This window comes from Maylandia zebra, linkage group LG19 (genome assembly GCF_041146795.1).
Source record: "Maylandia zebra isolate NMK-2024a linkage group LG19, Mzebra_GT3a, whole genome shotgun sequence".
NCBI classification, from domain to species: domain Eukaryota; kingdom Metazoa; phylum Chordata; class Actinopteri; order Cichliformes; family Cichlidae; genus Maylandia; species Maylandia zebra.
In genome coordinates, this window is record NC_135185.1 from 22,037,901 (window position 1) to 22,182,079 (window position 144,179).

The 144,179-nt window shown below is 38.7% G+C and overlaps 7 protein-coding genes, 2 pseudogenes and 4 gene segments (V, D, J or C); 8 read left to right on the top strand and 5 right to left on the bottom strand.

Moving 5' to 3' along the window:
• Positions 1–9,404: 9,404 nt before the first annotated feature.
• On the bottom strand, positions 9,405–11,233 carry LOC112433411 (Ig kappa-b4 chain C region-like). The segment is given in 2 exon segments: positions 9,405–9,941; positions 11,104–11,233. Coding segments are annotated over 2 exon segments (438 nt in total).
• Positions 11,234–26,198: 14,965 nt separating this feature from the next.
• Positions 26,199–28,218, bottom strand: LOC143414147 (Ig lambda chain C region pseudogene; annotated as a pseudogene). Its single transcript, XR_013094681.1, has 3 exons — positions 28,182–28,218; positions 27,504–27,620; positions 26,199–26,864 (listed from the first exon to the last, which is right to left on the bottom strand). The product of XR_013094681.1 is annotated as an Ig lambda chain C region pseudogene (transcript).
• Positions 28,217–28,695, top strand: LOC143414148 (Ig kappa chain V region 4135-like). The segment is given in 2 exon segments: positions 28,217–28,268; positions 28,361–28,695. Coding segments are annotated over 2 exon segments (387 nt in total).
• An 11,749-nt stretch (positions 28,696–40,444) lies between these two features.
• Positions 40,445–40,971, top strand: LOC112436546 (immunoglobulin kappa variable 4-1 pseudogene; annotated as a pseudogene).
• A 2,236-nt stretch (positions 40,972–43,207) lies between these two features.
• Positions 43,208–52,219, top strand: LOC112436545 (Ig kappa chain V region Mem5-like). The segment is given in 4 exon segments: positions 43,208–43,277; positions 43,370–43,668; positions 50,946–50,979; positions 51,614–52,219. Coding segments are annotated over 4 exon segments (711 nt in total).
• Positions 44,745–92,748, bottom strand: LOC105941099 (Ig kappa chain V region Mem5-like). The segment is given in 4 exon segments: positions 44,745–45,259; positions 45,899–45,932; positions 92,222–92,523; positions 92,643–92,748. Coding segments are annotated over 4 exon segments (708 nt in total).
• On the top strand, positions 57,213–64,186 carry tspan37 (tetraspanin 37). Its single transcript, XM_004540243.5, has 7 exons — positions 57,213–57,279; positions 60,791–60,982; positions 61,071–61,145; positions 61,272–61,370; positions 61,850–62,002; positions 62,105–62,188; positions 63,261–64,186. The coding sequence occupies exons 2-7, from the start codon at positions 60,875–60,877 to the stop codon at positions 63,336–63,338; spliced, it is 597 nt and encodes a 198-aa protein (XP_004540300.2). The 5' UTR covers positions 57,213–57,279; positions 60,791–60,874; the 3' UTR covers positions 63,339–64,186.
• elavl1a (ELAV like RNA binding protein 1a) lies at positions 66,747–75,548 on the top strand. 6 transcript variants are annotated; one of them, XM_076877316.1, is made up of 8 exons: positions 66,769–66,901; positions 68,827–68,886; positions 69,628–69,675; positions 70,402–70,582; positions 71,036–71,139; positions 71,724–71,886; positions 72,043–72,268; positions 72,424–75,548. In XM_076877316.1, exons 4-8 carry the CDS (start codon positions 70,414–70,416, stop codon positions 72,746–72,748), a joined length of 987 nt encoding a protein of 328 aa, XP_076733431.1. In that variant the 5' UTR covers positions 66,769–66,901; positions 68,827–68,886; positions 69,628–69,675; positions 70,402–70,413; the 3' UTR covers positions 72,749–75,548. The 6 variants fall into 6 exon arrangements, with proteins under 6 accessions (XP_012777501.1, XP_012777504.1, XP_012777507.1 ...); XM_012922047.4 differs by lacking the exon at positions 69,628–69,675 and having other exon boundaries at positions 66,747–66,901; positions 70,390–70,582; XM_012922050.4 differs by lacking the exon at positions 69,628–69,675 and having other exon boundaries at positions 66,747–66,901; positions 70,390–70,582; positions 71,724–71,877.
• slc1a8b (solute carrier family 1 member 8b) lies at positions 77,341–86,860 on the bottom strand. Its single transcript, XM_004540237.4, has 11 exons — positions 86,456–86,860; positions 85,082–85,161; positions 84,537–84,752; positions 82,266–82,308; positions 81,930–82,143; positions 80,908–81,007; positions 79,769–80,002; positions 79,422–79,616; positions 79,173–79,307; positions 78,949–79,078; positions 77,341–78,099 (listed from the first exon to the last, which is right to left on the bottom strand). The coding sequence occupies exons 1-11, from the start codon at positions 86,618–86,620 to the stop codon at positions 77,953–77,955; spliced, it is 1,659 nt and encodes a 552-aa protein (XP_004540294.2). The 5' UTR covers positions 86,621–86,860; the 3' UTR covers positions 77,341–77,952.
• Positions 92,749–102,779: 10,031 nt separating the features above from the next.
• Positions 102,780–110,938, top strand: zgc:101744 (Receptor expression-enhancing protein 6-like). 2 transcript variants are annotated; one of them, XM_023155593.3, is made up of 6 exons: positions 102,780–102,939; positions 103,036–103,168; positions 107,177–107,270; positions 109,270–109,408; positions 109,902–110,092; positions 110,296–110,938. In XM_023155593.3, exons 2-6 carry the CDS (start codon positions 103,054–103,056, stop codon positions 110,300–110,302), a joined length of 546 nt encoding a protein of 181 aa, XP_023011361.1. In that variant the 5' UTR covers positions 102,780–102,939; positions 103,036–103,053; the 3' UTR covers positions 110,303–110,938. The 2 variants fall into 2 exon arrangements, with proteins under 2 accessions (XP_023011361.1, XP_004540303.1); XM_004540246.5 differs by having other exon boundaries at positions 109,902–110,070.
• A 2,458-nt stretch (positions 110,939–113,396) lies between these two features.
• Positions 113,397–128,693, top strand: diras1b (DIRAS family, GTP-binding RAS-like 1b). Its single transcript, XM_004540244.4, has 3 exons — positions 113,397–113,566; positions 122,352–122,692; positions 122,950–128,693. Exons 2-3 carry the CDS (start codon positions 122,384–122,386, stop codon positions 123,235–123,237), a joined length of 597 nt encoding a protein of 198 aa, XP_004540301.1. The 5' UTR covers positions 113,397–113,566; positions 122,352–122,383; the 3' UTR covers positions 123,238–128,693.
• Positions 128,694–131,533: 2,840 nt separating this feature from the next.
• Positions 131,534–140,167, top strand: gng7 (guanine nucleotide binding protein (G protein), gamma 7). Of its 5 annotated transcripts, none has more exons than XM_004540247.4 (4): positions 131,534–131,661; positions 134,280–134,409; positions 135,242–135,357; positions 135,609–140,167. In XM_004540247.4, the coding sequence occupies exons 3-4, from the start codon at positions 135,277–135,279 to the stop codon at positions 135,732–135,734; spliced, it is 207 nt and encodes a 68-aa protein (XP_004540304.1). In that variant the 5' UTR covers positions 131,534–131,661; positions 134,280–134,409; positions 135,242–135,276; the 3' UTR covers positions 135,735–140,167. The 5 variants fall into 5 exon arrangements, with proteins under 5 accessions (XP_004540304.1, XP_004540306.1, XP_004540305.1 ...); XM_004540249.4 differs by lacking the exon at positions 131,534–131,661 and adding an exon at positions 131,688–131,925; XM_004540248.3 differs by lacking the exon at positions 131,534–131,661 and adding an exon at positions 131,688–131,902.
• A 1,152-nt stretch (positions 140,168–141,319) lies between these two features.
• On the bottom strand, positions 141,320–143,683 carry LOC101479184 (growth arrest and DNA damage-inducible protein GADD45 beta). Its single transcript, XM_004540251.2, has 4 exons — positions 143,550–143,683; positions 142,843–142,944; positions 142,509–142,725; positions 141,320–142,322 (listed from the first exon to the last, which is right to left on the bottom strand). Exons 1-4 carry the CDS (start codon positions 143,585–143,587, stop codon positions 142,218–142,220), a joined length of 462 nt encoding a protein of 153 aa, XP_004540308.1. The 5' UTR covers positions 143,588–143,683; the 3' UTR covers positions 141,320–142,217.
• Positions 143,684–144,179: the final 496 nt, after the last annotated feature.

Sequence of the window (144,179 nt, forward strand, 5' to 3'; positions counted from 1 at the left end):
TATACAGTCTTTGAGTAAAGCTCAATTAATAAAATATAAAATATAATTTTAAATTTTTAGGTTAACAATAAATACAAATTTTGAGTACCCCATACTTAGAAGATATGAGTTTTTGTACTTAAATCTTTTGAGGTAATCAGTTTCCACAAAAGTTTTAAGTTCAGTCAACTTGTTCGGGTTTACAGTGTATAAGTAATATGTAATAGTATAATATTTTGTAGTAATGAGGAGATTTAGATACTTACAGTGAATGATGAGTTTGGTTCCTCCACCAAAAGTCCACCACAGTGATACAAACTCATTAAGTGGCCGTACAAAAACCTCCTGCACTCTGATCAAACATCTAACCCTTGAAAATCTGCTCTTTTCCCCAGTAAACTTCAAAGTTTACAAGGCAAAAGCATTTGCCATCAAATACATGTAACTATATATATATTTAAAAAAAATTATGATCATTTTCATCATTTTTCCTCTGCTGGTTGATCCAAGAAAGTAAAATATATACTTACCAACAAATGTGGCATTTTAAACCAGATGTTAAAAAAACTGCTCTCATCTTTCCTAAACTATTTGTCTGTATTCTGTTAGAATCATAATTATGTCATAATAATTCATTTAGATACCAAAAGTATTCCTTCTCGCATTGTTTTGTTGTATGTTGAGAGCAGAGAAATCATTTCCACAGAGAGGAGGTTTTGCATCATCAGCTGATCCTCCCACGAGAAAACAGAAAAAAAAGCTAGTTGCTTTCATGGAAAAAAAATTGTTTTGTTTTTTTTCCCCCAAAAAAGCTGAATGAGAAAACAAACAGAAAACAGAACCTTTTTTTTTTTTTCATGACTTGTATTATGAGTCTGTGGTCTGGGAGAGAGTCCTGTAACTCTCTGTCTGCAAAATACAGTATATAATGACCAATGCTGGGCAATTAATTATATAGTTACTACTTCAAAAAAGTAACAGAGTTTTGCAAACAACAAGATTTTTGCAGCTGTTTACCTACAAATGCAGCCAAGACGTTTTTTTAAATAAACATTTCAAACTATTTACAGAACAATCAGCTGTTCTGCATCAAATTTGATGCCACACAAATTGTTTGTGCCACTCCAAAAAATAATTTCTGTCCACTATGAGATAAAGGAGAACAACAGCCTGATACCTGCAGGCCTGACAACAGGAGGTGTATCCCTCCTGTAACACCTGTAACATTCAGCAGTCACCTCATTGTTCTAACACACAACAAAACTATTGACTGCACTACACACTAACTACACAAGATTTGCGCTAAATGTCGCAAATCTCTCACATCTCAAAACACCGCCGTCACTCCTAAAACTTCCCTCTTCCTAAACAGCTAAATGCCATTTTGCCATATCATTTTTTGATTGGGCGACATGGTACATTTTTCCACCAATAGGAAAGGCTGGGGTTTTTTTGGTCTTGTTTTTGCTCACAGGCGGAGAGTACTTTTGAGGCTTTCCTTATAAAAGGCTGTTTTTACCGTTTCTTCCTGCAGTAAATATAAACAACGATAGTATTCAGGAAGAAAACCAAACATTGCATATATTTAATTTAAAATTCCTTGTGCTATATTTTCAGTCTCAGATTTTGTGAAAAAAATATTTATTCACAGATAATAACATCTGTCGCCTTGAGGCAGCTTTTGTTGTGATTTGGCGCTATATAAATAAAATTGAATTGAATTGAATTAGATAAATACAAAAACGTTAAATAAAATTGATCAAATCAAAGCATTATCTACATTTTCAGTACTATATAAACATTCAGTCATGATACTGTATTATACATTTAAACTCTACCGATACCAAGTTTTCAATATCAGCCACTATGACCAAACCCAATCAAATACACACATTATTTAAAACACCCAGAATAAAATCTTGTTTATATTCTCAGGACATATTTCAAATAGTAATAGTATAATATTTTGTAGTAATGAGGAGATTTAGATACTTACAGTGAATGATGAGTTTGGTTCCTCCACCAAAAGTCCACCACAGTGACACAAACTCATTAAGTGGCCGTACAAAAACCTCCCACTCTGATCAAGCATCTAACCACTGAAAATTATGTTTTTTCTCCTCAGTAAACTTCACAGTTTAGAAAATATTTGGCATAAAAGTGTTTGTGTTCAAATTGCTTTTTAAAAAAATAATTTATGATCATTTTCATAATTTTTATTGATCTAAAAAGTAAAATATACACTTACCAACCAATCTGCCATTTTAATCTAGATGTTGAAAGTTTTGATGTATTTTCCAGTATTTTGTTAGGATCAAAATCATCTCATAATAATTCATTTAGATATCAAAAAGTATTGCTTCTCACATTGCTTTGTTGTTTGTTGAGAGCAGAGAAAACATTTCCATAGAGAGGAGGCTTTGCAACGTCAGCTGATCCTCCAGAGAACTGAGAAGGTTTATAGCAGAAACCACAACCACCTTGACTCTTCACCATCCTCATAGGTGCTGGATTGCTGCATTAATGGTCAGGATTACTACTGGACACCTATCCTGCACAAGGCATTCAGATTCATATCTGAATATGAAAATATATATATTTTTTTATATTTGTGGAATTAATCCAGAAAGATTTCAGTTGAGTCTGTCCCTGTGTGTTGGCCCTGTGACAGACTGGCGACCTGTCCAGGGTGTACCCTGCCTCTCGCCCTATGACAGCTGGGATAGGCTCCAGCACCCCCCGCGACCCTGAAAAGGATAAGCAGAAGCAAATGGATGGATGGATGGATTTCAGTTGAAATAATTTGATTTCATCCAGAGAATATCTAGTTCAAAACCATGCAAATTACCATGATGGCACTTCGGTCCATTACACTGGAAACAGACATGTCACCCAGAGTGTAAAACAAACTAGTTATTGACGGGTATACAAAACGGACTTTAAATAGAAGAACCAATTTAATTCCACACATACTGTTAAGTGATTCAGTGATTGTGCTTACCAGTGGATGAATGGGATTCCAATTGAAGATGAGTCCTGTTGAGACTAGTAGTAAAACATATGTTATTTTATGACCATAGTCAATGTAGTTGAATTATGTTAACAGCTGTAGGTCATATATTATCCTTTAGTTTAGATGGTGTGCTGTGTATGTAGTTTAGTTCTCATAATACTTTTGAGTTAGAAGAACATATTCACTTATTAGTTTATTAGACAAGTGTGCATCACTCTGTATCCTTGATTTACTGTCAATGTCTCACACTGTGTTATTGACATTGTTTTATTGCTGAATCATGAAGAGAAAGGAGACTTTGTGTCTGGGAGAAGGGAGATAGAGCACATTCCAGACCCCCACCTTTGGTAGGGCAGAAAGAAACAGGGAGCCAAGGTCAGGAGCCAGTCTCGCTAAGAATTAGAAAAACGTGTGAAGATGCAGCTTTTATGACTCGGTGGGGGCTGTCAGAAGCTATAAAAGTCTGTGAAAGTTGCTACCATTTTGAGACATGCGGCCGAACCTCTGACCGGCATCTCTCCCGTCCGGACGTTTGAATGCTCTGTATTGTTGAATTGTATGGAAATAAATGATTGTTGATTGAGCATATATACACCGAGTATTGTCCTTCCTTCAGCCCAAAGATTCAAAGAATTGGGAGATTTCAACAGTCCAGAGAATCACCAGTTCATACGTACACACACACACACACACACACACACACACACACACACACACACACACGTTAGGCCTTCAGCTTCTGAAAAAAAACCACAAGAAAACAATCAAATACACGCCCTTGAGTTAACCCTACTGCAGAAATACATTGGTGATCTGCAGCTAATAACAGGGCCTCCTTCCAGTGGTGAAACAAAATTAAGAATTGACAAATCAATCATGTATCAGAAATCAAACATGCAGACACCAAATAAATTAAATCCTCAGTTTAGAGCAGTTGACCTATTTATTAGTACTGTCCACCAGGACAAAGACAAGTGAGCTTCTGGAAAGCCTGTCTGCCTGCCTGCAGAGGGACATAACAGGCTTTCATATAAACCATATACGTCTCAAACACTATTATAAAAAAGGCGACTTAAAAACCAGAGTAATGCACAAAGATCAAACATTGCAGGTCACCGCGAAATTCAAGTCAAGTCTTCTTGGGGACACAATGTTCCTGCTTTTCCGGGCCATCGGGGGAAAACCCCCAAAAGTGATTGATATTGTGAAGACTAACATTTTTTTTCTAGCTAAAGCTCAGTGATTGTGAGCAGGTGATAAACTGTCGTGCCAACTCTACCTTTTCTGCTTCACATGAACAGATGTGTGTTTGCCTCCTTAAATGTGTTTTGCATGATTTTATGCCTCACTGCTCCTCAGAGTTTAAGTTCTTCTGCTACTGAGGGTCTGAACCGTTCGTTCACTCACACTGAAAACTGCATCAGGATGATTTTTCCAATAACTCTGATTATTATGTTCGGTTTTCTGAGTCAGGGTGAGAGATTTTTATTTTTGTTTTATTTTTTAATTCTGTCTGTGCTGTTCATGTTTCTCTGATTTAAAAAGATCAATTTGTTGTTTTTCATTTCTCAAGACTAAAATCACTTTATTTTTCATTTCAGAGTCGTTTGCCAATAATTTTCTGACTCAAACAGATAAAGCCAAGTCTGTCCGTCTTGAGGGGACCGTGACCATCAGTGCCACAGGGAGTTCAGATATTGGTGCTGATCTCAGTTGGTACCTTCAGAAACCTGGACAGCCTCCCAAACTTCTTATATACTGGGCATCAAATCGCTTCTCAGGAACTCCGTCTCGTTTCAGTGGCAGTAGATCTGGTTCTCAATACACTTTATCCATTAGTGATATTCAGGCGGAAGATGCTGGAGATTATTACTGTCTGGGCTTCCATAGTGATGACACATTCACACAGTGGTTTATAGCTGTACAAAAACCTCCTTCAGTCTGGCTGAAGGCTGCAGCTGCAGCCTTCAGTCTGGCTGAAGGCTGCAGCTGCAGAGTGTAGGAGAATATCTAGTTCACTAAACACAACATGAATCATCAACCACAAACACAATATATCTAAACAAAACTACACAGCTTTGTAGTTTTAACTCAAATATATATATTTGCTACAGCCTCTAATTGTTTGGCTTAAAGGAACCCAGCATTTAAAACTGCTGCCATTTAATCGCCTTTTAATAATCGTAACATAGTTATTCACAAAGGACAGACTGTAACAGAAAGATGACTATGAACCAACCATGCAATGGGCCATTAGATTCAGTCTACTCCCATGAACAAGTTCTAGAAAACTAGAATAATAGGTGTAGGATATCTAAGTCGATCAGCAACAGTAGAAAAGTTTTTACAGAAACCCACAATGCCCAAAAACCAATGCAGCTCACGCCTGGATGAGGGCTGGATATGGCACACATTTTAACATTGGATACCCTTCCTGACGCACCCTTATTCAGGGATTTGTGCTATACACAGTCTTGAGCTACACTGTGGTACAACTATAAGTCATACAGCCAATATATTAAACCACATTAAACCAACCACAAATTGTTGTTAATACTTTACAGGTGTGTTCTCTCATGCACAAAGTTTTAGCTTCATTTCAAATATGAAAACCCACATTGATCAGTACATTAACTGTGTAATGATACTGTGGTCAGAGAGATTGAAGTGAGAAATTGGAGTATACTGTGATAATATACACCAAATGTGTTGTTACATCTACTTTTGTGATGAAAACAAAATGTGTACAGGAAAAGTTAAACTTTCACATCTGTTTGTTTCACTTCCTTTTTGCTACTTAAGACTGACGAACTGTAAATTCCTTTAAAGTGCATCTGTATGAAAATTCATTTTTTCAGTCTAACAGTCTGAATGCCAAAGATTTCAGTCAGAATCCTCAGATAAATTCAGTGTCAGACAGCTAAACACTAGACAGCTATAATATATATTAATAGTGTGAATGACACTATGATAAGACAGAGGAGAGGAGGTCACAAATAGGATAAAGAACATAAAACTTTAAAAATATCTAAAAATTGTATTTCCACATTTACAGTCAATTTAAACTTTAAATCTGTGTGTCAGCTGGATGCTGCCTGTGACCTCCACTCTGCATACTGGCTGCTACATAGGGAGTGGGATTGCAGGAGTATACCTCTTCTTCTTAGCCTCAGGGTGCTGCTGCTGTAGCAGATGTATGTTTGTCTCCATAAATGTGTTTTGCATTCCTATGCCTCACTGCTCCTCAGAGTTTAAATTCTGAGAGTCACTGAGAGTCTGAACTGTTCATTCACTCAAACTGAAAACTGCATCATGATGATGTTTCCAACAACTCTGGTTGTCATATTGGGTTTTCTGAGTCAAGGTGAGAGACTTTGTTTTTTGTTCAAGTTACTCTGACTCTAACTGGTATATTTTATGTTGCTCTCTTGTCTTTATTTCAGAGTCATTTGCCAACAATTTTCTGTCTCAGCCTGATAAAGCCAAGTCTGTCATTTTGCGAAGTACAGTGACCATCAGTGCCACAGGAAGTACAAATATTGATAATGCTCTAAGCTGGTACCTTCAGAAACCTGGACAGCCTCCCAAACTTCTTATATACTGGGCATCAAATCGCTTCTCAGGAACTCCGTCTCGTTTCAGTGGCAGTAGATCTGGTTCTCAGTACACTTTATCCATCAGTGATATTCAGGCGGAAGATGTTGGAGATTATTACTGTGTGGGCTACCATTATGATGGCACGTTCACACAGTGAATTATAGCTGTACAAAAACCTCCTTCATTCTGCCTGAAAGATGCAGGTGCAGAGTGTTGGACTGCAATGAGAATGACTGGTCCACTAAACACAACACAAGCATCCCCCCACCTCAAAATGCACAACACATACAGTACATTAACACAGTAGTGACAACAAAGGTCAAATGTTCTGGATAAATAAACCAATCAGAAAATGGTTGAAGTGATAATTTCTGAATTTACTGGATGATACTTTAAGTTTGAATTTCAAAAAACGAATTACATAAAAAACACAATTGCTGGAACTGTTCACAAAACATCAACAGAAAATACTTTTAAAAATGAATATTGATCTCAGACCCTTTGCACAATGTACATGAAGTCTGAGTTAGCGAATCAATCAATCTATTTGATGCTGTTCATGATTATTCAGATGGAGGCACCAGCAGAAATCTAGAGAGGCTGCAAAGCTCTGCATAAAATATGCACACAAAAAACCCTTCCACTTCTAATTTTCTTTACCACTATGTAATGCCACCTGTATTATGAGTGCAGATCTGATCATTTTTAAAAGTATTATATTTTCACCAATTATTTTTGGAAATTTTTTTAAGAGTCTATTTAGGGCTGCTCCTACTTGTGGCCAGTGGCATTAATGTGTACACAGTTCTATGAAATCCAAAATCCAAAACACTTTAATAATATTGTCTTGAATACTGAGAGGAAGGAAAATAAAAAACAACATAATCAATTCATTTCAATGTTGAAACATTAATACTGATGGCAAGAGAAGGATGGTGTACAGGCTTGGTATGCCCATATACTGAGGGTGTGCTGTCTGGCAGAGACCTCAGTCAGTAAGATCTTGACAATAATCCAAGGGAAGCTGGGGATTTTAAATATGAATGGACCCTTTTGGGTAGTTCATTGTAGAACTCCTATTATAGACATGGTGTTAAGTCCCAAAAGGTTGATTCTGTTCATCTGGACGTAACATTTTCAGTGGGAGAAACGTTTCATCACTCATCCAAGTGACTTCTTCAGTCTCAGCTGACTGCAAGTTTCCCCAACCTTGTAAAACAGTACATTCGCACAATGACTGAAACTAGGCCACTGAATGAACTATGGGCTGTGAGGTCAGTTCCTTGATCATTAATGATCATTAAGATTTACTTACCTGGCTGATGGAGAGCATGCATCAAGACACATGGTGTTAAGCACTTTTCACAACCAGCTGCTGAGATGAAATCGATATATCAGTCTCTAAGTTAATGTTGTCAGCACTCTCACACAAAAGCTTTGGTTTCTTCGACAGACTTTAAACCTATTATTGCTCATGCTCTCCACACTGTGAGCTCCTATCCTGGACTTCAGAAAGCCCCTCCACTGTGCACACTGGCTCTTGCTGAGATTCTGGGGGATGATGAGTAAACTGACCCAGGACTATGACAGAATCAAAGTTGCATGATAACCTGATTACCTGAGTTTTAAGTTTAGACTTGAAGGAATTAGGTTGTGCATTGCCCTCTTCTTTTTTAAAAACACACCAAAAATGTCAGTATTTTTATATTTTCTACATTTCTAATGTCAGTCCTCCAAGAAGAGGAGTTTAGAAGTTTTAAAATATCTGTAATTGTCTGTCCTTTTGGTATACAACAAAATAAATGCCAGCATCCATCCATCTATTCGCTTCCGCTTATCCTTTTCAGGGTCGCGGGGGGTGCTGGAGCCTATCCCAGCTGTCATAGGGCGAGAGGCAGGGTACACCCTGGACAGGTTGCCAGTCTGTCGCAGGGCCAACACACAGGGACAGACAACCATTCACACTCACATTCACTCGCACATTCACACCTAGTGGCAATTTGGATTATCCAATTAACCTATCCCCACAAGCTGCATGTCTTTGGACAGTGGGAGGAAGCCGGAGTACCCAGAGGCAACCCACGCAAACACGGGGAGAACATGCAAACTCCAGCATTATCTGAGCCAAATAGAGATGTTTGGATGTGGATATATCAGAGACACAATGGGACCCTGTTGGAACAGTTAAACTGGAAACAAGTAAAAAGTTTGCCGACCTTCGGTGCAAAAACAGTAAGCCATAGGAATATTCAAAGTTCAGATTGTTGTTTATGTGTATCTAAGACAGTACAAAACCCAAGGCAGGAAAAGTTGTGGTTATCACAACAATCACGATTGGCTATCATTAGTATCAAACTATTGGCCTATGAGAGGGAAATTCATGTGGCAGGTTAAATGATACTGAATATGTTTATTTTCTTCTTGGCTGGGAACCATGTTGGCTTTTCTGAATTGGAGATGATAGTTTTAAAAAAACAAAAATGTCTTTCAGTCTTTCACTGAAGGCTGTAGGTCCAGAGTGTCGATGAAGAGACTGTGATGAGAATGTCCATTAAACACAACACAAAAAGAGTCATCAAGCAGAAGCACAAAGAATAATAAAAAGTGAAACTCATGGTTTTTACATGAAGGATTAACTTACATTTATCTCATAAGAATTATTGTGCAAGAAATATATATTGCAATGACAACCTTGTGCAATAACCTGTAATTTTCTTACATACTTTAGCCAAAATTAGCTTGCTATTTTTTAATAACAATGGTATTACTGCAGATTCTGAAAATGATATTTTGAATATGAAACAAAAAACAAAAATGATTTTTCATGAGCTGTGATTTTATTTTGTGATGAAGACTTTTTTTTCTTTACAGCATGATTTTAAAGCACAATATGGAAAAGATTAGCTGATGAAATCTGCATGCACATCAACAAGAGTCAAACATCTGCAGAAATATCACAACAGAGGAAACATGTAGCTTCATCAAATTATAAAACACATCATTTGCAGACAGGAAGTGTTGCTGAAGCTCTACTCTGAGCACTGGTCAGTGTTCAAGGTTTGAGTGACGGGGCTCTGTCCACTCAGACTGGCCTCACAGCTCACTGAGCCCGCCTTCTTCCACTGGTCTACAGAGAGGCTCAGGGTGCTGCTCCAGCTGTAGCAGCCGTCTGTCCCCAAGACCTCGAGGCTGGTTGAAACCCCTGAGGATGTGCTGGTGCCCCCCATCTTCCAGTCCAGTGTCCAGTTTGAGGGGAAGCCCCCGGTGGCCAGACACACCACAGTGGCACTACTCTTCTTCTCCTCCTCTTTGGAGGGAGGGAGGATGGTCAAGGTGGGCTGCACCACACCCACTGGAGAAGAGAAATGGGAAGTAGAGAGGGGAAAGGCGTTTACAAAAAAGTTACAATTAAAGCAGGTAAAAACAAGTAGATGAAGCTAAAATAGTAAAAGTAAAATCTTTAAATTATTTTCACAATGTTTTACAGTTAACAACTCATCCCCGTCTTATCCCAGAAATGTTATTCTGTTCATCTGGATGTAGCATTTTCAGTGTGAGAAGCATTTCATCATTCATTCATCCAAATGATTTCTTCAGTTTATTGCAGGTTTCCCCAACCTTAGAAACAGTACATTTGCTTAAAGCATCTTACAATACTGTTATTGCAATTATTCCCCGACTTTCTGCAAATGATTCTCATGGCACTGATCAATGGCAATGACAAGTTGTATATTAATGTTTGTGAAACTGACCTCCTGGCCCATTGTTAGTCAGTGTTGCTGGTCATTATGAAAATGGATTCGTGACAAAATATTTCCCCCACTGAAAACTCTACGTCCAGATGAACAGAATTAACTTTCTTGGATTTCCCTACCTAGATAATTGAGCATGCATCAAGACAACCCTGTGACAATTTCTTAAAGTTAAAGTGACAAAATTAAGACACTTGGGTGACTACGGTAAAAACATTGCCATCTGTTTCTTTCACTTCCTTTAAACTACTTTTGAAATAAATGAACCATAAACACAAAGATGATCTGCATTTACTGATGAATTCAGTTTATATTTTTAGAAGTCTATAAATACACTTTTCAAGTAACAGTTACTTTCAAAATTTAAAAAAAAGATGTTACGTTAAATATTATTCTTTGGTGTTACAGTTTGAAAGAGTTGTAATTCCTATGAACATTTTCATAAGAAAATGCTAAAACAAAATTAGGTCATATTAAAGAGAAATGTAAAAATATAGACAATATATACAATCTATCCATTCGTTCTCTTTCTCTTATCCAGAATATGAAAAGAAAGAGAATGTAATTACATTTTCAGTAAATTAAAATACTGGTAGCAATGAATGAGCGTTGAGCTCAGTCAAGTTCAGAAATTAACTTTGTTTTATAAATCATAAAAATGATCAACAACAATCACTGAACTTATCATATGTCTCTTCAGCATTTTATGAAACACGTTTTAAATGGTTCTATCTGTGCAAAGTAAAAATTTATAGTACTTACAGTCAACGATTAGTTTGGTCCCTCCGCCAAAAGTGTACCACAGTGATACAAACTCATTAAGTGGCCGTACAAAAACCTCCTGAACATGAAACTCATTGCTCAAAATCACTTTCATGTTCAGAATCACTCAATACTTTCTTATAAATGACCAAAATGCATACCTTATGTTATATTAAAGTTTTTAATGACATGGTTTAGAAATTATTTTTTTTATTTTTTTATGTATTTACCAATTTTGTTAGTTCTACATTTCTACAGCTGAAAATGACCGAACTGCAATTGAAAAGTGTCATATTCTCACGTCTAAGTAAATTGAAACACAAACAATTGTTGAAATAAAATTAACATCATGCCATAAAATCCTATTAATCTTCAATATGTCCTGTAAGCAACTTAAATCCAGGGGAAAAAATTTATAAAATACAGAATGGAACAAAACTTTACCTGCTCTTCTTTTGCTCTAATCTTTTGTTATAATCCATTATCATCATATTTAGTGTAAATCTATGAAGAGTTTCTTCTCATTATTTGTAACTTGTCTTCTGTGTGCTGAGACTAGAAAAAATAGTTTCTATAGAGGGGAAGGTTTGCATCTTCAGCTGATCCTCCAGAGAACTGAGAAGGTTTATAGTCCTGTGAGTTCAACACTGCAGGACTCACATCTGTCAGTCAACACAGCAGAAAGCACAAACACCATGACTCTCATCACCATCCTCATCTGGACGCTGGCCTGTGTCAGAAGTCAGGATTATTTAGAAGTCAGCCAAAACCTAATATAACTCAATGTTTTTGCTATTTCAGTGACCACTGATATATCTGAGGGAACATTTCAGTTATTAGTATTTGTATGTACAAGACTAGTGTTGGGCAAGTTACTTTGAAAAAGTTATTAATTTTGGTACTAATTACTTCTTCAAAAAAGTTACAAGATTCTAAAAGTAATTAATTACTAGGAAAAGTAACTATTGTGTTACTTATAAAAAAATGTTTAACCCTCTGGGTTCCAGGGTATAACTGGCCGTTTTTGACTACTTTTAATTTTACCTCCACATTTCACCTCTAAAAACTATTTACTTTGCCTTGTTTGGTATCATTCTTTTCAGCACAACCTCACGTGTCTGAATTTACAGTTATGTTTTCATTGACGTACTGTATTAGCACAACTAATCTAAAATCAGACAAAAAACATAAACTCTGAGTAGAAAAGTTATATTTTTTACTGTAACAACCACAAACACACTAAATGTCACAAATCTCTCACATCTCAAAACTCGCTCATGCTGTCTCTTTTTTCTGCTCTTTCTTTCTCTCTCTCTCTATCTCACCACCACTCCTAAAATTTCCCCCTCTTCCTAAACAAGCAAATGTCATGTTGCCATATCATTTTTTTGATTGGTCGACATTGTACATTTTTCCACCAACATGAAAGTGGTGTTTTTTTGTTTTTTTGTTTTTTTTGTTTTTTGGTCATAAGCAGAGAGTGCTTGCTAGCGCTGCCCTTGGAGATTAAACGTGACGAAAGTATTTAGGAAAAAACACCGCGAATATATTGTTATCGTGACGCTGGTTTTACAGGGCACTGGTATATAGTACCTTGTTGCTTTGTCATCTTGAAGTGGTCACGTGATTGGTTTAGTAGTACTACTTTATTCTTCCTCAGTAAAACAGCAGCACTCATGTAATTGTTTTGCCCACCTAGCTCCAATTGACGATTATCTCAGATGGTATCTCCAGAAACCTGGAAGCCGTGAATCTGATACTCTGAGTCATTTCAGCAGCAGTGGATCTGAGCCTTCAGGCTGATGATGCAGGAGATTACTGCTGTATGGAGTGTATGACAACCCTTTATCATGCGCATATTGATAGAGAGCCATACAAAAACCTCCCTTAGTTACTGTCAGTGCTGCAGCTGTGACATGGATGCCTGGTTCATTGAGTCTTCTTGAATCTTTTCTCTCCCCCTTTCCTTTTGCTATTTCTCCAGTTTCTTCTCTTATCTTTTGCCAATCTTTTGCTTTACCCTGTGTCTGGTCTAATATCCACAAGACAATGATATGATTAAACAATACAAAGTAAATAAGTAAAACAAAAACATTAACAAAATGAGCCTACGGCGAGTCTATGGTGGCCCACTTGGGGCAGCAAATATGATTAGCACAACAAAGCATTCAGACCATAATTCTGCTGGACAGGTTAAGAAAATTCCCTGTGTAAATTTATTGGCTTCTTTGTACATGTGGCTGCTGAGTTCTGCAGACACAGGCTATTGAAATTATGCACAAATGCTTGAGTGATATTGCGTGAGCAATTTTTAAGGAATGGCCTACCAAAATTACTACCATAGTGCATTAATGATTCAGTCAGAAGGTTAAAAAGAAAGCGAAAAAAGAACTGCATGCCTCGCTTGCCTCAGAGTTCATGATTCAACAATAAGAAGGAGACTGGCATCCATGGGAGAGTTCCTAGGCAAAAGGCCGCCAAAAAGAATTCAACAGCTCATCTTTACCAAAAAAACACTTTTATGATACCCTTTTAAAACTGTTGGGAAAATATTCTGTTGACTGATGAGACAATAGTTGAACTTCTGCTCTCTGTTAAAGTTCTAACCTCTGATCCTATAAGTCTTACTCAGTAGGTAGTGCAGAGGTCAGGATGTGGATGAGGGGATTCGCCCCAGTGTCTTTCCTGTTTGCTCTGATATGAAGAAACCTGAGTATCTTTGAAGGTCAAATCTTAACACCATCGTCACACCTGTTATGGCAGCTCCCCTCTAGATCATGGCACTTCTTGTTTCTGGGAGCCTGGACAGCAGGCTCCAAGGAAGGATTTTTTTAATAAGGCTAGGGAAACCAGCATTTTCACTAATAAAGAATAAAGCTCAGACATTTATCTTTACTGTTTCATTAAAGGTTAAAAAGCAAATGTCATAAACTTAGACTTTAAGTGCAGGAAATTTTATTACGGCGATTTAGCAGGAGAAACATAAAATCAAAATCATGTATTAATGATCACAAAACAATAATCGCTTAAACAATTAAACAGTAACTTAAATTACACTTATCTAACTAATCTACTCTGAACTAATGGTCAGTTTGTTTTTATCTTTGGTGAAGAGGGTTGGAGAAATGATGAGCAAAAATGAGTTGATGACAATCACCCAGCAGGAAAGCAGCTAGGCATCCAGTGGAAATGTGATGTACATCAAGATTATTCTGAGCTGGTCAGCAGGCAGGCCAGTGTGACTGGGCCTCCAAAGAGCTTCTCAGAGGAGGGTTGAAGCAGAGAGACTGAGGGTCTGACCATGGGGCCAGCTGGAGGGAAGATCACAGACACAAAAGATGTAGATGGTTTCAGTCATTATGCAAATATACTGTGTATAAGATTGGGGAAACCTGCTGAGACGGAAGAAGTCACTTGAATGAGTGACGAAACGTTTCTCCTACTGAAAACGCTATGTCCAGATGAACAGAATCGACCTTTGGAGAAGAAGTAGATTAACTTCTACTGTAGGACAGATAGCTGACACGACATAGTTATGATACATGACAGAGATTAACAGGCCTGTGGATTAACTGTATGATGATATTTTGATAAAACAGAGCACAGAAACCGAGAAATCGGTGGATATTAGGCTTTAACAAAGAATAAATAATTGGTGAATGTGCTGCTGTATTTGTTTTCTTGATGATATAATTGAAATGTGTACAGGAAATGTTAAAGTTTGTCATCTGTTTGTTTCACTTCCTTTTCATCACATCAGACTAACGAACTGCATCTGTATGAAAACTAATTCATTTAGTCAACAGCATAAAATGTTATATCCAACATGGTGCCAAACATTTCAGTGAAACTGGATTAACTCAAAAAATTATTTAAATTTTCAGTACTGTATAACCATTCAGTCATGATACTGTATTATATATTCACACTTTCTAATACCAAGTTTTCAATAACAGCTACTACTAAACCCAATCATATATACATGATGTAAAACACCCAGAATAAAATTCCTTCTCACATTGTTTTGTTGTGTGTTGAGAGCAGAGAAATGATTTCCATAGAGAGGAGGCTTTGCATCATCAGCTGATCCTCCAGAGAACTGAGAAGGTTTATAGTCCTGTGACTTCAACACTGCAGGACTCACATCTGTCAGTCAACACAGCAGAAAGCACAACCACCATGACTCTCATCACCATCCTCATCTGGACGCTGACCTGCTGCTGTTTTACAGGTTCATTCACTCAGCAACATTTCAAACATGATGTGCTGCTTTTTCTCTCATTGATTTCTGCTGATAAATGAATGATTTGTTTTTGTCTGCAGGATGCAGCGGTCAGGTGACTGTGACTCAACCTCCAGTAGTGACATTTACTCCTGGATCCAATGTCACTCTGACCTGTAGGACCAGCCAAGCTGTTTACAGATTTAATGATGGTGATGATGCTATGTACTGGTATCAGCAGAAATCTGGACAGGCTCCAAAGCTCCTAATAAAATATGCAAAAACGCTTGAGTCAGGAACACCAACTCGATTTAGTGGCAGTGGAAGCAGCTCTGACTTCTCTATGACCATCAGTGGAGTTCAGACTGAAGATGCAGCAGTTTATTACTGTAAGAGTTTACATGAAATAAACAGTGCTTGGGTGTTCACACAGTGATTTGTAGTCGTACAAAAACCTCCCTCAGTCAGACTGCAGAGACACTGAGCTGTTACAGCAGGAACTGACTGCAGCTGCTGAAGAGGAAGAAACTCTGACACAGACCAGTCAGGGTGCCCACCACTAAAAGCGCCAACAATGGGCAAGCGAATGTTGTCTGATTAATCACATGTTCTTTTAAATAACATGTGTGTGCATTGCTTAACTGAAGAACACCAGGTACCAGGATGCACTGTAGGAGGAAGTGTAATCTGTTTGGGAAACCTTGGGTCCTGCCATCCATGTGGATTCTACTTTGGCACTTACCCCCTACCGAAGCGTTGTTGCAGGCTTTTCGTAGAAATTATATTAATTCGCTGTGGCCTCTTTCAGCAGGATAATGTGTTCTCCTGCCAAGCAAAAGTGGTTCAGAAATGGTTTGAGGAGCACAACAATGAGTTTGCAGTGTTGACTTTGTCTCCAAATCTCACAGATTTCAATCCCATCGAAACATGTGTGAGATGTGCTGCACAAACAATTCTGATCCATGGATGCCCCAACTTACAGGAATTGAATGATACAGCAGGACACTTTCAGAGATCTAATGGAGTCCATGTTTCAACTGTTCAGGGCTGTTTTAGCAGCTAAAATGAGACCAACAAATAGCAGATAGGTTTTTTGCCTGATTGATGTAGTCGGTGATTTTAACATCCATGTAGAAGCTAAAAATGACAAACTCAACAAGGCATTTAATCTGTCATTAGACTCAATTGGCTTCTCTCAAAATGTAAAAGAACCCACCCACCACTTTAATCACACTCTAGATCTTGTTTTAACATGTGGCATAGAAACTGAACATTTAACAGTGTTTCCTGAAAACCTTATCTTGTCTAATCCTGTTCTAAGTACAATAATTGATTACACAGCAGTGGAGAGTAGACTTCATCACAGTAGATGTCTTTCTGAAAGTGCTGTAACTAAATTTAAGAATATAATTCATTCACTGTTATCATCTTCAATGCCCTGTACCAACATAGAGCAGAGCAGCTATCTGAACACTGCTCCAACAGAGGTCGATCATCTTGTTAATAATTTTGCCTCCTCACTAAGTATGACTCTGGTTACTGTAGCTCATGTGAAAAAGAGATCCTCAAATCAAAAGTACTTGACTCTGTGGTATAACTCTCAAACACGCACCTTAAAGCAGATAACTTATAAGCTGGAGACGAAATGGCGTAAAACAAAGTTAGAAGATCATCTTTTTGCTTTAGTTTGCTGCATTATAAGAAAGCCCTCTGTAAAGCTAGAACATCTTTCTATTCATCACTGATTAAAGAAAATAAGAACAACCCAAGGTTTCTCTTCAGCACTGTAGCCATGCTGACAAAAAATCAGAGCTCTGTTGACTCAACCGTTCCTTTAATGTTAACTAGTAATGACTTCATGAACTTCTTCACAAATAAAATTTGAACCATTAGAGAGAAAAAATACTCATAATCATCTCACAGATGTAACATTATCTACAGCAACTTTCAGTGCCATTAATATTCATATAGAGTCTTTTTCTGCAGTTGGTCTTTCTGAGTTAACTTCAGTAACTGCTTCCTCAAACCATCAACGTGTCTTTTAGACCCCATTCCTACAAGACTGCGCAAAGAAGTCCTGCCATTAATTAATGCTTCAATCTTAAACATGATCAACCTGTCTCTAGTAATCGGCTATGTGCCACAGGCCTTCAAGCTGGCAGTAGTTAAACAGTTACTTAAAAAGCCTTCTCTTGACCCAGCAGTCTTAGCTAATTAGTCTTAGCTTTCTTTCATGTCAAACATTCTTGAAAGAGTAGTTGTCAAACAGCTAACAGATCATCTGCAGAGGAATGGTTTATTTGAAGAGTTTCAGTCATGTTTCAGAGCTCATCACAGCACAGAAACAGAATCTGCTTATAGCCTCCAGTGTTGGGGAGTAACGGAATACATGTACCGGCAACGAAGAACAGAGATAACCACGCACTAAATATACACACAAGGTAACAAGAAAATGGCAGACAGGAGGGAGACACAGCTGAACCTAATTAGACAAGACAACAGTGATGCAAAACCCAAAACACTGAACACTGGACATGGGTGTTTTAAAAGAGGTAAAAGAGGAAATACAAGACAGAAAGCCACAATTCCCAGAATAAAACTTAAAACAAAAACAGAAAACACTGGGTCGCAGTGTAACTGCTGAAGCTCTACTCTGAGCAGTGGTCAGGGTCAAGTGATGTTTCCAGTAACTCAGGTTATAATGTTTGGCTTTCTGAGTCAAGGTGAGAGTTTTTTTTATTTGTTTGTTTTTAATTCTGTTTGTGCTGCTCATGTTTCTCTGATTTAACCTGATACATTTTCTGTTGTTTTTTCCTCAAGATTCACATCATTTTAGTCCTCATTTCAAAGTCATTTGCCAAAAGTTTTCTAACTCTGTTAAGCCAAGCCTGTAAGGGACTGTGACCGTCAGCACCACAGGGAGTTGCTGGACTTAGTACCTTTAGAAACCTGGACAGCCTCCCAAACTCAGGAACTCCATCTTGACTCCAAGGCAGTAGATCTGGTTCTCAGTACACTTTATCCACCAGTGATCTTCAGGCAGTAGATGCTGCAGATTATTACTGTGGGTTACCATGGTAGTGAAGTGTTTACACAATGATTCATGGCTGCATAAAAAATTTCTTCACTTTGGCTGAAGGCTGCAGGTGTAGAGTTTTTTAACTGCAATGAGAATAACTAGTCTCTCTCTCTCTCTCTCTCTCTCTCACACACACACACATGCACACGCACACATGCACACACACACACACACACACACACACACACACAAACAGGTATTTGTTTGTAGGTTCTGTTTTGAATGCTTGCTGCGCTTCACTGATCCTAAACCAGTTTAAGAAGAACCAGCGGGAAACATCTGTGCAGAGTCTCTGACAGTGAGATTTTTCATAATGATGATGATGTTACTGACTTCACTGCTCATCACAATCATGCTCAGACTTCAAGGTGATGAGTGATGTGGTTCTGTTATATTCTCTGTTAATTTGTACTTTACATCACACCGTCATTTTAACAAAGTAACATATTTTAATTTCCAGGATCAGATGCCAGTTCATCTGTGACTCAGTCTCCTGTGTTTAAAGCTGCTGCTTTGGGGGAGACGGTCTCTCTGAGCTGTACAGCCAGTAAAGGAGTTGATGATTATCTCAGCTGGTATCTACAGAAACCTGGACAGCCTCCCAAACTGCTGTTTTACAAAATCAGCAGACGCCAGTCTGATACTCCGAGTCATTTCAGCAGCAGTGGATCTGAGCCTGAGTTCACTTTGACAATCAATGGAGTTCAGGCTGCAGATGCAGGAGATTACTACTGTATGGGACTGTATGACGGCCCAGTGTTCACACAGTGATACAGAGTCGTACAAAAACCTCCCTCAGTTACTATTTGCAGTGTTGCAGCTGTGAGCTTCTGATACAGACTCTGACATGCATCACTGGTTCATTGAGTCCACTTTCAGAGGTGGAAACTAAAATATGTATTCATTCCTGATCACATCATTAAGAAGATTTTAAATTAAGTAACACTGTTTAGAATCTGCAACATATTATGCTTATCGCACTACATTTTGTATTAATTCTAATTTGCTGTGGATAATAAGGTAATATGAAAATAATTTTGTTTATACAGTACATTTTAAATCACAAAGTTATAGGGTGTTTCACATTTTAAATAAAATCAAATTATAAGAAATACTTTTTTATATCACAGCATACATAAATACATATTTAAAACTAATTGGTGACAACAAGGTCAAAATTAAACCGCCACATGATCGGGATAACGAAAACTAGCAAAAATTGCAGAAAAATGTATTTGGTTAATTTTATTAATTTGATTAGTAAAATTTTAATATTAATTCTACAGTTTGCCAGAAGGCCACGAAGGGATGCAAGAGAACATGTGTTGTTCTTTGATGATACTTTGAGTCAGATTTTTGCAGTATTAATTCCTTGAGAAAACCAGACTGGATGGGCTTAGAGGCTCAAAATCCAAGTCTTAGTCAAAAAACTTGCACAGAAAATTCATCTAGTCATCAAAACCAAATATTGAACCCAGACCCTGTACACAGTTTTTAACTTAATCAGCTACTTTGATTTGAACTTAACAATGATTGCATTCCATACATGAACATGTTGTTTGTATTTGTTTTTTCAGTTTCCTACCACAGGGTTGTAATCAGGTGTTAAAGTTGGATTTGGGAGGTGGAAAGTTCAGCTGTAGCAGGGCAGCAGCGACTTTACATTTTGCAACATATAAGACCATATTGCATTCGTGATGGAAAATATTCCAACTCTTCACCAGTATAAAGCTGGATTTTAGTTGGTATCTTTGTATCTTTATCTTTTGTTTCAAAGGTCAACAGCAATCGCTGACTTTGCACACAAATAAGCCTTTAAAAGCTTCTCCCCAAGAACAAAACAAAAGTGATTTTTCTTAAGCTGTGATTTTATTTTGTGATTTTTACTTTTATTACACCCTTTTTTAAAGTCGACATGGATAATATTAGCTGATAAACTTAGCATGCACATCATTAGAAAGTCAAATGTTTGCAGAAATATCGCAACAGCAGAAACATGTAGCTTCATCAAAATATAAAACACATCATATGCAGACAGGAAGTGTTGCTGAAGCTCTACTCTGAGCAGTGGTCAGGGTCCAGGGTTTGAGTGACGGGACTCTGTCCACTCAGACTGGCCTCACAGCTCACTGAGCCCGCCTTCTTCCACTGGTCTGCGGAGAGGCTCAGGGTGCTGCTCCAGCTGTAGCGGCCGTCTGTCCCCAAGACCTCGAGGCTGGTTGAAACCCCTGAGGATGTGCTGGTGCTCCCCACCTTCCAGCCCAAATTCCAGTTTGAGGGGAAGCCCCCGGTGGCCAAACACACCACAGTGGCACTACTCTGTTTGTCTTCCTCTTTGGATGGAGGGAGGACAGTGAGGGTGGGCCTCACCACACCCGCTGGAGGAGAAAAGGTTGAAGACAACCGAAAAAAGAGATACAAATGTACAAACATAGGAATAAATATATATTTAGTGATTATTGTTTAAACCTTTATTATTTCATGATGTTTTACAGTTAATAACTTGACCCTGTGATAATTTTCTTATTTGAAACTGACAAAGCTAAAGCACTCATGAGAATACAGTTAAAACTTCACATCTGTTTCTTTCACTTCCTTTAAACTTCATTTAAAATTGATCAACCATGAACACAAAATTGATCTAAATATACTGAGTTAATTTCTTTTTTCTAATATAAGTCGACAAAACATAATTCAATATTTGTTTTTATTTTATAATTCCTGAGTAAAAATACATTTTAAATCAAAGTCAGCTAAAACGTCACTATCACAGATTTTATTATTGTAACCGGATAATATTTAAAGTGAAATGAACCCAAAAAACCATCAAAATTTGTTTTCTGTAAGTTCAGTTCCTTAAAAGACCGAATGAATATTGATTAAAGAAAAGTTTCTTCCAAAATGTTGCCATGACATTAATAATAATCACTGAATTTAATCGAAGTTCTGTTTAATAGATTGATTTAAATGCTTAATAAATACTATGTTTATCAAAAATTACGAATTTCTGGTACTTACAGCCAACGATGAGTTTGGTTCCTCCACCAAAAGTCCACCACAGTGATACAAACTCATTAAGTGGCCGTACAAAAACCTCCTGCACTCTGAACAAACCTCTAACCACTGAAAATGAACCTTTTTTTCAAGTAAAACATCACAGTACACCTGATTAAATGCAGAAGATGATTTGACTAAAGTGACTTAAAATTATTTAATGAATTTAAATCATAATTGTCATTACTGTATTTTGAGTATTAAGAACTGAACGACAAAACGGAATTTTCACATTACACATATAAATTTTTTAAAACACACAAAACACTGTTTAAAACAGCAACCAGAAATACCTCAAAAAAGCATGAATTGTGAAACTATGACAATATACTTAAGAACGTTATACAGGTATATTGTATTTATGATATCAAAATCAAAAATGAGCATACAGACCAGAGTGCCATTTTAATCCAGGTGTTAAAAATACGTAAATATGTTTCCAAATATGTTTTTCTCTATGGCATAAAATTATTAATGGTATTAATTCAATCAATTATTCTTCTGACTTTGTGCCTACGTTGCCTTCAGTGTGTTGAGAGCAGAGAAATGATTTCCATAGAGAGGAGGCTTTGCATCATCAGCTGATCCTCCAGAGAACTGAGAAGGTTTATAGTCCTGTGACTTCAACACTGCAGGACTCACATCTGTCAGTCAACACAGCAGAAAGCACAACCACCATGACTCTCATCACCATCCTCATCTGGACGCTGACCTGCTGCTGTTTTACAGGTTCATTCACTCAGCAACATTTCAAACATGATGTGCTGCTTTTTCTCTCATTGATTTCTGCTGATAAATGAATGATTTGTTTTTGTCTGCAGGATGCAGCGGTCAGGTGACTGTGACTCAACCTCCAGTAGTGACATTTACTCCTGGATCCACTGTCACTCTGACCTGTAGGACCAGCCAAGCTGTTTACAGAAATTCTAATGGTGATTTTATATTCTGGTATCAACAGAAATCTGGACAGACTCCAAAGCTCCTAATAAAATATGCAACAACGCTTCAGTCAGGAACACCAACTCGATTTAGTGGCAGTGGAAGCAGCTCTGACTTCTCTATGACCATCAGTGGAGTTCAGGCTGAAGATGCAGCAGTTTACTACTGTCAGAGTTACCATGAAATAAACAGTGCTGATGTGTTCACACAGTAATTTGTAGTCGTACAAAAACCTCCCTCAGTCAGACTGCAGAGACACTGAGCTGTTACAGCAGGAACTGACTGCAGCTGCTGAAGAGGAAGAAACTCTGACACAGACCAGTGAACACAGAGCTGACAGTAACCTCACCAAGCACTAAATACTCATCTACACTTCTTTTGGGGAATTCTGAAATATTCACTCTCTTTTATCATCTTCAATACCCTTTACCAACATAGAGCAGAGCAGCTATCTGAACGCTGCTCCAACAGAGGTCGATCATCTTGTTAATAATTTTGCCTCCTCACTAAGTATGACTCTGGTTACTGTAGCTCATGTGAAAAAGAGATCCTCAAATCAAAAGTACTTGACTCTGTGGTATAACTCTCAAACACGCACCTTAAAGCAGATAACTTATAAGCTGGAGACAAAATGGCGTAAAACAAAGTTAGAAGATCATCTTTTTGCTTTAGTTTGCTGCATTATAAGAAAGCCCTCTGTAAAGCTAGAACATCTTTCTATTCATCACTGATTAAAGAAAATAAGAACAACCCAAGGTTTCTCTTCAGCACTGTAGCCAGGCTGACAAAAAATCAGAGCTCTTTTGACTCAACCGTTCCTTTAATGTTAACTAGAAATGACTTCATGAACTTCTTCACAAATAAAATTTGAACCATTAGAGAAAAAATACTCATAATTGTCTCACAGATGTAACATTATCTACAGCAACTTTCAGTGCCATTAATATTCATATAGAGTCTTTTTCTCCAGTTGGTCTTTCTGAGTTAACTTCAGTAACTGCTTCCTCAAACCATCAACGTGTCTTTTAGACCCCATTCCTACAAGACTGCGCAAAGAAGTCCTGCCATTAATTAATGCTTCAATCTTAAACATGATCAACCTGTCTCTAGTAATCGGCTATGTACCACAGGCCTTCAAGCTGGCAGTAGTTAAACAGTTACTTAAAAAGCCTTCTCTTGACCCAGCAGTCTTAGCTAATTAGTCTTAGCTTTCTTTCATGTCAAACATTCTTGAAAGAGTAGTTGTCAAACAGCTAACAGATCATCTGCAGAGGAATGGCTTATTTGAAGAGTTTCAGTCATGTTTCAGAGCTCATCACAGAACAGAAACAGAATCTGCTTATAGCCTCCAGTGTTGGGGAGTAACGGAATACATGTACCGGCAACGAAGAACAGAGGTAACCACGCACTAAATATACACACAAAAGTAACAAGAAAATGGCAGACAAGAGGGAGACACAGCTGAACCTAATTAGACAAGACAACAGTGATGCAAAACCCAAAACACTGAACACTGGACGTGGGTGTTTTAAAAGAGGTAAAAGAGGAAATACAAGACAGAAAGTCACAATTCCCAGAATAAAACTTAAAACAAAAACAGAAAACACTGAGTCGCAGTGTAACTGCTGAAGCGCTACTCTGAGCAGTGGTCAGGGTCAAGTGATGTTTCCAGTAACTCAGGTTATAATGTTTGGCTTTCTGAGTCAAGGTGAGAGTTTTTTTATTTGTTTGTTTTTAATTCTGTTTGTGCTGCTCATGTTTCTCTGATTTAACCTGATACATTTTCTGTTGTTTTTTCCTCAAGATTCACATCATTTTAGTCCTCATTTCAAAGTCATTTGCCAAAAGTTTTCTGACTCTGTTAAGCCAAGCCTGTAAGGGACTGTGACCGTCAGCACCACAGGGAGTTGCTGAACTTAGTACCTTTAGAAACCTGGACAGCCTCCCAAACTCAGGAACTCCATCTTGACTCCAAGGCAGTAGATCTGGTTCTCAGTACACTTTATCCACCAGTGATCTTCAGGCAGTAGATGCTGCAGATTATTACTGTGGGTTACCATGGTAGTGAAGTGTTTACACAATGATTCATGGCTGCATAAAAAATTTCTTCACTTTGGCTGAAGGCTGCGGGTGTAGAGTTTTTCAACTGCAATGAGAATAACTAGTCTCTCTCTCTCTCTCTCTCTCTCTCTCTCTCTCTCTCTCTCTCTCTCTCTCTCTCTCTCTCTCTCTCTCACACACACACACACACACACACACACACACACACACACACACACACATACAAAAACAGGTATTTGTTTGTAGGTTCTGTTTTGAATGCTTGCTGTGCTTCACTGATCCTAAACCAGTTTAAGAAGAACCAGCGGGAAACATCTGTGCAGAGTCTCTGACAGTGAGATTTTTCATAATGATGATGATGTTACTGACTTCACTGCTGATCACAATCATGCTCAGACTTCAAGGTGATGAGTGATGTGGTTCTGTTATATTCTCTGTTAATTTGTACTTTACATCACACTGTCATTTTAACAAAGTAACATATTTTAATTTCCAGGATCAGATGCCAGTTCATCTGTGACTCAGTCTCCTGTGTTTAAAGCTGCTGCTGTGGGACAGACGGTCTCTCTGAGCTGTACAGCCAGTGAAGGAGTTGACAATGATCTCAGCTGGTATCTACAGAAACCTGGACAGCCTCCCAAACTGCTGTTTTACCAAATCAGCAGCCGTGAATCTGATACTCCGAGTCATTTCAGCAGCAGTGGATCTGAGCCTGAGTTCACTTTGACAATCAATGGAGTTCAGGCTGCAGATGCAGGAGATTACTACTGTATGGGAGCATATACAGGCCCAGAGTTCACACAGTGATACAGAGTCGTACAAAAACCTCCCTCAGTTACTATTTGCAGTGTTGCAGCTGTGAGCTTCTGATACAGACTCTGACATGCATCACTGGTTCACTGAGTCCACTTTCAGAGGTGGAAACTAAAATATGTATTCATTCCTGATCACATCATTAAGAAGATTTTAAATTAAGTAACACTGTTTAGAATCTGCAACATATTATGCTTATCTCACTACATTTTGTATTACTTCTAATTTGCTGTGGATAATAAGGTAATATGAAAATAATTTTGTTTATACAGTACATTTTAAATCACAAAGTTATAGGGTGCTTCACATTTTAAATAAAATCAACTTATAAGAAATACTTTTTTATATCACAGCATACATAAATACATATTTAAAACTAATTGGTGACAACAAGGTCAAAATTAAACCGCCACATGATCGGGATAACGAAAACTAGCAAAAATTGCAGAAAAATGTATTTGGTTAATTTTATTAATTTGATTAGTAAAATTTTAATATTAATTCTACAGTTTGCCAGAAGGCCACGAAGGGAAGCAAGAGAACATGTGTTGTTCTTTGATGATACTTTGAGTCAGATTTTTGCAGTATTAATTCCTTGAGAAAACCAGACTGGATGGGCTTAGAGGCTCAAAATCCAAGTCTTAGTCAAAAAACTTGCACAGAAAATTCATCTAGTCATCAAAACCAAATATTGAACCCAGACCCTGTACACAGTTTTTAACTTAATCAGCTACTTTGATTTGAACTTAACAATGATTGCATTCCATACATGAACATGTTGTTTGTATTTGTTTTTTCAGTTTCCTACCAGAGGGTTGGAATCAGGTGTTAAAGTTGGATTTGGGAGGTGGAAAGTTCAGCTGTAGCAGGGCAGCAGCGACTTTACATTTTGCAACATATAAGACCATATTGCATTCGTGATGGAAAATTTTCCAACTCTTCACCAGTATAAAGCTGGATTTTAGTTGGTATCTTTATCTTTTGTTTCAAAGGTCAACAGCAATCGCTGACTTTGCACACAAATAAGCCTTTAAAAGCTTCTCCCCAAGAACAAAACAAAAGTGATTTTTCTTAAGCTGTGATTTTATTTTGTGATTTTTACTTTTATTACACCCTTTTTTAAAGTCGACATGGATGATATTAGCTGATAAACTTAGCATGCACATCATTAGAAAGTCAAATGTTTGCAGAAATATCGCAACAGCAGAAACATGTAGCTTCATCAAAATATAAAACACATCATATGCAGACAGGAAGTGTTGCTGAAGCTCTACTCTGAGCAGTGGTCAGGGTCCAGGCTTTGAATGACGGGGCTCTGTCCACTCAGACTGGCCTCACAGCTCACTGAGCCCGCCTTCTTCCACTGGTCTGCAGAGAGGCTCAGGGTGCTGCTCCAGCTGTAGCGGCCGTCTGTCCCCAAGACCTCCAGGCTGGTTGAAACCCCTGAGGATGTGCTGGTGCTCCCCACCTTCCAGCCCAAATTCCAGTTTGAGGGGAAGCCCCCGGTGGCCAAACACACCACAGTGGCACTACTCTGTTTGTCTTCCTCTTTGGATGGAGGGAGGACAGTAAGGGTGGGCCTCACCACACCCGCTGGAGGAGAAAAGGTTGAAGATAACCGAAAAAAGAGATACAAATGTACAAACATAGGAATAAATATATATTTAGGGATTATTGATCAAACCTTTATTATTTCATGATGTTTTACAGTTAATAACTTGACCCTGTGATAATTTTCTTATTTGAAACTGACAAAGCTAAAGCACTCACGAGAATACAGTTAAAACTTCACATCTGTTTCTTTCACTTCCTTTAAACTTCATTTAAAATTGATCAACCATGAACACAAAATTGATCTAAATATACTGAGTTAATTTCTTTTTTCTAACATAAGTCGACAAAACATAATTCAATATTTGTTTTTATTTTATAATTCCTGAGTAAAAATACATTTTAAATCAAAGTCAGCTAAAAAGTCACTATCACAGATTTTATTATTGTAACCGGATAATATTTAAAGTGAAATGAACCCAAAAAACCATCAAAATTTGTTTTCTGTAAGTTCAGTTCCTTAAAAGACCGAATGAATATTGATTTAAGAAAAGTTCTTCCAAAATGTTGCCATGACATTAATAATAATCACTGAATTTAATTAAAGTTCTGTTTAATAGATTGATTTAAATGCTTAATAAATACTATGTTTATCAAAAATTACGAATTTCTGGTACTTACAGCCAACGATGAGTTTGGTTCCTCCACCAAAAGTGTTCCACAGTGATACAAACTCATTAAGTGGCCGTACAAAAACCTCCTGCACTCTGAACAAACCTCTAACCACTGAAAATGAACCTTTTTTTCAAGTAAAACATCACAGTACACCTGATTAAATGCAGAAGATGATTTGACTAAAGTGACTAAAAATTATTTAATGAATTTAAATCATAATTGTCATTACTGTATTTTGAGTATTAAGAACTGAACGACAAAACGGAATTTTCACATTACACATATAAATTTTTTAAAACACACAAAACACTGATTAAAACAGCAACGAGAAATGCCTCAAAAAAGCATGAATTGTGAAACTATGACAATATACTTAAGAACGTTATACAGGTATATTGTATTTATGATATCAAAATCAAAAATGAGCATACAGACCAGAGTGCCATTTTAATCCAGGTGTTAAAAATACGTAAATATGTTTCCAAATATGTTTTTCTCTATGGCATAAAATTATTAATGGTATTAATTCAATCAATTATTCTTCTGACTTTGTGCCTACGTTGCCTTCAGTGTGTTGAGAGCAGAGAAATGATTTCCATAGAGAGGAGGCTTTGCATCATCAGCTGATCCTCCAGAGAACTGAGAAGGTTTATAGTCCTGTGACTTCAACACTGCAGGACTCACATCTGTCAGTCAACACAGCAGAAAGCACAACCACCATGACTCTCATCACCATCCTCATCTGGACGCTGACCTGCTGCTGTTTTACAGGTTCATTCACTCAGCAACATTTCAAACATGATGTGCTGCTTTTTCTCTCATTGATTTCTGCTGATAAATGAATGATTTGTTTTTGTCTGCAGGATGCAGCGGTCAGGTGACTGTGACTCAACCTCCAGTAGTGACATCTGCTCCTGGAAACACTGTCACTCTGACCTGTAGGACCAGCCAAGATGTTTACAGAGATTTTGAGGATGATGATTATGTATTCTGGTATCAGCAGAAGTCTGGACAGACTCCAAAGCTCCTGATAAGATATGCGAAAAAGCTTCAGTCAGGAACACCAACTCGATTTAGTGGCAGTGGAAGCAGCTCTGACTTCTCTATGACCATCAGTGGAGTTCAGACTGAAGATGCAGCAGTTTACTACTGTCAGAGTTCACATGAAATAAACAGTGCTTATGTGTTCACACAGTGATTTGTACTCGTACAAAAACCTCCCTCAGTCAGACTGCAGAGAAACTGAGCTGTTACAGCAGGAACTGACTGCAGCTGCTGAAGAGGAAGAAACTCTGACACAGACCAGTGAACACAGAGCTGACAGTAACCTCACCAAGCACTAAATACTCATCTACACTTCTTTTGGGGAATTCTGAAATATTCACTCCCTTTTATCATTTTCAATACCCTTTACCAACATAGAGCAGAGCAGCTATCTGAACACTGCTCCAACAGAGGTCGATCATCTTGTTAATAATTTTGCCTCCTCACTAAGTATGACTCTGGTTACTGTAGCTCATGAGAAAAAGAGATCCTCAAATCAAAAGTACTTGACTCTGTGGTATAACTCTCAAACACGCACCTTAAAGCAGATAACTTATAAGCTGGAAACAAAATGGCGTAAAACAAAGTTAGAAGATCATCTTTTTGCTTTAGTTTGCTGCATTATAAGAAAGCCCTCTGTAAAGCTAGAACATCTTTCTATTCATCACTGATTAAAGAAAATAAGAACAACCCAAGGTTTCTCTTCAGCACTGTAGCCAGGCTGACAAAAAATCAGAGCTCTTTTGACTCAACCGTTCCTTTAATGTTAACTAGAAATGACTTCATGAACTTCTTCACAAATAAAATTTGAACCATTAGAGAAAAAATACTCATAATCGTCTCACAGATGTAACATTATCTACAGCAACTTTCAGTGCCATTAATATTCATATAGAGTCTTTTTCTCCAGTTGGTCTTTCTGAGTTAACTTCAGTAACTGCTTCCTCAAATCATCAACGTGTCTTTTAGACCCCATTCCTACAAGACTGCGCAAAGAAGTCCTGCCATTAATTAATGCTTCAATCTTAAACATGATCAACCTGTCTCTAGTAATCGGCTATGTGCCACAGGCCTTCAAGCTGGCAGTAGTTAAACAGTTACTTAAAAAGCCTTCTCTTGACCCAGCAGTCTTAGCTAATTAGTCTTAGCTTTCTTTCATGTCAAACATTCTTGAAAGAGTAGTTGTCAAACAGCTAACAGATCATCTGCAGAGGAATGGCTTATTTGAAGAGTTTCAGTCATGTTTCAGAGCTCATCACAGCACAGAAACAGAATCTTCTTATAGCCTCCAGTGTTGGGGAGTAACGGAATACATGTACCGGCAACGAAGAACAGAGGTAACCACGCACTAAATATAATAATAATAATGATAATGGATTGGATTTATATAGCGCTTTTCAAGGCACCCAAAGCGCTTTACAATGCCACTATTCATTCACTCTCGCATTCACACACTGGTGGAGGCAAGCTACGGTTTGTATACACACAAAAGTAACAAGAAAATGGCAGACAGGAGGGAGACACAGCTGACCCTAATTAGACAAGACAACAGTGATGCAAAACCCAAAACACTGAACACTGGACATGGGTGTTTTAAAAGAGGTAAAAGAGGAAATACAAGACAGAAAGCCACAATTCCCAGAATAAAACTTAAAACAAAAACAGAAAACACTGGGTCGCAGTGTAACTGCTGAAGCTCTACTCTGAGCAGTGGTCAGGGTCAAGTGATGTTTCCAGTAACTCAGGTTATAATGTTTGGCTTTCTGAGTCAAGGTGAGAGTTTTTTTATTTGTTTGTTTTTAATTCTGTTTGTGCTGCTCATGTTTCTCTGATTTAACCTGATACATTTTCTGTTGTTTTTTCCTCAAGATTCACATCATTTTAGTCCTCATTTCAAAGTCATTTGCCAAAAGTTTTCTAACTCTGTTAAGCCAAGCCTGTAAGGGACTGTGACCATCAGCACCACAGGGAGTTGCTGAACTTAGTACCTTTAGAAACCTGGACAGCCTCCCAAACTCAGGAACTCCATCTTGACTCCAAGGCAGTAGATCTGGTTCTCAGTACACTTTATCCACCAGTGATCTTCAGGCAGTAGATGCTGCAGATTATTACTGTGGGTTACCATGGTAGTGAAGTGTTTACACAATGATTCATGGCTGCATAAAAAATTTCTTCACTTTGGCTGAAGGCTGCAGGTGTAGAGTTTTTCAACTGCAATGAGAATAACTAGTCTCTCTCTCTCTCTCTCTCACACACACACACACGCACGCACGCACACACACACACACACACACACACACACACACACACACACACACACACACACACACACACACAAACAGGTATTTGTTTGTAGGTTCTGTTTTGAATGCTTGCTGCGCTTCACTGATCCTAAACCAGTTTAAGAAGAACCAGCGGGAAACATCTGTGCAGAGTCTCTGACAGTGAGATTTTTCATAATGATGATGATGTTACTGACTTCACTGCTCATCACAATCATGCTCAGACTTCAAGGTGATGAGTGATGTGGTTCTGTTATATTCTCTGTTATGTTGTACTTTACATCACACTGTCATTTTAACAAAGTAACATATTTTAATTTCCAGGATCAGATGCCAGTTCATCTGTGACTCAGTCTCCTGTGTTTAAAGCTGCTGCTTTGGGGGAGACAGTCTCTCTGAGCTGTACAGCCAGTAAAGGAGTTGATAATGATCTCAGCTGGTATCTACAGAAACCTGGACAGCCTCCCAAACTGCTGTTTTACAAAATCAGCAGCCGTGAATCTGGTACTCCGAGTCATTTCAGCAGCAGTGGATCTGAGCCTGAGTTCACTTTGACAATCAATGGAGTTCAGGCTGCAGATGCAGGAGATTACTACTGTATGGGAGCATATGTAGGACAGTGCACACAGTGATACAGAGTCGTACAAAAACCTCCCTCAGTTACTATTTGCAGTGTTGCAGCTGTGAGCTTCTGATACAGACTCTGACATGCATCACTGGTTCACTGAGTCCACTTTCAGAGGTGGAAACTAAAATATGTATTCATTCCTGATCACATTATTAAGAAGATTTTAAATTAAGTAACACTGTTTAGAATCTGCAACATATTATGCTTATCTCACTACATTTTGTATTACTTCTAATTTGCTGTGGATAATAAGGTAATATGAAAATAATTTTGTTTATGCAGTACATTTTAAATCACAAAGTTATAGGGTGCTTCACATTTTAAATAAAATCAAATTATAAGAAATACTTTTTTATATCACAGCATACATAAATACATATTTAAAACTAATTGGTGACAACAAGGTCAAAATTAAACCGCCACATGATCGGGATAACGAAAACTAGCAAAAATTGCAGAAAAATGTATTTGGTTAATTTTATTAATTTGATTAGTAAAATTTTAATATTAATTCTACAGTTTGCCAGAAGGCCACGAAGGGAAGCAAGAGAACATGTGGTGTTCTTTGATGATACTTTGAGTCAGATTTTTGCAGTATTAATTCCTTGAGAAAACCAGACTCGATGGGCTTAGAGGCTCAAAATCCAAGTCTTAGTCAAAAAACTTGCACAGAAAATTCATCTAGTCATCAAAACCAAATATTGAACCCAGACCCTGTACACAGTTTTTAACTTAATCAGCTACTTTGATTTGAACTTAACAATGATTGCATTCCATACATGAAAATGTTGTTTGTATTTGTTTTTTCAGTTTCCTACCAGAGGGTTGGAATCAGGTGTTAAAGTTGGATTTGGGAGGTTGAAAGTTCAGCTGTAGCAGGGCAGCAGCGACTTTACATTTTGCAACATATAAGACCATATTACATTCGTGATGGAAAATTTTCCAACTCTTCACCAGTATAAAGCTGGATTTTAGTTGGTATCTTTATCTTTTGTTTCAAAGGTCAACAGCAATCGCTGACTTTGCACACAAATAAGCCTTTAAAAGCTTCTCCCCAAGAACAAAACAAAAGTGATTTTTCTTAAGCTGTGATTTTATTTTGTGATTTTTACTTTTATTACACCCTTTTTTAAAGTCGACATGGATAATATTAGCTGATAAACTTAGCATGCACATCATTAGAAAGTCAAATGTTTGCAGAAATATCGCAACAGCAGAAACATATAAAACACATCATATGCAGACAGGAAGTGTTGCTGAAGCTCTACTCTGAGCAGTGGTCAGGGTCCAGGGTTTGAGTGACGGGACTCTGTCCACTCAGACTGGCCTCACAGCTCACTGAGCCCGCCTTCCTCCACTGGTCTGCAGAGAGGCTCAGGGTGCTGCTCCAGCTGTAGCGGCCGTCTGTCCCCAAGACCTCCAGGCTGGTTGAAACCCCTGAGGATGTGCTGGTGCTCCCCACCTTCCAGCCCAAATTCCAGTTTGAGGGGAAGCCCCCGGTGGCCAAACACACCACAGTGGCACTACTCTGTTTGTCTTCCTCTTTGGATGGAGGGAGGACAGTGAGGGTGGGCCTCACCACACCCGCTGGAGGAGAAAAGGTTGAAGATAACCCAAAAAAGAGATACAAATGTACAAACATAGGAATAAATATATATTTAGTGATTATTGATCAAACCTTTATTATTTCATGATGTTTTACAGTTAATAACTTGACCCTGTGATAATTTTCTTATTTGAAACTGACAAAGCTAAAGCACTCATGAGAATACAGTTAAAACTTCACATCTGTTTCTTTCACTTCCTTTAAACTTCATTTGAAATTGATCAACCATGAACACAAAATTGATCTAAATATACTGAGTTAATTTCTTTTTTCTAACATAAGTCGACAAAACATAATTCAATATTTGTTTTTATTTTATAATTCCTGAGTAAAAATACATTTTAAATCAAAGTCAGCTAAAAAGTCACTATCACAGATTTTATTATTGTAACCGGATAATATTTAAAGTGAAATGAACCCAAAAAACCATCAAAATTTGTTTTCTGTAAGTTCAGTTCCTTAAAAGACCGAATGAATATTGATTTAAGAAAAGTTCTTCCAAAATGTTGCCATGACATTAATAATAATCACTGAATTTAATTAAAGTTCTGTTTAATAGATTGATTTAAATGCTTAATAAATACTATGTTTATCAAAAATTACGAATTTCTGGTACTTACAGCCAACGATGAGTTTGGTTCCTCCACCAAAAGTGTTCCACAGTGATACAAACTCATTAAGTGGCCGTACAAAAACCTCCTGCACTCTGAACAAACCTCTAACCACTGAAAATGAACCTTTTTTTCAAGTAAAACATCACAGTACACCTGATTAAATGCAGAAGATGATTTGACTAAAGTGACTAAAAATTATTTAATGAATTTAAATCATAATTGTCATTACTGTATTTTGAGTATTAAGAACTGAACGACAAAACGGAATTTTCACATTACACATATAAATTTTTTAAAACACACAAAACACTGATTAAAACAGCAACGAGAAATGCCTCAAAAAAGCATGAATTGTGAAACTATGACAATATACTTAAGAACGTTATACAGGTATATTGTATTTATGATATCAAAATCAAAAATGAGCATACAGACCAGAGTGCCATTTTAATCCAGGTGTTAAAAATACGTAAATATGTTTCCAAATATGTTTTTCTCTATGGCATAAAATTATTAATGGTATTAATTCAATCAATTATTCTTCTGACTTTGTGCCTACGTTGCCTTCAGTGTGTTGAGAGCAGAGAAATGATTTCCATAGAGAGGAGGCTTTGCATCATCAGCTGATCCTCCAGAGAACTGAGAAGGTTTATAGTCCTGTGAGTTCAACACTGCAGGACTCACATCTGTCAGTCAACACAGCAGAAAGCACAACCACCATGACTCTCATCACCATCCTCATCTGGACGCTGACCTGCTGCTGTTTTACAGGTTCATTCACTCAGCAACATTTCAAACATGATGTGCTGCTTTTTCTCTCATTGATTTCTGCTGATAAGTGAATGATTTGTTTTTGTCTGCAGGATGCAGCGGTCAGGTGACTGTGACTCAACCTCCAGTAGTGACATCTGCTCCTGGAAACACTGTCACTCTGACCTGTAGGACCAGCCAAGATGTTTACAGAGATTTTGATGATGATGATTATGTATTCTGGTATCAGCAGAAGTCTGGACAGACTCCAAAGCTCCTGATAAGATATGCGAAAAAGCTTCAGTCAGGAACACCAACTCGATTTAGTGGCAGTGGAAGCAGCTCTGACTTCTCTATGACCATTAGTGGAGTTCAGACTGAAGATGCAGCAGTTTACTACTGTCAGAGTTCACATGAAATAAACAGTGCTTATGTGTTCACACAGTGATTTGTACTCGTACAAAAACCTCCCTCAGTCAGACTGCAGAGAAACTGAGCTGTTACAGCAGGAACTGACTGCAGCTGCTGAAGAGGAAGAAACTCTGACACAGACCAGTGAACACAGAGCTGACAGTAACCTCACCAAGCACTAAATACTCATCTACACTTCTTTTGGGGAATTCTGAAATATTCACTCCCTTTTATCATTTTCAATGCCCTTTACCAACATAGAGCAGAGCAGCTATCTGAACACTGCTCCAACAGAGGTCGATCATCTTGTTAATAATTTTGCCTCCTCACTAAGTATGACTCTGGTTACTGTAGCTCATGAGAAAAAGAGATCCTCAAATCAAAAGTACTTGACTCTGTGGTATAACTCTCAAACACGCACCTTAAAGCAGATAACTTATAAGCTGGAAACAAAATGGCGTAAAACAAAGTTAGAAGATCATCTTTTTGCTTTAGTTTGCTGCATTATAAGAAAGCCCTCTGTAAAGCTAGAACATCTTTCTATTCATCACTGATTAAAGAAAATAAGAACAACCCAAGGTTTCTCTTCAGCACTGTAGCCAGGCTGACAAAAAATCAGAGCTCTTTTGACTCAACCGTTCCTTTAATGTTAACTAGAAATGACTTCATGAACTTCTTCACAAATAAAATTTGAACCATTAGAGAAAAAATACTCATAATTGTCTCACAGATGTAACATTATCTACAGCAACTTTCAGTGCCATTAATATTCATATAGAGTCTTTTTCTCCAGTTGGTCTTTCTGAGTTAACTTCAGTAACTGCTTCCTCAAACCATCAACGTGTCTTTTAGACCCCATTCCTACAAGACTGCGCAAAGAAGTCCTGCCATTAATTAATGCTTCAATCTTAAACATGATCAACCTGTCTCTAGTAATCGGCTATGTACCACAGGCCTTCAAGCTGGCAGTAGTTAAACAGTTACTTAAAAAGCCTTCTCTTGACCCAGCAGTCTTAGCTAATTAGTCTTAGCTTTCTTTCATGTCAAACATTCTTGAAAGAGTAGTTGTCAAACAGCTAACAGATCATCTGCAGAGGAATGGCTTATTTGAAGAGTTTCAGTCATGTTTCAGAGCTCATCACAGAACAGAAACAGAATCTGCTTATAGCCTCCAGTGTTGGGGAGTAACGGAATACATGTACCGGCAACGAAGAACAGAGGTAACCACGCACTAAATATACACACAAGGTAACAAGAAAATGGCAGACAGGAGGGAGACACAGCTGAACCTAATTAGACAAGACAACAGTGATGCAAAACCCAAAACACTGAACACTGGACGTGGGTGTTTTAAAAGAGGTAAAAGAGGAAATACAAGACAGAAAGCCACAATTCCCAGAATAAAACTTAAAACAAAAACAGAAAACACTGGGTCGCAGTGTAACTGCTGAAGCTCTACTCTGAGCAGTGGTCAGGGTCAAGTGATGTTTCCAGTAACTCAGGTTATAATGTTTGGCTTTCTGAGTCAAGGTGAGAGTTTTTTTATTTGTTTGTTTTTAATTCTGTTTGTGCTGCTCATGTTTCTCTGATTTAACCTGATACATTTTCTGTTGTTTTTTCCTCAAGATTCACATCATTTTAGTCCTCATTTCAAAGTCATTTGCCAAAAGTTTTCTAACTCTGTTAAGCCAAGCCTGTAAGGGACTGTGACCATCAGCACCACAGGGAGTTGCTGAACTTAGTACCTTTAGAAACCTGGACAGCCTCCCAAACTCAGGAACTCCATCTTGACTCCAAGGCAGTAGATCTGGTTCTCAGTACACTTTATCCACCAGTGATCTTCAGGCAGTAGATGCTGCAGATTATTACTGTGGGTTACCATGGTAGTGAAGTGTTTACACAATGATTCATGGCTGCATAAAAAATTTCTTCACTTTGGCTGAAGGCTGCGGGTGTAGAGTTTTCAACTGCAATGAGAATAACTAGTCTCTCTCTCTCTCTCTCTCACACACACACACACGCACGCACGCACACACACACACACACACACACACACACACACACACACACACACACACACAAACAGGTATTTGTTTGTAGGTTCTGTTTTGAATGCTTGCTGCGCTTCACTGATCCTAAACCAGTTTAAGAAGAACCAGCGGGAAACATCTGTGCAGAGTCTCTGACAGTGAGATTTTTCATAATGATGATGATGTTACTGACTTCACTGCTCATCACAATCATGCTCAGACTTCAAGGTGATGAGTGATGTGGTTCTGTTATATTCTCTGTTAATTTGTACTTTACATCACACTGTCATTTTAACAAAGTAACATATTTTAATTTCCAGGATCAGATGCCAGTTCATCTGTGACTCAGTCTCCTGTGTTTAAAGCTGCTGCTTTGGGGGAGACGGTCTCTCTGAGCTGTACAGCCAGTGAAGGAGTTGACAATGATCTCAGCTGGTATCTACAGAAACCTGGACAGCCTCCCAAACTGCTGTTTTACCAAATCAGCAGCCGTGAATCTGATACTCCGAGTCATTTCAGCAGCAGTGGATCTGAGCCTGAGTTCACTTTGACAATCAATGGAGTTCAGGCTGCAGATGCAGGAGATTACTACTGTATGGGAGCATATACAGGCCCAGAGTTCACACAGTGATACAGAGTCGTACAAAAACCTCCCTCAGTTACTATTTGCAGTGTTGCAGCTGTGAGCTTCTGATACAGACTCTGACATGCATCACTGGTTCACTGAGTCCACTTTCAGAGGTGGAAACTAAAATATGTATTCATTCCTGATCACATCATTAAGAAGATTTTAAATTAAGTAACACTGTTTAGAATCTGCAACATATTATGCTTATCTCACTACATTTTGTATTACTTCTAATTTGCTGTGGATAATAAGGTAATATGAAAATAATTTTGTTTATACAGTACATTTTAAATCACAAAGTTATAGGGTGCTTCACATTTTAAATAAAATCAACTTATAAGAAATACTTTTTTATATCACAGCATACATAAATACATATTTAAAACTAATTGGTGACAACAAGGTCAAAATTAAACCGCCACATGATCGGGATAACGAAAACTAGCAAAAATTGCAGAAAAATGTATTTGGTTAATTTTATTAATTTGATTAGTAAAATTTTAATATTAATTCTACAGTTTGCCAGAAGGCCACGAAGGGAAGCAAGAGAACATGTGTTGTTCTTTGATGATACTTTGAGTCAGATTTTTGCAGTATTAATTCCTTGAGAAAACCAGACTGGATGGGCTTAGAGGCTCAAAATCCAAGTCTTAGTCAAAAAACTTGCACAGAAAATTCATCTAGTCATCAAAACCAAATATTGAACCCAGACCCTGTACACAGTTTTTAACTTAATCAGCTACTTTGATTTGAACTTAACAATGATTGCATTCCATACATGAACATGTTGTTTGTATTTGTTTTTTCAGTTTCCTACCAGAGGGTTGGAATCAGGTGTTAAAGTTGGATTTGGGAGGTGGAAAGTTCAGCTGTAGCAGGGCAGCAGCGACTTTACATTTTGCAACATATAAGACCATATTGCATTCGTGATGGAAAATTTTCCAACTCTTCACCAGTATAAAGCTGGATTTTAGTTGGTATCTTTATCTTTTGTTTCAAAGGTCAACAGCAATCGCTGACTTTGCACACAAATAAGCCTTTAAAAGCTTCTCCCCAAGAACAAAACAAAAGTGATTTTTCTTAAGCTGTGATTTTATTTTGTGATTTTTACTTTTATTACACCCTTTTTTTAAAGTCGACATGGATGATATTAGCTGATAAACTTAGCATGCACATCATTAGAAAGTCAAATGTTTGCAGAAATATCGCAACAGCAGAAACATGTAGCTTCATCAAAATATAAAACACATCATATGCAGACAGGAAGTGTTGCTGAAGCTCTACTCTGAGCAGTGGTCAGGGTCCAGGCTTTGAATGACGGGGCTCTGTCCACTCAGACTGGCCTCACAGCTCACTGAGCCCGCCTTCTTCCACTGGTCTGCAGAGAGGCTCAGGGTGCTGCTCCAGCTGTAGCGGCCGTCTGTCCCCAAGACCTCCAGGCTGGTTGAAACCCCTGAGGATGTGCTGGTGCTCCCCACCTTCCAGCCCAAATTCCAGTTTGAGGGGAAGCCCCCGGTGGCCAAACACACCACAGTGGCACTACTCTGTTTGTCTTCCTCTTTGGATGGAGGGAGGACAGTAAGGGTGGGCCTCACCACACCCGCTGGAGGAGAAAAGGTTGAAGATAACCGAAAAAAGAGATACAAATGTACAAACATAGGAATAAATATATATTTAGGGATTATTGATCAAACCTTTATTATTTCATGATGTTTTACAGTTAATAACTTGACCCTGTGATAATTTTCTTATTTGAAACTGACAAAGCTAAAGCACTCATGAGAATACAGTTAAAACTTCACATCTGTTTCTTTCACTTCCTTTAAACTTCATTTAAAATTGATCAACCATGAACACAAAATTGATCTAAATATACTGAGTTAATTTCTTTTTTCTAACATAAGTCGACAAAACATAATTCAATATTTGTTTTTATTTTATAATTCCTGAGTAAAAATACATTTTAAATCAAAGTCAGCTAAAACGTCACTATCACAGATTTTATTATTGTAACCGGATAATATTTAAAGTGAAATGAACCCAAAAAACCATCAAAATTTGTTTTCTGTAAGTTCAGTTCCTTAAAAGACCGAATGAATATTGATTTAAGAAAAGTTCTTCCAAAATGTTGCCATGACATTAATAATAATCACTGAATTTAATTAAAGTTCTGTTTAATAGATTGATTTAAATGCTTAATAAATACTATGTTTATCAAAAATTACGAATTTCTGGTACTTACAGCCAACGATGAGTTTGGTTCCTCCACCAAAAGTGTTCCACAGTGATACAAACTCATTAAGTGGCCGTACAAAAACCTCCTGCACTCTGAACAAACCTCTAACCACTGAAAATGAACCTTTTTTTCAAGTAAAACATCACAGTACACCTGATTAAATGCAGAAGATGATTTGACTAAAGTGACTAAAAATTATTTAATGAATTTAAATCATAATTGTCATTACTGTATTTTGAGTATTAAGAACTGAACGACAAAACGGAATTTTCACATTACACATATAAATTTTTTAAAACACACAAAACACTGTTTAAAACAGCAACCAGAAATGCCTCAAAAAGCATGAATTGTGAAACTATGACAATATACTTAAGAACGTTATACAGGTATATTGTATTTATGATATCAAAATCAAAAATAAGCATACAGACCAGAGTGCCATTTTAATCCAGGTGTTAAAAATACATAAATATGTTTCCAAATATGTTTTTCTCTATGGCATAAAATTATTAATGGTATTAATTCAATCAATTATTCTTCTGACTTTGTGCCTACGTTGCCCTCAGTGTGTTGAGAGCAGAGAAATGATTTCCATAGAGAGGAGGCTTTGCATCATCAGCTGATCCTCCAGAGAACTGAGAAGGTTTATAGTCCTGTGAGTTCAACACTGCAGGACTCACATCTGTCAGTCAACACAGCAGAAAGCACAACCACCATGACTCTCATCACCATCCTCATCTGGACGCTGACCTGCTGCTGTTTTACAGGTTCATTCACTCAGCAACATTTCAAACATGATGTGCTGCTTTTTCTCTCATTGATTTCTGCTGATAAATGAATGATTTGTTTTTGTCTGCAGGATGCAGCGGTCAGGTGACTGTGACTCAACCTCCAGTACTGACATCTACTCCTGGAAACACTGTCACTCTGACCTGTAGGACCAACCGAGCTGTTTACAGATGGTCTGATGGTGATGAGGGTATGGCCTGGTATCAACAGAAGTCTGGACAGACTCCAAAGCTCCTGATAAGATATGCGAAAAAGCTTCAGTCAGGAACACCAACTCGATTTAGTGGCAGTGGAAGCAGCTCTGACTTCTCTATGACCATCAGTGGAGTTCAGGCTGAAGATGCAGCAGTTTACTACTGTCAGAGTTACCACTACATAAACAGTGCTAATGTGTTCACACAGTGTTTTGTAGTTGTACAAAAACCTCCCTCAGTCAGACTGCAGAGAAACTGAGCTGTTACAGCAGGAACTGACTGCAGCTGCTGAAGAGGAAGAAACTCTGACACAGACCAGTGAACACAGAGCTGACAGTAACCTCACCAAGCACTAAATACTCATCTACACTTCTTTTGGGGAATTCTGAAATATCCACTCCCTTTTATCATCTTCAATGCCCTGTACCAACATAGAGCAGGGGAGCTATCTGAACACTGCTCCAACAGAGGTCGATCATCTTGTTAATAATTTTGCCTCCTCACTAAGTATGACTCTGGTTACTGTAGCTCATGTGAAAAAGAGATCCTCAAATCAAAAGTACTTGACTCTGTGGTATAACTCTCAAACACGCACCTTAAAGCAGATAACTTATAAGCTGGAGACAAAATGGCGTAAAACAAAGTTAGAAGATCATCTTTTTGCTTTAGTTTGCTGCATTATAAGAAAGCCCTCTGTAAAGCTAGAACATCTTTCTATTCATCACTGATTAAAGAAAATAAGAACAACCCAAGGTTTCTCTTCAGCACTGTAGCCAGGCTGACAAAAAATCAGAGCTCTTTTGACTCAACCGTTCCTTTAATGTTAACTAGAAATGACTTCATGAACTTCTTCACAAATAAAATTTGAACCATTAGAGAAAAAATACTCATAATCGTCTCACAGATGTAACATTATCTACAGCAACTTTCAGTGCCATTAATATTCATATAGAGTCTTTTTCTCCAGTTGGTCTTTCTGAGTTAACTTCAGTAACTGCTTCCTCAAATCATCAGCATGTCTTTTGGACCCCATTCCTACAAGACTGCGCAAAGAAGTCCTGCCATTAATTAATGCTTCAATCTTAAACATGATCAACCTGTCTCTAGTAATCGGCTATGTGCCACAGGCCTTCAAGCTGGCAGTAGTTAAACAGTTACTTAAAAAGCCTTCTCTTGACCCAGCAGTCTTTGCCAGTTAGTCTTAGCTTTCTTTCATGTCAAACATTCTTGAAAGAGTAGTTGTCAAACAGCTAACAGATCATCTGCAGAGGAATGGCTTATTTGAAGAGTTTCAGTCATGTTTCAGAGCTCATCACAGCACAGAAACAGAATCTTCTTATAGCCTCCAGTGTTGGGGAGTAACGGAATACATGTAACGGCAACGAAGAACAGAGGTAACCACGCACTAAATATAATAATAATAATGATAATGGATTGGATTTATATAGCGCTTTTCAAGGCACCCAAAGCGCTTTACAATGCCACTATTCATTCACTCTCGCATTCACACACTGGTGGAGGCAAGCTACGGTTTGTATACACACAAAAGTAACAAGAAAATGGCAGACAGGAGGGAGACACAGCTGACCCTAATTAGACAAGACAACAGTGATGCAAAACCCAAAACACTGAACACTGGACGTGGGTGTTTTAAAAGAGGTAAAAGAGGAAATACAAGACAGAAAGCCACAATTCCCAGAATAAAACTTAAAACAAAAACAGAAAACACTGGGTCGCAGTGTAACTGCTGAAGCTCTACTCTGAGCAGTGGTCAGGGTCAAGTGATGTTTCCAGTAACTCAGGTTATAATGTTTGGCTTTCTGAGTCAAGGTGAGAGTTTTTTTATTTGTTTGTTTTTAATTCTGTTTGTGCTGCTCATGTTTCTCTGATTTAACCTGATACATTTTCTGTTGTTTTTTCCTCAAGATTCACATCATTTTAGTCCTCATTTCAAAGTCATTTGCCAAAAGTTTTCTAACTCTGTTAAGCCAAGCCTGTAAGGGACTGTGACCATCAGCACCACAGGGAGTTGCTGAACTTAGTACCTTTAGAAACCTGGACAGCCTCCCAAACTCAGGAACTCCATCTTGACTCCAAGGCAGTAGATCTGGTTCTCAGTACACTTTATCCACCAGTGATCTTCAGGCAGTAGATGCTGCAGATTATTACTGTGGGTTACCATGGTAGTGAAGTGTTTACACAATGATTCATGGCTGCATAAAAAATTTCTTCACTTTGGCTGAAGGCTGCAGGTGTAGAGTTTTTCAACTGCAATGAGAATAACTAGTCTCTCTCTCTCTCTCTCTCACACACACACACACGCACGCACGCACACACACACACACACACACACACACACACACACACACACACACACACACACACACAAACAGGTATTTGTTTGTAGGTTCTGTTTTGAATGCTTGCTGCGCTTCACTGATCCTAAACCAGTTTAAGAAGAACCAGCGGGAAACATCTGTGCAGAGTCTCTGACAGTGAGATTTTTCATAATGATGATGATGTTACTGACTTCACTGCTCATCACAATCATGCTCAGACTTCAAGGTGATGAGTGATGTGGTTCTGTTATATTCTCTGTTATGTTGTAATTTACATCACACTGTCATTTTAACAAAGTAACATATTTTAATTTCCAGGATCAGATGCCAGTTCATCTGTGACTCAGTCTCCTGTGTTTAAAGCTGCTGCTGTGGGACAGACGGTCTCTCTGAGCTGTAAAGCCAGTAAAGGAGTTGATAATGATCTCAGCTGGTATCTACAGAAACCTGGGCAGCCTCCCAAACTGCTGTTTTACAAAATCAGCAGCCGTGAATCTGGTACTCCGAGTCATTTCAGCAGCAGTGGATCTGAGCCTGAGTTCACTTTGACAATCAATGGAGTTCAGGCTGCAGATGCAGGAGATTACTACTGTATGGGAGCATATGTAGGACAGTGCACACAGTGATACAGAGTCGTACAAAAACCTCCCTCAGTTACTATTTGCAGTGTTGCAGCTGTGAGCTTCTAATACAGACTCTGACATGCATCACTGGTTCACTGAGTCCACTTTCAGAGGTGGAAACTAAAATATGTATTCATTCCTGATCACATTATTAAGAAGATTTTAAATTAAGTAACACTGTTTAGAATCTGCAACATATTATGCTTATCTCACTACATTTTGTATTACTTCTAATTTGCTGTGGATAATAAGGTAATATGAAAATAATTTTGTTTATGCAGTACATTTTAAATCACAAAGTTATAGGGTGCTTCACATTTTAAATAAAATCAAATTATAAGAAATACTTTTTTATATCACAGCATACATAAATACATATTTAAAACTAATTGGTGACAACAAGGTCAAAATTAAACCGCCACATGATCGGGATAACGAAAACTAGCAAAAATTGCAGAAAAATGTATTTGGTTAATTTTATTAATTTGATTAGTAAAATTTTAATATTAATTCTACAGTTTGCCAGAAGGCCACGAAGGGAAGCAAGAGAACATGTGTTGTTCTTTGATGATACTTTGAGTCAGATTTTTGCAGTATTAATTCCTTGAGAAAACAGACTGGATGGGCTTAGAGGCTCAAAATCCAAGTCTTAGTCAAAAAACTTGCACAGAAAATTCATCTAGTCATCAAAACCAAATATTGAACCCAGACCCTGTACACAGTTTTTAACTTAATCAGCTACTTTGATTTGAACTTAACAATGATTGCATTCCATACATGAACATGTTGTTTGTATTTGTTTTTTCAGTTTCCTACCACAGGGTTGGAATCAGGTGTTAAAGTTGGATTTGGGAGGTTGAAAGTTCAGCTGTAGCAGGGCAGCAGCGACTTTACATTTTGCAACATATAAGACCATATTACATTCGTGATGGAAAATTTTCCAACTCTTCACCAGTATAAAGCTGGATTTTAGTTGGTATCTTTATCTTTTGTTTCAAAGGTCAACAGCAATCGCTGACTTTGCACACAAATAAGCCTTTAAAAGCTTCTCCCCAAGAACAAAACAAAAGTGATTTTTCTTAAGCTGTGATTTTATTTTGTGATTTTTACTTTTATTACACCCTTTTTTAAAGTCGACATGGATAATATTAGCTGATAAACTTAGCATGCACATCATTAGAAAGTCAAATGTTTGCAGAAATATCGCAACAGCAGAAACATATAAAACACATCATATGCAGACAGGAAGTGTTGCTGAAGCTCTACTCTGAGCAGTGGTCAGGGTCCAGGGTTTGAGTGACGGGACTCTGTCCACTCAGACTGGCCTCACAGCTCACTGAGCCCGCCTTCCTCCACTGGTCTGCAGAGAGGCTCAGGGTGCTGCTCCAGCTGTAGCGGCCGTCTGTCCCCAAGACCTCCAGGCTGGTTGAAACCCCTGAGGATGTGCTGGTGCTCCCCACCTTCCAGCCCAAATTCCAGTTTGAGGGGAAGCCCCCGGTGGCCAAACACACCACAGTGGCACTACTCTGTTTGTCTTCCTCTTTGGATGGAGGGAGGACAGTGAGGGTGGGCCTCACCACACCCGCTGGAGGAGAAAAGGTTGAAGATAACCCAAAAAAGAGATACAAATGTACAAACATAGGAATAAATATATATTTAGTGATTATTGATCAAACCTTTATTATTTCATGATGTTTTACAGTTAATAACTTGACCCTGTGATAATTTTCTTATTTGAAACTGACAAAGCTAAAGCACTCATGAGAATACAGTTAAAACTTCACATCTGTTTCTTTCACTTCCTTTAAACTTCATTTGAAATTGATCAACCATGAACACAAAATTGATCTAAATATACTGAGTTAATTTCTTTTTTCTAACATAAGTCGACAAAACATAATTCAATATTTGTTTTTATTTTATAATTCCTGAGTAAAAATACATTTTAAATCAAAGTCAGCTAAAAAGTCACTATCACAGATTTTATTATTGTAACCGGATAATATTTAAAGTGAAATGAACCCAAAAAACCATCAAAATTTGTTTTCTGTAAGTTCAGTTCCTTAAAAGACCGAATGAATATTGATTTAAGAAAAGTTCTTCCAAAATGTTGCCATGACATTAATAATAATCACTGAATTTAATTAAAGTTCTGTTTAATAGATTGATTTAAATGCTTAATAAATACTATGTTTATCAAAAATTACGAATTTCTGGTACTTACAGCCAACGATGAGTTTGGTTCCTCCACCAAAAGTGTTCCACAGTGATACAAACTGATTAAGTGGCCGTACAAAAACCTCCTGCACTCTGAACAAACCTCTAACCACTGAAAATGAACCTTTTTTTCAAGTAAAACATCACAGTACACCTGATTAAATGCAGAAGATGATTTGACTAAAGTGACTAAAAATTATTTAATGAATTTAAATCATAATTGTCATTACTGTATTTTGAGTATTAAGAACTGAACGACAAAACGGAATTTTCACATTACACATATAAATTTTTTAAAACACACAAAACACTGATTAAAACAGCAACGAGAAATGCCTCAAAAAAGCATGAATTGTGAAACTATGACAATATACTTAAGAACGTTATACAGGTATATTGTATTTATGATATCAAAATCAAAAATGAGCATACAGACCAGAGTGCCATTTTAATCCAGGTGTTAAAAATACGTAAATATGTTTCCAAATATGTTTTTCTCTATGGCATAAAATTATTAATGGTATTAATTCAATCAATTATTCTTCTGACTTTGTGCCTACGTTGCCTTCAGTGTGTTGAGAGCAGAGAAATGATTTCCATAGAGAGGAGGCTTTGCATCATCAGCTGATCCTCCAGAGAACTGAGAAGGTTTATAGTCCTGTGAGTTCAACACTGCAGGACTCACATCTGTCAGTCAACACAGCAGAAAGCACAACCACCATGACTCTCATCACCATCCTCATCTGGACGCTGACCTGCTGCTGTTTTACAGGTTCATTCACTCAGCAACATTTCAAACATGATGTGCTGCTTTTTCTCTCATTGATTTCTGCTGATAAATGAATGATTTGTTTCTGTCTGCAGGATGCAGCGGTCAGGTGACTGTGACTCAACCTCCAGTAGTGACATCTACTCCTGGATCCACTGTCACTCTGACCTGTAGGACCAGCCAAGATGTTTACAGAGATTTTGATGATGATGATTATGTATTCTGGTATCAGCAGAAGTCTGGACAGACTCCAAAGCTCCTGATAAGATATGCGAAAACGCTTCAGTCAGGAACACCAACTCGATTTAGTGGCAGTGGAAGCAGCTCTGACTTCTCTATGACCATCAGTGGAGTTCAGACTGAAGATGCAGCAGTTTACTACTGTCAGAGTTCACATGAAATAAACAGTGCTTGGGTGTTCACACAGTGATTTGTACTCGTACAAAAACCTCCCTCAGTCAGACTGCAGAGAAACTGAGCTGGTACAGCAGAAACTGACTGCAGCTGCTGAAGAGGAAGAAACTCTGACACAGACCAGTGAACACAGAGCTGACAGTAACCTCACCAAGCACTAAATACTCATCTACACTTCTTTTGGGGAATTCTGAAATATTCACTCCCTTTTATCATTTTCAATGCCCTTTACCAACATAGAGCAGGGCAGCTACCTGAACACTGCTCCAACAGAGGTCGATCATCTTGTTAATAATTTTGCCTCCTCACTAAGTATGACTCTGGTTACTGTAGCTCATGAGAAAAAGAGATCCTCAAATCAAAAGTACTTGACTCTGTGGTATAACTCTCAAACACGCACCTTAAAGCAGATAACTTATAAGCTGGAGACAAAATGGCATAAAACAAAGTTAGAAGATCATCTTTTAGCTTTAGTTTGCTGCATTATAAGAAAGCCCTCTGTAAAGCTAGAACATCTTTCTATTCATCACTGATTAAAGAAAATAAGAACAACCCAAGGTTTCTCTTCAGCACTGTAGCCAGGCTGACAAAAAATCAGAGCTCTTTTGACTCAACCGTTCCTTTAATGTTAACTAGAAATGACTTCATGAACTTCTTCACAAATAAAATTTGAACCATTAGAGAGAAAAAATACTCATAATCGTCTCACAGATGTAACATTATCTACAGCAACTTTCAGTGCCATTAATATTCATATAGTCTTTTTCTCCAGTTGGTCTTTCTGAGTTAACTTCAGTAACTGCTTCCTCAAACCATCAACGTGTCTTTTAGACCCCATTCCTACAAGACTGCGCAAAGAAGTCCTGCCATTAATTAATGCTTCAATCTTAACTCATTCACTGCCAGCCATTTACAAATCAGGTAACTCCCCACTGCCAGGGTTTTTGAGCATTTTTACTCATTTTTGAAGAGCCACAGAAGTTAAGTTTTTCAATTGACGTCTATAGACGTCAATGGCAGTATTTTTTACAGCTACAAATGCAGGCATATTCTGCAAACATTTCCTCGAATTTAAAAAGTAAAAGCAATATTGTGTTTTCTGTCAACAGCACCCTGGATTGGAAAAGAAAATAGATGCACTTGTATCTGCATACAATTTCATTTTATGCACTTACATTTTTGCCTCAAATTTGTAAAATTAAATTTTGACTGAACATTGTGATGAAGGATAATGCACTATGTCTTTATTTAACGCCAAAAATATGCTTATATCTGCAAGACTAACATAGTGCCTGCAAATTTATGAATTTATATGAGCGCTAATCTGGGTTTTTGGTGATGAAATTATTTTCTGTGTTTAAAGTATTTCTGATCTATTAAACAGTTGTAAGTCAGAGTGTGAATGAGGATGGTGATGGGAGTCATGGTGGAACTGCTGGAACATGTTGGACATGCTTTTAGCATGATCAGCAATTTTACAGATCATGTTACATTGTAAACGTAACATGACCTTTAATATTATTATTACTATTATCATTATTATATTTAAACAGCCACCTTTGTCAGGAAATGTGAACAGAACATAACTTGGTGTAAGAATTTTTAAAATCCCTATTTCAAAATTCAGACAAAATTCATGTAACACAATCATTCAACCTAAATCTGTAATTTGTACTTAGTGAGGTTAGAGTCAGCAAAACACTCTCCAGTATCTACAGCCTGTATATCACTGATGATTAAAGATGAACTTTTCTTAAACTGGTAAAACTGGCAATCATTCAAAACAAAACCCATACAGTCAAACCAATATCGTGTTTGCACGAGAGAAAATTTGTGTGTGAAATGCAAAGTGAAATAATTATTCAGCTTTGTTACATTAGTGACCTGATGAACCTGTTAAAAAACAAAATCTCAGAAAACTCTTATAACATCAGACTGTTCACACCCTACATAAGATCAGTGATACTTGAGTTTTTGTTGCATCTTCATAAGAAATAATTTTTAATTGAAAGCACTAACATTGTGCTTTGAAACAGATCAAATATTATTAGATCATCCAAATTATTACACGGATTTTTACTGTATTTCCTAACATAGAAAATTTATTTGTTATTGGTATTTTTTTTTAATTTTTAGAAATCTCACAGAAAAGATTTATCGGATTCACTAAGTCTAATTTTGATGGTTATAATTGTGTTGCTTATAAATCTTTCACAGACATTAAAAAGAAATGCCCGAGGCCTCTGTTTGAGGCTGTGGAGTTTTCTTTTTCTTTTCCCTTTTTTCTTATTTTATTGGGAATCTTAAACCAGTCAGTGAAAAAAAATAAGGTGACATTTAGATTGCCATATCTTTTGTATCTGGTGATATTTGATAGCAGGGAAAAGTAGAATGTTTTCATTTTCAGTTTTAATAACTGAAATGTGTACTTGAGTAAGAACTGTTTTGTTTTGTGGTAATTAAATGGGAACATAAATGAATTATGTGGTGTCTTTAGATTCTTTAAAATATCTTTCAATAAATTAAACTTCAGAAATACAGTAAATAATGATTATTATTGCTTGCTTAAGTCTTTAAGTGCTCATCAGCTGTGTGTTCACTGGTCTGTGTCAGTGTTTCTTCCTCTTCAGCAGCTGCAGTCAGTTCCTGCTGTAACAGCTCAGTGTCTCTGCAGTCTGACTGATGGAGGTTTTTGTATGACTACAAATCACTGTGTGAACACCCAAGCACTGTTTATTTCATGGGCACTCTGACAGTAGTAAACTGCTGCATCTTCAGCCTGAACTCCACTGATGGTCATTGCTGCGTCCACTCCATCTCCTCGGCCAGAGAATCGAGAAGAAAATTCACTTGTGGGTTTTGTACCCAAGTAAATGACCAACTTTGGAGCTGCTCCAGATTTCTGCTGATACCAAGCTACTCTACTATCTCCATCTGTCCAAGTATAAACTTTTGGATTGGTCCTACAGGTCAGAGTGACAGTGTTTCCAGGAGTAAATGTCACTACTGGAGGTTGAGTCACAGTCACCTGACCGCTGCATCCTGCAGACAAAAACAAATCATTCATTTATCAGCAGAAATCAATGAGAGAAAAAGCAGCACATCATGTTGGAAATGTTGCTGAGTGAATGAACCTGTAAAACAGCAGCAGGTCAGCGTCCAGATGAGGATGGTGATGAGAGTCATGGTGGTTGTGCTTTCTGCTGTGTTGACTGACAGATGTGAGTCCTGTGAGTCCTGCAGCGTTGAAGTCACAGGACTATAAACCTTCTCAGTTCTCTGGAGGATCAGCTGATGATGCAAAGCCTCCTCTCTATGGAAATCATTTCTCTGCTCTCAACACACTGAAGGAAACTTTGTGGCACAAAATCAAAAGAAAAATTGTTTGAACTAATACCATTAAAGATTTTATGGAATAGACGAAAATAATTGGAAACATATTTACATATTTTTAACACCTGTGGGAGTCTGGTTTGTATGCTTACCTTTTGATTTTGGTATCAACAAATACAATATAACTGTAAAACTGTCTTCAGTATAGCCTCATAATTCATGATTTTTTAAAAGTTTTTCTGTTTGCTGTTTTAAACAGTTTTTTGTTTGTTTGTTTGTGTGTGTTTTAAAAGTATGTTTAGGTTTATGTGAAAATTAAGTTTTGTCTTTCAGTTCTTAATACTAAAGATACAATTATGATAATTAAGATTTCAATTCATTAAATTAGTTTAAGTCACTTAAGTTAAATCATCTTATGCATTTAATCAGGTGTACTGTGATGTTTTATATTAAAAGGTTCATTTTCAGTGGTTAGAGGTTTGTTCAGAGTGCAGGAGGTTTTGTACGGCCACTTAATGAGTTTGTATCACTGTGGAGGACTTTTGGTGGAGGAACCAAACTCATCGTTGGCTGTAAGTACCAGAAATTCGTAATTTTTGAAAAATGTAGTATTTATTAAGCATATTTTTAACCTACAAAACAGAACTTTGAACAAATTCAGTGATTATTATTAAGTTGTCACAATTTTGAAATGAACTTTTCTTAAATTAATATTCATTTAGTCTTTTACATAACACAAAACATCAAATTGTAATGTTCTTTTAGTTATTTTTGCTTCTTTCAATATTCTCTTGTTAAGATATTAAAAGCAGTGATAGTGACGTTTTACTTCACTTTGATTTGAAATGTATTTTTACCACTGAATTTTAAAATAAAAACAAATATTGAATTATGTTTTGTGGAGTTCTGTTAGAATCCAAAATAATTTTCTCAGTATATTTAGATCAATTTTGTGTTCATGGTTGATCAATTTCAAATGAAGTTTAAAGGAAGTGAAAGAAACAGATGTGAAGTTTTAACTGTATTCTCATGAGTGCTTTAGCTTTGTCAGTTTCAAATAAGAAAATTATCACAAGGTCAAGTTATTAACTGTAAAACATCATGAAATAATAAAGGTTTGATCAGTAATTACTAAATATATATTTATTCCTGTGATTGTACATTTGTATCTCTTTTTTGGGTTATCTTCAACTTTTTCTCCTCCAGCGGGTGTGGTGAGACCCACGCTCACTGTCCTCCCTCCATCCAAAGAGGAAGACAAACAGAGTAGTGCCACTGTGGTGTGTTTGGCCACCGGGGGCTTCCCCTCAAACTGGAATTTGGGCTGGAAGGTGGGGAGCACCAGCACATCCTCAGGGGTTTCAAACAGCCTGGAGGTCTTGGGGACAGACGGCCGCTACAGCTGGAGCAGCACCCTGAGCCTCTCTGCAGACCAGTGGAGGAAGGCGGGCTCAGTGAGCTGTGAGGCCAGTCTGAGTGGACAGAGCCCCGTCACTCAAACCCTGGACCCTGACCACTGCTCAGAGTAGAGCTTCAGCAACACTTCCTGTCTGCATATGATGTGTTTTATATTTTGATGAAGCTACATGTTTCTGCTGTTGCGATATTTCTGCAAACATTTGACTTTCTAATGATGTGCATGCTAAGTTTATCAGTTAAAATTGTCCATGTTGTTTTTTAAAACCATTGTGTAAAGAAAAGTAAAAATCACAAAATAAAATCACGGCTTAAGAAAAACCACTTTTGTTTTGCTCTTGGGGAGAAGCTTTTAAAGGCTTATTTGTGTGCAAAGTCAGCGATTGCTGTTGACCTTTGAAACAAAAAATAAAGATACCAATCAAAATCCAGCTTTATACGGTGAGGAGTTGGAAAATAGCCATCATGAATGGAACTTTGTCTTATTGCAAAATGTAGCTGAGTCTCTGCTGCCCCACTACAGCTGAACTTCCCACCTCCCAAATAAAACTTTAACACCTAATTCCAACCCTGTGGTAGGAAACTGATAAAACATTTTCATGCATGAAGCACTATCATTGTTTAGTTCAAATCAAAGTAGATTAATTTTATTTAAGTTAAAAACTGTGTACAGGGTCTGGGTTCAGTATTGGGTTCTGATTACTAGACATATTTTCTGTGCAAGTTTTTTGACTAAGACTTGGATTTTGAGCCTCTAAGCCCATCCAGTCTGGTTTTTTCAAGGAATTAATACTGCAAAAATCTGACTCAAAGTATCATCAAAGAACAACACATGTTCTCTTGCCTCCCTGTGTGGCCTTCTGGCAAACTGTAGAATTAATATTAAAATTTTACTAATCAAATTAATAAAATTAACCAAATACATTTTTCTGCAATTTTTGCTAGTTTTCGTTATCCCGATCATGTGGCGGTTTAATTTTGACCTTGTTGTCACCAATTAGTTTTAAATATGTATTTATGTATGCTGTGATATAAAAAAGTATTTCTTATAATTTGATTTTATTTAAAATGTGAAGCACCCTATAACTTTGTGATTTAAAATGTACTGTATAAACAAAATTATTTTCATATTACCTTATTATCCACAGCAAATTAGAAGTAATACAAAATGTAGTGAGATAAGCATAATATGTTGCAGATTCTAAACAGTGTTACTTAATTTAAAATCTTCTTAATAATGTGATCAGGAATGAATACATATTTTAGTTTCCATCTCTGAAAGTGGACTCAGTGAACCAGTGATGCATGTCAGAGTCTGTATCAGAAGCTCACAGCTGCAACACTGCAAATAGTAACTGAGGGAGGCTTTTGTACGACTCTGTATCACTGTGTGAACTCTGGGCCTGTATATGCTCCCGTACAGTAGTAATCTCCTGCATCTGCAGCCTGAACTCCATTGATTGTCAAAGTGAACTCAGGCTCAGATCCACTGCTGCTGAAATGACTCGGAGTATCAGACTGGCGTCTGCTGATTTTGAGAAACAGCCGTTTGGGAGGCTGTCCAGGTTTCTGAAGGTAGTAACTAAGTCCAGCAACTCCTTGTGGCACTAATGGTCACAGTGCCTGACAGACTTGGCTTAACAGAGTCAGAAAACTATTGGCAAAAAACTTTGAAATGAGAACTAAAATGATGTGAATCTTGAGGAAAAAACAACAGAAAATGTATCAGGTTAAATCAGAGAAACATTAACAGCACAAACTGAATTAAAAACAAACAAGTAAAAAGTCTCTCACCCTGACTCAGAAAGTCAAACATTATAATCAGAGTTACTGGAAACATCACTGGACCCTGACCACTGCTTAGAGTAGAGCTTCACCAACACTTCCTGTTGGCATCTGATGTGTTTTATAGTTTGATGAAGTTACATGTTGCATTTGTTGCAATAACCCTGTAAATGTTTGACTCATTATTGATGTGCAATTTTATCAGCGAATATTATCCATGTTGTGCTTTAAAACAATGCTGTAAAAAAAGTTGAAATCACAAAGTAAAATCACAGCTTAAGAAAAACAACTTTGTGGAAATTTCACAAAACTTTATTAAATACAAATGCTCCATCAAACCTCATATTTCTATCACAGCAATAAATTTTTTAAATACAGAAAATGATATATTCCACGTTATAGTTTCTATCAGCATTGTATAGTTCATAGAGTATTTTTTCATTAGTAAATCATTAGAATGCATTATAGTTTATTAGTTTATGTACGTAAATAAAAAAGTGCAACTGTTTCAATCAGTAAACTTGTTTTAATAACAGACATGCTGAGGGAGTTTTGATTGATTGATTGATTGATTGATTGATTGATTGATTGATTGATTGATTGATTGATTGATTATTAATAATTAATTTGTCCCTAGGGAAATTGTTTGCAACATAAATTCACATGACTTGCAAAGGCGTGGGGGGCTGGGCAAGAGTTAACCCATGTGGACAGCAGTTTGGTCTTGCTGCCAGTGTTCCGGCGCTGGACATATTAGCCTGCCTACTTTGGTTTGGAGTAAGCACTGGGAGTCATTGGGAGGCGTTGGGAGGCTTTGGGAGGGGGGTGAGTGCATCTCTGTGTCAGTGTATTTGTTTAATTTGAGCAGACAAAATTCATTGCTACATGCAAGAAATGTATTTCAGTTTTGCTATTATCCATATACACACATAATAACAGCCCCTCTCGCTCAGAAGGGCTGTTATTATGTGTGAGAGCAGGTCTGCAGATGTCTGTGAGCACACAGAGCAGAGATCTGAGCAAGAGCAAAAGCCAACAACTGAGCAACAATGAATCTTGTTTGCTGAAATTAAACTTTTCTTCACTCAAAATAATTTTCTCCTCAAAATGCAACATTTGATCTTGCAAATTTTCTTTAGGTTCGCACAGAATAGAGGCACAAAAATAACACCAAAGCCATCTGCCGTGACCGGTTGGCGTGAGGGACACCTATTTAAATGGTAACTGTAACAAAATATATTTACTCATATTTTGTATTAAATACGTGACGCCGGTACATGTATTCCATTACTCCCCAACACTGGAGGCTATAAGAAGATTCTGTTTCTGTGCTGTGATGAGCTCTGAAACATGACTGAAACTCTTCAAATAAGCCATTCCTCTGCAGATGATCTGTTAGATGTTTGACAACTACTCTTTCAAGAATGTTTGAGATGAAAGAAAGCTAAGACTAATTAGCTAAGACTGCTGGGTCAAGAGAAGGCTTTTTAAGTAACTGTTTAACTACTGCCAGCTGTTTCTGCTGTTGCGATATTTCTGCAAACATTTGACTTTCTAATGATGTGCATGCTAAGTTTATCAGCTAATATTATCCATGTCGACTTTAAAAAAAGGGTGTAATAAAAGTAAAAATCACAAAATAAAATCACAGCTTAAGAAAAATCACTTTTGTTTTGTTCTTGGGGAGAAGCTTTTAAAGGCTTATTTGTGTGCAAAGTCAGCGATTGCTGTTGACCTTTGAAACAAAAGATAAAGATACCAACTAAAATCCAGCTTTATACTGGTGAAGAGTTGGAAAATTTTCCATCACGAATGTAATATGGTCTTATATGTTGCAAAATGTAAAGTCACTGCTGCCCTGCTACAGCTGAACTTTCAACCTCCCAAATCCAACTTTAACACCTGATTCCAACCCTGTGGTAGGAAACTGAAAAAACAAATACAAACAACATTTTCATGTATGGAATGCAATCATTGTTAAGTTCAAATCAAAGTAGCTGATTAAGTTAAAAACTGTGTACAGGGTCTGGGTTCAATATTTGGTTTTGATGACTAGATGAATTTTCTGTGCAAGTTTTTTGACTAAGACTTGGATTTTGAGCCTCTAAGCCCATCCAGTCTGTTTTCTCAAGGAATTAATACTGCAAAAATCTGACTCAAAGTATCATCAAAGAACAACACATGTTCTCTTGCTTCCCTTCGTGGCCTTCTGGCAAACTGTAGAATTAATATTAAAATTTTACTAATCAAATTAATAAAATTAACTAAATACATTTTTCTGCAATTTTTGCTAGTTTTCGTTATCCCGATCATGTGGCGGTTTAATTTTGACCTTGTTGTCACCAATTAGTTTTAAATATGTATTTATGTATGCTGTGATATAAAAAAGTATTTCTTATAATTTGATTTTATTTAAAATGTGAAACACCCTATAACTTTGTGATTTAAAATGTACTGTATAAACAAAATTATTTTCATATTACCTTATTATCCACAGCAAATTAGAAGTGATACAAAATGTAGTGAGATAAGCATAATATGTTGCAGATTCTAAACAGTGTTACTTAATTTAAAATCTTCTTAATGATGTGATCAGGAATGAATACATATTTTAGTTTCCACCTCTGAAAGTGGACTCAGTGAACCAGTGATGCATGTCAGAGTCTGTATCAGAAGCTCACAGCTGCAACACTGCAAATAGTAACTGAGGGAGGTTTTTGTACGACTCTGAATCACTGTGTGAATGCTGCAGAATACACTCCCATACAGTAGTAATCTCCTGCATCTGCAGCCTGAACTCCATTGATTGTCAAAGTGAACTCAGGCTCAGATCCACTGCTGCTGAAATGACTCGGAGTATCAGATTCACGGCTGCTGATTTGGTAAAACAGCAGTTTGGGAGGCTGTCCAGGTTTCTGTAGATACCAGCTGAGATCATCATCAACTCCTTCACTGGCTTTACAGCTCAGAGAGACTGTCTCCCCCAAAGCAGCAGCTTTAAACACAGGAGACTGAGTCACAGATGAACTGGCATCTGATCCTGGAAATTAAAATATGTTACTTTGTTAAAATGACAGTGTGATGTAAAGTACAAATTAACAGAGAATATAACAGAACCACATCACTCATCACCTTGAAGTCTGAGCATGATTGTGATCAGCAGTGAAGTCAGTAACATCATCATCATTATGAAAAATCTCACTGTCAGAGACTCTGCACAGATGTTTCCCGCTGGTTCTTCTTAAACTGGTTTAGGATCAGTGAAGCGCAGCAAGCATTCAAAACAGAACCTACAAACAAATACCTGTTTGTGTGTGTGTGTGTGTGTGTGTGTGTGTGTGTGTGTGTGTGTGTGTGTGTGTGTGTGTGTGTGTGTGTGTGTGAGAGAGAGAGAGAGAGAGAGAGAGAGAGAGAGAGAGAGAGAGAGAGACTAGTTATTCTCATTGCAGTTGAAAACTCTACACCCGCAGCCTTCAGCCAAAGTGAAGAAATTTTTTATGCAGCCATGAATCATTGTGTAAACACTTCACTACCATGGTAACCCACAGTAATAATCTGCAGCATCTACTGCCTGAAGATCACTGGTGGATGAAGTGTACTGAGAACCAGATCTACTGCCTTGGAGTCAAGATGGAGTTCCTGAGTTTGGGAGGCTGTCCAGGTTTCTAAAGGTACTAAGTCCAGCAACTCCCTGTGGTGCTGACGGTCACAGTCCCTTACAGGCTTGGCTTAACAGAGTCAGAAAACTTTTGGCAAATGACTTTGAAATGAGGACTAAAATGATGTGAATCTTGAGGAAAAAACAACAGAAAATGTATCAGGTTAAATCAGAGAAAGATGAGCAGCACAAACAGAATTAAAAACAAACAAATAAAAAAACTCTCACCTTGACTCAGAAAGCCAAACATTATAACCTGAGTTACTGGAAACATCACTTGACCCTGACCACTGCTCAGAGTAGAGCTTCAGCAGTTACACTGCGACCCAGTGTTTTCTGTTTTTGTTTTAAGTTTTATTCTGGGAATTGTGACTTTCTGTCTTGTATTTCCTCTTTTACCTCTTTTAAAACACCCACGTCCAGTGTTCAGTGTTTTGGGTTTTGCATCACTGTTGTCTTGTCTAATTAGGTTCAGCTGTGTCTCCCTCCTGTCTGCCATTTTCTTGTTACTTTTGTGTGTATATTTAGTGCGTGGTTACCTCTGTTCTTCGTTGCCGTTACATGTATTCCGTTACTCCCCAACACTGGAGGCTATAAGCAGATTCTGTTTCTGTGCTGTGATGAGCTCTGAAACATGATTGAAACTCTTCAAATAAGCCTGCAGATGATCTGTTAGCTGTTTGACAACTACTCTTTCAAGAATGTTTGAGATGAAAGAAAGCTAAGACTAATTAGCTAAGACTGCTGGGTCAAGAGAAGGCTTTTTAAGTAACTGTTTAACTACTGCCAGCTTGAAGGCCTGTGGTACATAGCCGATTACTTTAGACAGGCTGATCATGTTTAACTCATTTTTCTGTGATTTTGTTTTTTAACAGGTTCATCAGGTCACTAATGTAACAAAGCTGAATAATTATTTCACTTTGCATTTCACACACAAATTTTCTCTCGTGCAAACACGATATTGGTTTGACTGTATGGGTTTTGTTTTGAATGATTGCCAGTTTTACCAGTTTAAGAAAAGTTCATCTTTAATCATCAGTGATATACAGGCTGTAGATACTGGAGAGTGTTTTGCTGACTCTAACCTCACTAAGTACAAATTACAGATTTAGGTTGAATGATTGTGTTACATGAATTTTGTCTGAATTTTGAAATAGGGATTTTAAAAATTCTTACACCAAGTTATGTTCTGTTCACATTTCCTGACAAAGGTGGCTGTTTAAATATAATAATGATAATAGTAATAATAATATTAAAGGTCATGTTACGTTTACAATGTAACATGATCTGTAAAATTGCTGATCATGCTAAAAGCATGTCCAACATGTTCCAGCAGTTCCACCATGACTCCCATCACCATCCTCATTCACACTCTGACTTACAACTGTTTAATAGATCAGAAATACTTTAAACACAGAAAATAATTTCATCACCAAAAACCCAGATTAGCGCTCATATAAATTCATAAATTTGCAGGCACTATGTTAGTCTTGCAGATATAAGCATATTTTTGGCGTTAAATAAAGACATAGTGCATTATCATTCATCACAATGTTCAGTCAAAATTTAATTTTACAAATTTGAGGCAAAAATGTAAGTGCATAAAATGAAATTGTATGCAGATACAAGTGCATCTATTTTCTTTTCCAATCCAGGGTGCTGTTGACAGAAAACACAATATTGCTTTTACTTTTTAAACTCGAGGAAATGTTTGCAGAATATGCCTGCATTTGTAGCTGTAAAAAATACTTTTACAATTTTTACTAGTTGTTTGAGTTAGACCTACTCACCAATCACTGATCGTGCACTGTGGCACAATCAAAAAATAACTCTCACTTGGTCGTAATTTCGCTTAAATTCACAAGAGGGCAGTGTTGACGTAAACTAGGATTGCAAAGGGAAGGTAGGGGTCTGCTCGAAAAAGTAACGTTTTCCATTTGCGACACAGGTGAGTGCAGATATACGGAGGTGAAATACACCAAGCGTTACAAAAGCAAATGCACAGCGTGTGAGGTCTTGTGCAGGATTTCTTACTTGGAGTGTGTGACTGAACTGGTGATTCCACCATAAGTTAAACAACCACAAAATATTTGCTGGAGGCTTAGTGGAGCTTCTATTACGTTTTTACAATAAAGAGGTTTCCGCGTTCTTACGGGAAGTTGATCTTTGGTCAGTGCGGAAGGGAAGTTTAACTAGCCTACGTTCTAACTAAGGTGCTTCCAGGCGCACGTCGTTTTATCAGATAGATTGTCTTTACTTTGCATAGACCCACAGAGGCTTCGCGATTCATTTATCATTATGTCATCTTTGCTTTAACGCATCCGCACCTGGCGTCGATTATTGCGCGCTCTCTTCTCTCGGCTTATATAGGCTACTCTGAAAATGAGTGATCCGAGAACAAACTGTTTAAAAACAGCACTTCAGTTGACTTCTCAACTAATGTTGGTAGGTGAGACTTTTTCAGCCTTGCTACAGTTTTTACTGTATTATCTTGTATTCTCCTTCCAATCATATTACCAAAATTAACTTTATTAGAGTGATTAATAGGGTTTTTACTTTTGCCAAGTGTTGATTCTTTCTTCTGTTTAAAATAGTAAATACAGTATTTAAAAAAAAAAGCTACTGATATAAAAGATGTTGTTTGCGATTTTACATGTAAACCTTAGTGCCGAGTCACATGTCACGCGACAGAGAAGGTCATGTGAGAAACAGGAACTACAGAAAAATCAGAGTAAGGGAGAGTGGAAGATTTATTATTATATTTCTTTTTATAATCATGCCTGTTAAAAAACGTATTTGTACATTTTAACAGTCCATGTTTACTTCCCTTTATTTTATTTTATTTTATTGTTACACAGTGCAAACCTATGATTAGTTCTGTGGTAACTGTATGAGTTTTTTAACAAAGTTAGTAACATAAAAAACAAGCTACACACCTGAGAACAGTAGAAAGAACCAATGCTCTCCTCGTTCTTCAAATAATTCATTTTAAGCCATTCATATTTGAATTTTCCTCTGAATTTCCTGGACAAAAGAATAAGGAACATGTATAACTGCTGTGAGTTATTTTTTAAATTTGATCATACCTCTGTGATTTTCTTGAAACAGTGTTGAATTAAATTAACGCACAGTTATAACAGCTAGGGTAAGCCAACAGCAATGCATCAGTGGGTGGAAGGTTGCCAGCTGAATTCCAAGAACTATGATGTGAGGCATGTAGCCCAACTGGTGTAGTAACACTTCTGTAGCTGCTAGGTTAGAAAGCTTCCAGGTGAAAATAGGTTTGAACAAAGTATCTTGTAAAAGAAAGAGTTATTCTCTTTGGACACGTTGTTGTGTGTACGATGAAACCAGAAGAGTTGGCAGATATTGAGCTTAGCAAAGATGGCTTGGCAAAACAGGAGACCTCTTACTAAGTTATTGTCATAAAGAAAAGATGTGTGGTTATCTGTGGTGATAACCCATGAAGCTGTATATAGCATGTGTAAATATAACTTTTATAATTTCTTATTCTAATTTATCAGGCAGTGGGGATACTGGTGTGGCTGAATGGAGTTTACCTGCTGATAAAGTATGGAGAGAATAGCCGCTTTTTTTCAGAGTCCTACATGACCCTGACAGTTTTGGTCATAGTCACTAGTGCTGCGTTGCTATTGGTCACCGGATGCCTCGGCTCCTGGGTGAGCCTCAAGGATTCCATCTGTCTACAGGGACTGGTGAGGCTGTCAGTCTGTTTGTGACTGTGATTATCTCTATGTGTATGTAGTGTTTGGAGTTTACATAAAAAAGTGTTTTCTTCTCCAGTTTGTTTACCTCCTAGTTGTGGTCTTTTGTGTGAAAAGTACGGCTTCAGCACTGGCTTATTTCCACTCAGTGACGGTATGTAAGATTACTTAAAAATTAATAAGCATTGGACAATTGTGCTTTCATGATAAAAGAAGATTATTCTTGGGATAAAGAGGCATATGTGTTTTTGCTCCTTGTCTCTTCCAACTTTTTCTTTAGCTGGATACAGAGATGGCTCCCTTCAGTGGAGTGTTTGAGAGCTACACCGGCAGCAGCGAGGACTCCAATTCTCGATCTGTGGATGCTATGCAAGAGGAGGTTTGTACTTTAATATGTCACATGGACATGACTATGAATCCCTACAAAAGCTTTTTTTTGTTGTTGTTGTTGTTGTAAAACTTGTGTAGCTTGTGCAGCAGTAATACTAAAACAACAGCTATATCTTCTAAATAGATGATGTTTTAAAAATCAAAATATATAATCTTTCCTTAATGGAAATTTTCACTCAAGAGGATATTTAGGTATTGACTGAAAGCGTCCCATAAGATGCCTATAAAGTGCTATAATTTTCAGCCCTGATCTGCTTTACCTCATCCAGAAAAATCAGGCTTAAAGTAAGTTGTCCATAATACATGGACAAATGTATTATGGTCAGATATAATACATGATATATTAAGAAATTCTAATAAAAAACAAATCCTGTTCATACTCATGTCAATCAAATATAATATATGTACATTTTGACAGTTTCCACTGTCTTTTACTAACTTGTGGTGATTTTTTTTGGTCTCCGTTAGCTCAAATGTTGTGGTGTGAAGAACTACACGGACTGGCTGGAAACCACCTGGTTTAATAAAAGTGGAGGGCTCAGGTTTCCTTACAGTTGCTGCAACGTTACTTTCCCCACTTGTAATGGCACTGTTTACCAGCCATGGCAAATTTACACACAGGTAGACATGTGCATCCTGATAAATTCATCAAGCTTCTTCATGAAGGTTTGATTAGACCCATATGATTCTCTGATTTTCTTGTTCATTGACTCAATCTTTCAGGGCTGCCAAGAGGAGCTGTCGAAGGTCATACAGTTTGCGCTGAAAATGGACATGTGGAGCTCCCTATTAGTTTATGTGGTGGAGGTTTGAAAGACTTTAAACATTTCTGAACTGCATATTGTGTATACATTGCATATAAAATGCACACCTGAAAGAAAAATGAAACACTGGGAGACTGTTATCATGAGAGCAAGCTTTAATCTTATCTTTAATTTTAGTTTGGCCAAATATTTAGCACAATATCTAATATGTAAATTCAATTTTATTTATACAGCGCCAAATCACAACAACAGTCACCTCAAGGTGGTTTATATTGTAAGGGAGACACTATAATAATACATACAGAGAAAAACCAAACAATCATATGACCCCCTATGAGCAAGTACTTTGGCGACAGTGGGAAGGAAAGACTCCCTTTTAACAGGAAGAAACCTCCAGCAGGCCAGGCTCAGGGAAGGGTGGCCATCTTTCTTCCACATGCCTTGGAAGAGAAAAAGAGATTAATAACCAGTATGATGTCAGAAAATAGACAAATGCACAACAAAATTTCCAAAGCCTGGACTGACATATTGAATTGACCTATTTTGTCAAACAAAAAAATCTAAAATCCAACTCAATTAGTAGCAACCTTTTAACATTAAGGACTGTTTACAAAGATGTGCTGCCAGCTGGATGCCGAGTAAAGCTCAACAACTTTCAGGTCCTAAGCTTGTGACATTGGAAATAACATTTCACTGCGCACCATTATCACTGCCTGTGTGGAAGTCCATTTGACATATAGTGTTATTTATTCCATTGGCAAAATAAAAATGTTGTTTAAAGCAGTCGTTAAAAACATGAACAATAATTTGATAGTTTTTTATTAAAATCTTTAAAATGTGTCACATTTTAATGAATATTTAAACTTTTCACACTCCATTTTCTCTACATCACACATGTTAACTAAGGTGGTTAACAACATAAAAGCTCATCTGTTACAATGATGAATCCACCTAAACATCTTCTGCATCATGCAATTTATAAATGATTTTACTTCATTTAGTGGTGTTAGATTGAGCTTTTAATCATAAATTCTTACACATGTTTAACACAGGCTGCAGAAGGTGATTATTTGCCAATAACCAAAATCCTGCTCTTTTTCTTTCTTCTCCTGCAGATTGGGTTGTTTGTGATGGTGAAACAGCTCATGAGAACAAATAGATCTACGAGGTACCAAGTACTGGAGAAAAACTAAAGATGCTCTAATGGATGGAAGATCACTACACTTTGAATAGATATAGTTCAAATGTCAAAACTATTGAGTCATTTGCCGGTACACTATGAAACATGTAAAACTGGAGAAAGTCGTTTTGTGTAATACATGTACAGATGTCTATTGTTATCACTGGATTGTCTGTCACCAAAAGACTGACAGTTTTTTGCAATAAACATTAGAATCAGAATACTTTAATAATCCCTAAAGAACTTATGTAATTATGTAAACATACTGCAGAACTGGCCTGTGTGGACTTCTGGCCTGACAAAATGTAGGCAAAGATGGGGCAAAGGGCTTAGAGATATATCCTAAATTAGGTTTGATCAATATGAGTTACTGTCAGACTTTTTTTGGCCTACAGAGAGCTGGCACATTTCTGCTATAGCTCTCTCAAGCAATATTTGTGTTGAGTGTGTGTGGTTGAATTGTGGTAAGTTTGTATCTTGATTGTCAGTGCATTACTGTATGTGGAGAATTCCATCACTGCCTGTGTAATAATGTTTTGTTATTAGACTGAAAGTGGTGCATACAGAATTACTTTATAAAAGAAATATAAATGAAGTGGAAACTAATTGTATACTTTACATTGCATTTAGCAATTTAAGCTTCTCTGCACTGATATTCACATGTGATCCCTATCCCTATGGTCACTAAATTGTGACATGGACTTTTAAGATATAATAATATTTTTCAACAAGTCAACCAACAAACTATTTTTCGTTTTCCTTAAGACCCAGAGAAATATTCACCCTTTGCCAAAACCTGGGGTTTGTCCATTTGATGTAGATGAAAAATAAACCTAATGATGCCATTGTTGGAAAGCCAAATTATTGTTATTTTATTTTCTATTTTATATAGACGTGCCTTTAACAATAATGCCCTCTGATCAAAGAAGCTTGGTTATCCCTTATTTATCAAGTGCCTCATCATGTGAGCCAAGGTGTGAAAAAAGGTGTGGATCATTACCACCAGATGTTTCGGCTGAACCACTGTGAGATCCTATCATGTGATCTTTTTTTTTTTTTTTTTTTTTTTTTTCTAAATGACATCAGAAACAGCAGTATGCGACATTACGTGATGGCAGAGCTTCAGTTCATCCTTTGTCATTTTTTTTTTTTTTTTTTTTTTTTTTTTTTTTTTTTAAATAAATAGGACAGGGGGAATGAATGAGAGAGAGAGGGGGAGAGAAAGAAAGAAAACCCAAAGGGGAGAAGAGACGGTGAGAAGGGGGGGGAAGAGAGAGAGAAAAAAAAAAAAAAAAAAAACTCCTGGGTCACCTGTATGGAGAAAAAACAAACAAACAAACAAACAAAAACAAACAGAGGAGACAGCAAACAACAAAGAGCAACATAATAATAGAGAAAACAAAGCACCATCACAATAAACTAGCTAGTCATAGATATCAATATTTACTAAATAATAAACGATATTGTGCAGCACGCAAGATAGACAGCGCACAGTGTGCTTTGAGGCAGCAGCCAAGAAAGCTTTAGTCCGCGTCTGTGAATACCCATGTGTGCATACCTGTGTGGATCAGCATGCTTGCATTCCAAAGGTTTCTCCATGTAATGATCTGCTAGGGAGTGTGGGGGGGCCACAGCCCCGTCCTCCAGGGTGTGAAGCGGGTATGGAGGAGATCAAAACTCCAGACATCCAGAGGCCCCCAGAACACAAGAGACCATGGAAGACCAACAGAGGGGCAGCCGCGCCACTGTTCCAGTAAGAGCTGAGGAGAGTCCCAGATGAGGGCTCGCCCAGCAGCCGCGGAGCAGAAGTCAGGGGGAGTTGCAGTGACGCGCCCGTGAGCTCCGCCGGCCCCCAGCTGCGCCTGAGTGACCGAGCCCTAGGCCGAGAGGCCGGGGGCACCCCACCTCCAAAGGGGCCCGAGCGAGCCCCAGGCCCCAGGCCCCGACAAGCGGCCGCCAAGGAGTGAGCCGGTGTGCACCCGGACACCCACCCCCAGACACAAAGAACCACCAACACACCGACACCTGAGGGAGTCCGCCACCGGCAGGGGAAGTGGTGGTGGGTGGAGATAGGCCTCCAAACCTTGGAGGGCCTGAGGTGTCCCCAGAGAGGTGGCGTCTGATACCCAGCCTGACATATAGACACAGACATACAGGCACACACAGACACAAACATCCATTCCCACCCTCATGCTCTCCTATCATGTGATCTATTGAGGTCACCTGACACAGGAATGTAATGTCATGTATTTTTTTTTTAATACTGTATAGATTTTCCTTACTAATTTACTTTTTGCTGCAAATGATTAGCTATTTCAAACTCCACTAAGTAAAAAAGGGCAACTTTTCTGAAAAGTTTTTATGTTGGATTTGCATGCTGGGAATTTAGTTACTTGTACTTCTTAATCCTATACTCCCAGTCATTTGTCTGAAATGTCCGAACCTGTCAAAATAAACAATTTGGTTTTCCAGTATAGTAAGCCAGGTGAGAGTCATTTTAAATTATGTTAAGCAAGCAAAGAAAAATGCTCAAAATGCTCAAAAAAAGAAGGGGAGGAGAGGGCAGTGTGAGTGTAGTGCTAGGACTTTGGATGTGAGCAGCGCTGGAAATTAGCACAAAACATGAAGTTCTGATGGATGAGTAGCTTGTGTTTTTGTACTCATACTGTAATAGTTTGTGTGTGTGTGTGTGTGTGTGTGTGTGTGTGTGTGTGTGTGTGTGTGTGTGTGTGTGAGAGAGAGAGAGAGAGAGAGAGAGAGAGAGAGAGAGAGAATATAAGATGCTGTGTTTTAGGGCCCAAGAAAATATCTGCCTGTGGCAATTTTTCATTACGGCTTGGGGTCAGTTTTTGTGGGAAGGTTATAAGGTTTATAAGCCAATAAGACTCCCTAATGTCAAGTATTTATTTTAAAGGGTTAAAAACGGAAAATAAAAATACACGTTACCTCCTTACAAAGATGTTTTAATGATAATATTATTAATAAAAATATAATAAATAATAAAAAACATAGATAAATATAATTACAAAATTGGAAGGATTGATGTTTATTATCATTGTTGATGTTGTTGTTGTTATAATTATTGCTGAATTTAGAATTAAGTCGAAATTTCGAGATAAATCGTGAAATATTATTTTGAGATTAAATCTCAAATAGTATAGGAAAAAAATCTAAATTATTTTAGTTTATTTTCAAAATAGTAATATAATATTTCGTTTTTCGCATACTCCTCGGTAATCTCTTCATCTCTAGAGTATTTGTGTTTTTATGTGTTGCAGCATGCCTTTCATGGGGTCCGGAGTTTATTCAAATTAATCATATCTACAGAGGAAATATTTTTAGCTTTGATCGAACTAGCCATACTGGATGCGGATCCCACCGTCGTCTCCTGCAGAGGCGTGCCGATTTAACAGCTCGTCTTTCAGATCCGTGAGGGGGCGTGGCTGTTTCCGTCACTTAGCTTCGTTCTGGGTTCCTTCGTTACGTGAGGCCGACTTGGAGGGAAGTGGACGTTGCCAAGAAGAAAAGAAATAGGCGAAGGGAGCAGAAACAGCAAAAAGCACCACTTAAAAGCTGGTAAGAGCTTTCATGGTAACAAATGCTTCCACGGAGTCGTCTAGCCTTTGCTTCGATATTTCGACGTGCAAAGGTTTGTCAAAGGCAAATGACTGCCATGCCGCTTTCGCGGCCTGTATAGCTGTTGGCTAGCGTTAGCCTCTGTGGCCTGTTAGCAGGCCGCTGGGGTTTCGGCACAGGGACAGAAAAGCATTCATGTGACGCTCTCAAAAATGGGGCAGCGGTGCTTTGTGTTAGCTATCCGGCGTCGGTGTCACTTTACTTTTCACATTGCGACCTATTACGGACCCTTATAACATTTAAGTTAGAATAAGAAATTTACCTTCTGTTTGCTAATCCCGATGTACACATTTGTCATCGTAATCATTGTAAGCACAGAAAAGCGTGGAGTATGCAGCTCACTAGTTTGCTAATGCTATAAAATTTTGCTAGCCGGGCCCGTGCACGTTTCCGATTTAGATTTTGAGCTCGCGAGTCGATGTGTTGTTCACCCGTGTGTTTAAAACAAAAGTGCAGTATTAAAGCGGAGTCACTGTAGAAATTAATCTAAGATTTCTCAATAGTGCTTTTTTTTTTTATTTTAGCCGCGTTAAATAGTGAGCACAGTAGCTCGCAGTTCCCTTGTTCTTGGAAGCTGTTCATTCAAATATTGCACATTCAAATTCTGATCTAACGCTGCTGCTACATCAGCTCCGCTCCATATCCGACTGGATAATATGGAAAAAAAAAAATACTAGTGCGCTAGCCCAGTTTTTCATCAGGATTACTTGTGTTCATTGAAAAGATGTAAGAGCGCCTTTAATTGAAACTTTCCATGCTTTAACAGTTAATATTCAGCAACTGCTCTAAAACGATTTATCTTGCACGGCAGTTCGGCTTGTCTGGACTCTTTAAGTTGTTATGTGGTGAATAGTTGTTTTGTTTTTTTGGGTTTTTTTTGTATTCCCTTACCCCTGTCTTTGCAGAGTCAACAAACCATTTCTGTTCTCACAATAGTTTGGTTTTATTTGGAGGTTATGTTAGGAAAATAAAATTTGATCCAAAAGTTATCTATCCGTTTCCTATAAAAGATGTGTTTCACAGGAGATAAGAGTGGGATTGGCTGGTGACCTCCATGTATGCCCATTTTGTGAGACCCAATGTTTAATCAATCAGAATCAGAATACTTTATTGATCCCTGGGGGAAATTATTTTTTGTTACAGTGCTCCATTTTAAACCAACATTAAGACAAGACAGACAATACACTAACTAAGAATAACTTTACTGCTAAACTATATCTATCATATAGATAGATAGATAGATATGAGAGAGAGAGATGCATTTAATGTAAAATTAATTGCACTTTTTATGGTCTCTTTACACAATGTGCATACCAGTCCAGTTTGTGACTTCATTCATAGGCGCCCCATGTGAGAAACAAAGTAAACAGGAGAGCATTTAAGCTGGGAGAGCTGCCTCCTTTAAAGCATTATAGACAATCTGGTAGCATGATTTTTCAAGGAATTTGTAGAGCTTTAATGTCCAATACAAGGTTCTGTATTATAAGATGTGCTGCATCTTAATGTCATCTTGATCAGATTGTAGGTTTAAGATAAGATAACCTTTATTAGTCCCACACGTGGGAAATTTGTTTTGTCACAGCAGGAAGTGGACAGTGCAAAAGTTATGAGGCAAAAATTAGAATACAATAAGAATAAATACAGTACACAACTGTACAGAATAGAATAAAATACTATATACAGTAGAATAAAATAAAATAAATATACAATAAGATAAAAATAGAATACAAATACAAATACTATATACAACTGAGTAAAAATACAACGATGACAGAAAGGATTATTGCACTTAGTATTATTATTGCATGTTATTTGCTTGTTGAGTTGCCCTGACGTTGTTTGATATTTGTTTTTTCTCCGCGTAGCTTCAGGAGCAGTGAAGTGTCTTCATGGCAGTTCGTCGAGGACACATTAAGTATATGAAAGTGAGTACGAATGCCAGCTTTCATTTCAGTGAGTACTGTAGTATCTGACCATATTGTTTGGCAGTATGGTCAGTGTACAACATATTAATGGCATCAATTACAACTTAAAGCAAGTTGGCTGTTATATAGTAACAGCGTAACAAGTTTGTAAAAGATAATAAAAATCCAAAAGGCACACTGCAATTCAAGCAAATAATCAAAAGTTATCAGCCAGACACACAAACAATATTATGTAGCTGAAATATTGACTCTTGGCCCAATCGCATTTCAGTCTTCAACTAGTGTATTCTGTAGTGCGGGCTGTGAAAACAACAATTGAATTGGTATTTAAAAAAAATAATTTTAAGACATTTTCTAGTCATCTAAAATAATGTTAGTCCTATCAAATGTGTCATAAGACCACATTGCAGATAATTCGTGTTAGACATAATCATGAGGATTAACGTTAGGTACCAGCTTTGTTATGTTTTTAAAATGTGCATATTCATGTTAGCTTAGTGTAAATCACTGCTTTGACATAGGTAAAGTTTACATCCATTCACATCTTTGTCTAATATATTTGGGATTATGACTTAATTGTATTCCAGTATTTACTATCCTTTCTAGACACTTACAAGCAGTATGAATGGTCTTGGCCTTTTTGACCAGAAAGTCCCAGGATTAATGAAGTTAAGGGAACTAAAGTGTGAATTCAAAGTCTCTTTTGCACCTAACAATTGGTGTCTCTACTGTACTTGACAGACTGGGATATAAAGTGAATCACACACAGGAAAGTTGAAAAGTTGTTTGGTAGGTATTTGGCATTTGCTTTCTATTACAGTTTCGGCTTCCGATGATTACAGAAACAAACAAGAAAAATCACATTTCTTTTCATACTCTCTTGTGGGAACCTGGTCTGCTGTGTGCTGTCACTCAGCCTGTGGCTGCCATGCAGATCACCTGAGACAAGTTTGCTTTAGGCAAACAGGGACCACTATTTCTCTTTAGGTGACAGGCTTTATGGTCAAAAATTGCCACGTTATAAGAGTCATGGACTTTGAATGATGGATAATTAAACTTCAAATAAATCTTCTGAAAAAGACACATGTTTTAAGTCCGGTAGATGGATAAGTGATGGATAACTAAGATTACCGTGTTGACTACAATAATCAGATTTTACTTGGCGTGACCTCCTTTTCTTATTAACCGTATAGTTGAAAAGGAGGCATCTGGATCTTGTACAGGAGCTTTTTGTTCATTTGGTGCAAACCTTTTTTTTTTTTTCTTTAATTCTAGTAACTATCAAAACTGTCCAGTATGCCCACTATTATTACTAATTTTTACTGCATCATTTTGTTTAATAAATAGTTCAAAATCTAAAGGTTACTACAGGTCACGTACTTGCAGTTAACGGCCTGGGGTAAACTTCCAAATGACCGTCTTCTGTAAGTAATTAAATCGGTTTCAGCAGCAGTTCTGTTCTACCCAACGTGCTTACCTTGTTTTGTGTTTTCGGCCCACCTGGCTGACTTGCAGGAGGTGTATGACATGTCGAACGGTTATGAAGACCACATGGGAGGGGATGAGGGGAAGGATGCCAAGACCAACCTGATCGTGAACTACCTCCCTCAGAACATGACGCAGGATGAGCTGCGGAGCCTCTTCAGCAGCATTGGGGAGGTGGAGTCTGCCAAGCTAATAAGAGACAAAGTTGCAGGTATGCAAAGTTTTGAAGCAATAAATCATGTCAGATCAGATCCAAACAAGATCTTGGATTAAATAGAAAAGGATTCCTGTTAGACTTGGCCAAAAATACATGCTGTGGCATTGCCAGACCATGTCGAGGTGGAGATTTGTCTTATAATAATTTTATTTATTTGGACGCTGTTTATTAATGGCCTGTTTTCTGCCCTCAGTGATTCTGTAACTTTTATTTGAGAGATCTCCCAAATTTATTTCCTGCCCACGCTGGGAAGTAGTTTCCTGAACATTTTTGATTATCATAGCCTTGTTTTATTGATTCCAACCAGCCCAGCCCTGTTTAATTGTTTATTCTAGCATGCAATGTTTGAGATTTGTTTTTATTTTTAATATTTATTTGTTTGCAGATTTTTTTGAACTATAAAACGTTTTTTTGTTTTATTTTATTGTTTTCCTTTTTTTTCTCTAGGCCACAGTTTAGGGTACGGATTTGTTAACTATCTTAACCCTAGTGATGCAGAAAGAGCTATCAGTACACTGAATGGACTAAGGCTACAGTCCAAAACTATCAAGGTAACGTGCAATAAGGTGTTCTACAATTCTCAAAGCAAAGATGTTATGTCATTTAACTTTGCTGTGGCTCTTGTGCTGTCCGCTATCTAGCTAGTACATGTCAGCCCGAGGAAAGAAATACTGCTTTTAACGCTCACTTACTGCCCTATCTTATAAGTCTCTGGTGTTTGACTTTAATTCAACTTATTTTATTTGACACATTCTGTCACAGTAAGTGTATTAAATGTATTTAATTTTCAAAATGATCAATTTGATTTCTTTTTTTATCACTGTAATGTTCTGTTGCTTCTGATCCTCCCCCTCACCCATTTTTGTTTTATTTATTTTTTTTACTCAGACCAAAAACTTGATGTCTAAAACAACCAGATTATTTTGTAGTTTTTTAATCCAAAATGTTGCTTTCTGATGGACAGACACAGCAGTGTTCAGCTGAATAAAAAGATGTATAAATATGACCAAACCACTGCTATATTAATCTCTGTTCAATCAAACTACTGTTTAGATGTTTTACTTTGGCAATTCTTTTTCAATTTCTGCATGCATATCAGAGTTTTAATCAGGCGTTTGTTGCTTCCTGTCGCCAGGTGTCATATGCACGGCCCAGCTCGGACACAATAAAGGATGCTAACCTGTACATCAGCGGACTTCCCAAGAACATGACCCAGAAGGACGTGGAGGACATGTTCTCACGTTACGGGCATATCATAAATTCCCGGGTACTTGTTGATCAAGGTACAGGTACGCAAGGTGAATGGCTTCCTTGCTTTTTTTTTCCAAAAATTTTGTTGAAATTAAATAAACAGTTTGTTTTTACAAAGTGATATCAGTTACTGCTAAGTAGCTAAATGCAGTTCATGCGGCTTGTATCGGAGTAGGTGGTTACAGCTGCTCTCTCAAACCTAGGTTCATCCCGTGGAGTGGCTTTTATCCGTTTTGACAAGCGTGCAGAAGCGGAGGAGGCTGTCAAAAACCTAAATGGTCAAAAGCCACCAGGAGCCTCTGAGCCAATCACAGTAAAATTTGCAGCCAACCCAAACCAGGTGAAGAACACACAGCTCCTCTCTCAGCTCTACCACAACCAATCCCGACGCTTTGGAGGACCCTTACACCACCAGGCACAGCGGTTTAGGTGAGGGAAGAGCTACATACATATAAACTGAATGGTGCTGATGCTTGAAATGCTACCATTTTTATATTTCATTGATTATCTAAGAAAAAAAAACAATAATCAGTCACGTTATCATTCTTAGTAACAGCAAGTATGCTAAATACTCTCACTTTCAGGTTTTCTCCCATGGGTGTCGATCACATGAGCAGCATGGGAGGCGTCAGTGTCCCTGGAAACTCCACCTCTGGCTGGTGCATCTTTATATACAACCTAGGCCAGGACGCAGACGAGAGCATCCTGTGGCAGATGTTCGGTCCCTTTGGTGCCGTGACGAATGTCAAGGTCATCCGAGATTTCAACACCAACAAGTGCAAAGGCTTCGGCTTCGTTACCATGACAAACTACGAGGAGGCCGCCATGGCCATCGCCAGCCTGAATGGCTACCGGCTTGGAGACAAGATACTGCAAGTGTCCTTTAAGACCAGCAAGGGCCACAAGTAGAATAAGCCGGACAATCAGGTGTAGAAGAAAGCGGGAAGTAACCCATGTCAGGCTTTTATTGCAGAAAGCTTAAGTTTTCAATGTTAGACACACCAGTTTCAGTTTCATCATATTCAGAGTTAAGTGACATGTTCACTCTTCTGCACCTTTGTAATTGTCTCAAAAGTGTCTAAGGTTTTCTTTTCTTTTCTCCATTGTTGTTTGTTTGGGGTTCAAGGACACTCAATTTTAATTTGGAGTGGATGGAGAGGCTAAAATCCCAAATTACCACCAACATTTTTTTGTGAAACTTATCTCAAAAACTAAAATCCTGTCTATATGTGTTGCATGTAAAGCTGTAGGAACTGCATAAAGGAGGCAAACCAATGATTCTTAGCAGTGCACTAAAAACAAACAAATCAGAACATTGTAAAAGATCCCAAGTGTGAACTTTTCAATGAATGATTTGGTGTAAAGATAGGGTTAAAGACTGCCCTCCCCCTTTTAATGAGACAGTTTTACTGCGGAAGAGCAGTGCTCTGTCCTGGCTCCTCATCACAAGTAGAAATAGATGCCTTAAACGATCATACAGTGGACATCCAGTAGACCTTTTAACTACTCACTACTACAAGTCAGTCTAAGAGCATAGCACTTTTAGCCAGCCAGCTTTAGGTTGCTCTGTATATCAGTCCTTTTGATGGTAATCTATTACTTCTGTATACCTTCCAGGCAGGTTTAAGAGTTCTTAAAAGAAACAGTGAGCCCTAGAAGGGAAATGTTTGTTTTGTTATCCATATGTAAAGTGTCTTTAATTATAAGTTGTTTGATGCGAGTTGCAAATGAACCCCAGTCAGTGAGTCACAAATTAAAATGGACCAAAGGCAGGGAGAGATACTGATAACCTCGCAAGAGTTTTTCTAAGCAGATGTTCAAGATAAATATTTTGGAGCCCAACTAATACTGGATTCTCATTGGCCAATGTTTGGTTTTTTTTTTTTTTTTTTTTTTGTTCACCATAATCTGCAGATACTTAAAACCTCTGTGATTAAGCTGAGATTTACAGCTATCAGCTGAGCTCTAGTTATTAATTTTTTTTCTTTTGTTCTTTTGATGAGGTACTAATTATTTACACATAATACTGATTCTTACTGAGAGCAATGCCACTAGCTGTTTGCTGATCTGTTGATTTTTGTTTTGTTTTTTTTCCTTTTCCTTTTGAGTTTATTTTCTTTTGATTATATTTCTTTGTAGATTCATACAGTTTTGTTACCGTATTAAGTTACAAACTTGTTTTAACGAGTGCTTATCTCGAATGGCCTTTGTTATGGATTTCAGTTTAGATTTAATTTTCTTCCTTTCTTTTGTTTTGCTTGTTTCCCTTTGAACATAAACCATTAAATTTTATTTTGTTTTGCTGCAAGTTTTGTTTGGTTTGTTTGTTTGATTTTTTTATTTTATTTACCCTTTTAGAATTGTTTTTCAGTTTTGTTTTATTTCCCTCGGTAGCAAATTTAGAGCGCTCCTAACACTTATCAAGCAAAAGTTTCTTCACTGGAAGCTTTTACACTTTTGAGATGTTAACAACTTATGGACCAATGTAGGTTGAGAGGATTTGATGCTACTTAAACAAAACCGATATTTTAAGGCAAGTAAGCATCTGTTAGATGTTTTCCACAATGATTTTTGAAACATGACACAAGTTTAACTGCAGAAGAACAGCAAACTGAATCAGTCTGTTGGCACTGCTGATAGTTTTGCTGCCTGTAGTTAATCCGATTTCAGTATCATCAATAGACATCTGGCTGTATGAAGCTGCTTTTAATATCTGGCTGTTAGTTTTGTATTCACACTAAATTGTCCACTTGTCAGTGTAGGTATCTAATGAAACTAGTGATTGTACACAAGCTAGTTTCCATATTTTAACTAGAAGTGTCAAAGATTTAGGCTTTTAAAACCAAACGCACTGCTTTGATCTTTAATGGAGATTACTTTTTACCACATGGCTTTGTTCACCTATTAGTAAAAGACTCACCCAGTTAGAAAAGAACTATGTCCACCTTTGTGTATGTTTCTTTAAAAATGCCGTTAGCATCGGTGCTGCAGTTGTTCTGATTCAAGCTCAGCAGGAGTTAAAAAGCATAACACTTGGAGATGTATTTCTAAGAATATACTTGGCTACAAAACTTGTTCAAAATTTTTCAGATTCTGTTTTAAAACTGTTTTTCTCCCTCCCCAGCAATAATTAAGCTGACACTTGAGAATATAGTTAAAATTGTCTGGCCCATCATAAAGGAATGCTCACATTGTGAGCTTGAAACTTTGGTCTTATTGTGCATCTTGATTTAGTATCTCCATGTTGTTATTATTGTGTCAGGATCCTTAACTTTGTGCAATATTTCATGACTTGCTCAGTGCAGGTAATAGACATTTGTTATAGTCATCGACTGTCATTTTGGGTTTTTTTTAAAAATATATAAAATTTTCTATTGACGTTACTGTGTAGTTATGTTGGCAGTCTAGTTTGGTTTGCATGAAAGGTGCAAGTGCGTTTAAGGGGCAGTGAAAATAAACTGCATTCCGCCTTAATTTATAAGAGGAAATAGTGTATTTTACATCAGAGGAGGCGCATTTATTTATTTGACAGTGTTTGTGGTCATACTTGATACTTATTGCAGTGTTTTTAATGGATTGTTTTGTTTTCTTGGTTTTGAACACTTTTGACACTAAGCTGAAGTCCGTTAAATGTCTTCTAACATTTCAATAAAAACATGGTGGCTTTAAAAAAAAATTAAAGGAAAATTAAATGTGTATTTAGAAGCTTGTTGTGGATTTGATCTACGTGATTCTCTTGAAAAAAGATGAGTAGATGTGCACTTGCACTTTTATGTACATGTTACTGAAGTTAGTGTTGCTGTGATATGACAGTATTGTTGCACATTCTTGGAAATCTGGAGATGTGATTTAATAGTAGACTTGACATGTAGATCGGAGTTGGAACCTTCTGCAACCAGATGGTGGGGACAGTGAGCAGAGTCTATCCTGAAGCTTATTTTTTCTGCAGCTCTTTGTCTCAGTTTTCCTTCAACTTTAAAATTAAAGCCAAAAATTGAGTTTTCTAAAGTAGAATATGAATATACAATTTCAGACACCTACACATATTTAAAAAAAAAAAAACAAAAAAAAAACAGCTTCTTCAAAATGGCTTGGAAAGGAAAGAGAAAATTGAAACCAGTCTGGCTATTCTGTTTTTAGTGACTTTGGAATGCTAAAAACTCTTTTATTCAGATATAAATAGCTAAGTTGTAGCAAATTGTCATTTCAAGCAGGACCCTTTTTCTGTTTTGAGACTCGCATCCTTTTCAGAAGAACTCGCACTTGTGAGCGATGATGTTTGAAAGCTTGAAGTGAAAACTTTTCTTGGCAGTGAAATATGGTACAGGATGACCAGCATACAAGACAGTGCATGGGCTCATCCTGAACAACAACCAGCTAGAAGAATGCCAGAAATGGTGGTTTTATTTTACGTTTTTACTCCCCAGGCCTTGGTTTGGATGGATATGGTCCATTTTGAATTCGAATTACCAAAACGTAAAGCATTGTCTTTGTCTTTTTGTTATTTAAATAATAAAAATTAAACCAAAATGCTGAAATGGTGTTTGTGGAAAATTGAAAGCGCATCCTTACTGCTTCCACAGGAACTAAGACGGTAAGCAGCTCTGTACAAAGTTTTGACAAATTGCTGGTCTTGGGGTATTCATGTTGCCACAGAGGAAAGACCTCAGCAATGATCTTACAATGATCTTAGAAGCAATTGTTGCTGCCCATCAATGTGGGGATGTCTGTCAAAATCCAACTGTTAATGTGTTTAGAGTGTGGGATTAATCCCTGGCCTTTGATTATACTTTTTTATTTTTAAGACCTAAGTTGTGCTCCTGAGCCACTAATTTTTGCTGCCCTGTACCAGTAATTTTTTCAAGTGACTGCATCTTTGTACATAAATCAGTGCACTGTTGGATCATTCAATGCTAATTACCCCAGAGGGAGCTTTCAGTCACAAAACTAACAATTGGCCTTTTTGTAGACAACAGAGGTTTTCTAGAAACTTACTAAATCTTGCCCTAAATATCATGACAGCTTTGATCAATTATTTTGTGCTTGTCAACTTTCTTGCATGAAATATTCTATAAAATCCAACTAAATTTCAAGCTAAGTGTACAGAATTTATTTATTTGTCTTAGAAAAAAGGGGAAAAAAGGAAAGTTGAGCACATAAATTCATACATAACAATTTTTTTAAGTCATTGCTACTTAAGGTGGTTATGCAAGCTGTTGAATCACTGGGTGCACTTAGTTTTTCACACACTGCTTCTGCATTTTGGTTTAATTTTTGTTTAATAACACTGTAATATGCCATGTTGTTGTTCATCAGAGGTTGTATTCAAAGAATTTTAAGATCTCCTGAAGGACCAGATTATGTAAAAACCTTATAACTGACAGATGCTATACTTTCTTTTTACCTTGCCAAGTATAATCCAGCATGTATCATGAGCACTGCATATACTTAAGCTCAATAGTCTCTGAGGTTAATTATTAAAATAAAAACTTTCACAGCACTGGTATGTAGCAGGTTTTTATTAGAAATGAACACAAAATTAAAAGCAGTGGTATAAAAACACAGATTATGCTATAATTTTCATTTGCTAGGGATATGTTGGTATATTTCTTAATTTTGCTTTAATATTTATGCATAAACACCTTGTCTAACAGAGAGAAAGCCCCTGTTCTGTTGCTCTTTGTCTATTAGCTCCTTATAACATTCAAGTCTTTCAAGGTCTCAGCATTATTGTCAAAAATGAGGCAACGTTAAGGCATTTCAAAACCTAGACTTAAGTTAAAACTGCAGTCATGTTTCATTATGACGGGTCTACTGTGGATTTTAATTGTCCCCCTGGAACTGATAAACACTGATCTCCATCCAATGCATGTCATCGTGACGTATGTTCCTGTCTGCAAGTGCATTCAGACAATGTGGCATTCAAGATTTAATAAAATGCATCTCCTCACATCTCTCTACATGCAAAGCTGAATAGAGACATGCTGTTTTGTACATTGTATCAAGTAGTACAGGTTTCTGCATGGCACAGGCTTTGAGTGAACTTTTAGAGCCTCCGTTAGTGCCTTTGTAGGTGCATCTACGTGCTGTAGAAGGCATCGTGTAAAAGTGTCTCAGACTTGACAGAGGTTGTAGCAGGGCACGGGTTTCTCCAGCACGTTGTCTCCATCCACTTCAAACACATAATCGCAGCGATGTGTGATCAGCGGAGCATCAGACAGTGCCACGCTCTGATTGCCAAAGGAGATTACTGTGTCTCTCTGTAGGGAAGATGACAGCGGTAGGTCTACAGTTAGTTCAAAGGTAGGAGGTGTTGGGGAGGACTGATGTGTTTTCATTTCCCATTGCCAAGTTTGACATTATATTTGATTTGTAGTTCAAAATAATTACAGCATGTACCTTACCTAGGTACTTATGGACCAAGGTTTCTCTACTGAAGGGCAGGTGGTTTAGCACCAGCCGCTTCTCCAGCTCTTTAAAGCTCACTTTCTCTTAATTGGCTGCCCCTCATAAACAAAGGGATGAACAGCAGGTGGGTGGGCCTTCTGTCCTCAGCAGAACTGCTTATATACCAGAGCTTCTAAGACCTTATCATGTGGCCGGCCTCTCCAATTGTCTAACGGGGTCTCCTAACTGTTCCAGGCTCTGATTTTAAAACCAGAGGTGATCATTGTTTATTCCGTCCAAACTGAACCAGATTTCTCAGTCAATCAGATCAGCTGACTCTGTTATTTCTTTCAAACGATTGCTGAAAACTCGATTTTTTTGTTTGCTTAATCTTTCCCCCTTCATTGTTGGCCATAGTTTGCAACTATTTGCATGTATGTGTGTATGTTGGAATGAATGTATGTCAGTATGGCTGATTATGTGTCTGTATGTATGTTTAAACATGTACACGTATCATCAATATGTGGCTTTATTTAAACTGCACTTTGTAACTCTGCTATACAAATTGTTGTTGTTATTATTTAAGGATAAATACCTGCAAACTGAGGTTGCAGACTCTTGTTTCTAGTTCATTAACTATATACAGGATTGGATTTTGGGAGAATTTTTGAAATCTTTCATTTATGTGAACTTTGATATATACTAACAGAAACGGTCCTTACCCGTTCTTTATTGGCTACAGCAGCAGAAGCAGCGGTTGCTGATTTATCAAAGTCCTTCTTGCATATATGAGCCATAATCCCAGCAGCTAAGGCATCACCCAGAACATTGATCATTGTCCTGAATCGATCACTGATGAAATGAGAGGGGAAAAGTTCATCACAAATTGACCAATTTAGCTAAATACTAAGACTTACTTAAAGATAATAACTTTTGTGGGACTTACAGCACCCAGTCAATGGCTACAATCAAGGAGATGTCAGCAGGTGGTAAACCCACAGAGGTCAGGACAATCACCATTGTAACCAAACCCGCTTGAGGTATCCCAGCTGCTCCAATGCTGGCTGCGGTTGCTGTTATACTGATGAGACAGAGGAAAAGATGTTAGGGAAACAGAAAAAAAAAAAAAAGGGAAACAGATTTTCAACACAAGGAACTTCTCAGGGGAGCATCTGTTCTCAGTATTTATTCTCACCTGATAGTGACCAGCTGGCCAAAGTCCAAGTCATACTCATTGACTTGAGCTATGAAGATGGCTGCCACTGCTTCATACAGGGCTGTTCCATCCATGTTGATAGTGGCTCCCACTGGAAGCACAAATCGAGCAATTTGCCGGTCAACTCCACAGTTCTCCAGGAGACACTTCATAGTGATTGGCAGCGTGGCTGAGCTGCAACGAAAGAAATCAGAGGATATAAAAGGATGTCAGGTTAGTCAGCAGACTTCAATCTGAACCAAGGACTGGTAAAATGTCCTAGTTAGAAATGTAGAAAGATCTACATTGGTGGGATATAACACATAAAAATGTCTGTTTTCTCTTACCTTGAAGATGTAGCTAGTGCAATGACAAGAGCCTGCAGCAGCCCTCTGATGAAGGTGAATGGATTTTTGCGGGTAAAGAAGAAATAAAAGAGAGGCAGCAGGATGAGGCCATGCACGAAGAGACCACACAGGACAGTGATGAAGTACATGCCCAGCTTCTCCCCCAGATGGGCTGGGTCGTGCATGTCCAGGATCTTTCCTGCCACCAGGAACACAATGCCGAAGGGAAAATACCTTCAAAGAAGAGAAGATAGAACATGAATTCATTTTCTTACCACGTTGACTCCTGAAAATATATGAAAGTTTTTTTGTTTCTTTCTGAGTGTGTGTCCCTACAGGAAAGGATTTCCATCCTGACCTTAACCCCAAACAACTCCACTGGGATTATTTGAGACATCAACTGTGATCCAGCATCAGTTTGCTGACCTCACTAATGCTCTTCTGTCTGAATGGGAGTAAATCCCATGTTGTATGCTGCCAGGCATCAGAAGAGTGCCAGCTGTTATAGCAGCAGGCTGAAGCTCATAGACGTGACTTTACATGTTCAAAATCACATATTGTACACATGGATACAATCAGTCTTTGAAGCTCCAAGTTTTTTTCTGACGTACATGCATGGTGCCTGTGAGTTGCCTGATGTATTTACCTATGAGTTTGTAGCACTAATTTTATATAGAATGGTAAATGGTAAATGGCCTGTATTTGTATAGCGCTTTTCTAGTCCCTAAGGACCCCAAAGCGCTTTACACATCCAGTCATCCACCCATTCACACACACATTCACACACTGGTGATGGCAAGCTACATCGTAGCCACAGCCACCCTGGGGCGCATTGACAGAGGCGAGGCTGCCGGACACTGGCGCCACCGGGCCCTCATAGAAAGAGTCCTCTTTGCTCCATTCATATAACTGTATTTCAAGTGTCAACTCATGTCCAATGAGAAGCTTTGAGGTCACTTTAGATACACCACTGAGTTTTCCTCGAATCGCCATGAGATCTATTTTTGGATCTAATCTGGCTCTGCTGTGTGAACTTTGTGTAGTCTGTCTTTTATTGGATGCATGTGCGTGATACAGTAGCGTGTATCTGTGTGTGTGACAGAAAAAGAAACAGGGAGACAGAGAGAGTGCAGCCTTACCACATAGCAGCATTGATGATCTTCATGACACACTCGTTGATGCACTGGCACACATTGACGAGTGGTGTGCCACGTTCCCCCATTTTCCCCAGCAGCAGACCTGAGAACAGATAACACAGTCGCACAGTTGTTTGTTAATAGTTGTGGTGCAACCTTCTTATCCCGATAAAGAAAAAAAGACTTTACAAAATTTAACTAACTGCATAGTAGTTAGTTGGTTAGTCATATAAATAAGCTATAAGGCAGAGCAGCTCTTGCTTTGCTGACATTGCTAATAAATCTCAAATTTTTAGCTCCTTTTAGTGAGTCTCCATGATCTGTGAGAGTACAATATTTCAATTAGAAAATACTGTACTTTTTAATTCCACTTCAGGTATTCAATATTATGATCAGAACTTCAGTACTTTTCAGACAAAGTTGTAAAAAACATAAATACCACAATGCATTGCTGCAAATTAAAACTAGTCTACAAAATCTTTTGCTTGTGCCACATTGCAAAATAAAGAATTTTTTTTAAACCACACCTTCTTGTGCCCTTTCAGATGTTCAGATCCAATATTATGCACTTAGTGGATATAATTTACTTGTTCAACACATCCTTTTTTATTTCTTTTTTACTGTTGTATTAAACTTCCCATAACTTATTTTCCTTTATAGAGAGAACTATACAACTGAACTGTGTAAAGTAATTTTACTTTCTCTGCATATATGACATCGGCCAATGCATCATCACATTTACTTTTGAAACTTTAAGCACATTATGCTGATAATAGAGACATTGCTTCTGATATCAAAAGTCATTAGTTTATCACTTTTGAAATGGAGACATGTGGAGAGATGGCATGAGACAGCCTGCCAGTGCAAAAGTTGTTATGTCCTGTAATATAACCAATGCAATAATGTATCTATGCATTTGCATGGTCAGCATGTAACTTATTTATGAGCTTGAATAGGCTGGCTTATTTTAAAATCCCATGGTTATTGTTATATAAAACATTAAAGTTGAATGGTGATTGTCTTACCCATTGTAGCTGAGAAGATGACAATCCCCAATACATTCATGCCTTTGCTTGTACTTGGGACAATCTTATACTTGATGTCAGGTGCAGGGGTGATCTCCAGGAAGACTGGATGACCCAGGCGAGGGTTGTGGTAATCGGGCATGACGTATACATAGTTGGCCTGAGACACTTTTGCGTCATTGTTCTGTACAATGGGTACCAAATCTGTCCGGTACTGGCACGAAATGAAAGAACAACCATATAGATCTTTTACTACGGGCATCTTGAAATTTGAATATTTGAAATTTGAATAATATTGCGCAGTTCTCAATCAGTAACTCCATGTTGTCGACTCACCTGCTGAAAAGTTGCTTCAATCAGGTTTGATGGGATCATGTTCCTGCAATGTACAATAAAAAGAAAGAAGCCATATGATCACATGTGTAGGATGATATACAGTTCAACTGATGGCAGCTAGATCATTTACTTGTGTGTGACAGATTCTGAAATGATGGTCAGCACTTATTGTTGACCTTAAAAACAATAATGGGTTGTGTTAGACACCAAATAAGCACGGATGAGAAGTGCTTGGATTGCTCGGGTAAAAGAAAAAAGCTTGCCGCAGGTGATTTTCTATAATTCTTTTACAACTGGCCTCATTTATGCATCTACTGGTAAATAGCATGAAAAGCTAGATACTAAATGTGTGTGGTGAGACAGCTTTTTTGAGTTTTTAAATATTTTAATCTTATGTTTGAAGACAGTATGTACTGTTTGTGATGGTTTTGAGGGTGAAAAACATATTAAAAACAAATTGTTAGTATTTTTTCAGTATAACTATTGGGATGCACAAATACAGTTTTTCACAGTAGAAATCTTCAGAAGCTTAAAATGTAAAAATATGCAATGGGTATGTAAATAATTAGGCTCAAATCATCAATTAAAAAGTGTCATGGTGTTCAGTTATTGAACATTTAGACTTTGTTATAATAATATCAATGATTAACCAGCAATTATACTGTAAACCTTATAAATAAAACACAGTCTCACTTTTGTTTACAGTAGGAAGTTCTTGGTGAATCTAACTGCTAGTACTAAAAATGAAATTGCATATTTTGCATCATTTTGTAAAATAGATCAACTTTAAAATGAGCCAGTAGAATATAAAAAGCACCTCGAGTGGCTTGAACAGTACTGCCATTTCTCAATTCTCTTGCTTCTGGAGTATGTTAACTTTTGATACTTCCATTTATTCTTACAATAATAAGTTTTACATAGCGGATATTTATTTGGCCCACTACTTGTACTCATATGTCATCATATACCGTAAATGTCTCCAGTGGCCGAACTCATTAAAGTAAAATAGTTTCCTAGATTTAATGAGTTTTTATAAGAATAGTGAGAAAAACACAGGTTACGTTTTCACACAGTATAACAGCACAGAGAGTTTCACATGTTAAGGTTGATGGAAGCTGAACAGGTAGAGCCAGCATCATCAGACTGTTTTTATTCAACCTGCGTCAGTGACACTGGCACCAAACACATAAGACGACTGAAATGCGCACCTCACCACAGCTCTCCAGTTTAATCTCATTTAAGAATAAGCGGATCTTTGACATGAATGGCCCTTCAATAAGCCTGAGCCTGTACAGGAGTACAGGTTCAATCTAACAAAGTGACTCTGCAGTAGGATCTTCTGAGAAAGTGTCAGCTTAAAGAGTCACAATTAACTCTTTCCCTATTCTTAGTCAAGCTGCTGCAAGGGTAGTGACATTGCAACAATGCTACAAGGATTTTAAAGGATGATGTTAAAGCTTATCATTTAAATTCTGTGTTAAAAATCCCTCCACTGTTGCCAGAAACAGTTTAATATCAAATGTAAATTAATGTTTTGATGAATACAGATTTCTGCAAAGCTCTCATGTCTTTCTGGAAATCTAACCTATCTGAGGAGATTTTGTGATTGACCAAACCTGAATGAGGGTTTTTCTGCATATTAATAAAGTACTGCTTGTGAGAAATATGATTTTCCAAATAATACCAAATTAAGTCGTTTTCTACTTATTTGTGTATTTATTTATTTTAGTTTGAGATTAATTAAGGAATATGAAACAGATATAAGAGAGATCACTTTACCGGGAGCTCTAAGAGCTGATCTTGTGAAATGCTCTATTAAAACACACACACACACACACACATATATATATATATATATATATATATATATATATATATATATATATATATATATATATATATATATATAAGAGAGAAAGCTTGCTGAAAAAGTAATTATATACAGAGTTTGCATCTCTGTTAATGTTCACTGCAACAATATACAATTTAGATTCAGATTGCTGCTGAGTAATTTGCCATTTTTTATTTTTATTTATTTTTATTTATTTTTTTTGCCAAGCACATCCTGCTGACACAACTGCTAGCTTTCATCCAGCAGCATCAGCATTTTAAAATGTCCTGATTCAGTGAAAAATCTTATAATTCGTTAGATAATCTCTGGTGCCATTGTAGAGATGATATGTTTGAACGCCAGATATGGCATGGTTTGCTATGAATAGTAGTGTGAATAGATGAAAGACTGAAATCTTTTGTTTCTGTGTGAATGTTAACCTGATGAGGTCCAGCAGAGCATCAGCGGAGGTCATAACAGGCCCTGAATGTGAATGGTGACTGTCTTTTTCAGAGCCGGTCCCTGGGTGAACGATGATAACCAGCACGATACCAACGATGACAGCAATGAAGGTCGTCCACAGGTAATAAGTGATGGTCAGGACTCCCAGACGACCGCTTGCCTTGGTGTCCATGGCTGACAGGCCAGACATAAGACTGGATAGGAAAGTAGAAGAGGTGTGATTATGGATGTTGGCTTTACGAAAGACTGGAACTGAAGTAGATTTGAATTAGTTGTTTGTTTTTCTAAGGCTGCAGATTTTCAATAGATGTAGTGACATTTAACTGGTGGTGTTCAAACTGAAGTGGAGCAATAGGAAATATGACATCCAACACATGTCCCAGACCAAATTCAAAGCCAGCATCTCAGCTCTTGAATGACTGTACCATTAATCTTTGTGACCAGGACATTCCACACCTCTAAATTCTGTAAAAATATTTCCTTCAAATATATATTTGATTTAAAAATCAAAGCTATCGTCTACCTGGAGGTGATAAGTGGGAGAATCAACATCTTCAACATCCTCATCAGCAGTTCTCCAGGGAATGAGAAGTAGATCTTGGCCTGTTAAAGACAGGAACAGTTAAGCTTTGGACTTGTTTTTGTTTTTTGTTTTTTTTTTGGGGGGGGGGGGGGTTGGGGGGGGGGCTGCAATGAGCTCAATACAGTTAAAAAAAATCATTATTTACAAGAAGTATGTACAGAATATGTCACCTGTTGTAGTGTAGTGTAGTCAGGTTAGGGGTAGACACTGGACAGGTTGCTACCTCATTAGATGGTCAACACACAGAAAAAAGGAAACCACACACTATCGTATCCAGACTTAACCCAATCTTAGAATCACCAATAAATTACATTTAGGTTTTAAAATTAATTTAGTTAATCTAACGTGGATGGCTTTGGACTGTGGGAGGAGGTCAGAGTAACTCTCTGAGCAGAGAGAACATCCAAACGCTGCTCTTGCATAAGTCACATGTAGTAATTTTGATTAATATTAAATTCTTAATAATAAAGAAAGTTAGTATTATGCTTGTGTTTCACAGATTCTTTCACTGATCATTGGATGGAAATAAAAATGTACTTTTAGAGCATTCCTGCTACTAGACAAGATTACATTGAGGATCCACACTGGACACATAAGCTTCTCAGTTTAAGAGCGTCTTACATCACAGTGACTTCATGGTTGTAGTCTGTAACCTTGAATGAGACATTGCTACACATGGAAATAAAATCATAAATACAGGCTGGAAAAAAACAAAACATTGAGAGAAATTCAGTATGGAATGACAGACTAATTCATTCATTTTCAACTACTCCTGGGAAACAAACTAAACTTATTGAATCTGGAAATTGTGTTTATTGTTTATTTTATATTATGAGGCTCAAATAATGGACAAGTTATTTCTTTATACCACTGTATTTGAAAGGAAACAGATTAATTTTTCTTTCTTTTGGTGAATCAAACCAATAACATTTCATAAACTCCATAAAACTGATTGAATCCTGGGTTATTTCACATACACAAAGTTGCATATAATCCAGTATTGATATTTAAAATTTTTACAGTTGTTCAGTTGTTTATGCTTATCTTCTCCTCTTACCTCTGAACTGATTGTCTGTGTCTGTGTTCTTTCTCATTATTGCATAACGGACCTCATCTACAGCCTCAGTGCAGACATGTCAACATGTCAGGAGTACTCATTGCCTATTCCTTTTATCCTAACTGGAGTTATCCTAACTAATTTGTACATATTCTGGACAACATTCTAATGTAACGAATGTCTGTTAGAGCCTAAGTGAGTCACTTTGTCTTAGTTTGATTTTCTCTCTATTCATACATTCATCCATTAATTCATACCTGTGTGGAGAGGTTGAATGACCGGAGTATAAATCCAAGCACACAGCCGGTCACTACCGCAAAGACCGAGAGTGTCAGCAGACCATTCCTCTTGCAGTAGTCCTTCACGTACGCCCTGACTTTCAGAGACACTATATTTTCTAATAACTTCTGCAGACATTCCATCCTGATTCAGGCTCAGTCTGTATCCCAGCAAATCCCCCCCACCCCCGTCGCTGGCAGCAGATATCCGAATCTCTTGATGAGTGAGAATTGTCGGTATGTATCTCTCGAGATCCACGGCAGAGGAGAGCAGGTGTACCTGAAGAAATGTGGGTCCTGTTTAACTCTGAGGAGCTCATCCAGTCTGAAGGAGGAAACGTTGGCTGACTTGTTCCTGGTAAAGCGGTGTCTACAAGGATTATCCCTATCCCATGCGAACAAAGTCTCCTTTAGAGACACTCAGGCTTATTAAAGAGGCTAAAGGTAAGCTCATTATGAGTTATTACTACCTGTGTCCAAGTCATCCCATTCACAAATGCACCTTCATGCACTTTGTCATCTGCAACTTAAGCTCTTGAGTGCATGTTTACTCACATGTATGTAATTAATTAGTTATATTGTACTTGCTGAGAAGCACAATGTAAGAATTACAGGAAGGTTTTATAAATTAATCGCAAGGTCTCTTTTAAATAATACAGCAAAGATTTCTACTCATGAAACTTTTTTATTAGACTGAGGAATGACCTGTCCTGGCAGGATTACCAGAGGCAAGGCCAAAGGCATGACGCCAGCATCAGCGCTCACTATTCAGCTATGACGTAAAACTGATTAACAGGTCTGGACATACACTGGGTAGCTTTAATGTCATGATTTGTCACTTAAACTAGTAAATAATACCATCTTGGTACAAAAAGAAGCTCAAATTAGTTTGTAGTTGAAGGCATGAACTTTAACCCTGCAGGCTGTGAAGGAAAAGATGACCACTCTCACACTAGCATGGTTTACACACTACAATCTACACTGTTATTCAAGCAGAATTAAATTTATAGCTAGTGACACCAGATTGATCATATAAAGAATTTAAAGGAAAAATATAAAGTATTGTCTTATGCAGCGGGAAACTAGTGATCAATACAGCTGAGTACTCTGAGCTACCAGCTGTCTGTTGTAGTGTGCTGTTTGCATGCTGTTTTAATGCTTTTTGTTGATGTCTGCTAATCCTTTTAGTCCACACTGACCTGGAAAGAGATCCAAATTTGACACTAAGCATTCTAACAATGTCTTCCTACATTACCTTTAACCAGTCCAATAGCATTTAATCCTTGGACAATGCACGCAGTAAGATTAGTGGATGGAACAAACAGCAAACAAATACTTACTACTTATCTATTTATCTCTGCTTTTAAATCTTAATCCTCCAGCCAAAAGCCCCAAATTACTTTCAAATGCATCATACACTAACATTAACAAACAATAACTATTATTCTTATTAAAAATATAATTTTATTTAAATATTTACAGAACCATCAGTGCTAAAACCTCAGCGTGGGTGTAAAACCTCTTATAAGTGAAGCGAATAGCAAACCACCCCTAGTGTTTGTGTATGAATTTGTTGCTTTGTTAGCTGTCACCACTGTATCATCTAGAAACAATTTTATTTTATATATATATATATATTTATATATATTTCAGGTGATCAGAATCAAATATTTAATTTAATGTATCTTTAAATAAGAAATGTATACTTAGTGAGGTTACTGCCAGCTCTGTGTTCAGGGGTCTGTGTCAGAGTTTCTTCCTCTTCAGCAGCTGCAGTCTCTGCAGTCTGACTGAGGGAGGTTTTTGTACAGCTACAAATCACTGTGTGAACACATCAGCACTGTTTATTACATGGATACTCTTACAGTAGTAAACTGCTGCATCTTCAGCCTGAACTCCACTGATGGTCATAGAGAAGTCAGAGCTGCTTCCACTGCCACTAAATCGAGTTGGTGTTTCTGAATGTCTTATGCTCACATGTCGAATTAGGAGCTTTGTGGTCTGTCCAGATTTCTGTTGATACCAGTACATACACAGACCATCACGACAGCTAGCAACAGCTTGGCTGGTCCTACAGGTCAGAGTGACATTGGATCCAGGAGTAGATGTCAGTACTGGAGGTTGAGTCACAGTCACCTGACCGCTGCATCCTGCAGACAGAAACAAATCATTCATTTATCAGCAGAAATCAATGAGAGAAAAAGCAGCACATCATGTTTGAAATGTTGCTGAGTGAATGAACCTGTAAAACAGCAGCAGGTCAGCGTCCAGATGAGGATGGTGATGAGAGTCATGGTGGTTGTGCTTTCTGCTGTGTTGACTGACAGATGTGAGTCCTGCAGTGTTGAAGTCACAGGACTATAAACCTTCTCAGTTCTCTGGAGGATCAGCTGATGATGCAAAGCCTCCTCTCTATGGAAATGATTTCTCTGCTCTCAACACACTGAAGGCAACGTGAAACAACTGAAGAAAATTTTTACATTGGGATTGCAACTAAGGTGTCCATGGCTGCAATTGATACGTTTTATTTTGAGTGTGATTAGTATGAAATCTAAAGTATAGAAAATTGTGATTTTTTTTTACTTTACTTTAAATTTGCTTTGTTAGTAGTCAGTATTGAGAAGCATTTTGTTAGATGCTCTGTTACAAAGACAGTAATTCTTTCTATTTCCAGTTTGTAAATTGTCAAGATATTATCTTTATTTGTAGGAAAATTATTTTGTTCTTTTTAAAGCATTTTAGATTAAAACTAGCATAAATGTAGCCGTTTAGATTAAGTATTGGGGTAGCAGACATTTTCTAAGTGCTTAGATACTTGTTCTGAGTGCAGGCCGTTTTTGTGTGGCCACTTAGTGAGTTTGTATCACTGTGGTACACTTTTGGCAGAGGAACCAAACTCATCGTTAACTGTAAGTACCAAAAACTTTTACTTTGCAAAACATGTAGTATTAATAATACTACATATACTAATAATAATACTAATTAATGAACTTTAGATTTTTGTATGTTGCTAATAATTAAGGTTAAATTGAAAAAATGCTGATGTCACAAAATGAGAAAAAAACGTATTCTTTCCAAGCTGCAGTTAAATTCATTGAATCAATGAACAATTATCTATTTTCATCATACTTTATATTTTTTAAAAATATTTAGAAAAGTCAAAATAAACTAATAAATTAAAAATGTAACACTGCAGAAGAGCAGCTGTAATATTTTAGCTCATTATTTCAATATCTGCTTATTTTTAGATTTAAAATGTGATCCGTAGTTTTGCCAAATTAAAAAAGTGATTTTTTTAGAGTAACTGCAGATCATCTTGGTGTTCATGGCTCATTAACTTTAAATGTAGTTTTAAAGGAAGTGAAAGAAACAGATGACAAAGATTTGACTGTTCACATGAGTGTTTCAGCTTGGTTCATTTATATGTGGGAACATTATCACAGAGATGAGTTATTCACTTTGAAGTATTATTCAATAGATATAGGAATAGATTACCATATAACTGCCTTTCAAAGTTTCTTCACCTTTTTGACTCTCTCCTCTCTCTGCGCTGTCTCCTCCAGTGGGTGTGTTGAGGCCCACCCTGACTGTCCTCCCTCCTTCTAAAGAGGAGGAGAAGAAAAGCAGTGCCACTCTGGTGTGTCTGGCCACTGGAGGGTTCCCCTCAGGTTGGAAGCTGGGCTGGAAGGTGGGGGGCTGTAGCCCATCTTCAGGGGTGTCAAACAGCCTGGAGGTCTTGGGGACAGATGGTCGTTACAGCTGGAGCAGCACCCTGAGCCTCTCTGCAGACCAGTGGAGGAAGGCGGGCTCAGTTAGCTGTGAGGCCAGTCTGAGTGGACAGAGCCCCATCACTCAAACCCTGGACCCTGACCACTGCTCAGAGTAGAGCTTCAGCAACACTTCCTGTCTACAAATGATGTTTTCGAATCTACAGATCTCTGTTCCAGTGTGTCTGTAAAACTATGTTTGATCTTTCGAGAAATGTTCATATTCATGTTCTGCTTCTTGCCCACTATAATAAGCAGTGTTGGTCAAGTTACTTGAAAAAAGTAATCAGTAACTAATTACTGATTACCTCCCCAAAAAAGTAATCCCGTTACTTTACTGATTACTTATTTTCAAAAGTAATTAATTACTTAGTTACTTTTTAAAAACACGATTTACAACCTGAAGAGGTGATAAAGCGATAGATCTTTCAGCCCAATTCTACTTTTTCTGCATAATCCATCATACAAAATGTAATCAAATGGAAAAGTCTCTTTTTAAAACTTGTTTTATCAGTTTTAATCTTTTAACTTTATGCATCAAGCAAAAATTTAATTATATGCAACATTCTCTGACTGGAAGAAATTTGTTTTAAACCTATTTAAACCTATTTTCTGCACATTCCAGCACATAAAATAAAATATTTTTTTGTGTTTACACTCAGTCTTTCAAATAGATGCAAGTAAAACACAGCAGAAAATAAATAAAGTCAAATACTCAGCGGTCATTTTGCTCTATTTTCACCTGTAAAGCAGGACTGCGGTAGGCGGAGGTTTACCCTGGTGCAGGTGTGCCGCAGCGGTCAGTGGAAGAATCCGCGAGTTTCTCTGAGTTTCCCATTACGTGCTTGCTTGGAAGTTTAGGGGTTTTTTTCGCTGTAAAAAGAAGTTTTCTTCCCACGCACAACGGACACGAATGTTTTTGTCACTTTTTATGGAATCAAACTCAAAGTAAGGTCAGTACTTCCACGCTTTAAACGCTGCATGCTCATACTCTCTCCTGCATTCCATATATGATCCATTGTTGATCTGCACACAGCTGTTGTCACGAACGTCGCACTTGCTTACTCACTGTCATGAGACATTCTCGCAAAAAATCACGGTTGCAGTAACGCAGCGTTCCTACGGGAAAGTAACGGTAATCTAATTACGGTTTTTGCAATAGTAATCCCTTACTTTACTTGCTACTTGAAAAAAGTAATCGGATTATAGTAACGCGTTACTTGTAACGCGTTACTGCCCATCTCTGATAATAAGGAATGTAACTTACAGCATGAAATAAAAGTACAATAAAACACTGTGTTTGTATTTAGTTAGTTTTGCAATAGAGCTTTTATGTTTAATTATTAAACCTTATGCTGCATTGTGAATCTCATACTTTTGCGCAACAGAGTTAAAGATAAAGATTAACATGTTCATTATATTATACTTACAATAGCGGTAGGGGAAAATTATGGGGATGTAATATTTTTTTCTATCAATGCATCCATCGCAGCAGCAATGTTTTAGAAAAGATAAATGGTAAATGGTAAATGGCCTGTATTTGTATAGCGCTTTTCTAGTCCCTAAGGACCCCAAAGCGCTTTACACAACCTGTCATCCACCCATTCACACACACATTCACACACTGGTGATGGCAAGCTACAATGTAGCCACAGCCACCCTGGGGCGCACTGACAGAGGCGAGGCTGCCGGACACTGGCGCCACCGGGCCCTCTGACCACCACCAGTAGGCAACGGGTGAAGTGTCTTGCCCAAGGACACAACGACCGAGACTGTCCAAGCCGGGGCTTGATTAAATGATATACATTTTTATGTTAAAACTTCTTATTATAAACTTTTATTTTGTGTATGTGTTTGATGACTCTATTGTTGTGTTCAGTGGACCGGTTATTCTCATCACAGTCTCTTCACTGCACTCTGCACCTGCAGCCTTCACTCAGACTGAAGGAGGTTTTTGTGCAGCTCTAAATCACTGTGCGCATACTCCACCAGTATGCACACCCATACAGTAATAATCTCCAGCATCTTCAGCCTGAAACCCACTGATGGTTAAAGTGTACTGAGAACCAGATCTACTGCCACTGAATCGAGACGGAGTTCCTGAGGAGCGAGTTGATGCTTGATATATAAGAAGTTTGGGAGGCTGTCCAGGTTTCTGAAGGTACCAACTGAGATCAGCACCAATATCTGAACTTCCTGTGGCGCTGATGGTCACAGTCCCACCAAGACTGACAGGTTTGGATTTATCAGCCTGAGTAAGAAATTTATTGGCCAAGGAATCTGAAATGATAAACAAAATTAAATCTGATTTAAAAAAAACCTTGATAATCACCAGCGAAGATTACGATAAAACTAAAACATTTAAATGAAAAAGTTAATAAATGTTTAGAAATTCTCACCTTGCATTAGAAAACCCAACACGAGAGTCAGAGTTGCTATCAACATCATCTTGATGCAGTTTTCAGTGTGAGTGCATGAAAACAGTTCAGACTCTCATTGAAAGGAGAACTTAAACTCCAAAGATCAGTGATGCATAAAATCATGCAAAATGCATTTGGGCACATCTGTCCCTGTGAAACTGAGAGAGGGGGGTGTAAGATAACTCCGCATATCCCTGTGGACTGAATATGCAGAAATGTGACTTCCCACTTCCATGCCTGTGGCTTTCTTATCTTTGCAAGATTACCCAAGGAAGCCAAGGAAGGTCTTTTCAACCATAGATAGTCGCAGACTGCCCTCTGCTGACAATCCAAATTCACAACAACTCTTGGTAAATGTCCATGATCATGTGTATCAGTTAATCTTGGTGCTTCATCCGTGACGTTAGAAACACTGCAGAGACCAAGATTGTATCGCAACAACAGTGTTCCAAGCTTTAAATGTTCATGTATGAGTTTTCAGTGGCTCCTAGATTACCATTAGTCATTAATATCATGTCAAAATCCCAGTATTACATCTCATTCTATAAACCAAATTTAATGAGTCAAGAAACTGGTTGGTAAAACTTTTCTGCAAAACTCTGAACATCTTCTCTTGCAGCCAAACACATTTTTTGTAGTTTTCCCATTGTGATGTATAATGATAACCACTGAAGGCAGAATTTCAACACAGCTTATCAATCATTATTGATAACCATTATTTCTTGAACAAACATCTCTAAAATTGTTGCATTTTGTTGCTACTGATGTGATGAAACTAATGTGAGTGAGTTCAGAGTAAAGGCAAATCTGAGCTGAAGGTGGATCCAGAAATAGATGGAAACCATTTGAAAGAAATGATGAAGATGAAGACGGAGACAAAGATCAGGAACAGCAATTTCAAATGAAATTTTTGTAACCATGTTGGACTATATTTTTGCACATGCAATGAAAACCCATATGAACAGAATTCAAAAAAGCACTGGCCATTTTATTAAGTACACTGGATGCCACAGCATAACACAAATCTCTCAAGACACAATGATGGCAGCTACTCACTGTATTTAGGCACGTAGTCATGTTCAAGATGATCTGCTGAACTTCAAACTGAGCAGCAGTTAAATCAGGTGATTTAAGTGACTTTGAATTTGACACAGTTGTTTGTGCCAGCTGTTTGTTCTGTTTCCCACAAAGAAATTTCTAGGGTTTACAGACAATCATCTTATGATCTGAAAAAGAGAAAATGCCCAAGGAAGGCAGTATCAATGTGTTTGTTTTCTTTATTTGCATGTTTTTTTGGGAGTTTTTTGATACCAGAGTTCAAAGGAGAATAGGATAGGAAAGCAACAATAATTCAAATAATCATTCATTACAACTAAGTAATGCGGAAGCGAACCTTCAAACCTTGAACCAGATAGACTGCAGCAGTGGAAGGCCACACAGGATGCATCTCCTGTCAGGTAAGAACAGGAAACAAACTATAATTCACCAAAACTAAACAAAATAGGATTGGAAAATGTTTGCTGGTATAATAAGTCTCGATTTCTCCTGTGATATTTGGATAGTTTGGTCAGAATTTGACATACACACATGAAAGCACAGTTCCACACTGGCTTGTATCAACAGTTCAACCAGTGCCAGTGATGTACAATAATGATACGAGTGATATTTTCTTGGCATATGTTGGTCCCCACATCTTTATTATTTTTGTAGAACTGAAACAAGCAGAGTTCGGAAAGACCTGTGTTACAATTTGTGAAAACTGTTCTTTTATTTACATTTTGTGAAGTATTTGAAATGGTGTGTAATGAATCTGTTATTATTTTTGGCTGGTTATTTGTATTATCTAATGACTGTTTTACAGTTTCTCACTTAAAGCAGTTCTCAAAAGTGTAATGCAGATTTTTAAGCTCCTCATTCAAATTTCCTCTTCAGTCACATCCCAAAGTTGCTCTACTCGACTGAGATGTGATGACTGAAGGTATCATGAAGTACTGTGTGCCAGGCAGTGGACCCAAATGCAGGACTCGCCCGACAGACTTTATTAGCTGGCAAATGGCAGACTTAATAAAGAGCTAGGTCTTCTGCTGCTGTAGCCCATCTGTGCCATGTGCGTTCATAGGTCTTCTTTTGCATACCTTGTTTGTAACAAATGCCTATTTGAGGTGCTGTTGCCTTCCTATCAGGTCAAGGTACTCATTCTCCAATGACCATGAGATGAACAAGGTATTTTCACCCGTTACCGCTCACTGACACTTTCTGTTTTTCAGACCATTCTCTGTATTGGATTAACGAGCAGTTTAGAAAGATCTGAGTTATATGTCCTGAACAATATTTGCTTTGTACTTTGGTTGTTTGCTGTAAGGTTTTGTCTACTCAGATTGCTGTGACTCACCTTGTAAACACACAGAAATCCATGGGTGAGGTGGTTTTTGTTACACAAATGTAAAGCTGCGAGGCTGCAGGCAGTGGCTACTTCCACTGTTACAATAATTATTTTCTTTTATAAAAAACACGACTGGTTTTTATTATATAAAAGTTTCGAACGCTTTTAAAAAGTTTTCTTTCACTTCAACAGCTTATTGCAGGTTTTTAATATATCTTGGTTGCCAACATTGAAATCACAAGATTTCAATGTTGCATAAACACCCTTTTTCCTAAGAATCAAGACCTGCCTAGACAAGTACACTCTACATACAACTTTTATTGTCATAAGCTACTGGAATCAAGAGTCAACACTGAGATATTAAAGTTGTTCTCAATCACTTTGGTGTAATTCTCACATCAGGAGCATCACTCTTACTGTTCTTAATGCAGTTTTAAAAACCATTAAGGCATTTTAACTGACTCATCCTTGCAAAAGGCTAGTACATCACTTCATCTCTGTGATTACTGAATAAAAACCTTGAAATGACACAATTATGCAACTATATGCATCAGAAAACACACAAAAAAAATATACAAACTGAGAACATAGCACCAATTACTGTGTAGTCCAGTAAAGTCATGCTAGCAAGATTCAGCAACCACTTTATTAGGTACAACAGAGTACTTCAAGCTGAGAGGGAAACAGTGACCACTTGTTATAAACAAGGTATGCAAAAGAGCATCTCTGAACTAAAAACACATCAGACCTTGATGCAGATGGGCTACAGCGTCAGATGACCACACTGGGTGTCACTCCTCTCAGCTAAGAACTTTAAACTGAGGCTACATTTTTCACAGAAATTGCGCAGTAGGAGACTGGGCGGGGGGCTGTATTCAAATGACCTCCCCAATCACCAGATCTCAGTCCAGAAGAGCACCTTTGCCACGTGGTCAAAGTTTGAATGAAAACGTGAGCGCAACTGTGTGATGTTATCATGCCAATATGAAGAAAAATCTCTAAGGAATGTTTCCAGCACCTTTTTGAATCTAATTCACAAAGAATTAAGGCAATGCTGAAGGCAAAAAGCGGTCCAGCCCAGCATTACCAAGATGTACCTAATAAATTGTTTGAAGAGTGCACATCTATGTAATATATGCTTATGTGTAATTAACATTCCTTTAATGTGCACTGGTGACACAAGAGTATGTGTTTCTTTTTGTTTCAATAAAACCTCTTCTGAGAAAATGTGTTTGTATTTGCTTTCAGTTGAAGGGCAACTTCACTGCTACCACTGACAGTGACTGGCCTTACTCTTTCTTACATTGCAAGAACTTTTTATACATGTATACAGCTTTTTAGTATATTCTGGTTAGCAACAGAGAGACGTTTTCTGATAGAAATGTAAACACCTCATGCAGATTTCCCAGGTTTTTCTTAAAAATTCTTACCTGCCTGGACAAGTGTACTGTCCAAACAACAGTTAAAGTCATAGGCCGCTACGATCGAGAATTAGTACGTTTATTAGCAGTGTTGGGGAGTAACGGAATACATGTATCGCCGTTACGTATTTAAAATACAAAATATGAGTAACTGTACTCCGTTACAGTTACCGTTTAAAAAGGTGGTATTTAGAATACAGTTACTTTGTTGAAATAAATGGATTACACAGCGGTATTTTTCCTGTTTCATGTTGTGGCGGGTCAGGACTGTTTGGGTTTTGTTTGACAGCTGTGATGTTCTGTTGTTCCAGGAGGCAGCGTTACGGTTACCATGGTTACAGGGTGACGCTTGCCCTCTCTGCGACTGTGTTTCCTGGGTGAGAGAGGCCTTTTTGTTGTTGTTGTTGTTGTTGTTGTTGTGCTAAGCTAATAGGCAGAATGCTACAGGCATAGCCCTAAAGAATGTGGGCAGTGTAGTCCGTGCTGCAGGGAGAATGGACTGCCATACCCGTTATGTGTCTGTGAGAAAAAGGAGAGTGGAAAAGTAGAGCTGTCATTGAGCAGAAACGGGAGCTGGAACCATGTAAATATAATAATAACCACTGCAGCCAAAAAGAGTGCCTGACGAGCCCAGTTGTAAGTAAGCTATTAAGACTCGACTGTACACCGTGTTTGTGTTTTCCTCCGAAACAATAAGTTCCGTTGGAGCAGCCTTTCAACGCCTCTCTCTGTCTCTCGCTAGCAAAGTTGACCCAGACAACAAGGTAAAGCTAGTTTTCAGCTATGAGCCGGGCCCTGTTTCAGGAAGCCGGTTTGGAAAACTCAGAGTGAAAAACGACACTCACGGTTGAGTAACCCCGAACTGTCCAACTCGGAATATTCCGTTTCAGAAAGGCTGATAACAATTAGTTCAGTCAACGCGGAGTTGCTTTAACCCCAAGTGAAGCGCGCGGACGAGGATACATAAAGCCCTGATAAGCGGAGCACAGATTAAGCGAGTCACCATGGAGACGGAGGGAAAGAAGGCGCGGTCAATGTATTTCACAGCGCTTGAGGCCGAAATTCTGATGGCAGCATATGCCGATAACATGCAAATTCCGCGGAAAAAAGTAACACAGCCACAGCTGCAAAAGCATGCATGGCAAAACATAGCCGACAGAGTCAATGCGTGAGTGTTAATTTAAACATTGATCGAGGGATTTCCACCCATTTAACACGTTATTTTATCATATGTTATTTTATTTGTTATTTTATACTGTTGGAGCTATTTGTTCTTTATTTTTGTTTTTGTTCTTATTTTTGAAATTAGTTAAAGTTTGTTGTTAGTTTACTTATATTTTGGGGTTTATTTGTCGGTTAATATTTTGTTTTAAATGATTTGTTTTGTTTGTTGTTATTTTGTTAAATTAGTCAGTAAGAGCTGTAGGGCCATTTTGTTTCTATAAATAAAGAGACTGGTATAGGACCAGCATGCATTGGGGTCAGTGGCGTGCACAGACATTTTGGGGGGCAAGTGCTCCAGGGGGAAAAAAGGGCACTTTTTGCATATGTGGAAAACCTTTTCTTTGTATAATAAAAAAATCGCACAGGTTAAATGCAATTTGACTTTTATTTTCTCCTTTCTCAGCCTCTCTTTCCTAGGCATTATGCTTGCTGAAATTAGTAAATAAATAGACCAAAATGTATGAGAACGAATAAGACTGACTGTGGTCATTACAAGAACAGGGCAGAATGGTCGTTTTCACAGGCAATTGGGAACTGCCCATTTTTCCTTTAGCAAATTAATGTGTTAATGTTGCCAATATGTTACACCAAAAAAAATTAACATGTCTAACCAGTGCTTCTCAAAACTTTTAACACCCCCAACACCGTACCCTTCAAACTACCAATAACAACGTCACTGTTCTGTCACAATCAGGTCACAACACAGTGCGTAAATGTCTGCGAGCATCGCTGAGTCAGTAACAACCAGTTAGGCTAAAGACTGCATCTTTAGACAGTTGGACGGTGTTCTAACTTTCTCACAGGAGACACCTACTAAAGACAGTCAAAGACATTAATTTCAATCTTACCAAAGTAGGACAGTAGTTGACGTTAGTTATGGAAAGGCTAATCCACAAAAACGGAGAAACGTCCATAATTCTATTATTCATAATCATGTCAAGGTTATAGGTTTTTCTGCAGTTCCATCTCTAAAAAGTGTGATGTCTTCCCGTCACTGACTTCAGTTTGAAAACTTTGTATTTATTCACAGATTTCCGTGAGATCATCCTAAAATTTATAACGAAAAATGGGCTCAAAAGAGCCCTCTGCCTAACGGCATGTAGCCTTAGCCTATAGCATAACGTGATATTTTCAATAGTGTATGCAAAAAGGTCGGAATTGATGGAGAGTGGGGTTGCCTAAATGGTTTAGGTTACATTTTAAATGTGTCGTTTTTTTGTTTATCCATATGGATGGATGGAGGGGTAAGCTGGCAAAGTTTGTCATGTGCAGTTTCTGACAGGCTACTTCACAACAAAACAATTGCAGGTTGGTCTTAGAGGGCAAACAGAATAATTTCACTCGATTCATGGGTTACCTGACTGGTTGGGAAGGGAAAGAGCTGCCGTGTTGTCCGCCGTGGCTCCCAGTCGCTATAGTTAGCCTACTATGCCTACTCCAAGTAGTCCTGTGTCATGCCGCTGCTACACGCCTCACAACAAATGAACTGCAAGCGTGTTCACGTGACACGGTGACAGTGAAAAAGCGACAGGGTTCGGGTGTCTTTGAAGAAGGGGCACAAATCAAGCCATTATTTTCACACCTTTTTAAATCGCGCAGCTTTAAAAAAAAAAAAAATCACGTCTTTCAAAAGGGCACTTTTTTGGACTGAGGGCAAAAGGGCAAGTGCTTCAGCACCACCTCGTCTCTATCTGTGCACGCCAGTGATTGGGGTGGGCCTATGGTTTTTTACCAGAGCAGGAGAAGCAGTAGGAAGGATCTTGTTATTGCTTGCCAAATGGATAAATAAACCAAAACCAAAACTCTCAACTAAAAGGTTTGGACAATGGACTTCTTTTGCCTGCGTACGAAATATTACCTCAGTGCAGCAGTGGCTTGTGGACTTTAAGTTGTGGGACGTTTGATCTTACAAAAGTAAAGGAATTGCCACTACATATACATTTTATTTTGTGATGTGATGTGAGCGCAGGTGCAACCCAACAGGCCCCAAACGTGCCTGGCAGCAAGTAAAAATGAAATATAAAAATATAGTCCAAACAGGTAAGGTGTAATTGTATTATGAGCCATAGTGCTTGGTCTGTTTGTCCCATGTAAATCAATTGCAGTTAGAGGCTACATTAATTTTCTTTCTGTAAGCACTTATTGAAATTATCTGAGCACATTACAAGTACATATTTGCTTACTCTGTATGCTCAAATGTGGCCCGTTATAGCCAACAGAAAAAAAGCGGAGGCCCGAAAAACAGGTGGGGGTCCTCCACCACCACCACTCACAGAGGCTGAGCAGTTGGCCCTCAGCCAAAACAGTGGGCGCCCTGTGGCCGAAGGCATCTCTGCGGGGACATCCTCTGAGTCAATAACCCCGCAAGACACAAGTGCCTACATAAGGGGTAAATTCAAAATAATACATGATGTGCATACATCCTTTCTTCACAGTCACCTTTGCAGTGCGACACATTCATTTGATAAACTCTTTACCATAATGAATTATTTTGTAGTGAAGTTATTTTCCGACTGATTTTGCCTTCCCTCAGCCTTGGTTGTCTTTGAGAGCATAATGACAATGAAGTGTAAGGTGCTTGGTATGTTTGTTAATTGCCATTTGGTCCCTTGTAAGTTATAAGTGACCTGTATAAACCTCATATTCTATCAGTTGATGGTGATGGTGTACTGCATCTGGTGCAGCCTCCTGTTGAGCCAGACCAACATGCAGTTGTGAGTAATACTCCACAGATTATATGAGTTTACAGTAGAACAGCAATGTTGTTTATTTCTTTACTACAGGAAAATAATGAAGAAACATTGACAGCTGTTACAGAGGAGGAAGCAACAGAGACACTTTATGAGGTTTACATCTTTTAATACTTTGTGTACAGGAAATACAGGCGACCAATAAAGCCAGTTGAACAAAAAATCTGTTTATTCTTCTTTCAACATGTTGAGGTGATGGGTCAAAAGAAATGATTGTGACATATGGTGTCTCTGACTGCTCTTCCATCTTGTATGTCCGTGGGAGGGTCAGGATGTTCATGGTTTGGATCACTGCTGATGTCTGGTTCAGAAGGACAGTGTTCTCCTCTAATTGTGGCAATGTTGTGAAGAATCACACATGCCACAATAATGTCACATGCCCTTTCTGGGGTGACCCTGAGTCTTTGCAGGCACTGGAACCGGGCCTTAAGCATTCCGATAGTCATTTCAATTCTGGCTCTTGTCCTGCAATTAGCCAGATTATATCGCTGCTGTGGGCCCGGTTCAGGGTCAGGGTAAGGGGTAAGCAAATAGGGTAAACATGGATACCCCCTATCACCAAGCAAGTAGCCAGTGAACTCTCCTAAGACAGAAGGGTACACTTCAGTTCAAATGTCCCTGAAGCAATTGGTCTTTATATATTTTAAAGTATTCTCAACTCACCATGTCCAAATTTTGTGCTCAGTGTACATTCATGGAATATTTGTGAGTCATGGACAGAGCCTGGCCACTTGGCTTCCACATTTGTGATAATGTTGGCAGCATCATATATGATCTTCACAGTGCAGAGAACACAAATTAGCATCCATTACTATAATGAAATAATTTGTTAGTTTGACATGCTACAGGGAACTATGTACCTGTACATTAATGCTGTGGAAAGACTTCCTGTTCACATAGTCTCCTTCATTTACTGAAGGAGCAATGATTGGAATGTGAGTGCCATCTGTACAGCCAATCACGCCTGGGAACCCTGAAAATAAATGTGCAATTTAAGTAGTAGTCCAAGTATCACCACATCATACATTAAGTTTTGGTCATCCTGATACCTGCAATTTTGTGGCATCCCTCTTTGATAAATCTTGTGGGTCTGTGACCGGGGAACACCACAAACGAGTACAGGAGACGTTTCAGTGCAACTGTAACATTCCTGACTGCCCGACAGACGGTAGCCTTGGAAACGTGCTCAGCGTCACCAATATTATACAGAAAGCTCCCGTTTGCAAGAAACCGAAGTGCAATACAAATAATATGTACAGAACTGAGAGGATGTCCGCGATGTGTCACATGCGTAATATATGGCCTGAGGATGTTATCCAAATAAATTATAGATTGTGCTGAGAAACGGTAACGTTCGCACAGAAAATCATCAGGAAATGATAAAATGTCCAAACGCGCTCTGATCACTCTCTCCCGGCGGAGAGCTCTGCGGAGAATTTGGGCTTCACGATCTACTGGCTCTTCAAGGAAGTGGCACGCCATGTCCGACACTTCCTACTGTCAGGTTTCCGACAGGGGCGGAGACAGTCAGGGTTAGTTGTAGTAAACCTGCTAGGGGGCAGGATAGCTTCACGGAGTGTGTCGTCATAGTGACTCACTCAGGCTGCAGCTGAACTCGCTTTGTGAAACCGAAAACCCAGAGTTTTCGTTAACTCAGGGTATACTTACTCAGTTTTTCCACTAAACCGGCTTCCTGAAACAGGGCCCCGGACACAAACCTGACATATTAGCCAGAGGTCCCTTTACTACGGTTCGGAGCCGCGGACCTTCAGTAATAGTAATAAATCACACAGCAATAGTACAGTCATGTAGTTGTAAAAAGCATGATAATATATTAAGTAATCCAAAGTATTCAGAATACGTTTCTCTCATTGAGTAACGTAACGGAATACGTTACAAAATACATTTTGGGGCATGTATTTTGTAATCTGTAGTGGAATACATTTTAAAAGTAACCTTCCCAACACTGTTTATTAGTGTGCATGGATACACACTGATAAAACTTAGTAAACAGTCAAGCCTTGTAAGTCAAATATTAAATTCATCCGGTGTAACTGCAGAAGTGGATGTGTGGGGAAATTAAAGCATTTTAAGGATGATAGCGGCTCAACAGACTTCTTTTTTTTATTAGTAAAATTAACATTTAAACAAAATGCACCATATATTACACATTCAGAGAATAAACATTCCTTACATATTAGCAACTTTCATACATAGGAAAAAGAAAATATAAAGATGGGGTCACATAATTTAACAGATTATTAACTCACTAACGGCCCAACAGACTAGCAATGTTTCCTGGACCTCCAAATGACTGAGCTTCTTCAAACGTGGGCAGCACAAACCGTTTATTTCATCAACTGTAGCGGCCAGCTTTTGTCAGTCGAGCTTTGTGATTGGTCAGACACATCCAGGCTCCTCCCCTCTGCCGCCACAGCCCGGTGGAGTCATCGGACACCCTCACAGCGGCAAGTTTTTGGGCAAGTTATCAAGCAAAGGTTAGTAAGTAAACCGCCCGTTTTCTTGTAAACTCCTCGAATTTGGGGTCATGTAACATTTGTTTTGTCTTCTGTACGGTTTTGTTTCGGTCGCAGGCTCGGGAAGGCCCGAAAATGAGTCACTTTAAGGAGCGCTTCGTGACTCTGCTCCATGAGAAGAACTTTGTGACTGATCAGTTGGCAACACTGGAGCAAAAAACGGGAGTGAAGAGAGAGTATATCGCCTTGGGTATGTTAACAGCTCACGAGAATAAACGAACAGCTAGCTACACAAATGTACTTTAAAACACTGGAGGTGTTTATTAACTTTTGCTTAGGAGTTACCCCTCTCCTCCAATACTTGGCACAATATTCGTGTTAAACAAGTATGCCAACGTTAGCTTTTTAGCTGGTAAGCTGTCACTCAAACGGAAACTGGCACACAGTTGTGGTTGCAGTGTTCGTGAGTAGTAGATGTTTCATATCCTCCCTCTCTCTGTTAGCTTGCTCATTTTATTTCTCTCTCATGCAAGAATACCAAAGTTCATCCAGCTCAGGCCCTAATGCTTCACTACTGCGTTTGACCTGGTTTAAAAGTACAAACACACACACACACCTATATGTACACACACAAATCTATTTCGAAGCGTTGCTGCTGAATGAACTGCTTCTAATATTTGAGATCCACCACCAGCTGATCTCAGGGGTATTTTTATCATGTCCTGAAATATCCAGGGTCAGAAATGGAGGGAGATTCTAGGGTGACTGGTTATACAGCTGCAAACAGATCCACTCCTTTATTGCAAACAGCGCCCCATACTCCTTAGCAGTTTTGTTTTGACGCTACTTTGTAGTCAGTTTGTACAGTTAAAGTCAATAAATGTCAGACACCTCAGGCAAGGTTGTGCTTAGGATGCCACTCAGCTACAGGAAACACCAGGGTGACCTACATTCAAACTCACTGTCTTTACTCTCAATTGATCAAAAACGGTTGTCTGTTCATGGCAGAACAATGGCATGCCTTCAGGATAACCAATTTCAAGGTCGCAAAGGAGGAGAATCTTTAGTACTGTATGTGAAGTGCGTTGTTTGAATACTACATACTAAAACCTGAATACAGGCAAAGATAAGAAGTTCTAACAAACAGTACTCCAACATAAGTAAAAATACAAAGATGACTTTAAAAAAGTACATTTGGTGACTAATGTTGATAATTGAAGGTTTAAAAATCTCTATCACCAATATTTCATCAGCAGATTTATTTTTATGTAACAAATACTACATATTTTGGGAAGGATCCTTCAAAAGAACTATGGCTTTTATATATGTGTATACACAAAACAAAACATGTCATACTTTTTCATTAATGTAAAAAAAAAAAAAAAATTAGACGCAACATTTCAGATCTATACACACGTGTAGCATAGAAAAGCCAAACATTGCAATCAAATGAGATATTAAGCACAAGCTTTTTTTGTAGACTTTTTTGGGTTTTACTGGAAGTGGTTAAGCATTAAACACGTGGCAGTAAGCCTTAGTAAGAACCATGTTGGGCATGCCTGCTGTTGTTGTATGGGCTTATATTTTCATATATATATATATACATATATGTGTGTGTGTGTGCAAAAAGCCAGTAGTATAAGTAAGGCGATTTTGTACTCAACTTGATGTTGAACACCGTCTATCTCAAGTACTTCAGAATGATTCCAGTTACACAGTTGCTCTCAAAAGATTGATAAAACAACCGCTTGCACAGACAGTTGCTGTCAGTCAGTCTTTCTGTTTTAGATCTACATGCAAGTACATCCATGTTTTGTTTTGTTTTCCCACACCCTCCAGCAGACTGAATTGCAAAACAAATACTCTGGACTGTATGTAAACACTTCTACCTGTCTCTACCCTATAATTAATTAATAGAACCGTACAGAGCAGCCAAATTATACCATGCCCTGTCCTGTTTGCAGAAATATCTGCTTAGCATCTGGCCAATTTGTAAGTGCCGTTATAATGCTTACTTGATATTACGTCCACATTTTGGGGTAAAAATGTGTTGTACACTGAAAAACACTTGAGTACAATAAATTCTTTTCTGATTGCTCACTTTAATGTACTGGACTTCACTTTGATCTGAGCTAGTTCAAGAACCAAGCTTTGCAACTGTGTGCTGTTTAGCTGAGAGACATCTCAAGTTCATGCTGACTCCTGCAACACTCTGAAGTGTGAATACTAATGTGCTGACTGGAGTAGAGATGCCTCAAGTCAGCTGTGTGCAGCCAGTTGACTGGGTGTTAGTAGTTGTGCATAAACGTCACATTTTTAAAGTCAACTTCCACCCCTCACCCACTGTACTCATAACAATGGGTCTTTGTCATCATTTGAAATTAAGTCAAACTGGATTTTTAGCTGACCTTCAAAAATTATGTAAAAAAGACTTTTGAGTCATTCATCACAAGATCACACATCTATGTAATGACTTCTGTGCACATTTTCAGTTGTTCCACAACAAAGATGTTAATGAATATAGATACACAATCATGGTCTAAGAGAAATCCATGAGTTTCTTTGTCCTATTATTTACTGCTATAATAAAAATCAAACAGTTGTGGTTTCATTATTTATCCAGTTTCTTAACTACTACATTTCAGGGTTATGAAGTAATGACTCTATGTAAGCTGTCAAAATCTAGTGGGGAAAAAAAGCATTTTCTTTATTGATGGCACATTGGTTTGAAAATTACCATATGCTGTTAGTGCTTTGTGCTGCAGCTGGTGTGTTTATTTACACTGGCCATTGTCTGTAACCTAGCCTGGGGTCTTCGCTGTCAACCGGTTCTTCCAGTTTGGTCTTCATTAGGGAGAGAGAGAGAGACAGGGCGTGAGCTGGATAGGCTGGGATCAGCACAGATATTTGTATATGAGCTGTGACAAACAAATGAGATGTAAAGAGCAGGCAATGGTTACAACAGGATCATATGCTTTTAGTGCTTTTGATAATGTATGACCTTTTATATTAGCTGAATTTAAATGAACAGTTGAGTTTTGCATAAATTTTAATAGTATATTGAAGTACTGACATCTACAGTACCTTGGAGATTACACAATATTTGTTTTTGTTCTGTTTTACATCAACTCGCAACGGAGTCACCTTAGTTACATTTTATACTGACTCTCTGTGTGTTAATCAACTCTGCATTGCTGGAAACTCCACCTGCCTCTGAAAGCTACCACCCGTTCATCCCCGCAGAGATCCGTAGCAGGGATATAGTATTATTAATGTATTTAGTAAGCAGTAACTGGGCTACAAGCAGTGTCCCAATATTCCTCGTTTGTTTTCTTGACAATTTTGTGGTAGCAAATATTTTTATGATTAAAAATATTGCAAGTGCACATATAAATATGTTACAGGGATGAGAGGTGACCCCACTTGGCTTGTTTTTTCAGGTTTACATGAATAGAGTTCCTACGAAATTTTGATAAGATGTTATTTAAAACTCAGTGTTAAAAAAGCTGAAGAAATATTATTGGGAAAATCTTGAGTATGTGACAGAAATTGGTAGGTAAACCTTTGCATGCTAAACTGTAGTGTGTATCTGCTGTTTGTTAATTGAATTCAAAGTTACCAGTTGGCAGTTCTGCAGTATTTCTGGTTTTTCAGTTACATGTTTATTATCTTTATTCATGGCTATATCATGCCTTAATGCTGTGTTCTAGACCATATTATATTATCCATATACCGTATTTACTTTTTAGCATGGCAGAGAGTAATTTCGTGCCAGTCAATAAATAAGGAACTTGAGTCATTTCCACTCAAAGTCAGTCTGTTTCCTTAGACACAAAGTATACACACTGAATTGGGAAGTCATGTTTTTAAGATAGTGATTGAATTGTAGTTTCACATACTACACACTATCATAAACATATTATTTTAAGTTGCATAAAACCTGTGGTGTTGTGGAGTCTATCATGCCTGAGGTGTGTAGGCTTGAAGTTTATACTTTCATGTGGCTTAATGAGCTTTGAAATGTATTTTAAAAAAAATCCACTCTTGTTTTGGCTGCATTAATATCAGTGTTTGGTGTGTGTTCAGTGCTCCTCCTGATCCTGGTACTGTGTTTTCCTCATATCCTGCTGTGAGACACACAGTAATGTAGCTTGACATTAGAAGTGTTTGTAAAGTAACTGGATAACCTCACACTCCCCTCCCTGTCGCGCCGTCTGCTCTCAGCTCACTGCCGCCTCTCGTGTTTCTCTCTCTGCAGGATTCCTGAGTTTTGTTGCGATATATCTTCTGTTTGGATATGGAGCCTCACTACTCTGCAACCTGATTGGATTTGTCTATCCAGCATATTTCTCGTATGTATGACATCTGTTCAAAAAAATGTCCACTCTAATATATGAACACTTCTTTTAGAATCCAAAGTTCAATGTCAGCCCAACCCAAGACTGCTATTACTAATACTAATTATGGCTTTTTCAAGGTAGTCAGTCTGATAATACCAGTTTATATCTGTGTTACTGATGTGTTTTAGTGGCATGCTGCATTGTTAATCATTAAATATCCTTGATAAGACTAGTGCTTTACCTGCCGTTACATGAAAAAAAGAACATGACAAAAGTCTATTTTGCCTCTTGTATTTAACAGACTTTTAGAGATTGCTGACCATTTCCTATTCTTTCAGTGTTATTATGAAAAGTGTTACACCCCAGCCCAGGGAAAACTGGCGTGCAACATAAGAAAAAGAAAAATAAGGAGAAATGCCCCCACACTCCCTGCTCTCAAGGAAAAATGGCTTCTCACGCCTACTAAGCTGCTGCAGTGAGAAAAAGTATCGACAACTATTTACATCTATATACGACAACTATTTACAACACGGGGGAGATCGCGACCTTGACAAACTGAAACACAGGGCTTAAATTTTTATTTAGAAAAGCATTTGATTAATTTCTTCTTATGCTGTTTTTATAGTTTTATTGTTTTACATTGTTTTATTTACTGTTATATTTTTATATTCCCATTTTCTGTGTCGTAAAGCACTTTGTGATTTTTATCTGTGAAAAGCGCTATATAAATAAATTTTACTTACTTACTTTTTACTTAAATACATAGAGGGAGCAATCAGGGAATGGACAACAGGAGGGAAACACAGCTGGGGCAAATCAGAACTGACGAGACAAGGAAGCGTAAACTGAACACACTGAGATAAGACAGACCTTCAAAGTAAAACAGGAAACACATAACAGTCACGCCTACAACAAAACACTGACAACATCGAATCGTAACATTTCCCCCCACCCAAAAATCAAACATTTAAACCCCAAATGAAATGTTTGATTCATGACCAGCGCATAAGGCACCGGTTGCTGTTCTGCAGGCGACGCTGATGGCTGGGTTAGATTAAATCAGTGTAAACATGCATTGCTTGCATGCTTGTGTCTATGTTGAAGCATGTATGGGGCATTGTAATTTCTTTACTTCTTACTGGCTGTAAAATTAGGTTTTTCTATCTGATTTTCTTTCCTACAGGATTGTTTCTTTGTGTAACTGAAGCTCAATAAGACAATAATGCGGGAAAAGAAAAAGCTTTACTAAAAAAGGCTACATTGGAAAATAGGTTTGTCTAACTTTGCTAAAGAATTTATTTTTACATAGAAGAATTTTGGTGTGGGATGATACGGTGGGCAGTAACTCATTCAGTGTACATATTGGCATAAATTCTGATATTCATACTGTTGACCAACTTTCAGCTTACCAAATCACATCATGCATGTCCCCATGAGACCACCTGTACTACAGCCACAAATGTTTGTAGAAACTAACAGAGCTGCATGTAAGAACGTAAATGTCTGATGGAGTTCACTCACATGTGCTGTACCAATGTACCTGCACATGTGATGTGACAATAAAAGTGATTTGATTTGATTTGATTTGAGTTAAACAGTCTTTATCAGCTCTCTAATACAAAGTGATGTGCAGTGATTTGCACTGATGGGAGAGAAGCACAGATAATAGTTGAATTTGTGGTTTTCAAGTGGTCATCGTATGTACCTTCTGCTTCTGGCAGCATTCTGGACTAAATGAAGCTGCTTCCAGTAGTGAATTCATCTCCAGCTCTGTGTTTGGGAAAGGGCAACTTGAGACAGTGTCTCTAAATGTTTTGGGGTTTTTTCCCCTATAGTTCATGTAGCTTTGCAGAATATTGACCCTCTCCTTTCATGAATTTCTTGTTGTACAGTGCTGCTAATTGTCACATTCGCATAATATCATCTTATCAGGTTTAGAGTTTAGACTTTTAATGTTAATGTACCATGGATGTCATGACCTCATCAGTCTCTTGTTCTCCTCTCCATTCAGTATTAAGGCCATCGAGAGCAATATTAAGGAGGATGACACACAGTGGCTCACCTACTGGGTTGTTTACGGACTCTTCAGCGTTGTTGAGTTCTTCTCTGACATCTTCCTCTTCTGGTTCCCCTTTTACTATGCTGGCAAGGTAGGCTGACATTTTAATATGGTTTTTGTGGTTATATTGGACATTATCACTGTATGCAGCTGACACTGGCCCAAGTCTGCTCACACTGTCATGCCATAGATAGTCATACTGTCTTGAATTACATAAGGGCAGATGGCTTTTCTTTTACAGTAGCCAACACCACCCTCTTGTGGATATTTTGTGTAACTGCTAAATAAAGACTGCACTATGCAGAAATGCTTTTACCAAAAAAAATAATAACAATAATAATATGACATCATGGAAACAAAAAGCCACCATACTGATGAAACACTGTGGTCTTATTGTTATGACGATTTTGGCTCACCTTCATTAAAACACTATGTTTATATTGAAAACCTTAATCCCAGTATACATTTGTTGATTGAACTTCAATCAACAAATGTATAACCCTTCATTATCATTTCATTATATTATATTCATAAAATGTATAGCTCTCCCTTTTATTATAACAGAAAATTTGCTCTTTTTACAGTGTTTGTTCCTCATATGGTGTATGGCTCCAGTAACGTGGAACGGCTCCGAAATCCTGTACAAGCGCGTGATCAGACCATTTTTTCTGAAACACCAGGCCACCATGGAGAGTATGGTCAGCGATCTGAGTGCCAAGGCTAAGAACATAACTGAGACCGTCACAAAGGAGGGTGAGCCCTTCACAGTGTACATGCAAGTACAGCCACGTTTATACTCTGCATGTATCGCAGCAACACATTAATACACCAGACAAACTTGTGCATGACCACACAGTTTCACACTGTCAGAATATATCCTCATATACAGCAGTCTTATATTTTTCATGTATTTTCTATAAAATATTATTGGTTTTTTTTTTTCTGTTCTGTTTTGTCCTTCCCTGTATTTTTCATCAGCTGTTAACCGGGCCCTCAACCACGAAAAGGACCAGTAAGAAACATGGGAAAGCTGAGTGACAGGAAATATGTGATTTCACTATTGGATTGTCCTACTCCTCCTTCTATGACACTCTGGTGACTGGTTTCCATCCTCTCTTCACATCATGGAAGTGTCACACTTCTAAAATAAATAAAGCCGTTTTTACTTCTACATCAGTTTACTCCTGTTGGTACTGCTAAGGCAATCGGTGAAACTGTGACCTGTTTTGTGAGCTTTTCCTTTTGTTTGTTTTAGTGTGACAAAATATGTTAACATAAAAGAAAAATACAGTTTTATACCTTCAAGTACTCTGTGGGCATGTCGGCAGTGTTGTCTAACTGAGCCACTAGTGACAGAAAACCAAGGTTGAATAACAGTATAGTTATAAAAGCAGGTTACCCTAAGATGTGTTCTTTTTTTCTCTTTTTTTTTAAATTCACAATCAAAACTGGAACACTTGGGTCATTGATGTCTTCTTGCTTTTACAAGCTTTATTTTTGTTTGTGCAAAGCAGAATTTAAAGCTTGTTATGAAGGTTCTCAGTCTTTAACTTGACTTCTATGTTTTTTGATGTCTTAATTTATCACCTTGTAATGATGAAGCAATAAAACTGGACCCCTGCGTCTTGTCTTTACTATCTGTTTCTTTGAGAATCCCTTTTCCAATCACTTCACATAGTGCCAAATGGGATTTTATTTGTTCTGGATTGCAACATTCACGCAACAGTGAATTTTATTTTATTTATTTTTTTTAGCAGAGGTAGTGAATCGAGGAAATTGTGCCACTGGATCTGTACCCAGTGAGGATTTTGGTCTTTACAGCAGTATATATCTTTTTTTAATATAGAATTTTATCTGTAGTAATTTTAAAACTGGCGTATACCTACCTAAGATTTACACATGTTTACCAGTTTCTCATTTGTGTATAATAACTTATAGTGTAATTTCAGATCAGAGGTCACATAAAATGTTATTTAATGTTTTTATTTTAGGGTTTGTTGCAGGGAAAATACCACTGTCACAGTCTTTTTATTACTTGATCTTTTGACCTGTCCCCTGTAGTACATTTACCAGCTTTCAGATAGCCAAACCACCCATGCAATAATTTGTGTTTTCCTTTTTATTCACGCTTGAGGAGCTCTGAATGGGAGTTCCTTTGTGATTGTGCGCTGGATATAATTCTTTGGAAATGGTGGATGGAGCCAGTGCGGTGGCCACACTCCACCTCAGGGAGAAAGGAAGGAACCCATCTGGAAATGGCTCCTGTGAAGATGTGCCTGTTGGGTGTTTTGTTGTTGTGTAGTCCCTCAGCCGATGGGTTATTGATTTAACAGAAATGGGACCCAGACACCGGTTATTGCACTTTGTTGCTGTGTGGTTTGAGAAAAGGCTTTTTATTGAGTGTGAGGGCTGTAATGGCTTAGGACAGTGGAAGAAGAGCTAAACGGAAGGAGACAAAGCATGTGTTGTACATTCACGAATCTTTCTCAACCACCTTTGTGTTTTCGCAAAAAAATCATAAATGTGAATTATTTGTCACGTAGCTCCACTAGAAGGTTAAAGCTTTCGCTTACTGCTATACTAACTTACTCCTGTTTGCATTGCTGCATACAGGTAGAAAGTACTAATGAAAATGTGCCATAAATGTCAACATCTTCACACACTTGTAGGCAGGTCTGATTGTTTTGAAGTCTTGTTTTAGTTTTTTGGTTTGGTCTTGTCTTCTGTTTAAACCACCTCCTCCTCCCTGGTGTTTTCCTCATTATCTCCTCTCCCCAATCGATGCTGCTTGAAAGAACCACGCACGTATGGATCTGCTTCTCCCCGCTCTCCCAAAGCATCTGTAGTTCCCCTTCTTACCGACAGAGGGGGACAAAGACAAGACCTTGCAGATGGAGTTGGTGAGTCATACAGCGAGACCGTCACGTACAGACACCACAGCTCAAAACAAGGCTTGGTCTGACTTGGCCTTGGACCTATATTACCGTGAAGTAGATGCTTATTCACACTTAGCTGTGATGTTACCTGACACTGTCAAGCGGATATTGACATGGGTTGATGATTTAGTTAGACTTACTGTTATATCGATGCGTGTTTGTCATCACGTCATTCATTTTTCCATTCTCCACGCTCTGGTTAGCTTTGTATTATACACACCAGTCTACTGCATTCATACGTTCACGGCGCTCTCCACGGTGCTGAAACACAAAGGGGTCTCTGTCCGTGGTGCTGAAACGGCATCGAACGCAGGATTTTCTTTTTCATTAAAATCTTTCTGTGTCACTTTAAATATATTTGATTCCATTACAGCTAGCTCTATAACATCACTGACTTAATATGCCAGCTTCACATACCTTTGCTCTAAGTGATACAGGACTGATTTGGATGTAATCTTTGCATAGCTTATGTTAAATGTTAGCTTATGTTAAGGATTCTTTGTGTCGATGCCAGCCGAATATTAAATGAAAACCCTGGCCTAATAAATCCAACGAGTTTGACATTTTTCATCTTGCAATTTCCATCTCAGGACTTCAGCAGTCTGCAGTTTTTCATTTATGCGGCCCCAAGTCAACGGGAAATGCCACAAGTCTGCCATGGCCCTGGGGATGTCTGAAGGCTACAATATATTTGTCTCTGGCTGAGACGTTTTGAAAGAAATGGGGCCCTTGTTGGTTTATATTTTTGACCATAAATTGCATTTCACCCATTAACTTAAATATGATTTGTTGCTTAGTGGTCACCAATGAGTCTATTGGTGACCACTCCAGCTATTAAAAATATATTATATGCATTGATCCATATGTATCTCTATGCAGTGATATATTCTTTATTCATATATTTCAGTGCAATTTCTTTCCATTTTGGGGGGCAGGTGGTTGATTACATTTAATCAGATTCCCACACATCCAGCCTTCACAGAATATTTTTAAGAGGAAGACGTTTTAAAATAACTTATTTTGCTGGCATCCAACCACTAGGAAGTGTATGAACCGAAAGAAAATCAAGTGTGGATAGAAAAGGGAGAGAGCATAGCACCTCCCACGTCCTATGTGCGAGAAAGAGAGAGGGAGAGACTGACAGAGAAAGAAATAGAGAGAGGGAGAGAGAGAGTCTGCTGTGGTGGTGTTGGGAATCGGACGACATGAGCTCTACATGAAACGAGTAAAATGCTCTAAGACGCTTTCGGCGTTTGTCTTTCATCCTTCCGAACCAAGGACGAGCCAGAAGCGGAGCCGTTCTTCACGATCAGGTATCGAGATGCTCCTCAGCCTCCACATCTTACATAGAGATCAGATGTTGGTATTCAGTGGCGTAACCGCGGTCCTTCTGGCTGGCTGGCTGTTATGCGCACACGATTCCTGCTGCTCACGGCCAACCCGGGACAGCAAATCTCACTTTCTGCATCCATCTCGCCGCTGTTGTATCACAAGTTACATTTCTGCTCGCTAACCTCGGTCGTGTCAGTTGCAAACTACTGCCTGTATCCTCGTACAGCCATATTGGCAGTAAGCAGGAGAGGGAGATGGAGAGGGAGGGCAAATATATGAAGGTATTGGGGTTGTCATATTGCTTTGAGGAGTAAGGGAGGGGAGAGGGTTGGGAGGAGGGGGCTCGCTGCGACTGCGAAATGATGGCAGCACTGCGAGATGGCGATCCTCCGGTATTTATGAATGAACCACGCAGAGTAGGGTGGTCTGTAATGGCGTTGCGCACAAATCTGCGGAACCACGGCAAGCCCTCTCCCGCCACCGCTTCCTGACTACAATCGAGGCGGAGAATGCACGTCAACATTAATGCACATACACTAATGACGCCAGCGTGACGAATAAAGCTCGATTTTTGTGGCAAATGCTACAGTTAATCCTCCATCTGCATTTGTGCTCCCCCCTGGATCTGTGATCTTAGTTGTGGGTTTCAAGACTGGAAAGGAGATCCACCGTGAAATGTAAAGGAGCTGTGAATCATTTAGGTCCCCCGTGCGCCGGCGCGTGTGTGCGTGCTCGCACGCATATATGTGAACTTCCTGTATGAGTTTAACACTGCCAGTCATGATTGTATATGTGTGTGTGAGAGAGAGGGAGAGCAGAGATGTATGGCAGTAAATCCTGTGAGTAAGCTTTAAAGTGTGTGGTTGAGAGTAGTTAGAGATGCAGACTGCATTAAAGCATTGGAGGAAAAGTGGACATGTAGGGGGAGTGTCCTGCCTGTCTGCCTGCCTGTCTGTCTCTCTTGAATGGCCACGGTTCAGTTGCATAAGAACATGTCTCTCTGCTGAAACAGGACAAAGAAGTGATTCAGTGGTAACAAGCAAAACCAAAGCGAGTTTATGAAGGTGATGATGTTTGAGATGAGTATGGGAGTGGATACTCAGTGGTGATGATGATGATGATGATAAAGGACCAGTAAAAACACAAGTCTAATGTGAAAAAAAATCCATAAAAACCTAAAAGATCCAGAAACAACTGGATGACAGGAAGGTTGTTAGCTGATAAAATCTGAGTAAAGAAAGTTTATTCAGAAAAAAAAAACCCCTCTCTACTACTATTGTGTAATGTTTCATCCATGGACTGGAGCCTGTGTGTGGTTGCTGTGTGCTGGATGACTGCCATTTGTCAGTGAATGAAACAGTGAGAATTTGAACTAGTTTTTCAGAAAGCATATGTATGCTCAGTGAACAGTTTACAGCTAATTAAAAGATCAATTATGAATCATTTTAGGCATCTTTTTCATCACATTTGAACCCTTCTGTGGTGTCTTAAATTTACCATTTTATGAAATGGTCATTACATGAAACTAGAAAAAATCTATAAAATATAACATTTGAAGCTTCATTGAGAAATCAGCAAGCGCCATATTATGAAAGAAAACGTGGCAGCAGAGGCTTTATCTTCACCTGCTCATTTATAGTCTGTCTGTTGCTTTGACAGCACAAGTCTGGTCAAATGCACCATCCCCGCTGAGTACCTCTGAACTATATATGGCATAGTATCTTCTTTAATATTGGAAAAGATCAATGCTAAAGCATTTTAGCTCTTCTGAAAGCATAAGCTCAGCTAAAAGATTTATATTGTCTTACTTATTAATATCATTAAGCAGAACTGCCTGAGTCTTGTGAATAACTAATCATGGCCCAGAATAGCTGCCATGGTCATTTAAGCACACTGCAACCTGTAGTATAACCAATATTTTGATTACACTTTTTTCTCACATATCAGCCTTTCAATGCCATCCATCTTCAACGCTCCTAAAAAGACATATATTTTTCTACAATTTGAGGTTTTAGATGAGGAAAAGTTAAAGGTCAGTTTCTTATAATCTCAACTGCGTCATGTCAGCATGACAAGCAGTCTGGACTGGAAAGCCTGTGTTGTTTCCTCCTTTAACCATCTGCGTTGTTATCAAACCTGGATCAGCTACTTATAAAAAAGAGAAAGAAAAGGGGGAAAAAACTATGTTCGGTTGATCTTGCCAGTAGAAACCATGGAGCCAATCCAAAACTACCAACCCTGTCACCATCTGTCACTGCAGGCAGGATTCTGCAGCACACTCCACCAGTCTGCAGTTAGTGCTTCAGTCAGGTCAGGGCCTTTACTGTGTCTAAAAATAGTCTTTCTTGAAAAAAATAAACCTGTGCACATTATGGCAGCTTTGAAAACGAGCTTAAGTGTTTTGTCACAGAGTCAGAATCTCAGTTTCTTTATTTTTTCCTCGGCTGAATTGCTGTGCGATTAGCCAGGTGCCTGTGTGTCTCCCAGATTGCCAGGCTGATGTATTAACAGGGTTTTACAAAGAGGCCAGACGGAGCAATCCATGGGTTCCCCCGGTCACACTAATACTCAGCGCAAGTAAACACTCAAAGACTAATTACACAGAAATGTGTGTAAAAGTGCTGCATAGCAACAGCATGATTAAGATTACAAATGCTGGTTACAGCTCAGGAATGAATCACCCTGAGAGGGAAACATTTTCCTCTTAAATTCTTTTTAAAAGTGCACATTTAGATATATTAAGGAGAAAGTGCAGGTAGAGGGGTGTTTATGTTAATCACAACCATTACCAAATCAGTCATAGTAGTATGGCAGCTTAAATGAATGCTTATCATCTCTCAAAATGCAAAGCTCTTTGGCTTATGTGTGAGGCTATCGCCATAAAACTGCTATGTGCAATAATCCAGACATTGTAAGTGTATATGTGTTTTCTTAAAACTTCTGAAAAAATGTTTTTCATTATTTGTATTTTAAATGTTTCTGTGAAATCTAGGGTTATTTTAATGATTTCTTCTAATGATATTCTGACTTTGGATAGTTAAAGTAGTCATGTTGGTCGGTAATAAAGCATCTGAGCATTTTTATTTCCTTTCCTACTCACTCAGAACAGGTCTGTACAGTGCACCCCACCTTGATGAACTTATGCCAAGGTGAGAAATTTGGGTGCTCTGATGAGTCCTTTTTGAACTACACACAGGCAGACCTTTACAGTTTTGTGGCTGAGCTGATGTTCCCGTGGCTCTATGTTAGTGTCAGTTCACACTGAATCAAAGAGATGCTCCGGGGATATCAGAGGGCCTCAGGGTACGTGTAGTCTTATACAGAGACTGCTGGTAACTTAAGTCCTGGGAATTGGGTCAATGCAGAGCTGGCCACAAGCACAGAGGAGGTTAAGCTCAATGATTAGCTACTAAGCCAAGACCACAGGGCGTTCAATCTCTTGGACAGTGTAGCACACACGCTCCATGCACGAACGGTGCCGTCTGCCCAGTCACAGTATAGACTGACAGGGGTGATACCTGTAGTCATACATAAATCATTTACATTGAGTCTAAACTGAACTTTATCAATTACCATCTGTATCATTTGTGATACATGAGTTTTTGTGAGTTTTTTTCCCCCCTGAAAAATATGCATAAATTGCACAATAATTTTATAAGCAATAAATTACACAAAGTGCCAAATGTAAGGACATCAACACAAATTAAAATCCACATATATGTCAGACAGTTCAATAACTGTTCAATAACTTGGTTTTGTTTTGGGGGGGGGGGGGGGGGGGGGTCAAACAGAAATTTTTGGCAATTATTTCATGGTTCAGGCATTACGGGGTTAAAACAAATTTTCACTTGGACAGTAAAAGTTTTTTACAACCACATACTTTCATACGGGGAACTACTTACTTGCTTTCCTGACAAGAACTAGATAGGAACATTAATGCCAAACTTAGAAGTGTCCATTGAATATAAAACTGGAGCCAGGAGGCAGTTCATTTAAAACAAAGCCTACAAGCAGAGAAAACTGCAAGCCTGGCTTTTGCCGGAGGTCACAAAATTTACTATGTTTGCGTAAATTGCACAAAAACTACGTAAGCCTTTTTTTCTTGGCTTGGCCGAATAACTCTCCAAACTTAGATGGAGTCAGGCTAACTGTCTTCTCTCATTTTCAGTCTTTGTGCTGAGCAAACTGGCTTCTGGCTGTAGCTTACCCTGAGAAAGGTATTGTTATTTTCATCTAACTCTCAACAGCTAATATCAGAATTCTCCAACCTAGTCTCCTAACTTCAAAAATGCACCGTCATCTAACTAAAGTGGCCTTTTTTCATCCAACAGAATCAGAAGAATCAGTGTTTGGATTCACTGGAAGGACAGTAGCTGTATCAGGGGATAATAATCCAGAAAGTAAATAGAGAAAACTGCATATTCTTAATTCTGTGCAAAGCACCACACATAATATTTTAACTTCTATGGATGCCCTGTCTGTGCGTCATCATACTCCAACAGACGCACACACGGACAGTAAAGGTGACAAAAATATGCAGCTTCGTCAGTCTCTTTTTAGGAAACTTATGGAGATGAGTTTTCACATTCAAGAGCTGTAAATGAAATCCAACAGAGACTCTAAGATAAACACATTCTGCAGGCTTTCCATGTGTGTGTTTTAGCAGGTGTGAGTGTGGCGAAGCAGAAGCGGCGACGGCATGCCTGAATGTGTGAGACTGAATCAAAATTTATAAATCGAACCTCTACTGTCTGCTCAAACCTAATGAAAACACCCGTGTCTAAAAATTGCCTCGCCAAGAGCACAGATTACATCCCGTGGCAAAACGCACACATACATACACACTTTTGAAAAGACCTGAGCTGATGTGTGCACCGAGAACAGGGAATCTTCTGCTTCACTGCACAGAGGCAGACACACATGACGCACACACGCATTCATACAGCAACTGACAGGCTGAGAGCTTAAGAAACTTTGTGTAGGTTTCACTGTGGCCAGAAAAAGACAAAATATTTCAGGCTGATAATCTGTTGATCCTGTAAAACACTCATTGCCAAATAGCGGTGTATTCTCAGCATTCCACTATGCACAGCCTGATTAAAATCCTTTCTCTACAAGATACCATGGGACCGCTTTGTGGGTGTCTATTTAATCACGCTCTTGATCTGTTGAATGGCATTGTGTTTGATGTTGGTTAATGCGCTTCCTTTGTGCCGCTGCATAAGTGGCTCTCTTGAGGGAAATTATGTGCATATTTTTGTTAAAGGTGACATTTCCTTGCTCGCTCTGTGAAATAAACGAGTGGAGAAGGCTGCGTTGCAGCTATTTTCTGGCGGAGAAGAGCAGAGGCCTCCTTGGTCTGTGCCAAATGCTATCTGCTAATGGAGTTTGGCTGCACTGATGCAGATGCATTTATAGTATACCATTAATTCATTAAAGAACTGCAGTCCTCTCATTTCAAATAAAACCAGAGAAGAGGATGGGGGAAAGGAGAGAGACTACTTGCGTTTGGGAAGAGTGTCATAAATCTCAAAAGCCTGGTATCAAGGACAAATGGTGAAGGAGCGGAAGTACAGTATGTGTGCCACTGTGAGGTTGCACCTGTGTGTGTAGTTATAGTTGCTGACAGAGGGAGGGAGAGAGATAATTATAGCTCAGGTGAAAAGTGGGGGAGGTTTTGATGAGCAGGATCTTTGTCACAGAGCTAAAATCCACATCCAAAGAAACCAAACAGACACCAACCGCGGCAGGACAACAGACTGACGGGGCCCACAGAGACTGGGCCCCATCGATTAAAACCGGAGCGGCTTTAGTTTATTGATCAAACACCATGGAGACCTGGGGAGTGACAGATCAGCAAGAGGAAGTTTAGGTAGCAGCTCAAAGAAAGGCTAAAGTTGCGGATAAGTAAAGAGAATATTTAAGAGTTTATCAGAGCATGCATGTATCAGATGCACTGATATATCAGCTTCAAATCAAAGACATCATACCTGTCTGTGTGGCTTTGTCTAGATAGGTGGCTGAGTGTGGATCTTTGTGGATTTTTGTGATGGTGTTTGCTGCAGTATTTCATTAAAACTATATCTGGTTTATTACCAGAAACTAGTAACTTGGGTCCTATTTTTGCAGCAGTCACCATATTTTCTCCCTGTAATAATAATACTATACTCTTCACATTGCTGAGCTCTAGAAACACTGCTGCACTAACCAAACTGTATACTTTGATTATCATTCCACAGTTTGCAGATGACTCCTTGGTTCTGTATTTAAATGGCATTTCCGACGCACTGTGAGATTAGCTCTATGTAACGTGTTTGAGTTAAACCGTTGGCTTGTTTCTGGGGTGTTTTCTGTTTCGGGCCTCTTGGAGGCAGCAAAACAAAATGAAAACAAAGCAAAGTCAAATGCAAGTCAAATATTTACACTGTTTTTGTTTTGGTCTCTACCAGCTCCAGAGGGAAATATCAGATTCCCCCAGGAGCTAAATGCTCCACTGTGTTCACCAGATAGGTGCGAACATTGTCAGTCTGCCATTTGGTGCCTGCTGCCACCACATACTGCACAGATTAGAGCAGGAAGCCAGACTGTACTGCAACACTCATGCCAGTTTTACATAATGAGTTAAAAGATAGATGAAGATGCTAAAATGCTTTGCAGATCTGAGATGGACTGCAGAGTTGTGTGTTGTATAAACAGCCATTTTAACCACCAGTAGGAGAAATATAAACTGTAGCAGCTTTAAAGACGGCAGCATTGTCTCAAGAATTAACTGTAATAAACAATTAATCCTCTCTAGATGCCAAATTACATCCAAGAAGGCCAAAATAAATTCACTTAGAAATTGGCTTTTTAAACTATGTTGAGGCATCATTCCTGCTTAGGTGTGTGTCTGTAATTAAGCAGGTTAAGCAAAAATCACTGTGCAGCTTTGACAGCTACATGGCAATTTTTAAAGTGTTACCTTTTTTTCATCACTGACTGCCTCATTAAAGCTAAGAGTAAGGCACTGTAGATGACTATTGTTTCTGGCAATTTTACAGCAGCGCCTTGTAGTTATGTTGCACTTAAGAGTTGTAAAGGTTAACATGACCCTCACTGCACATGTTTTCATTACCGCAGCCACGGTCTGAAAGAGAAATACGACAGACTTGAAGTCCCAAGAGGTTAAACTTCAGTCATGCATCCCTCTATCTAAAAAATGCAGTTTCAAGTTTATCACCCTTCTGAAGTATCAAGAGAGCCATTAGGGAAGATTTTCTGCTTCTTCCAGACCCGAGTAAAACAGTAGCCACAGGCTCACCTGAAAATTAAACTGTGGTGGTGTTCTCAGCAAGCTATGAAGCAGTCTTATACATCACACATGCTTACAGCTGAGAGACGGTCTATAAAATTCAAGAGGCACTCCCCAAATCCTCATTTATTTCAAACTCGTGGACTGATATTATCTAGAACCCAGCAAAGCAATTACAGGCACCCTGCCATCAATAGTGGGTTCCTGCAGTGCAAGCATGACAGAAATCCACTTATTCCATATGGTATTGATGTCGATTTACTGTTTTCATTATGACTGCAGCTTAGAGAGCAGCATGATCACAGCTGATAGAATATCTTATTACGGAACATTAAAGCACGTTTAGCACCAAAGCGGATAAATAATGCAACAGATACGATGTGCAATCATGTGCAGACAGCGCAAGCTCTCACAAAGATAGCAGTAGATTCTGTGCGAGGACATTGTTTAGATGCATATGCATGAGCTGCAGCAGGTAATGTTAGGAGTGATTAATTGTAGAGTCTTTCACAGCGCTGTGCTGCTGCTGTCTACAAACTGGGCTTTTTCAGTTAGTTGTGTTCATTTGCATGTTATCTTTATTACCTGATATATATAATCTGATATCACACAGTGTGGATTTAGCATTTTTAGTTTGATGACCGAGGATGAAATCTGCTGTGAATTATGCAATGCAACACTTTCTTTAAAGCCCTGAGCTTTGTGTTGTTTTGTAAAGCAAACACTAAACCTGGACTCTTTTCAAATTTTTAATACCAATAAAACAACCTAACAAGCACTGGCCACTTGCAGCAGCAAAGCTGCAAATGTAACACTGACAGGTGTAACGCTGAAGCCAGTTTGGCGTGAATCAGTATGCCTTTGTGATGTGTTTAGCCAACTGGTGAATTCAAATCCAATAGTCCATCTATTTTCTCAAATAGATTTCTGTGTTTACCCTTCACACACAACTGGTTTTCATCTTTTTACTTTTAATTCAATTCACTTGTATTTGTACAGCACCAAATCACAACAACAGTTGCCTCGAGCTGCTTAATTTGTAAGGTAGGTAGACCCTACGATGGCTTTAGTTGCTCTGACTCACTCTGTTTGGATCCATATTAGTGGTAGGCACAGTGATCGGTGTTAGCCATGCGCAGTGTTTTGTTCTTTGAGGCTTCTATGTTGGCTTGATGATTAATTAGAAAATGCGGGATTGTTTTTGGGGCTGAAACTGAAGAACCGTGACTATGCGAAGGGTATTGATTAGGGAAATGTCTGCATGAGGTGAAACACTTGGATCATTACCAAACTCATCTTTTCTAATTTGTATTCTGGCTCATAGTCAGACCACGAAAGATGGAGTGTTTTAAAACCCACTGGCCTGAGGTTAAGTTCTGCCAGCATATACTCCTCTTGTTCTGTTTCATTAAACAAAAGCTCCAGATTTTCTCTTAGAATCTTATCTTCTCATGTTCCCTTTCCTAATCTCATAGGTGTAAGACTATCTTAAACCCGAGGGGACAGAATGCCAGAACAGAGCAACGACTATCGTGTGGTGGTGTTCGGTGCTGGGGGAGTGGGGAAGAGCTCCCTGGTTCTGCGCTTTGTGAAAGGCACATTCAGGGACACCTACATCCCCACGGTGGAGGACACCTATCGCCAGGTGATCAGCTGTGACAAGAGCGTGTGCACCCTCCAGATCACAGACACAACAGGCAGTCACCAGTTCCCTGCCATGCAGCGCCTTTCCATCTCTAAAGGCCACGCCTTCATCCTGGTCTACTCGATCACAAGCAGACAGTCCCTGGAGGAGCTCAAACCCATTTACCAACAGGTGAGGAGTGTTTGTGTGTCTTTGGATGGCTGAGCTTGTTTAATCGCGCTGGGCTTTTATACTGAAACGTTTTTCTGCATTGTACTAAATATAAAGAGCAAAAGTAATGATGCTGTCTGGGGTAATCTGTATTGCATTAGTTCCTCAACTTTGTCACTGGTGATGTCTAAACCACAAATGCTTTCATTTGTAATGATGTATTCTCTTTGGGTGCTAAAACTACAAGCAAAATCAAATCCATTTGCTTGCCTTTGCAGGTCCTGGCTATAAAGGGCAATGTTGAGGCTATCCCAATCATGCTTGTGGGAAATAAAAGTGATGAGACCCAGCGAGAGGTGGAAACCAAGGACGGAGAGGCCCAGGCCAACCAGTGGAAGTGCGCCTTCATGGAGACATCAGCTAAGACCAACCACAACGTAACCGAGCTCTTTCAAGAGCTGCTAAACCTGGACAAGAAGAGGAACATGAGCCTCAACATCGACGGCAAGCGCTCTGGGAAGCAATCCCGTGCCGAGAGACTGAAGGGCAAATGCAGCGTGATGTAAAATCCAAGAGAGGAAAGGAAAGGGAGGTGGAGGTGGAGGTGAGAGAGGGAGATGAAATACGGAGAAGTAAAGAAGGAGGACGCCAGACACCAAACGCATCATACAGAGCAACAAGGTTTTTGACGGCAGCGGGGTTCTCATCATCGACACGCTCCTCACAAACACAACTTACATACAGGAAACGTTTCAGTTCGGAGCATAAATCCATGCACATCCTTAACGGGGAAACAGGTGAGTGGGATTGAGATGACAAGTAGTGCGTGACACAGATGAATACAGAAATGGCAGGGGTGTGGACTTTGTATCCTCCAAGTGTCACAAAAACCTGGATGGAGCACTCTTCGAGAACTTGGGTGAGAGTACTGACCACGAAGACCAGAAGTCCATAAAAACGCAAGAGGTTTCTGATCAGTGCAAAATCTTAGATATCTTCTCTCACTTCTGCACCTCCCTGCTCAGCTCACACTTCACCCTTCTCATCTTTTTCATACCCTCTATTATATTGACTGTAGAGAAATGTAATGTACAAGTAAGCGAGTTCCAAAGCTCACTCATCTGGTAGAGACCCTGTTGTAAGTGACTGAGGTGTCTATCATGCTAGTACAAAGAGGACTCAAAAGTTTGACACTGCTAGCATGAAGCATCACAGCAAAAAAACAGATCACCCAGCCACACCCCAAGGACTTTGATGTATATAAATATGGGATATTTAGATATATTCCATCCAGTCTGCACATCCTCAGCCCCAACTAGTATATGATGTTGACTCAAGTTTGATGCTCTGAAGCTCAATTTTCAATTGCCATCGTCATATAAAAACACTTCTTTGCGTTTATCCCCCAAATGCTTATGGTAAAAGGTCATCTATGAACCCTCGAAATGTCCTCATCTGATGTGGAGAAACATCCAGCGGCAGGGGCTTCACGCATGCCATTGATACGACGCAACAATCCTTTTAAGACTCTCATCAAGTGTAGAATAACTCTGGCTGAAAGGAAGCTGGACTCTCATTGAAACATGAAACAGAAATACGAGTCTGCCTTGCCTACGAGGTTAATACACTTAGATAATCATTGCCAAGCTGGTAAGATGAAAGAGAACTTTTGGTTCTGAGAATGTCAGTTTGCTTTGGCACTTTTCATGTGAGAGTTTCTCTTTTTGCCTTTTTTTTTCTAGTTTTCTTTATGATGCTCTTATAAAGTTACATTTAAACACATCTCCTTTAACAAAAAGCACACAGGGGAGAAAAGGCGGAGGGTGGATCTTTAAAGCTCCATGCAGATTGTCCAGTGCACCCTGATGCATCTCCGTACACTCATCACCTGTAACTCCAGGCATCAGGAAACAGAATGGGTCACAGAGATGTGCAGACACAACACGCACATGATGCATCCATGCAAAAAGAAAAGAAACACACACACATTTAGCTCTCTGATAGTCAATCTGAGTAACATCGTTGACTGAGTACATGAAGAAGAACAGGGCTCACTCAGCCTAAATGCCCTCACATTGCACTTTATATCACCATACACAATTTTATTTGCCATGTTTCCACCTACATGTGTATTAATAATTATCTCTGTTGTGCTGTATGTCCAAAGTACATATATATATATATTTAATATATATACCCCTTTTTTTCATGTAGGACCTCTAAAATTGTACACAGTGTATACAGAGCAGCCAAAAGCACAATACTTTTTTCCAACATATCTAATTCTATTTTTTTGTTTGTTCTTTTATTGTATTTGTGTGCAGTTTCCATCCTTAGCTTTCATTCAACAGTCCTGAACATGGATTGCATAGGTAGCATGGTCACAGGTAGCTCTCTGTCTTGATGTATGGCGCTTTATTTTGTCTGGTTCTTGGCACAATGAGGTTGTGGTTCTGCTGAACAACAGGGTATCGTGATGTGACCGGTTAGCTGTGGACACAAAGAGCGTAAACGTTATGTAACATCAACCCCCACACCACCCCCACAGGATCACAGGTTGTGGGACAACGATGAGGGGTCAGATTATTTGTCTGCTTTTCTCCATCTCTCAGGCGGTTTTGACAACAATTAGCGTGGCGGATAATCTGCTCCTGTACTGTTAAACCCAAAGACACAGATGATAACCCCTTTTAACTGTGTGTTCATTTCTCAAGAAAAAAGGAAGAAAAAAGAGAATAAGCACAGCAACTAGTCTCGTCTGTCTCCTTCTCTGTCTTTATGTGTGCAGCAGGATCAACAACTGGGCACTTTAGGGTAACATTTTACTTGAAGACTTGCTTATTAATCAGCGACGCCTCATTCATAAGCACCGTGTAAAATGTCCTACCTTTATCATTCATGCCCACAAACCACTATAAAATGATTTCAGACGTGTAGATAAGCAGATGGAAATTCAGCGAAATGTTCACAAGAGCTTTAAGTAAGATGTTACCCATGTAAAGAAATACTGTACCCACTGTCTTTCTGGGAAATGTTGTTACAGTAGAAGGTTTGGTGTTGCTATGTACTGTAATATACGGCTTAATAACGATACTCATGATCTATTGTATTTGACGCATCCACTCTTCAGATCTATCAATCAGATAGCACTAGCAAAATGTGAATATGTAACTAAAAGTTCCACTCCAGGCTGTAATTTTGTTTTTCTGTTTATTTTGAAAGCTGAATGAATCTGTTGTTATTACTGTGTTGTACTTTGCACTAATGTGAGGTCCTGTTAAACCCAAACATTTATATTGTAAACATACCCTTTACTTGTTAGATGCCAGGGATGCTCACTTGTACTCTCTTATTTTCTTTTTTGAAAATCTGTTTAAATTCCAAAAACAAGATGTGTAAAACAGATATATAAGTTGTATTTTAATCACTTTCTTTTCTTTCTTTTTTTTATTAATTCATTTATTTTTAACCTGCTCTATATAGATAGAGTGCAATCTACGGGTTGTGGCCATTTGACGAGCTAAAATTTGAAAAAGAAAACCTTAAAAATCGCCTGCAATGATTTTCAGACCGAGTTCTTTTCTGGTCTGACGCAAAGCCACCGGCAGTGGTGCACACGCTGCATAGATATCAGCTTGACACGTCTGGTTGCCAGATTGTGTGCGCATGTTTGTGCAAGCTGCTGTTCTGCTGACGTTAACAGGAGACTGTCATTGTTCATGTTCCTGCATGGAATATGATACAACAGGGAAGGAAAAACAACAATGAGGCAGCGTGAGAGAGCACTATGGACAACAGGGGCCTGTGCTATTAATAGACATAGAGCAAATATATGAAGTTCAACTGCACTAGCCGTGGCCTGTATAAGAATCGTTCGAGCTTTCATGTGGGAGCCGTTGAAAGAAGACGTTGTGCTTGTGGAGTGTGTGAGCTATTGAGTTTGTGGATTGTGTGAGTTAAGTGCTCGCAAGAATCAGGACAGACACTTCTGCCCCTGTCCCTCCATGGCGTGTCTCATCTCATTTATCCATGAACCATATTCCCTGTTCTGTGTGTTTAACCGGGAGTGCATTCATGTATATGCACATTCATCCACCTTATTTATATATATTGTTTTCACGTTAATTCACTCCGGCCTGCACGGGTGTGTATGTGCGCGTGCTTGTGTTGTTGCTGCTGTTGTACAATCTCATGAAGTGTCTGTCAGATGTTTGCAGCTTTCCCGTGGAGAGTGCCTACACATTCTGCATGAGTCATCCTGCACAACACACACCCCCTATACGCACACACACTAGTATATAAATCAGGCATGGAGCTGAAATAGAATGACTGCATGCCCTCGGTTGCACACACACACATACACACATATTACATTCACACAGGCCTTGTCAGTGAAACATCATTTGCTCTCTGGCTGTTTTCCGCTGTTGTACCTCTGTTAGCGTTACTTCTGCATAAATCCGCATAAATTGTGAGCCGTTTTCATATTCATTCTGTGTGTTTTTGCTTGATGTTTGCACTTACTGAAAACCAACCCTCCTCGCATCTGATTGTAGATAGCTGTAAATATTGTTCAAAGGTTTCAGAGAAGCGAAGGGAGAGCGTGCAGATAAAGGATGCCGTGGTGGGAGCGCGCAGTCTCCTGCGCATTCTTTGTATAGTCAAAACCTCCAATCAGAAGTAGGACAGTTAAAGTTTTCTTCATGTGAAAGCTTTACGTTGGGCTTTTTTTTTTTTTTGTATGCTGTAGCAAGAGAAGCACTGGCTTTAAAGGAGGAACTCTATGGAGACCAGCTATGTTAAAGGTGACTAAATGATAAGTTATAAAATGAATAATCATACGAATGGATGCAGAAAGATGTAATTGAACCATGAAATTGTGGAACTTGGTGGATATTTTAAATTTAGAATAATTTTTGCAATTCCACACTCTTCTTTAATTAAAAAATGCTGCAGGTATTTTCATTAAAATGTTGCTTGTACGATGATATTTTCATGGTTAAATTACACATTTAGTCTTAATATTGTTGGTATGATCACTTATTTTATGACATCAAATACACTTATTGCCTAGTAACAGCTATAGTTTGGGCCTCCATAGATAACTACATTGGTGGCACAGATTGTTGTGTAGGATCAGGTAAAGTTTACTTGAGTTGTTTGCCACCAGTGAGGTCACAGGGTACTTTCTGTTCATCTTGCTGAGGAGTCTCATACAATAAAGGGAGTGGGGTTCGGATTTGTTCTTCTGTGGCTGCAAGGGAAACCTCAGACCATGTGAAGCTTAGAGAACGAGCACTAAGTTAAACCTTTATACTCAAGAAAAGCTGTGGTTTTCTGACACACCAGGCTTTTTGTTACCAGCGAGGGGCAGGTTGTGCTCCTGTCCAGCAGGGCTTCATGCCACAGGAGCTAAAGGAAATCGGTACCGGAGGATCAAAATACAAAAGAACTCCCACTCTTCCTGCCAATCACTCAGGCTCACCCCTTTACATTTCATCTGATCGCCTCAGATCCTAATGAGCAGTATACGGCGGGGAATTTAGCCTAGACTTTGTGGGTAACGTAGTTTGGTACTATCGAGACGCTCTGGCCCTTCATTCCTGCATGGTCCCTATTGGTGTTCCAGCCAGCATGAGAACAAGGACACAAACTGTGAATCATCTTTGTATTTTTTAAATAAATTCCTCTGCAACATTTATGGCTTTGGTTTTGTAAATGGGTTATTTCTTTTAAGCTCTCATTGTTTTTGTAAATGATTTTTCTTTGGTTCTTCTTTTTTTCGTTGGGATTTTTTCATTTGACTAATTATAATGTATAGATATTTATTCTAGCAATAGTCTTCCTATTAAAATATACTGTGCTGATGCATCCTCTGAATAACTGAAACTAACATATATAAATATATATATATATATAAATATATATATATACATAGAGAGAGTGTGAGAGAGAGAGCGAGAGAGGTGATAATAATAATCAAATCTGCAAAATGATTTTCTTAATAAAAATATGAACTGAGGAGTGTTTCGTGTCATTTTTTTAAACATTCTCACCTTTTGCTTGCCGTTTGTATCCATGCAGTGATGTGGATCTTAGAAAATCAGTGATATTATGGTCAGCCACTTCAGTCCAAAGCCTTAGGGAAATCACGCAGGATAAATACACATAAGGGGCAACAGGGTAACAAGGAGCAGGTGGACATACAAAAGGGAGGGGAAAGAGCAAAGACAGGAAGTAAAAACTTGGCAGAGAAAAAATAAAGCAGCCTTCAAAATAAGAGAGGAAATAACTGAAAGAATTAAAAGCATGCTGTAGAAACCCTCTGTGTAAGCATTATACGATACAGCATATTCCTTGAGGAAGCATATGTGGATATAGTTTAGGGGGGTTTACCCTGTAAAATGTACGATATTTAAAAGGGAGAACATTGTGTGCAATATTTCCATCTTATCTAACATACAAATAGAAAAACGGCTTCCATATGCCTCATTTTTCATTTAAGAGTACTAAAACACTTACTATTCAGTTACATTTACAGTAGTGGGCCAATATTTTCCCACAATCCTTTGCCATTTACAGTACATTACTGTTAAAACCTACTACAATATATTGCTGTTTGTGTTACATTGTAGATGCTAATTAAATCACAGGTTACAGTGCAGCAATCTTCTCTGCTTGTTGACTAACATTCATGTAAAAGCTCTGCTGCTGGCATGACTTTGGAAGGGGTTTATTTCTTTTCAGCGACTCTCAGTGATTCTCTTTGATAGTTCTTTTTTCTCATTTTTTAATTTTAAAATGTTACTATAATAATTTAAATTATTTTCCCAACTCGGGATCGTTGACTTCTTTCACCCATGTCGTGCTGCCATGACATGCAGACTCTTTACAGTTTATTAATTCATCACACAGAGATACTGGCTTCCCCCCTACTCTTTCTTTCATTCTCTCTTAACCCTCCAACATCTGCTCGGAGATGCTGTGCCCGGCACGGTTGCTATGGAGACAGTGTGACGTTGACGGTGGTTGTCGCATCAGTGTGGTGTGACCCTGGTGGCGGAGATGCGGCGACAGGCGGGTCTCCCATCCTGCTCCTGGGGTGGATTAAAAAACATGTCATTCCCCATGAAGGCCAGTGTGGCAACCCCTCTGCTGGGTCTTAATTAGACAATTATCGTGTCCGAATACACACATAAAAATGAAACACATGAGACACCCTGGGAAAGTCTGTGTTTCCGTTTGGGTCTAAGATTAGGCTGCAGGAGTACACGTGGCATACGACAAAAAAAGGTGTGGGTGGGTGGATGCCACCTGTCGGCCTGTGAACATCTTTAAGTGGTGACTCATGGGCTTCCACCGCGGATTTCTTAGAAAATGAAAAGTATTGCTTGAATCCAGTGTAACCTATGCTGCTTCCTCACACACAGGATGGAGAGGGAGGGAGGGAAGCACGGGGTCTGAAATGGAAGAGAGAAAAATGAAGAGGGAAGAGAGAGCCAGCAAAGGGAGAAAAGGGGGAGATGAGAAAGGTGAGGAAATGAAAGGGAAATGTATAGGCATCAGCATAATTTCACTGGTCTCTGGAAACGAGGCCAATGCGGTACTCTGTGTGAGATATAAATAGCTCTCCTGTGTTTATAATAAGCAGGAAGGAAATGGTTGCTATACAACCACTGAGACGTATATGCGCATCAAAACCAGAATATAGATCAGAATTTCCATCTCCATCAGCACCACCAGGGTTTAAATGGACTAAAACAGAGAATTTTTGTGTAAAAATGAGATCCTGCACACATCAGACCTTTTCCCTCTTAACGCAGTGAAACCGGCTCATGTTCAGCCAACAATCACGGAGCAGATGCAGCGCTTTTTAGCTCTGTGTGGAGGAGTGGACTACAGCTTGGTGGAAACTGAGTTTGCGTGTTTGTGGGGCCTGCCAGGAATAGAAGGAGAGGCCCACACCTCTCTTGAGAAAGTCAGAACAGCAGATGGGTCAATGGCGCCATCACGTGGTAACACAACGCACCGGAGTCACGCAGTCGTTTTTACTGTAATGTAGGTACACAAATCCAGATGTGCATGCCACTATCTGTTATTTCGTGTCCTTGGGGAATACTGGTGGGAAATGAACAAGCCAGTGGTCTTTAAGAGGACACTATCTGTTGTCCGAACGTGTATTTATTATAGAAGTGGTGTGGGTCGTGCACTGCAGTCTTTATTTAACGCATTTGACATGACTTAAAGTATTTTCTACCACAAAGAGAAACACGGTCATTACCATTTCTGCAAACAAAACTAAAGTATAAAAAGTATTAAATTATTATTCATTTTATTTATGAAGTGAAAATAGTAATTCGGATTTTATGGCATTTCTTTATTTATCTGCAATCTGCAAACGGCAGAAAATTTACAGCAAATAAAAGGTCAGATTAGATTGGCCCAAAGTTCCTAGAAACTGAGATTTGGTCATCATTATTATTATTATTATTATTATTATTATTATTATTATTATTATTATTATTATAACACTGAGAGGACGTAAAGAAATGCATTTTAACAACATTTCAATGGGGCTTCAGTTCGTGCAAGTGCCCATTCTACACTTTACAATACAGGAGTCACTAGGAGCAGCCGTCATTTTATACATGACTTGCATTATTTATTTATTTGTGAACGTATATCTGGCAAATCTAGTCTGCCATTTAAAATTCTGTTGTTTGGAGGATACTTTCCCAGGGTATATATAGCTATAGATCATTAAAAATGCTTCCTTGGGAGCCCCTTGCTAAATCTGCTGTCACCCCATCGGATCGAGGGAGGGAGAAGGAGAGAGGGAGGAAGAGAGCAGGAGGGGGGTAGAGGAGTGGACAGGCACTGGTAACGGAGGGGGAGGCGTTTGGCTCGGTGAAAACGGGGAGTGAACGCGCAGAGAGTGTGAGAAACCAGCGGATCTGGCCCTTTAAATCACCAATACAGCACATTCGGAGGTGAGTTTGGAGATATTTGGCTATTTTTCTCCCCGTGCATAATATTTGTAGCGCCTCTGTGTGCTGCTGCAGCCCCGCATTCTCGCAACTGAGGGCGGCTGCAGCGAAAAGGGGGCTCGTCAGTGTCACGAATCCGGATTTCCCCAGCCCTTTGCCGGCAGAGAGGGTGGGGAGGACCGGGGACAGGGTCAGTGGAAGATTTCCTTCAGCTCGGCTGGACTCTGAGGACGCACGAGCCACAGTAACATGATCTTATATGCCGAAGTAGGCCGTATCAATTTGCATAATAGCGGAATATAACGGCATGCGCTCCGGTCTTGTGCTCGTTGTCGCTGGATGGGTTTATATTTGCCGGAGCTTGCCTCCCTCAAAACATGTCACCACCCTGCTCCCACGGCTAACAATCAGGGCCTATTTGCAGACCCGGAGCGGTGTAGTCTGTTATTCACTGGGATAAATATATCTGGCTTTGATATGTGCACTGTGTTTGCGCTCCCGTGCGTATTCGTCTGTATGTTGGCTCTGTTGAGTCTATGCGTTTAAGTGTGTGTGGTACGTGGATAGCCACGGGAGAGAGGACATGCTGTTCTATCCATCAAAATGCCCGCATTGTGCTTTCACACGGTAGAGCAGCGAGCAGGCCCTATAGCAGAGGACATGGCTTCGTACTGTAGGCCCGATCAACGCTCAGGAGCTGCTTGGATCAATAAGGATTGATGCAGTTTTGCGCGTCTTGAGAGCCTCTGTGTGCTCGCTGGTTGAGGCCTGTCCAGCTCTGGTGGTGTTTATGTTGACCAGGCCGAATCAAATGATCAGCTTAGCGTATATGTTTTGCTTCTGCTAAGTAGAAAGGCGTTCAGTTTGGGGCAAGAAGGGAGAGATGTGGCTGTGTTGGGGGAGAATTTCGTCTGCTGTTTTTAAAGGCTTCTCTTCTCTCGGCACGGTATGCGCCATAGCAAAAAGTTTGAAAAATCAACAGGCTGAGGAAATTAAAGAACTAGGTTAGTAGTGTCTATGAAGTGATAAATGAGTCATTTAAGTATATCTGGTACTTTATTTTGTATGCAGCGGCTCTGCCAGTTGAAACCACCGTGGTTCACCCACTTGATAGAACAGAAAAAAGCACACATTTATGTTTCAAAGGAACAGCAGCTTATAACTAAAGAGGATGCAAGTGCTGCCTTGTCCTTTAATGTTAGCATGTTTGTGTCAAAGGCATGCATCAGCATGTGAACAATCCCTGCAATAAGTCTTATAGAGTTGAGTTTTTATTATATTCATATGCATATACTCTGCGCTTGGCTTCCAGTGATGCTGCACGCTGTGATTTAGGAGCATTCATTAAATCCTGACAGATAATGAGAAGCGTAGAATGTGTTGTGAGGGAACAGGTGTTTGTCTCTGTTTATTTGCACTTGTTATAGACACATCTGAGGGTTATCTGTTTACACAGCCATAACCAAGGGACTCACCCCCCATTGTTGGACAGAGGCCCATGTGTGTACATTATATTTTAGTTCTGGGGTCAGTATTGGGCACTTGTGGTTAAAGGGGAAAAAAGAAATCTAGTGCCAAGTAAGGCTAGGGTCAGTATTTCTGTCTCTTACAAGCAGTTCATTTAGGAAGATTCATGTGCCACAATTTGCCAAACATGATGCCTTTTTTTGCTATCTTCAGTTTCTATGAATATGTGTACTCCTAATTGAAATCAGTGCAACTCTCAAGTCCTGTGAGTGTCTAAAGGAAAGAAATGAAGATATGTTGTTCCTGAATTAGGATTTGGGTTCAAGATTCAAGATTAGGATTAAAAATTAGAATTTGGATAGAGGAAAATCGGCAAAAAGCCGCATAAGTCTGTTAATGCCAACGTGCAGGCAAAGGCAGAATGAGAATTTGTTCAGGTGTTACAGTGGTAATCTCTAGCTTCATTCACTCTCTCTCTCTCTCTCTCTCTCTCTCCCTCTCTCTCCCTCTCTTACACACAAACACACACACACACAGCTCTAATTACAGACATGAATCTCTGAAAGACTCCACAGCAGGAGTAATTAAAGCAGGACTCTCCTCCTTAGAGAGGGAGACAGACAGAGACACAGACTGAGAGACCCGGTGGTAACATGCTCGTTGTGATGTATTTGAGGTATGTGTTGTTCACATCTACAGAAGCAAGTTTCCTGCTGTGTTAATCTGAAGGTTTGTAGTGATTTAAAATGAGTTTGGGACCACCCCACCCTCCATATGACAGAATGTCCCACCACCCATTCAGAAAAGTGCTCTCACAGGTGCTTTGTGAAAGAAAAGGAGGTTGCGATGATGGATATGATAGTTAATGGATATGATGAGTATGACATTTTCTTGTGTTTGAAGTAGCAGCTGTGTCATGGTAATATTTTTTATTGCAGTTTTCATATTTGCAGTCGTTATCTCACCTTTAGTTTTTATTGCTTTGCTAACTCATTGCTAAAACAGTAAAACCTCTCTGTGGAAAAATTGAAACCTATTTGTAAAAGCAAACAGAAGCAAACATTTTGAAATGTGTATGACTACTGAACTGCCTGTTTATAACGTAGCTTTATCAGCAGGCAGCTCACTTGTTTGCCCATTCTTCTTTTACACAGAGACAAGCCAATGTAAGCTCAGCCGCCATCCAGCTCTGTAACTGTGACTGCCGTTCCTGCACTGCTCAGACCGCCTCCATCCATTCATATTAGTGTTCAGAGGGAGTCCTGTCTGCACACCATCAGCCAGGTAATACTCTGTTTGCTGTGGTCACTGTATCACGTTCCACATTCCTAGGCTGCTTAATCTGCAAAGTATCTTAAACTCGAATTTTCTTGTGAATTACCCAGTGGACTCAGGAGTCCCTGAGGCAGTGGAATGTGGAATGAATTTATTTGAATGTCTGGATCACAACATTCTCAATCCCAAAGATCTCACTGAGGTTTATTACAACAACCTAATGGTGTATTCCTATTTCAACATGTTGTTTGTGCAGTGTGTGAATTACATTCAGAAGACTAATATCAGATGCTGATGCGTATTAGCATCTTTAATATAAGGGCTTTTATTTAATTGCTTTTTTGTTAAACATCAAATTCATTTTTGGTTACATTGTCGTTACACTGTTGCTTTCAATCGTCATATTATGAATTAAAATGCTGCTATGTTTCACTCTAAATTTCTGCTGCACTACTATGTAGTCACCTCATGGTGGTGCTATAGCGCTCCAGCTGACGTTCCACACAATCCTCTTAACTGATTTAAATTTATGACCCATAACACTAAAAAGGGAATTTAAGCCATCATTTCATTTCTGATCTAATGGCAAAAAACCAAAAAATATTACACTCTTTGTTGTGCTTTGTTTATATTTGATCCTCTGCAGGCTTTCTTTTTTGTTTGCTTTTGTGCGATTCATTTAGCAGTGCTATAAAGGACAGTTTCAGGGAATAATCAGGGAATTATCTAGTACTTAAATTCACATCTCTATTAAGTATACATGAAATTAATGTTTCTTGGTCTCTGACAAATCTAGTGAAGTAAACCAAACACAACTCATTCTGTTTTTTCACTCCTTCAGTTTTCTCCTGTGTTGGTGTATTCTCATGGATCAGTATGTCTACCACTAATAATATCGCCCAGGCCAGGAAACTGGTGGAACAGCTGAGGATTGAGGCAGGGATTGAGCGCATTAAGGTAAAACAACCGTTTTCTGCTGTGTTAGCAAATGTGAGTGCGTAATTATTCATACACATTTAACTGCTCTCCCTCTCTACTCATTCTTGTTCCCCCTTTGCTGCTTCTTCCTTCATTTACCCTTACAACTTTATTTTTTCTTCTACCTCCAATGCCCTCATTTTAAATTTCGCACCTTCTTATCTATCCCCTTTTTTGCCTTCCCCCATGCCCTTCCTCCTTTTCTCTCCCTCCCCCCTCTGTCCGGTCAGGTGTCTAAAGCAGCAGCAGACCTGATGAGTTACTGTGAGCAGCACGCTCGTAGCGACCCTCTGCTGGTTGGTGTTCCCACCTCTGAAAACCCTTTCAAGGACAAGAAACCTTGCATCATCCTATAGCTGCTTCCTGCTTCTCCTACCCCTCTCACGCACACACACACAAACACACATTCTCACACACTCTTGCACATACATATACACACTAACACATAAACGTATACTTTTGCCATTTAACTAGATCCCCGCATTTACCAAGACACACCTTGGAGCAGCCATGTCTGATCTTACAGGGCTGTCGAGCATCCACACACACACAGAAACACACACGCTCCCAGAATCGCCACTCTGGAAAAGCGCCATACACCGGAGCAACAGCTAGGGGAAAGGTATGCTGCGCTCACAGTGGCTGAGATCAGTATATCACTGAGTATGATCCAAGGTGCTTTGGTATTATTCACATATGCTGGTGAATTAACTACAAGTTTCAGCTAAAATTGAAAAGGGATTTGGACATTAATGATCGATAGGAAATCAGCATTTTCTTTTTTTTTTGTTATCGTGAAATGAGGTGTTGGTTCAAAGATGGGTAGCTGTGCCATAGGCAGGCGGTGGGAGGATGCATGTGCAAAAAAACAGAATGAGTGGTAGGCGCTAGGCCAATTGTGCCAAACTGGACCTCGTGTCCCATTAAAAGTTCAATAAATGCTTCTTTTTCTGTGGGAGATTTTTTTTTTTTTAAGTATGAAAGCTTCATTCTTGGGTCATTTTGGAGCAACTGGCTAAAGCCTTTGCCTTTATCAGGCCATAGCATGTTCCCACCCAAACCTGTATCAACAGACCTTCTCTGCCTGTGGCCTCACAATGGCTGCCTGCAGCCTTTGGCCAAGCCTCCAGCTGTGCCAACCTGTACAAAAATTCCTTTCTAGATGCTGATCTGCTGTCACTGATTCCACTGCGGCTCATGATAGCCGCCACGGGCTGATGTCTAAGCTGATCCCAGATCTGCACCTATGAGAGCAAGCAGTGAACGGCTCTACACAGAACTCAAGCTATTAACCGCAGACGTTTACTGCATTTTTTCTTAAGAAATACTTGTTTGTGAACTCAATGTACGTTTTAGATATTTTGTTGAAGCATTACTTAACAGATAGGACAATATTTTACATTTTTTTAGATCGTTTTCTTTTCACGTAGGTGTTGCCCCTGGCGGATCAGGTTTGTTTTCCTGCTTGCATTAATGAAATAACAGGATATCTGGTTGTAAGCCAGGGGTAATACCTAACCAGATCTACTGTACATCAAGCCTCCCTGTGCTTTACCCCAAGAGAGGGCGAGGCCACAGAATGATCACATCAGAGAATCATTCTGTAAGGGACTGCGAGGCTGGAGGAGATGACCCAGACATAGAAAGTAAAAATGAAGGTGCCCTCTTCCCACCCTCTCAGCCCATATATATTTCGATTACTAGTTCTTGTAGGGTGAATAGAACGAAAATGAGAGGAGTGGGTAGTCTGAAAATAAGGAGTCACCTCTCTGTTCAAGGGGTTTACATCTTGTTTTAATGCTTTGCAATTATGGCTATTAATCAGATTACCTGCCTTCACCAGTCTAAAGGTCCCAGTTTCCCCAGCATAAGAGCTCACTCTGATGTTATCCCAGCTTGGTCACAGGCTGGATCAGTAGGAGCTGGCAGTCTCCTTTCTGTGTCCCTCCATCCTCGTCTCCTCCACAGCGCTCCTCCTGTCTGACAAACCAAACTTGATTGTAAAAACTGAAACATGAAGAAGAAAAAAATCAAGTTAATTAAGAGAAAAAAAAAACTAAGTGTATAAACTTTCTTTCAGACATGTGCAGAAGTGATAAGTTGAAGAGTAGCTGTTTTGGCTTTCTTTTTTTTCTTTTTCTTTTTTTTAAGTTCTCTTCTTTCTATGGAGTCCATGGAACCTGGTCAGTTGAGTATTACCCTGTACAGTGTTTGTAAGATACAAACTCAGAACACAGATTTCCCCTCTGTGGATGTTGGATTTTTTTAGTACTACTTATTCTGTCAATCAGGATCACGTCTGTCCTTTGCTTTTTCCTTTTTTACGTCAATCAGGTTTTAGAGGCCTGCGATAGCTGAGGTTGGTTTCGGCCACATATAAAACCGATGAGGATGAAGTAATGTACCGGAAACAAAAGCTGTGTTTGGTTTAGAGTCATGCCCCGTAACAAGATGAATCAACATCGGACCTCATTACGGTGGTGCAAAACCAACCTCCTGATCTGACCTTTAACACCAAAGCTGTCCTTGTTTTTTTTAGTTTTTGTTTTTTTGGGGGCAACAGGCATCTAGACCAACATGCAACACACACCTACATCCTGTGCTTTGGGTGCTTTTCAAGCTTGAATGATGTTTATCAGAGGTAAAAGGTTAATAGCTGTAAGGAGAATTGGTGAGAGAGGGGATCTTCCTTCCATCATATTTACACTTTAGCATTTAGCCGAGGGTGGGATCATTTGGACATGGCTTATATCTGCTGACAGAGAGTCACAAGGGTTCGTCCTACTAGTTTTCTGCTTTCATGTCACTTAGGTCAGTGTGACCCAGCTGCTATACAGACTTTGGAGGTGGGTGGAAAGAGTTGTTTGCATCCACACGTGCTCATGCGTACCTGGGAATGTGTGGGGTTTAGACAAATCGGCATTAGAATAATTGTAATTGTTACCTTTAGCAATCTCAAACTGTGTGAAAGGGAAAAAAAGAGAATAAGCATATTTCCCAAAATGTCAAATGATTCCTTTAAAAATTCAGCTTTGTGATTAATTACCAGTTTAAATCGCTGCTTAGCATCTGTGTTTTTGCACTGTAGCCAATGGCTTATGATACAGACAAAGATAGAAGTATAGAGAGCAGGAGCTGGAGAAAGGCCATAGAGAGGGTGTGCAAGTGTGCGTGCGTGTGTGTGGGTGCTTGTGTTTGGTAGCTGAAAAGGGATGATTTGGCAGAGCAGTAGGTGGAGAGGAGAAAATAGAGGAGCGTGCAAGTGTGTGCTCGTGTGCATGGTCTGTGTGTGTTTGTGCGAGTGACACAGTGCGTAAGAACGAGCAGTGCCTCCAGTGCTGCAGTGTTAGACTGTAATGTTATAGTACTGCAGTCCTGCAGTTCTAGGTCAGGGTTAGTCTGACCAGAGGAAAGGTCATGTGATACCACAAGTCAGAACAACATATATGGCTTGCACTTCCTCCTTTTCTCACTTAATCAGTCTGCATATTTTGAAGAGTGAAAAGGGGGATTGTGTCACAGGCTAAAACTGATCAGGTGAAATGTGGCAAAACAAATAATTTCATTACCACTAACGTAAGCCTTGGATACGTAAAGGAACATGTTGACATTTGAGGAAATGTGTATATTTGCTTTCTCCTGCAGCTGGTTAGCTTACCTTAAAGACAAGAAACAGGGAGAAACTCCTCTGTTCACCTGCAAGAAAGCTCTTTTAAAGTTCTCAGTCAAGGTGTTATATGACTTTGATGTTTTGCCATTATCACAGTGAGCCATAGAGGTGCTGGTAGACAGGTTTTGTTGCTGCTAGCCTGGCTGTTTCAAGCTGTTTATCTTTATGCTAAGTTAAAGCAGGTAGCCCTAGAAGCAGATATGATGAAAGGGATGATTGAAGAGATTAATTAGGCTGATATAAATAAACGGTGCTCTTTTTTTTTAAGGAACTACCTAAAGACATGTGATGGCATAGCAACAGTATTGGCTTAACTATACGTACTTATTTGGCCTGGGTTTGCTTATCAAGGACCTGAACTATTCTAAGATGAAAGAACTGATTCCCTGTCAGTTTACAGGAATGTGATAAACACTTTCGTTTCATTTCTTTGCAAGCTAAAGTGAAAGAGAATTCTTGCTGCAGAGGTTTAACACAAGGAAACATACATGCATAACTTATCATCAGACAAATGCACATACACACACACAACCACACGCACAGATGTCCTGGTATTGCCAAGCATATGCTATTTTTTTTTTTTTTATTACTATCATTCCATCCATGGTTGGGCTTCAATCAGAGACACACAGCTTGGATTGCTGGTTTGTCTGATTGATTGGTTGTTAGTTTGCCTTATAGTGGTGTATATCATGTAAATGCTGGACTTGGAGGTGGGGGGCAGTCTTAAACAGTCTTAAAAGTGGAACACACGGCTCAAAGTGGAAATTTACTGGTGTTGTGCGCAAAAATGCAAGCCTCTCGAAATTCATTTCAAGCTTGGTGAGGAGAGCCGAGGCTCCTCCCTGTTGGACTTTCATATCAAGCTTCTCTGATTTGGCTCCGATCCCTTCCTGAGAATCATCTTTTGTGCTCTGATCTCCTGTGTATGCATACAGTATATGTATCTTTTTGCCTTGATTGACTATGAAGAAAATATATCTATTTTTTGTAACTGTTCTCTGATGTGCCATAACTCATGTTTTCTTGCACACTGTTAATATTTTGTGGATATTGCTGTTTAAAAAAGATGATATTGAGAAGTAGATAACATTAATAAAAAGATGATATAATAACAAACTTTTCCTGTATTGTTTTTTTTATTTTGTTTTGATGTTAACATCAGTGTATTTCAAGTTTACTGGGCAGATCACAAACATCAGATACAATACCAGTATGAGCCTCGCAGAGCTGCTGGTATAGCTGCAGAATATTAGTGTTTTTGATTATTATCTGCAGTTTATTGGTTTAAAAATTCAACTGCAATTTACAATGCACTTGCAGAAACATGCTCTCTGGCCTACTTGGTATACGATGTGCAGCGCATGATGCATGTAAGAGAATGCATCAAACAGAGTAAACAAAGAGCAGAGCTAGGTAAAAGTCTCCCAGTTTGGTCATTTCACAGGAATTCCATTGTTGTAGCCGTCTCAGGCCTTCACTGTGCCCTTTGGAGTGTGCTTTCAACCGTTACAAGCTTGTCTCCAAGTTTCAAACCATACTTCCCATGACCCTTCTGCAAGTCACAGCCAATCGGATTTAGGCTGGATGAGCCACGGCCTTTGAGAAGACACTCCCCTCACCAGTCACTACCCTGTGTGATTGTAAACAAGTGTGAGGTCCATGTGCCTCAATATGTTCCTCTCTCCTCTAGCAGCAGACAGGGCTGTGAACAGCCATGTGAGAGCAGAGGGTGGAATAGATTGCAAAGCAGAGGGAAGATCCTGAGATTAAGCAGAGATAATAGAGGGATCAGAGGCTTCACCCACACACACGCACAAACACACATTATGTTATTTGCATGCAACATTGTTGCAGGGCTTTAGCTGCAATATATAATGCAAAACGTACATTTTTAAAAGATTCTTGTTATGCATGTATGGAATCTGGCTAGGGAATAAATAAAAACACTTGACACGCAGGTAATGCGTCTTTCCTGTAATGCTTCATTACTTCCTGACTTGTAGGGACAGTAGGTCTGCATGAGCTTGTTATGCTTGTTTTAGTGAGTTTCTGTCCCCACCCCAGTTTCATTCTCACTGACTTATGCTCACGACAATAGAAGGGGCTGGCAATGACAAAGACTTTGCCCTAAGTGTGCATGCATTTTCCATGACTTCAGCCCGAATGTAAACTGTAGTTGCGTGACTCAGCAGGTTCCATGACGCACACATGGCTTTTGTTTTGAAATCTGAGCAGAAGCCCCAGGAACAAGAAGAATTTATGAATAAAATAATTTATTTACTTAGATAACAGAGCACAAAATAGATTACAAATAACTACAAAAAAACAATACAATCAATAAATTAACAGTGTAGCCACTTTACATTAGTTATTTATCAGAAAGGCAGCACTCTTGAAGGCACAAAGAAGTTGATATTTTTACAATACATTTAAAGCTGATCTGTCCGGATCAGACAGCACAGGCGTTCTGCATCATTGGGAATTTCGGATCCTGCCTAAATTTTTTCATCCTCTTTACATTGTTTTTTCTTTTGTTTCTTCTGGTGTCAATAGGTCCTGTGTGTCTTTAACATTATTTCCATTTCAGTTTCCATGGTGACAATTCCCCAGCAGCTTTCAGCTGCTCATTTTAAGAATGCACACCCAGTCTTTTCTACAGAAAAATACAAGTATTGTAAATGCATACCACACATAGACATACCACACATACAAACACACACCTCTCCTCTCCTTTTCTGGGACTCTCCCAGGAATGTCTGGTACAGTTTCAGCACTGCAACATTCCTGTCCAGTCAAACAAACAAGACTTCCAGGTATAAGATGGGTGTGGATGTGTTCCTTTCAAAACTACTACTCCTCTTAATGTTTACTATGTCACACCCCATAGACATTGTGAGCACCCAGAGAGCAACACAAAACAGATTGTGTTTTGATGGCATTGTAAAAACATTGTGACTTTTCTCTCTGTATCTTTTGCACAAGTACAGATTCTAGAAACCAGTGTCCAGTCCAGCTGTTTCACTAGTCTTTGAGTGGGAGTCCATGGTTTTGCTGGTCATTAAGGATAGTGGACTGGAGCGGCTACACTCCAGGTCATCCCTGCTTGAGCATAAAGATCCTTCAGTGTATCAGTATCTGGCCACAAAAGTTCCTGTATGCAGACCCTTCAGCGTTCCTGCAGGACTAGTTCAGGCACCCACTGGTCAAGGCGCCGACTCTCCTGGCAGTAGGTCCCCACTTCCTGCAGTCTGCAGTGCTCTGCCTGAGGATTCTGTGTGGGAGAAAAAAAGAATCATGTCCAGCGTTCAATTTGAATTGAACCTGCAAAGTAAGAGTAAAAATCACAAGGCGATGAGAAAGAAAAGGTGCAATATCTTAGCTGAAAATTGTGCATGAAAAAGATCACCATCTGCCTTTCAGTTACATAAGAGGTAGCCACTATGCTGAGTCAACACACCGTAACCAGCATGCAGTGAAGGTCTCTGTGCTCTTCCTGGTTCCTGTTGGCATCCACAGCTCCCAGCAGCCGCTGGAGTCGCTGAAACCCAGAGACTCGCAAGATGGTGATGCCGCTGTCGCAGCAGAAGGACTGTAGCAACGTGAAGTGGATCTGCAGCGCCACATCATTTTCATCGTCGGCTGCCAGCACGCATAGCACCACGCTGTCTGGATCTCTGAGGGGGAAGAGAAAAGAAGAAAAATGAGGAAAAAACTGAATTCACATGTCTGGGGGTGATCAGTTTGGGCAATGAGAAGAGAAGCACAAACCAAAATTAATACTTTCAACTCACACATTAAGAAGCTTGGCTGATTCATAAATGCCAACAGTGAGACAGCCTTGTTTCTGAGCAGTTACCAGCAACTCCTCCAGAGCCAGACCTACAGACTGCATCCTAAGGGATAAGGACAGGACAGTTAGCCTTTTGTATTCTGCAATATGACAAAACATTAGTGGTATTAAATATATGCAGCACTGCTTCAAAAATCCCCCCTCTTCCATATTAATTGAATTAAAAGTCGTTAGAACACTGAAATACACGCTCAGATCAGTTTCATTATCAGTTTCATGCATGGGGATGATTGTGGTGATATAAAACAAGCCATAAATGCGCATTTTACAGTTTCAAGGAATTTCGCTGCATGTTGTGCAACGTGCATGCGTAGTATTGTGTATGCCAGTACAAAGATATTAATACTGAGGTCTTATGACTCATAATAATTCATGCATAATCTCTGGATTTTGGCTTTTATGCGGGTGTCAAACTTTGACAGCACAGAAAAGATTGTAACATTTTATGCACCCAGATGTTAAATAACAGAAAGTCTCTGCGTTCCAGTCTCAAATCAAAGCTTTCCAAAAAGCACTTTAATTACATCAGCCTAAGCAATCCACACAACGGAGGGGTCAAAGGACGATCAACATACCCTTCCAGCACATGATCACGCACATGCACATGCTGAACCAACATAAATATAGAGCTGAAGCAAGAAATCTTACTTGTTCTCGATGGAAGCAAAGCTTTCTTCGGGAATCATGATTGCAAATTAAAAACCGATCCCACTGCGTAAATGCGTGACAACTGCCGGTGTACCAAAGTTATGCCAGTCTCTTCTGCGTTTGTTGTTGGCAACGTTGCGTCACAGTTTTATAGTGAAGCTGGAAGGTGGGCGGCACCGAAACTAGGCGAGTTTTGCAATTGGCTCAAAGGAAAACCAACATATTTTCTTGTCATGTGGCCTCGTGGGTTTGTATGGTTACAGTGAGTGATGACTTTACGGGACAAAAGTACACTTGTCATTCTGACATAACTGATATTGTGCATAAACAAATACATGCATCTGTTCAAGTGAAATGGTCCAACTAGCTCCCGTGTTGGACTATGAGATAAAAGTGTTTAATAAGAGATCACCTTTTCATAACAACGTCTTTACAGGACTGATGTGATTATGTAATTATGACTGACATCTAGTGGCTGAATGAAGGGGGAACGTCTATGTAACCCTCCTACTACTGAAAGACTGCAGTCATGCATATAAAGCAAGCAAGCAATTCGTGGAACTATATCATCAGTAAAAATGGACCTAGAGTCAAATTTGCAATATGTAACAAACTGAAATAAAGCATATG

Bases quoted from the DNA above. Each gene is read 5' to 3' on its own strand.
- zgc:101744 (XM_004540246.5), top strand. From the start codon at position 103,054: ATGAGTCACTTTAAGGAGCGCTTCGTGACTCTGCTCCATGAGAAGAAC. The intron at 107,271-109,269 runs GTATGTATGACA...CTCTCCATTCAG, and splicing joins GTCTATCCAGCATATTTCTC to TATTAAGGCCATCGAGAGCA. The intron at 110,071-110,295 runs GTGAGCCCTTCA...ATTTTTCATCAG, and splicing joins TGAGACCGTCACAAAGGAGG to CTGTTAACCGGGCCCTCAAC.
- diras1b (XM_004540244.4), top strand. From the start codon at position 122,384: ATGCCAGAACAGAGCAACGACTATCGTGTGGTGGTGTTCGGTGCTGGG. The intron at 122,693-122,949 runs GTGAGGAGTGTT...TTGCCTTTGCAG, and splicing joins TCAAACCCATTTACCAACAG to GTCCTGGCTATAAAGGGCAA.
- slc1a8b (XM_004540237.4), bottom strand. From the start codon at position 86,620: ATGGAATGTCTGCAGAAGTTATTAGAAAATATAGTGTCTCTGAAAGTC. The intron at 82,144-82,265 runs GTGAGTCGACAA...ATTTCGTGCCAG, and splicing joins TTGAAGCAACTTTTCAGCAG to TACCGGACAGATTTGGTACC. The intron at 79,617-79,768 runs GTAAGAGAAAAC...CTTTCGTTGCAG, and splicing joins GCACTAGCTACATCTTCAAG to CTCAGCCACGCTGCCAATCA.
- elavl1a (XM_012922047.4), top strand. From the start codon at position 68,851: ATGGCAGTTCGTCGAGGACACATTAAGTATATGAAA. The intron at 68,887-70,389 runs GTGAGTACGAAT...TCGGCCCACCTG, and splicing joins GACACATTAAGTATATGAAA to GCTGACTTGCAGGAGGTGTA. The intron at 70,583-71,035 runs GTATGCAAAGTT...TTTTTTCTCTAG, and splicing joins AATAAGAGACAAAGTTGCAG to GCCACAGTTTAGGGTACGGA.
- gng7 (XM_004540247.4), top strand. From the start codon at position 135,277: ATGTCTACCACTAATAATATCGCCCAGGCCAGGAAACTGGTGGAACAG. The intron at 135,358-135,608 runs GTAAAACAACCG...CTGTCCGGTCAG, and splicing joins CAGGGATTGAGCGCATTAAG to GTGTCTAAAGCAGCAGCAGA.
- tspan37 (XM_004540243.5), top strand. From the start codon at position 60,875: ATGACCCTGACAGTTTTGGTCATAGTCACTAGTGCTGCGTTGCTATTG. The intron at 61,371-61,849 runs GTTTGTACTTTA...GGTCTCCGTTAG, and splicing joins TGGATGCTATGCAAGAGGAG to CTCAAATGTTGTGGTGTGAA. The intron at 62,003-62,104 runs GTAGACATGTGC...TCAATCTTTCAG, and splicing joins CATGGCAAATTTACACACAG to GGCTGCCAAGAGGAGCTGTC.
- LOC101479184 (XM_004540251.2), bottom strand. From the start codon at position 143,587: ATGATTCCCGAAGAAAGCTTTGCTTCCATCGAGAACAA. The intron at 142,945-143,549 runs GTAAGATTTCTT...CTTATCCCTTAG, and splicing joins TTTGCTTCCATCGAGAACAA to GATGCAGTCTGTAGGTCTGG. The intron at 142,323-142,508 runs GTGTGTTGACTC...TCTCCCACACAG, and splicing joins TTCACTGCATGCTGGTTACG to AATCCTCAGGCAGAGCACTG.